Source organism: Hetaerina americana, unplaced genomic scaffold (assembly GCF_022747635.1).
Source record: "Hetaerina americana unplaced genomic scaffold, ioHetAmer1.1.p SCAF_119, whole genome shotgun sequence".
In the NCBI taxonomy this organism is placed as follows: domain Eukaryota; kingdom Metazoa; phylum Arthropoda; class Insecta; order Odonata; family Calopterygidae; genus Hetaerina; species Hetaerina americana.
In genome coordinates, this window is record NW_027286281.1 from 851,453 (window position 1) to 995,631 (window position 144,179).

Sequence of the window (144,179 nt, forward strand, 5' to 3'; positions counted from 1 at the left end):
ACCTGTTCTAAGGTACCAATTGTGTGACAAGTGTCCCCTACTTCACATCTAAGCTCCCACCTATTATCTAGGCAATGGGAGGTTCAGCTATTGAGATGCAGCTGCCTATAATCAGTGAGGAGGGAAAAGCCCCAGGGCGTGTCTTTATGTTCTCTGTTGTATCTTCTTTGCAGGGCCATTGGACTGAAGCATTGCGAGGACAGTGCCCATGAAACAATTTGTGCTATTCTCACTGCAAATTGCCTCACTTTGAAAAATCAGATTGCAGAGCTGTTTAATATGTACCTGACAGATCGTATGACTCCATCTGAGGGGAGCATTAAAACCCTACATTGCCTCCTGATGTCATTTAACATTGTGGAGGGCATGGACTTAACAGCACGTGAGTCTTGCATGAAGTGGGTCTATCTTGCAAAAGAAAAGCATGAAGCTTTTCAAGGAATGCTGCCAGTGGAACTGGTTGCTGATATCCTAGTGCAGCTGTGCCTCAAAGGAAGGCTAAAGAGAGTCCCTCCCACGGGTAATGACAGCAAGGTTGGCCCATTGGAACATTTTTACTCCCAGATGTCATTTTGCAATGGGCTTCTGACCCCGTGCACAAGTCCACCGAGGAACCCTGAGTGTAGGACGCGTGGTGATGTGTCCTTGGAAGAGGCCTCCTTCAATACTTTGATGGGCATGGTGACCAAGGATGGTGAGAGCCTGGTTGCATGGGTGAATGCCATCTTGGCATCTGGTGCCAGGAAGGAGGGAGTGTCCGGTGCAGAGTTTTTGTCCTCTCAGCTGCAAGTGCTTGTGTTGGTCTCTTCCAATTTAATTGGGTGCAGTGCGTGTTCATCCACCGCAGCAGAAATTGCCAGGTTTGTGCTGCATCTTTTTCCACGTCAAGTTGAATTGCATTTAAATTAATGTAATAGAAACAATTTATGCCAAAGTAATAGTTTTCAAAGATGGAGTAAAAACTTTGTTTGATACTAATGAGTCGGTCAATGCAGAATTGATCTTTTGAATTCTGCATACTTGTGTGTTCTCACTTCTAAAATTGGTATGAAAATACCAATTTGAAAAGTTTTGCTTGTAATTCTGCTAGAATATTCAGGTCAGTGGTGTTAGGATTGTTGTCAAAACTATTGTATATTTGTGACAGTAATAGTGTTGAGATCAAAAAGGATGCAAAGATGAAACAGTTTTTTTTTATTTGACTTAGAGTAAATTACTAGTTTAAATTGAAATAAGCGCATATAATTCAGGAGTTGTTCATCTTAATGTGTTAAAATCTTTAACAATAATGATATAATTAGCAATTGATTGAAATCCTTTTCCAGAATTATGATTAGGTGATTTACCAGTCAAGGTAGGTTTTGGATGGACGCAATTACCAAATAAATACCTTGTTTTTCCTGATAAAACACAACACAAACTCTTACTCCACAACAAGACCCTCTTCATCTCTGTATACTCCCATCCTCCCAACCAACGTGCCCATCCTATTCCTTCCCCTTCCTCCCTTGCCTAACATTCTCCCCTTATCATAGTTTTCAACATCTCACTTCCGACCAATATGCTTTTCATCCATCTTTCCTGCCTTCTTATGATTTCTCCCTACCATTCCCTCTCCTCCTCCACCATACTCGGCAGTTCCTCGTTTATTTTTCTTTTCTGTTTGTTTTATCTTTGCCACCTCTCTCCACATCCACATTTCAAAAGCTGACAGTCTATGCCAATCATCCTTCTTCAGGGACCATGTTTCCGCACCGTAAATAACTATGCTTCATATCAAAGTTTTGACGAATCTTCTCCATACATCCTCACTCAATGTCCCTGTCATCAACTCCCTCCTCCTTGTGAAAGATTTTTTGCGTAGTGCAATTCTTCCCCTTATGTCCCTACTAATTTGACCATTTTGATCCAATACACTTCAACTGTTCAGCCTGCTCTAGTTTTTACCGTCCAATTTTAATGTTAAGCTTTGCCTTGGCTTTCTGGAAAATTGCCTGACCTTTGCTGTATTTATATTGATTCTCATCCCATACCTATCACACTGAATTTCCAATTAACTCAGCAATGCTTTTGACCCCTTGGCTGACTGGCAAACTAGAGCTTGGCCATCAGCAAACCTGATTTTACGAATTGCCCTCCGACTTTCATTCCTACCTCCGATTCTTCCGATGCCTCTTTACCATTTCATTCATATATACGTTGAGCAACAACGGTGATAATGGACCACAGTACCCATCAGGACTCTCCGTCCGCCACTCGCACCTGACCCATCTGAGATGATGTACTGGTGGGGGATTAGCTTCCTGTCCCTCCAATCTATTTCTATTTTCTGCATTATACTCATAAGTTTTTCCCAATTCACTCTTTCAAGTGCCTTTTCAGAATTTACAAAACAGGCCGAAATGTCCTGATTGTATCCTATATTCCTCTGTATTAGTGATCTAATTGCCGCAATGGCATCAGGCATGCCCTTCCCCTTTTTGAACCCATACTAACCATCCCCTAAGTAATCATTTTCCCTGCTCCTTAGCCGTTTGTGGATGATCCAGAAAACCACTTTAGCTGCATGTGAAATCAAACTTATTGTTCTGTAGTCCTTACAAGATGTATCCTTTTTTGGAATGAGGACTAACACTAATCTCACTAAGTCTTCTGGCCAGATTCTTTCCTGATAGATGCTACAAATCAGCCCATATAGACTCATCCTCCCACACTTTCTTAAACCTTTTAGTAATTCCGTAGAAATACTGTCCAACCCCATACCTATGTGTGATTTCATCTTCCTTGATGCACCTTTTATCTCATCATTGAGTATATTTGGAGCTAAGCAACCTTGATTTACGTTATATTCTCTTTCTATGTCTAACCTTGGTGGCTTATATTCTTTACCATACAGTTCTTCTATGTAATCATTCCATCTCTCTAGTTTTTTTGCTGCTTCAACTATTATTTAACCCGACTTATCTCCAACTGTAAACACAGATCTTCCCTTTTTACTCCCCGATAGTGTTTTAGTCTTCTTATATAGAGCACCAATTTCACCCTTCCTCTGCAAACTTTCCAAATCCTTGCACTGTGTCTTCCACCATGCTTCTTTTGCTCTAAATGTTACCCATGTCAATTTATTATGAAACTCTTTGTACTTTCTTTGGCTTAACTCCTGTGTTTACTTTCTTCTATTTTCTTCTCTCAACTATATTTGTAATCATCTCATCCGTGATCCATGGTTTCATTGTCCTTTTCCCATTAACTGTACCTATAGTTTCTTTTGGGGCTTTCAATATCCCTTTTTTGATGTATTCCATTTTTCTGCGATAATACTCAGCTCTTTACCCAACCCATGATTTTCTCTACAACCTGCTGATTCACCTTCCCTGTCAATCCATTTAGTGCTTCTCCATTCCATTACCTAGCCTTCCACTGGTGGCTTATCTTCTTGAAATGGACGCTACACTTCATAACAACTATATTGCGGTCATTGTCAGCTTCCGCTTCCAGGAAGCTGTGCGAAATGATGATACTGTTCCTAAACCTGTGCCTAATCAGAATGTAATCTAACTGATGCCTTTCTGAGTCACCTGGCATTGTCCATGTATACCTACCACCTTTTGTGGAATCTAAACCAAGTGTTGGTGATGACTAACCCCTTTTTCCTACAGAACTCAATCACTTTCTCCCCGCAGTCATTCCTTGTACCTTAGCCATGGTCCCCCATCTCATCACCATCTCTTCCTTCCCCTACCGTTGCATTTCAATCCCCCATCACTATGAAATGTTTCTTTGTGAGAACACTTGCTATAAAGTCCTCTAACTGATCATGTACCCTATTGAATTCATCAGCCTAATGATTGCTTGGTGGCATGTATATCTGAACAATGACCAAGGTTGACACTTCTGCTGTTACCTCTGCTAATAATATTCTATCTGCTGCTTGCTGTATGTTGACTACGCTTCTTCCTACCTTTTTGTTCAAAATTATGGCGACCCTCATTGGCTTTCATCCCATCTGCTGTATATTGCCCCTTTACCATCATACCAGTCTTCCCACTAGCCTTCCATCTCACCCTACATAGACCGAAAATATCTATATTTCTATCTGATTTTCCTGTCCTCAACATTGTTCTAACATTCCAAGTTCCTATTCTAACTGAATTGGTCTTCTTCTTCTGCATCTTCTGTCCTGTTGCTGTCTGCTTCTCTTTGCAAGATTTTCATGAGATGATGACCACGGAGGCCTTGCCTCTGCTGCTGCAGGGCACGACGGCAGCTGATTGGGCTGTGTCCCATAATTGCTAGAACTCATTTACTCTACACTGTCTATCATGTAAATCTTCTGAATAATATTTGAGGTGGTTTTGTGTTCCTTCCTCAAAAGTGTTTTAAAATTTGACGCCATCGCTCAATGGCTGCCCCACTGAGGTCAGATGGCTTTGCAGCCACCTCAACCTGGAACGGATGCTGGGCAGACTATCTTTCATCTGGCTCCTAACCTTTGACTTATCTGACATGGGTGACCCTACCTGGAGCAACTATCATTGCTCCTGTCAGCACAGCTCTAGGGGTCATCAGAATGCTTAAGCCCTTCCACCATGCCAAGGTTGCGGTCCAATGTTATCCAGAAATCTGCTATGAAATTGCAAACATTTTTGAAATCACGTGAATAAATTTAGTTCTTTTATTTATTGCTATTTATGTGACAAATGTCCCTCCCATGCACTAGTCATCTTCAAGTGCTGGAAGTGCTTGCTCATGAACTTGTGGAGTCATACTTAAAGTGGAGCCCATGCTAGATAAGTTGAAAGGTAGGGAGTCAGGTAAATGTAGTCAATGAAGAACTTGCCCCTAAGTAAGTTTTATGATCGCAGTGGGATGATATTTATGTGATGGTGTCACATTAAATACACTGCAGAGGAAGGCGGCAGGAAAGCACCTCCATTATTTTTTCCATCACATAATGAATGGCAACAAGTGGAAAATGAAACCTGGCAATTGCAGGAGCAGGCCCACACCACCTGGTGTCATGCCTGGCAGTAGTGAGACAAAGTCGTGACTGTAAACACACCTCATAACATCCTCTCAAACTGCTTTGAAGTCACCAAAAAAAAGTCCTAAGAGAATCACAGTGATTAGGGTAGAGATGGTACTATGTTCAGGATGGGCAATTTTGTAAAAATCCTGGTGAGAAAAGGAAATAGGAGGAGGGTAGTTTTGATGATGAATGATAGGGTGGTCGTCAGGGGACAGCTGTACCCTCTGGTGTTTCACCTAGTCTCGCAGGAGTTAACCAGTTGAGTCCCTGTCCCTCCTCCCTTTTAATTTCTTCATTTCCTCCACCCCTCTTTCACCCCTCCTGGTTTAGTATGAAGGAGAGTCGCTATTTCCTTTGCCTCACCTGACGCTGATGCATTGAAACCTGGGTTATGTCACTTTTTAACTTTGGTTCTGCCAAAGTTCACTAATGATTAAATGTAATGGATTGCCACAAATTTCCAAAGGAGTGCGGTTTATTTACACCTAAGTTGCATCATCAGAATAGTTCTGACTTTGTGCCTCTTCTCTTCACCTTAAGGGAGAAGCCCTGCATTAAGTTTATCAGCTCTTGACCTTATGTGTCTAAAATATGAAGAAAAATTTGTAAGTGGTCAATTTATTCAAGTTTTCGATGTTGCATCCATTTTAATAATATCTTTTATTATGTCATTGTGACTATTAATCAAGCAATTGGAGTTGTTATTTGTTTTGTGGACACAAGTTTTTTAATATGTAAACAGTGGGAACGTAATGCCTTCATGATGAATATAAGTAACTTTGCAATATACCAGTGCTTAATGATGTGTAATGTCTCAGAGGAGGATCTTAAAATGCCTAATGTTTGTGAGTTACCAGACTAGATCATAATTTCCAATTTTATTTTGGGAATCTGAAATATCAGAGCTTTTCTTAACTCCCCTGTTTTTCAATTTATGCAGGATTAAAATAATGTTTAGGAATAAGTTTTACTATATATTTGATTTTTATAATTCAATGTTTTATTGGCTTTAATTTATACCCAATTTGTTTTCTTTTAGCTGCCTGAATGTTTTCAAGATACTCCTGGGCAGTTTTACAGATCTGCTAGAAGCCATTGTAAAAATACCACAGTTAAAGAATGAGCTGGCCAAAACATTTGGTAATTTAGCGGCTCTATATGAATTTCAGATTGATGTTAACATTATGGCTTTTGTGAGAGAGGTTACACCCAGGAAACTAATCGAGATTGTAACGAGTGTGATAACAGGAGGAGCAGGTAAGTGATGTCATGTCTACTGATTGATTTTATCCTCAAAGCAATGAGGCAAAATGTTGTGTTAATCGTTTATTTTCATGTGAAGAGTGCTTAAAGATTTTATTAATCTGAATGTAATTTTTAACATCAGAATTATATGATTTTTATTTCATTATATTTTATGATAAATACAATATTTATTGATTGACATGGCCACTAAATATTGAGAAAATTTGTGGACACTTGATGACAAAATTTGCAGCATAATCTTGTCCATGGAAAATTTGAAACAGCTTATACGTGGGGTACCATTTTGCTGAACTTGGAGAATACATCGTGTTATAGCATTACCATAAAAACATGCTGCATGACTAGTTTCTCAGAAATAGTGTGGCTTAGCATGTTTGTTTTCCACTTAGTTGGGAAATTTTGGAAAAAGCCAGGATTTAATAATTTTTTTCAAAAATCCTGAATAAAATGTGAGAAATGTCTGCCATTTGTGAAAAACGCAGCTACTGAAGATGATGTATTGTTTTGCGGAAAAGTTAGAGAATAATTCAACAAGAAATATAACTGGGTTGACTGGCACAACACACATGAGTACCACCAGGTTTAAAGAGTCAGTGGCATCTCATCTTTTGAAGAGATGTTTAAAAATAACTGTGTGTTTCGTTTGTTTAATTGCAGGGGCCATGAAAGATGCATCCCCTCAGTATATAAGGAGCTCTCCAGAGAAGTACTTGAGCAGCACCCCTCACACCTTCATAGGTACATTAGGTCATTAAGTGTCCTCTGTTTTAAAAATCCTAATTTTAAATTGTTTATGGGATGTAATGAATTTTCAGTGTTTTAAGTCACAGTGATTAGATATGTGGATTGGGCAGGCACAGTGGGTAATGTGCTGACTTTCCACCTAAAAGGCCAGTGCGCCATCCATCTGTCTAATGGGGTGTTCAATTGTGGACCCTTTGGTAACCTCTGTTAAGAGTAGGGTACTGTCGAAACAGGATTCATCCCTATCATTCTTGCCCCATTTACCTGAAAACCCTGTCTCCCTCTCAAATTTTGAACCTATGCCTGTAATGGCACAAATTACTTTGACTGTCAATCACCTCCCCCCTTAATAACTATGGCTTGGGAATATTTGTAACTGCAAGGACCCAAGGTTTTACTCAAGGGCCCTACAGGCAATGAGATGTGTAATAGTTCAATGATCTATGTAGTGTCTTATCATCTAAAAATATATTTGTAAATTGTTTCAAAAGTTGTCATCCGTATTTATTTGCATTTAAAGTGATTTTTTTTGTTTAAATGATTGTATTTGTTGGGAGAAATCCTATGGAGGCAGGAAAAGTGGATGAAGGGGGTATTGACCGGCAGTGGGATGTTGAAGACTGTGATAGAGGGGATGATGTTGGGCAAAAGAGGAAAGGGAAGGAACAGGATAGGGATGTTGGACGGGATGAAGGGAGGATGAAGGAATTCCTGGGTTAGAGGATGTGTATTATGAAGCATAGTAATGATTGATAAAGAAGGCTTATGGTCCATGTTTGTGCAAATGGTGTCCAAAAACTTTTCAATTGTATTCTCAGGTGGCATACAATGTACCAACATACTTGTCATAATCCAAAGCTAGAAAACTTATGTAAATGCATTGGTGTTTGCACAAAATATCAATGCTCCAAAGTTACAAATAATTACAGTGAACTGTCACTACTAATCGAGACTTGATGGGGCTCCAAGAGGTAGTCTGAAATAGGTCAAGTCCCAACTGTGTGGGGATTTGACACACACGCACCTTCCCCCCCCACTTCGATGTCACATATGCCCTACTACTTCGTGCGTTCCGGAAGTAATGCAATTGAATTTCCCATGCCATTCCTATTGGTCGGAGAGGGATGGAACCACTTGGAGTAAATGGGGGGACACTAAGCTTTGCCACAAAACTGGTCTCGGTGCTCTCCAAGCCGTGGAAATGGTAGGACATCAGTTATTATAAACCTCTGCATGCCGACCATGTCACAAAAAAAATGGAATCGACGATCAAGCTACGTTATGTGATTACGTTTTGTGCTAAACTGAAAAAATGTCTTGAGGAGACTGACAAAATGATTTGTAAGGCTATTGGGGACTCTACTCTTTCCCACCCACAAGTTTCGAGGTGGTTAAAGTCCTTAAAAGGAAGGCCCGGGAAGAGGTCCACAGCAAACAACGCTCTGGGCGGCCGTCGACCAGCAAAACTGACAACAATGTGGCTCATGTTGGACAATGGTTGGACTTTGACCATTGATTGAGATGGTTGCTAGTGAACTGAACTTGTTGTCTACCATTGCGTTTTGCATTGTTCCTGAAAATTTAGCAATAAGGAAAGTTTGCACCAAGCTCGTGGCCATGGCGTTGTCATACAACCAAAAGACCAACTGAGTGGAAATTTCAAGTGAACTTTTGCAACGTACCAAAAATGAACCTAATTATTTGAACAATATCATCACTTTTGAGAATTTTGAGTGTTTGTGCATATATTTTCAATAAATTACTTTAAAAAATTGCATTTCTTTCAGAATGCATCCTGTATTCTTGTTTGCTCTTGATGGCTGATAACTTCTACTGACTCCAATTGGTGCAATAGAGCCTCTCAGCCAAAGAAGATCCTATTCAAATATGCTGCTACCCTAATTAAATTAATTACATCACTAATTTGCTGCAAAAATTGTCTCATTTATCAATTTGCACCAAACAAAACAATGGGATTGCATACTTAACTATTACTACGGTTGCCTTCCTTATTTACTTTATCTGTGTCTGTGATTTCAGATAATTAATCATTCTAGTTTTTCTTTGAGTAAATGAAAGCCTCTGGATAACGGCTCAGGTTTTCTTTTGTATTTTAAGTTGTAATGACCCAGCAAAGCAAATGACTGCCTGTGTCTCTGGCATTCTCAAGTGTTAACCAGCTGCAGTTGAAACATACTTGGATGTACATTTAGTTGATGCTGGTGAAATATTTAATAACATTGCAGCAGGAGTTAATTGAGATTGCTTCACCATTTGTTTAGTGATACTTGATTTCTACTAATTTTAGTCTTGGTAGCAGGCTCTCTTAGATGATTGTAGTTCACTAGCTTTAAGTTACTCAGCTTTTCACGAATGAATATCTCCATTAGAGTTTTGTGTGCATATTTAATTGTAGATCTTTTAATTAAAAGTATTGATTTGAGATATTTTTGCCTGTATTACTTATAAAATTAATTTTAAAAACTTTCACCAACACAATATTTTGCAAACAGTAATCAGCCCTTGATCGATTGGATGAAAAACAATGTGAAACTATTTGAGGTTGGCCAAGATTTATTTATTTAATAAACCAAGGGTTTGAAATCCTTGCTGAGTGCATTAGAAAATCAATGTGATGGGTATGGGATTAGATTCAATCTAAACAAACCAATAGTAATGAGGTTTTTGAGCAAGAGGAAGCCAAGTTAAACCTTAAAATAGGAGGGCAAAAACTAGAGCAGGTGGAACAGGTAGCATATCTTGGAATTTATTTTTACTAGAAGGGTGGAGTGGTATTGATATGATAAGGATTGCATTAGGCAAAGAAGCTTTGACTAGGAGGAGGGAATTGATGACAGAGATTAAGGGTGTTAAGAAAAGACTATTTGCTGTGGAGCTAGATTTTGCACGGTGCAGGAGAATGGTCTTTGGAGCAAGATAAACTTAGATTGGAGGCTTTTGAAATGTGTGTGTGGAGAAAGAGAACAAATAAAACAAACAGAAAGGAAAAGAAACAAAGTACCAATAGGTACGGTGGAGGGGAGGGAGTGGAGAAGGCTTCAGGGAAAAATACAGAGGATGGAGGAAAAATGGATGCAGAGCATTTTAATTGACCATGAAATAGTGAAGAAAGTGATTGATGTGAGAATGATAGGCAAATCAGGTAGGGGGAGGAAAAGAATAGGCATAGAATGTGTGTGTAATTAATAACCACTTTGTGGTAGGGTCAGATTTTGTCTGGCTAGACTAGGCTGAGAAATATAAAAGTGTTCAGTCAGTGCTGATGCAAAATTTACCTAATGGGTAGACTTCCCAATATTCCCCAAGTAAACTTTTTACTTTGCAGATATAATAACTCATATTTATAGTGTGCTGTATTTGTTTAATTGGGTGTACTTTTGCTACATTGATTGTATAGATTTTTTCTTTTCTGCTTTCAGATTATTATTCTATTTTGGATATGCGAGTCTATTCTGAAAGTACATGCCTATTATCCATAGGATGCAAAATTATGGGAGCCTTTTGCTGCAAATGTGGTAAGTCCTGCAGTGGTAGATAATTTTTTCACCCCACTTACTGAAATTATCATTTTCCTGAATCCAACTTTGTGTAATTTTACTGATAAAATTCTCCCTCATTAATATTTCAGATGGTAAGCCATATGTACCCCAGCAGAAAGAAGTGTTAGCCTATTTTATTGGGACGCTTTCTAAGGAAACAAAAGAAATTGGATTTCCATTGGGATTGCAGATGGTTAGTATGTAATTTATGAATGACAGATAAGCCAACATTAGTTTCAGTCTTTTATTTGATCAAAGAAGTGCTCGGTAAAATCCTATTTGTGTCTGTTCTTTAATGAATTCATAAAGCAAGTTTAAATCCATAGTAGCTAAATATGATGCCATTGATGCTGATTTCCTCTTTTACGTTCAGTATTTGTGCACACATTGATGCTCTCTGTTGTGCTAACATTCACTACTCCAGCATATTTGCTTCTACCAAGTACATTTCACGCTCAAATGATTTTCCTCTGTTTTGTATAAATACATAGTGCTTAGCCCATTAGCAGGCTCTGCAGTAAGAAGTCAGCAATTGCTTTCCTTTTTTATTTTTTTTTGTTGTTTGGCCTGTATGTTACTTGGTGTATGTTATTTGGTAAAAATTCTCAAGATGGATTGTTAATCAAAACATTGTTTAATTAAATTTGGTTGATATCCTTGTAAAAATATTCAATAAGGTGTAACACATTGCCAGTTTAGTCTCACCAACCAAAAAAAACACTACTTTCAACCCGAAGGTTGGTTTGATAGGTAATTGTAGAGCTCACCTAGTACAGGGTGGTGTAGAATTTAATCCCTAATTTGATGGGTAAATTATAAAAAAAAAACCATCCAAGTTAATTATAAAAGGTTTTTATTGCTGAAAACTACATCCAATGCCATTTTAATTTCATTAGGTTTTGAAAATTATTTCATCCAGGTGAGCGAGGCACATGTTGAGTCGTTCAAAAAAGTTTTTGAAATCTCTTCTCAACATTTTGCATTATTCCAGCGATGACATCTGCAATTGCCTCCGTAAGAGCTTCCAAAGTCCTTGGTCGAACTTTGTAAACCTCAGCTTTGAGATATCCCCAAAGAAAAAAAGCATGATGGAGACTGTTCAATGGATGCTCTCACAGCCGCGATGTTTTCAGGTGTCGGCAAACTTCTAGGTTGCCCGGCTGGTTTTCTAGGAAGTGCAGATCCTGTTGCCTGTACACTAGTAATCTATTTCCTAATGGTTTAAGCATCAGGAACCCTGCCATGACTAATCAAACTTAACCGCCTACGAAAAGCCCTTTGTTTTGCCAACTCACTATCATTGTTTTTAAAGAACGTCTCTACGACAAATCCTCGATGCTCACGAGACCATTGCATGGTAATTACCATAAATGGCATTGTTTCCTCCAGTTAATGCCACTATTCTCACTTTGCTAATTTACCTGCGTGCTTTTCAGTGTTTTTTTTTAAACTAAGGAGTCCTATCTGTTTCACCCTGTACTATTCCCAATGGTTTGTGAAATTTACGCATCCGGTTAGGTGGGCCAGATCCTTTCCCTGTGCCGCCTATGGTTTCCCAGGTAGACCAGTTGCTTGAAAAACTTCTCAGCTGAGCAGGCCCCTCAGTCAGTTGATGAACATTGGTATATTAGTACCCTGCAAGCCACCACTAGGGTGTGTCGTAGGGGGTGGTTACACACCAGACTAATTTTGACCCGAGTATGACCCTATTGCAGTCGGAGAATGTTATTCTGATCCATTATCATTCGTGGAAAAAATGACATCTTAAATCTATCTGTTCTACACTTAATCTCTCTAATTTAATTAGATGATTTTAATGATCTCTCGTACCATTGTATGATTGGGATAATAATACATTTTCAACATCACTGCTAAAGACACCTCCTTCCAATATATGCAAGAACTTCAATCTGTAATTTAACCTTCGCTCCGTGAGTGATTCTCAGCCTAGCTAGTCTAATATTTTGGATACGCTACTAAGTTTATCATGACAACGTTTTACAAATCTAGCTCCTCTACGCTGCACGTGAACCAATTCGGCAATTAATCCAACTTGGTGAGGATCCCATATGCTTGCAGCATATTTTAAATGTGGCCTAACCAGCAAATGCAAAATTACACTTTCTTTGCCCTTTTCATCACATTTACCCGATACCCTTCTACAGTTTGGAGAGGTTGTGAGTGAGGGTAACACACATATGCCCACTGGGCTACCATATCTTCTACAAATTAAAAGTCTGTTCTTAAATTAGCTTATACCATTGTCAAAAATAAATTATCTTTGAATTTAAATTTGGTAGTGTACTGATTTCTAATCGTACTTAAGGGGGCAACCAGCATTGGTAACTGGAAAATGATTGATAACTAACTGTGGATATATAAGTATTGGGCTCTCATAACCATAATTTAGGCATATACAAGCTTGTATTATATGCCTTTCACATATGCCCTTCAGTGAATTGTGTGTTTGGTTTTTTCTCAATCATTTCCATTCACCATTCCGGAAAATTTATGCCTGTTAAAATTATCCATGGTGGATTACCCGTGACTCATTTTTAAGCAAGAAATATGCAATTAAGGTTTGTAAATACCTAAGATTATCTGTCAGGAAATTCTCACTAACTCAATTTCCTAACCTTTAAACAAAATCTGACAGTAAGTGTTTAATCATAAATAATGCTCTCGTTTTGCTATATGAACGTATATTTTTTCAATCAGAGAATAATGACCCCACTGATTTGTACCTAATCCCAGACTAAGTATGTACATTTATAGGTTCAGTGTACATTAGTGTACTGATTATATCCGCCAATACCTGCTCTCCTTAAATCAGATAAAAATGAATGGAGCATGTGGTAGCTTGGGATAATGGGGTCCTTCAACTTTAACAGGCAGTGGCATATGGTTTTCTTGAGATGGGCTCTCAGAGATCCCCATCATAAATCCCAAAGTTTGTGAAAAACGGGCTTATAATGTACTGGTTTACCATTTTCAGTGAAAGAATACTTCAGTATATTTTGGCTGCTGAGTGCTTTACGTTAGAGAAAAATTGCAGATAAAGATCGTGAGTGTTCTAAACAGGAATCACTTGGTCCTAATGGTGACCAATTAATTAACTGGAAGGAAAGTCTTGTAGAAAATATTTCAACTCTTGGCAAAAGCAGCAATTTATTTATTTGAGAATGAAGCCATGGTCTGTTCATTGGGGGAGAGTTAACTCCTTTGGGGCTTGAATACTGACTGATGCACTTATTAATACTTTCAGACATAATGCAGAAACTTTAATTTGGGCCCAGAGTATTAATGATTTATCGTTATAACATGTACTTGAAAAGAATAGGTAGTTTAGGAGAATAGTTAAGGATAGTTTGTGTTAGTTAAAACAAAGGTTTTCAAAATATCTCCAAAAATATTATTTACTGCATTAAAAAATGAGTATCTAATTTAATTTACATTGCTGACTTAAGTAAAATCTGCAGTATCATGCCTTACTAATCTGTTGGGTCATGAATTTTATTTTATAATAGAATGAAATTATATTGCTTATTTTTCAATTTTTTTTAGTTGAAACCATTTTCTCTAACTTTTCCAAGGACCAGTTGAGTTAGATGAGGAAATTATTTAAATGTTCAAAAAATAAAAATTGCATTAAATAACTTTATCTCATTACTGAGCATTCATGTAAGAGGCCATGTATAAAGTCAACTCTTTTCCAATTCAGATCAAGACTTGATTCAAATTAAGATTTAATTTGAAGGAGAATAAGCAATTCACACATTTCCTAAATGTCAGACTAACTTTTAGCTTTCACAATGCGATGAACCACCTTAACGACGGGGAGTATGCAGCAATGTGTGTCAACATGCTCAGAAAATGAGTCCTTTAATACTCATACTCAAGGATATTCAAGTGTTAGGTGTAAGCCTTGGTTTTTTAACTAGCTGGCATCCTTATCATCAGGTCAGGTTTTGGTAATTTTTATGTAGAACCTTCTTTGTTTTCTTGCCAGTAACCTAGTGCAATAATTGTAGACCTTTAGTTAGAATTTGCTTGGAAAAATTAATTAGAAGAGTGGTGAAATTTTCTGTTTCTCCACACATTTCTTGGGTTGCATACCATGTTTTCATTGATTTTAAATTTGAAGAGAAAGTATCCCTTATAATATTCAGAAGAGAGTATAGCTCTTTTTTCTGGGCTCCCAATATTCATTAATAGATGCTGGCAAGGGAATTCAATGTCACAAAGAGCAGCGCTATTTACATTCTTCCATTTAATTATATAATGCCCTTTTTTTCAGCTAATGGAGTTTTTGTATTTGCCGATTGGCAGGCTGGCCATTGATGTTGAGTTCTCAGCTCTTACCCTCAGCAAATTTGAAGTTATATTGGCAATGCATTCAAATGATGTGGAACTCCTTCAAATTTTTCTGTCTCTCTTGAGAGGTAAGTTCCTTGTAATATATATTTTACTTCAAATATGCTTATGGTGCGAGAAACAGGTTTTAAAAAACTTGGATCACAGACCAAATATTAATTAATAAATTGAATTGGGCAATTGTTTTTGAAGTATGCACATTCATCTGTAGCTATTAAATTATCTAGTGTGATTACATGAGACTCCTGGAATAGCATATATTGACAAGAGTAAATGGCGTATGCATATTAAAAAATGGCAATATACCACTCTGGAATGCAGCTTCAGCAATTAATTTTCCAAAATCTGAGTTAAATAAAGACATTTTTCTCATTGGCAATAACTACTCAATAACTCGTATTAGTTATACATGCAGCTTGACATGGTTTACTAAAATATGGATCAGATAGCCCTAATCAATCCAGAATTCAGGAGTTGGGGGCAGATTATGAAGCATCAGGACTATTAGGGAATAGAGTATTTCCCCCATTATTCTTGAGGATCCTTGGTCATTAGTGAATTCCAACAGTTCTAAATGATGCACGAGAACCTGCAAGAGTAAAAAGTAAATTTAAATATTTATTAATCCCATCGAAATAGCGCCAAAAAATACAAGGTTTTTTAAAAGGTATTGGGAAAAGTTTTGGAATAGTAGATGTATTTCAGATATTGTTACACTACCTCAAATCCTTCAAAGTATGTCCCTTGAGCATCAACACACTTTTGCCAGTGGCTTTTCCATGACTCATAAGCTCTGTGGTTGGTGGACTCTAGTAGGTCCTAAGGGCATGAATTTAAGATTCTTTGATGGCACTTAAGGTCCCATGGCGGTGTCCTTTGGGGGAGGATTGCACTTGTGGGATTAGAAAAAAGTCTACTGGCGTCAAGTCGGGACTGTGATAAAAGGGCTGTGGAATTGTCCTGATACCGTTGCAGAAGATCTACGCAAGCAGACACTCAACTCTGTTCTTGGTCATCCGTCGTTTGCTATCCGTCCTTTGGGACGAGTTTAGCTCAGGTTCATCCCCAAATTTTCATTGAATCACTGTGTCATGTCATCTTATCAATGCAAACATGATCTGAAATCATGCGGACACTTAGTGAACAGTCTGCATTCAGCATTTCACGTGCACATTGTCGTCAGTTCTTGACATCAATGGCCGTCCAGCGTGGGGCTCGTCCTCTACACTCTCTCAGCCATCTTATAAGAGCTTGTGCTTGTCGAAACTGCAGTTGGTGGCATGCTTATACCCTTGAACACTTGGCAAATCATTTCCAGCATCTCCTTGCCCGATTTCCCCAGTCTAACACAAAATTTGATGGCGTCCCGCTGTTGTATCGTTTGCTGCATTTTGTGCTTGCTCATACACACTCAGCAGGGGTCTACTAAAAACGCAATCCAGCCTGAATGAACACTTGCAGGTTGTTGGCGCTCAGTGTGTGTTGAAGGTCAGACCCCTGCAATGTAGAGTCACGCCAGGAAAAAATTGTTTCCAATACTCATTATACGAACATTGCATTCTATCGGGGAGACTTAAACAAATAATGATGGTGAAGCTGATGGGTAGACAAGACAGAGGAAAGGTAATGGGAAAACGAGGGAGATGGAAAAGGAAGGGAAGGAGATGTAAATATAGGTGTGAGAAATTGAAGGAAGCTAGCGGAATGGAAAAGAGTGTAAAACAGGAAATCCCTGAAGAAAATCAAGCAAACAGAGGTTTGGCAGAGCAGCTTGTCGATAAAGATAAAGTGCATATATTGGACGTAGGAAGTGTGAACGAGTGGATTTTGGAGAAGAGGATGGAGCTAGGAAACCCTGCCCATTGAATGCCCTTGTTGATCCCAGCAAAGTCATGTGCCAATTTTTCGACACCCCACCCCAAAATAACTTAGGCCAGCCCCTCAACCACAAAGATATTTGGAAATGATTATAGTGATATTAAACTTATAGTAGAAATCTCTGCATGAAATATCTTGGGATTGGGATGCTGTGGTAGCATAATTACAGGCTTCCCACCGAGAGGTCCCGGGTTTGAATCCCGTAGGTGGTAGATATTTTTCAGTGGTATCCCAATCCTGACTTAGGGTGCTTTGTGAAGAGCACTTTGAGTGAGTATGACGTCCGCCGGATGGGACGTTGAACTGCAGACCTCTTGGTGCCTTTCGACAAGAGTAGGCCAATGCTGATGCCGGGTTTCTCGCCACCCTTCCTCTCCCATCCATCTCTAGTAGTGCAAATGACCTTAGCTGTTGGTTGCCACCCAAAAAAAAATATCTTGGGGAAGTTCAACCTGTCGCAGTTTTCATGCTCAAAGTTGCATGTTTTTTTCATATTGCCACCCTTTTCGATGTAATTTTTGAACCTTTGGGACTGATTGTCTACTTATACTACTACTATTTGACTACACTAAGAATGGCAGTGCTGTTACATAAGTAATTATTAGGTTTTCAATATTCACTCTGCATTATTTTGCTACTAGCATTCAAATTAATTGGAAAAGTAAAAAATACCAGGGTATACCAGACTGTAGAAAAGAAAGCAAAGCTATAATTTTCTATCAGAATTTTCTATGGTCAAATTTGCATTGCAGAAGGCTTCGCTTTGCCTGAAATTTGTTAGTCTAAGTACAGAATTGTGTTAGTAACATTCATCTTGGGGAAAATTTATAAGGTATTGCATTTGTTGGTGGTGATATTAGTGTAATGTTGGTAATATTAGCAATCAAAAACCTAAGTTATGTGTAACCGCATATCTTCTTCACTCTTGGTTAGATGTTGGGTTTTTGATATTGATATATAATCCCTCAGGGTCATGAATGGTAAATTATAGTTAATAAATATAGGGTGCCGATGTATTAATACGTATAAGAACTGATGTCTCAAAATTATTTTCCAGACATAGCATCTAAGGCAGTCACAAATTCTGCATTCCAAGGCATAATTGTGAAAAGCAGTGAATTCTATCTGGCAAGGCTGTACATGGGAATACTGAAAAGGATGCTTCCACCATCAATAACTGTGACAGTTGTTCAATTGCTAGGAACTTTAATAAAGGTTTTCTGTGTTTCATTATTGACATTCTTTTTCATACCAATTAATTATTAAATAAAAGTGTAATGATGAAATACTTTCCTCTTTAACTCTTTGTTCCCAAGCTCTATTTGGCGTGTGGTATTGTAAAGACCAGCCTATTATGCTTCTATTTTTTTGTTCGTTTCCTAAGGACCATCCTTTCCCAATCCCAATTTATTCACTTTCTAAGCCACCCTTCACTCTACCCCCCTTCCTTTATATGCCTCCCCTCCATCTATTCCCTCCAATGCTCCCCTGCAGACTCCCTCCTCTCAACCCATCCAATGTTTTCACTGCCAGCACAAACGTAGCTCATAATGCTTTGTCCCTTTGTGTAAAATTAGAGTCCATTTCCTTTGTGAACATAAGAAAACTTTTCTGCCGACTTTGCATGAATATCATAAATGAACTAAGCCCTACCCCATCATATTACATTTATCTCCTGTGTGCCAGTTTACTTGCTACCTTTTTAATTTTTTCTCCATTTTCAAATTATTATGAATGGCAAAAATACACATTCTCTGATTTCAGCATAGCCAATCATACATGAATTTGTTAATCGTCTCAAGGCACAGTATGTTTTATTTATTTATTTATTTTATTTATTTATTCAGTATAAGTCCGAAAACAGCGCATTCTGGCCTTTACATCGAACTATTAACAACGATAACAATGATCACATTTACAAACACCCAAGCCCTAGGTGGAGGAAAACTCACCCAGGCGGGAATCGAACCCGCGACCCTTGGAATGGCAGACGAGGACGTTACCCCGCCGCCACCGGGGTCGGTTTATGACTAAAATCGTTATGTTTATTTTATTTATTTATTTATGTACCCTGCAAGTCATCACTCGGGTGTATGGCAGGGGGTAAATACACCCCAGACTAATTTTGACCCGAATTGCAGTCTGTTAATATTATTCTGATCCCTTATTGTCGGTGGAATAAATGACATGTTAAATCTATTTGTTCTACGCTTAATCTCTCTAATTTTATTGGTATGATCTCTCATACCATTGTGGTGGGGGTAATAATACTTTATCAGCATCACTGCTAAAGAGACCAACTTCCAATGCAAGAGCTTCAATTTGTCATTTAACCTTTGCTCCGTGAGTGATTCCCAGCCTGGTTGCTCTAATATTTTGGATACAACTAAGTTTATCCAAGCAAAGTTTTACAAATCTGGCTCTTCTATGCTGCATGCGATCCAATTCGGCAATTAATCCAACTTCGTGAGGATCCTATATGCCTGCATCATATTTTAAATGAGGCCAAACCAGCATCAGATAACATTTTACGCTGACCTGTCCATCACATTTACCTAGTACTATTCTAATAAATCCTAATTTTGTGTTAGCTTGTCCACATATCCCCCCCGAATGTGTTTCACCTAGGAGAGATCATGAGTGAGGGTAACACCTAGGTATATAATTGAGTGTACGCGTTATATTTCAGCGCTCCCAATGCAGTAGGCGTTTGAGAGGGAATCGCTCTTTTTCCAAAAATTTATAGCTACGCACTTTTTAAGTTTAATTGTAATTGCCAAGTGTCCCACAAGAGTTTTATAGGATTTAGGTCATCTGATAAAGCTGTTCTCTCCTTAGGATCACGGATGTCATGGTAAACCACTGCATCATCAGTAAATAAATGTATCTTACTAGTGACTATGGAGTCAATGTTGTTAACATAAAGCAGTAATAAAAGAGGTACGATAGCACCTCCTCGGGAACACCTGAAGTAACTTCTACTGCAATCGAGCTAACTCCATCTATCACTATTCTTTGTACCCCACTATTTATAGTCTTTACTCTGACTCCAGATATTTTGATCTATGCCATATGCTTTCTAGCTTTGCGAGTAGTTCACTATGAGGTACTTTGTCGAAGGCTTTCTTCAAATCTAGAAAAATTGCATCCCCTGGAACATGGTTCTCTCCCAAAATAAAAATATTATGAACAAAAAGTGCAAGTTGTGTCCCGCAGGATCTACCTTTTTGGAAACCGTGCTGATTTTTCATTAATAACTCCTGATTAACAAGGTGTCTCACGATTGAACTAGCAACTGTATGTTCCATAACCTTGCACGAAATGGATGTGAGGCAAATTTGCCTGTAATTGCTTGGTTCCTCCTTGTCCCCGTTTTTAGATATTATTGGTATGCTAGCCATTTTCCAATCTCTGGGAACCTTGTCATCTACCTATGACTTCTTATAAGCAGTGACTGGGTATTACTCGTGGCCGGGATAATTTATCAGGTTTAATATTTTTCAGCGAGCGTATATATTATGCTGGTATAGTATAAAGTTTGGAACTTAAACAGTGCTCAACAGTTCTTAAATATTCTATGTTTTCAAAATTTCTCAATTTTTAATATTTTCTTGTCCTGTATCCTGAGGTATTGCTCACAATTTTCCTTTGCACACGGCAAGGGAAAATTGGAACAACCAGAGCATATTAGCCTTGAATTTTTACTACTTGTCTTGACTACTTTACTATGCACATAGACTGCATTGCTTTTGAGGTCATTATAATCTCATGCTCAGTTTTGGCAGAAGTAGGCTCTTAGCTTCTTCAGGTGGAGACTTTAAACATTTTTTCCTGCCATCTCCATGTAAATGGAGGGATCCTGATCATGTATCTCCATCGCTCCTAATTACTGTACCAGTAGTTCTCCACAATACTTCATTACAAAATCAGTAAGCAATCACCTCTAGCATTTGCATGCAATCCATTTAAAAGCATTCTTGTAGCGAGATAGACATCACATTTTTTAAAGAACTTGTAAGGTATACGTATTGGATTGAATGACTGTGAATACTTGTCACATTTTGTCTTCAGATCCTATCAGTTGATTGATTATATTTCTCAATACAATTTGAAGTGTCTTATACAAAAATTCTAACTTTCTTCTGCCATTATGTTATAGTTTTTTACACCTTCAGCTCCTTGATGACTGAGACCGTCTCTCATGTCTTTGAATGGCACCACTAACTGAAACTAGTTTGCAAAAATTCAAATGTTTCCCTCACCAATTCTATTTTAATAAGATATTTAGAAACTCTGTATTTCTGCCTTATTTAGCCAGTAACATGCGTACCATATTCCAAAATTAACTAAGAATGCTGGGTAGGCAGATAACAATTTTCTACAACTATGTACTTTCCATATCCCAGTTTTTTAGAAGACTCTGGAGTTTGAAATATCCGGTTCTTGAATAAATTAACCTATAAAATAAATTCTTTCAGTTCCATATTTGGCCTGTAAAATCATGATAAAATCTTATATTCGGTTTTTAACATCTTATCGTCTGTCCAGAAAGTATCCAGTCATGCAATATTTTGAGAAAAATAGCCTACCTAGAACAATGAGGAGGCCTTAGTCATCCTCTTTGAAGTACTTCCTTTGGGGCCTCATATACATAACCCAGCTGCTCTTCCATTTTAAAAGAAAATCTGTATTTCTCCCCTCCTGCCCCATTTATATTTTCTAATTTCCCCATCCTCAGCAATATCCTAATATTCCAGGACTAAAGGTTTGGCTTTCCTCTGTGTCACAACATAATCTTTGGCATGATTTTATATTGTCTGTGAACACGCTGGTACATTTATGTATTTTCTTGCCACACGAACTAATAATACTGCTAAAATATGATAATGCTGCTAAAATTTGGCAGTATTCAGTATGTGTAGGTTAATGGGAGAGTGAAACAATGAACCTCATAACATTTTAGTGTCTGATTAGGATAAAAACAAAGCCCTCTTCCAAAACCTTATCTCATTTTCCCAGTTCTTACAGGGTTCGTCCGGAAAATAAGTGTACTGAGCTCAGGAAAAAAAATGTATTACACTTTTACATATCTTAAGCTAATATTCCTCAAAATAGGACCCTTGTGAGTCGATACACTTGTTCCAGCGGCGTTCCCATTCCTGGAACACTCCCACAAAGGCATCATCGGGAACCTCTCGAAGACTCGTCGTCGACCTCTTCTCTGCCCTCCACGAACATCTTGTGCCACCGAAAGATCATGTTTCTGGACATGGCTGACTCCCCGTAAGCCTGGTTAATCATACCGACAGTTTCGGTAGACAATTTCCCAAGCTTTACCGCAAATTTGATGGAATAACGCTGCTTCGGCATCGCGTTCCGTGACGTGGGTCGAGCGTGGAGGTTCGCGTTAACAGAGCTCCTCACTACACCACAGCTCAGAGCCGACTGCCTTTTTCAGCGTCGCTTTCCAACATATCCCCCTCCAATCGCAGCCCGTCAGAGCAGTGCTGGGCGCGCCTGGAGCGGCGCGCCCAGCCCAGGAGTCAGTACACTTATTTTCCGGACAAACCCTGTACATCCCAGCATAATACATGTAGCATGCTATTAATGACAACTTATAGTTAACTTCAACAGTTTCCTTTCTCTCACTTTGGCTACTATGTGTGCGCATATGGGCTTTTCTTCCCTTAATTTCCTCCTTTGTTTTTTTATTATCTTATTTTTAGATCAATTCTGAGTTAACATGGCAATGGCTACTGAGTGCTGACAGGAAGCAAATTACGATAAGTAATTTCATGCTTCAAGAAATCGATAGCCCGTATGCAGAAGTGAGGATGGTGGTAGCTGAAAACTTGTACAACCTCATGCATCCCTTGAGATTTCCTTGCACTGCTGAGAAGAGGTCTGGTTTAAATCTCTGGATGAAGTACCTCACTAACTCTTGCCTGGAGGTTAGTGTTTGTTGGGTGTATAATTTCTCCTTTCTTAGAATGGAGTTTACTCGAGTAAAGTATTTGTATGAAATCAGACCTCTGTTGACCTATGTGATGAATAGTGCATGCCTGGTAATCTGAAAATGTAGCTGTGTCCAGAAAATTTCAATGCTAATTATCTTTTTGAAAGTGTCACCAAGAAAGTGGTTTATTTTACTCGGAATTAATAATTATAATACACATTAATTTTCCATGGATTACAAAAAAATGGGCTAGACATATTGTTTTCTTTGCCGCCGCCAACTTAACATGCTCTAATCATAAGTAAATATGAACTCGGAGAGCTAATCGTTAAGTTTTGATGACATTTACATTTTAATTCCAAATTTATGTTATTTCCCTTAAAAAAGATCCTACTTAGTACAAGGAGAAGGGAATCAATCAAAAGATAGGAGGCCTAGTAAACACAGAGCAAGCAACTGATAGTATCATTTTAGTAGAAGTAAATGCTCAACCAACAAACTTGTCATTGTTCCAGTCTAATTGCCGTCAAACATCATGCAGAGGAAGAAGTGGATAGGGTTTACAATCAGTTTGAGGGCATCCTTATGGGTGTTCCAGGAAGAAAACATTTGATTGTGATGGGGGACAGGAATGCAACGGCAGGTGTTGGAAGAAATGAGTGTGTGGTGGGGGAGTGTGAGACATGTGAGATTCCGATTACATATTTGTCAATTTCACGAGAATGTTATACATGTGAGAAATAAATTAGTTTTCCATTTTTGTGTTGGAATTTAATTTGTACTTACTTGTTCTTCATTAAACTTTTTACATTAATTAATAATTTTTGCTGCCATTATTTGTGGTAGAATGCATACAAAAGTTCTATGTGTTTTGCATTTTATGTATCTTGTTATCTAGGAAGGAAACGAATGTAAAAGGCATAGTTGTGCGCAAATTACAGATTAGACCCAATGAAATTTCAAAATAAAATGCTGACTGCTCAAAAAATGAAAACCTCGGAAACAGTTGCATGGATTAGTTCAGTGGATAAATTTTGTCCTTTGTCAATTCATGTCTTCAGTTGTACATTTCTATTTGGTATGTTTTCATTAATTTATCTCAGCTAAAACTTTGAAAACAAATCATGAACAGTTATATGAAAATTGCCGGTTCAATTTCCTGAGTGTTTTTATTGGACTGGCAAAATGGCATTGCTATTTCAATGGTGAACTAGGAAGCAAAAGAAATTATAAAAAGTTTTATAAACTTACAGATGATTAAAAGTCACCATTTATATCCTGTTCTTAATCTTTCAGGAAAAGTCTGTATCGGGAGAGAAGGGTGGAGGAAATAATCTGAAAATCACTCTTCACTGTCTGTGTGTTATGGCCGTGGCTGCTCCCCTTTTAAGAAAGATAGCCATCTTCAGTATCTTAAGATTGATTAATATTCACCGCATTTGCCCAGGTAAATATGTAACTTTATGATCTTATTGCCATGAAAAATGTTTAATGTATAGCAGTTACTGTTTCACTTACATCCTGGATTATGAGTAATTATTTTATGATTATATGCAGTGATAAGCTAATTACAGGAGGTGCCCTTCAACCAGGCCTCAAAAATTGGTCAAAATTGGCAAGAAGATAGTCCTCAAAATGCATTCACAATTTACACCAGTTTCTGATTTTTATTACGAGTAGCTTCCAAAAAAAAGGCTTTCAACATTTCTAAATAACCACTTATCAGACACCCCCTATATTCATGCTGAGTTAGGCATTTAGTTAGTGTCTTTGCTTCCTAAATCCTAAGTCACAAGGTTTGAGGCTGGGAATATTTTTCTTCTGTCTTATTACCTATCATCTTCCAATATGTTATGGATTTTAATTCTATTTATGTTAGAGGAATTTTTATGTGAAATGGATATTTTTCAACTAAGGAGGGTAATTCTCTATTGTCAATGTCACGAGTAGCTTTTAACTCTTAGCACTTCATTATATCTTCACTTGATGTGAAAATAACTAATGTATGTCTTTTATTATGTTTGCGGCCATAATTATTATCCCATGAACCGATGGTGAACGGGATGATTAGAATGAGTCCTGGCAACTATGGGACACGGTCATAGGAGACATGTGTCATGCCCAGCAGGGGCAGAGACAGGGATGCGACAGTTGCCTTGTTATGGAATCCTTGCTAAGAGGAAGCGACAGTAGTATAACAGAAGGCACCAAAGAGGACCATATTAGTTAGAATAGGGACTTGGATTGTTTGGATGATCTCGAGGAAAGGAAAATCGGAAAATATAAAGCAAAAGTTGGAAAGAGAAAATATGGATATTTTAGGGCTGCGCGAGATGAGATGAAAGAATTGTGGGAATTTCTGGATTAATAGTTACCGAGTAATAATACAGCAGAGGGGAAGTGAGGCAGCAGAAGGAGGTAATAATATTAAACCAAAAGGTAGGAAGATGATTTATCAGCTAAATTTGAGCTCAGAAAAAATTCCTCTGTATCTGTGGCCAATGCAATGCAGTGGTGGACTATGTGAGGAGGGAGGAGCAGGGCCTCTCTGCCCCCAGCTAATTTGTAATTCACCTGAAGGGAGGACATGTTTTGGTCAGTGCGTCATAGAAAATTAATCATTTTGACAGAAATGACCTGCAATAGCAGGATTGGACAGCTTGAATCCATTGCTAGCAGTACGATTTTATATTCGTGTCCTCTGTCGTCTTAATTCTTAAAAACATTGCCCTCTTTATCATAAAAAATTATCTAAATACCCTAATTTTTCTTATATTCTATTTTATGGGTGTAAGTGAAATAGGCAGTGAATGTTTCAGAAATGTGTACCAATATGTGAATTTGTAGCCCTGATTATAGTGCCTTGAACTCTGCAGATGAAATTCTAATTCAATAAATACCATCAACTCATTGAGAAGGTTATTTGAAAAGCTGTGTATGTCCCTGTTATGTGGACCTTTTAATTTGCCAATGCATTGAGTTATTTTTCGATTATGCAACCATTGAGGGGATCGAGATGGTGCGGGGGCTAACGTACTGGCTTCCCACCCTGAGGGCACGGATTCGAATCCCGGCGGTGTTGAATATTTTTCAGAGGTATCTCGATCCCTACTTGAGGTGCTTTGTGGAGGGCACTTTTGAGTGAGTACGCCATCCATCGGATGGGACGTTAAACTGCGGACCCCTTGGCGCCTTTCGTAAAGAGTAGGCTAATGCCGACGCCGGGTTTTATTATATTATATTATTATAATTTTAAGAAATTAAGATATTTTGTTGAATATATGATGTAGTCCAGGGGTAGCGCATTGGACTACTGACCTGATGACCCGGGTTTGATTCCCGGGCATGCCTCTCTGGGCACCCTTAGCTCCACCCAAGATGTGTGATTTTTCGGGTACCAGATCTTCCTGGGAAACCGTAGCTGCCCCAGGGAAAGGAACTGGTCTCCCTGCCCTGTTGTATGAATTTCATATGTCGTTGGGCTTTGTACTGGGTGAACTCTATCACCTTCCAAACTGACCTTCGGTGCTTGACTGACTACTGTGTTTTTCATGAATTTATTTTATTTATATTTCAGTAAATACAAATGTCATTTTCAAAATAAAGTATTTTATTTTAATTTTTAGGTCTAGGAAAAAGGATCATTGCCCTTCTTGGAGAAGAGCTGAAAACGGACAGTAAAGCAGTAATATGTGTCTATTTGCAAGACTTTCTTGAGAAGTGGATCTTGTTGAGTGATATTAAGTTAAGTTTTGCCTATTCTTTTGTCCTTCAATATAGCAAAAGCTTGCTTATCTAAATATTTATGTTTAAGAATAGTGTTTGGCTTGGCAGCTTTACTTTAAAGAGGAATTATAAATGTTTTGTGTTATCTGCTATCCTTCATCCACTGTTTTGTGTTATCTGTTATTCTTCATCCACTCCATTCGGTAGAAGCAACAGTGAATGAAATCCTTCTCAGAAAGCTCAGGAACTCTTTAGACTTTTAAGGCCTTTCCAAAAGTCGAGGTGGCAGGGGGTTGATCATAAAATGGCTTTGGAAAAATATATTCTTTTGCCACAATACTTAACATTTTACGTTGGTACACAACCATGCTATAATACTTGTGAAATTCCTCACTGACATTAAAATTGCAGCAGACAATAGCAAAAGAAATAAGTATCATAGAAAAACACTGCTAGTTCAAAATCTGTAGGCATCCAAATTCTGCCTTCAATGGGAGACTGCCAAGCAACGATAATAATAGATGTTACCCTCCCATGGACTTCAACCTTGACACGGTGGGTGATCATGTGCATTCCAATGACCCCTAGAGCTGTGCAGGAGGGAGCAATGATAATTGAAGGAAAAAAGGAGGCAAGAAAGATGGTTGCAGAGCATATTGATCGGCAGTTGAAGATTGTGATAGAGGGGATAATATTAGGCAAATGAGCAAAGGGCAGGAATACGATAATCATGTTGGATGGAATAAAGGAAGGATGGAAATATACAGAGATGAAGAAGGGTGCGCTGTAGAGTTGGATGTCGGGGTTTGTTTTGTTAGGATAATTAAGGTATTTATTTGGTCGTTGTGTCCATCAAAAACATACCTTAACATCAGATTATGTAATAATACTAGATCTCAGAGAACTGTAAATCATACTCTGCCATCAGAACTTGCAATTTTCTCGATTAATGGTTCACTATTAGCATACGTTTTAAACTTTTTTGTTAATTTAATGCTTAGTAATCCACCAGAGCCAAGCCCTTTTTTCCACAAGCTTCCCTGCAGTTAATTGGTAGCAAATTTTTATGCTGTATCTTGTGTGTGGGTATGACATTTCTCCTCCATTTGATCATTTATGAGGGTGGTCCCGGAAGTACACGACCCAACAAGGAAAACACAAAAATTTTGGAAAAAAATGTATTTATTTTGCAGCATAATTTCCTTTCAGCTCTATACACTTTTCATAGTAATGTTCAATAAGTTCGACACCCTTTTTTATAATAAGAACTGTCTTGCTCCTCAAAATAGCCATTAACTGCCGACATCAATTCTTTACAGTTGGAGAATCTTAGACCACCGAGCCATTTTTTCAAGTTTGCAAACAGAAAGTAATCTGAGGGGGCTGAATCTGGCATATAGGGTGCATGAGGTAGCAATTCAAACTTTAATTCATGAATTTTGGCCACTGCAATAATGAATTTGTGAGCTGGTGCATTGTCTTGATGGAATAAAACTTTCTTCTGAGCCAAATACGGCCGCATTTGCTTGATTTCTTAGCTCCAACATTGCAATAAGTTCGCATAATACTGGCCATTGATGGTTTTTCCTTCTTCAAGGTAGTCAATGAAAAGTATCCCACGCGCATCCCAAAAAACCAACCACACGACTTGGCCTGCAGATGAAACGGTCTTCCCCTTCTTTTGAGTCGGTTCTCCCTTTGGAATCCATTATTTTGATTGTTTTTTTGTCTCGGTTGTGAAGTAATGGACTCATGTTTCATGCATGGTTATGAAACGGCCCAAAAATTCTGCTTTGTTTCAGTGCAACTTTGCTAAACACTCAATTGAAACATCTTCACGACATGGGTTTTGCTCGAGTGTGAGCAAACGTGGCACCCATCTTGCACACAGCTTTCTCATGTCCAAATTTTCAGTTACTATGTGATGTACCACACTTTTTGAAATGCCTACTATGTCTGCTAGCTGGTGCACTTTCAGTCAACGATCATGGAGTATCACTTCGTGGATTTTCTTTACCGTTTCTGGAGTCGTCACCTCATTTGGTCAACCAATGTGATGCTCGTCTTGACAGCTCGTACGGCCTCTTTTTAACTCTGCTGCCCAATGTTTTACTGTTGTAAATGAAGGAGCAGACTCACCCAGAGTAGAATCCAGATCAGCTTTTATATTGGTTGGGCTGAGGCCTTTCAAATAAAAGTATTGTATAACTTAACAATGACCAATTTTCACATATTCACTGAAAACGTTCACTTTTGATGGCTGCCAAACAAATACTAAGTAAAGTAGCGTCCTCAAACTTGAAGCATATACTTTATAGATTGCGTACCTTTTAATACAGTCATATTTTGCAAACAACTACCGCCATCTCTAGGTCAGGCTGGGTACTTCTGGGCCTTCCCATGTATACATGTACCAGCTGTGGGCAGCCTCTTGCAGTCGTTCATCTTCTGGTAGCATAATTTTTGGAAGTTTTCTTTCCATTTTATGAAAATGTAGCTCAAATAATGCACCTTAGTCTTGTTATTTTTCTGAGCGGAGTGTGTGTGCCAAGTAATCCCTAACTTTCATCAGATACCTTCATGCCCAATTTTTCATGAAAGTTTACTTTTATTAATGCTCAGAAATATTTTTTCATTCACTGCCGCCCAACTAAGATGCAGCTGTCAGCGGTTACTTTAGTATTTCTGCCAAGAGTTTTCTTAATCGTGAAGTACCTAGGTGTATGGAAAGACATGAAATGCCATGGAAAGCATTACACTGTAACAAATTCAGAGTGTAAAAATCAATTGCCTTGACAGGGATTTCGAACCCCAATCACTCGATGTCCGGCCAAGTGCTTCAGCCAGTTAAACTATCAAGGCATCCCCTGACACTCCAAAATTTTGGGGGTTTTAAAGGAACAAGATGTTGTGACGAAATACCACACATAGAATATGACAGGCATTGGTAGTCGTGCTCAATGCGCCCCAGCCCACCAGGTTAAAGCCAACTTTAAAGACTTTGGTTGACCTTTGACAAATTCCAAGAAACTGCGGGTGATGCGGATGACTCCGTCAAAAGTTACTGCTGTGCTGCCCTGCGTGGTCCCTTTGGGTTGAGTTGAGACTAGCCTGGTCCAGATTAGTGAGGGTTCAGTGTAACTGCATATTTCATCAAATAATAACTAAATATTAACTGCTTATGTGAAACAACAGCAATAGCTACCCATTTGATACTTAAAGAGAATTTATCCTAAATTCAAATGTTAGATCACAAAACTGGAAAAACGCTAATGTCAGTTGATGTACCCATATATTTAGCATCTAAAGTATCCATGGGAGCAAGGAATTACACCGTTGGTGATGACTGTTCTTTCAGTGGTGTGGGTTAATTCCTTTTCACTGATTATAAGGGTCACTGAAGATGAAAATGATATTATTGATAGTTATTAGGTGGAGGTGACCGGCAGCTAGGTCATTTGGACCATCAGGGATCAGTGGGTAATGTGCCTACGTGATGTACAAGTGACAGCAGATAGAGGCATTTAGGTATCAGCTTGGGAAACAAGGAATTTATACCATTTCCAAATGTATTCGATGGTTTCTGGCTTGACTTTGTGGAAGTTTATGTTCATGGAATAAAGAACACAATGTATTTATCCACTCTTCTTTATTTTGGTATTCCTAGTTGCAACGCATAGGCGTCATCATAAGGTACCTGATGACTGACCATTTCCAAAGTCTTTGTATGCCTGAAGTCCAGAACTTCAGGCTATATATAATAGAAATTTCACCTTAAAGTCCCACATATTCAGTGCATTCCATAGAGGTAAGAGATAGTAGGAAGATCATCGTAAATTAAAACTCTGCCGAAATGAAATGTAATTCATGTTACACAGGATTTTAATATGGAACTCATAAGGGATAAGTAATATTTACTAGTTATTAAATTATTGTTTTTATTCATGAGTTGTCTAAGTAATATTTATTTGCTATTCAATGGAATATGTAGAATACCTAACAGTAGTAATGATATAAAAATTGTGCTTATTAAGGGGTTTAAAGATCCAGCCTCCAACTTTATTTGAAATTTTTGTATGAAGTATGATTCCTGCATCCCATTTGTGATTACACTGTGAGATTGGTATAATAGTGAGTCTTCTCGATCACATGAAGGTAATTGTTTCTGACGATGGATTGGTTGATACGCAATGAATGAGATTGCTTGTATTAGTCATTCAGGTTATAGTAAATGTGAACACTAAGACCTGTTTTTTTATCTTTCTCTTTCAAAGTAAGATTACTCATGACCATTTTTCCCATTTTGTAAATGTTGACTTAATGAAATAATTTATGGGAAACAGATGAAAACTTCACCAATTTAACAATAATTATCACTTGAATGAAGTATGTACCATTAGAAAACATACTTTAGATGAGATACAGGCACATGAGATACCTGTATAGTCTCTTCTGTATTCTGATTATTAGTCTGTATTCAAGAGTTCATTGACTTTAATCTAACCTTGATACAGCTATCTCAAAATCAATTTAGTATATTTGAGACCTGATTAGTTAGTATCTTTTTAGACCATTTTAGTATCTTTTTAGACCTGATGATGACGCTTGAGCGTTGAAACCGGTTGTACGCTAATAAAGAACAGTGGAAAGTTACTTTGTATTCTTAATTTCATTAGTATCTTTAATAAAATGCATAATTGAAACATTCATTTACAAAATATAGTTTAGTGTTTCATCCAAATGAATTAGCTAATCATTACTATAAAATGCATGTTTGGAAGTACCTATGGAGTGAATGCATTTTAGTGATAGGCATTATATAATTGATTAATAGATACATGATCTTTTGAGCTGATATCAAAGAGGGATTTGTGGACACTAATCTTGAGACATCCTAGTCATGATTCAGCTTCTTCTATCTTTGAAATTGTTTGAAAACACTAGGAAAATAATTAATTCTTTATTGCTGTGTTTATGCATTGCATGCAAATGTTGGAACATGTAACTGTATATGCAACCATTTTGCAATGTTAAAAATGAACATTTTTGATAAGACTCAATTTGGTATAATTTTAATTAAGTAACTTCAAAATTAGCAGAAAACAAGACTTCTCACCCCCCTGGCAATGAGTAATCTCTATGGTACTTTTTATTGCAATAAAATTTTTCTTAATCAGTAATAGTAATACTCCCACATCAAATATTGCACCAATATTGATTTCTCATTGCTAGTGATGCTCAAAATTTGCAAATAATTGCAAATCATAAAATTGCATTAATACTTTATGGGCAGACCTGCCTGTTAACTAGTATCTAGGTGGCTTAGAAAGCTTAAGAGGGAAATATCAGTGAAAGGGGTGGATATATGAATGTGGTGACATAGAATATAAAGTTTGGTTTGCTTTCGGGTTGGAGAATGGGAGTAATCATTTCATTTCTGTAGTATTGTGTTTGATAATGAAGATGGACAGTACCATAGGTGCAGTGAAAATTCTTTAGGCGCAATGAAGAAGGAATTAAGAGTTTAAAAGAGCAAAAAAACAAAGTTGAATTTGAGCAAATTAGAGTGAACAAATTAACTCTAGAATGTTAATGCTATTTTTTTCACCCTATTCCGGTAAAAATTTTCAAAAATTTGTATCTCACACCCATTATGACTATGAGAGTCCTATGGGGGCTCATTTTTTAATTTAGAATGACGTAGCACAAAGATTATTTTTTCAAAGTTTATCGTTGGAGAGGAAAATGTTTTTGTTTGGCATGAGATTTCAACCGCTCTGGGTTTTTTTACCCCCATTACTGTTCTAGGGTTAAACTTTTCATCCTTATTTAAATTAAAAACTAAATAATTGCGAGATTTCTCTAAGACTTTCGTTAATTTAATTTTTTTGTTTCCACTCTCAGGTATTCCCATATTGGGGAGCCTACAACTGCATCAAAGATTTCTACTTGGAGAATGCGGGTGTTATTTTTACCACTTTGTGGATGGCTAACCATGAATCACTGGATGAGTTTTGTCATATCATAGAAAAGAATATTTCTGAAGTGTTTAAGGTAAGTTTGTGTTTATGATATAGACCATGTAATTGGAAAAGTGAAGGAAGGAAGTGATATTTGTTAAATGTTATATTCCAGGAGCACTCTGCCCTCTTATTGGCTCTCTCTATGAGTCAATATTTATGCAGCGGAAATGAGGATGAGGTGGCAGTTGGGCGGCAAACAGCTCAGTCAGTCATCGATCAGATGGTAAAAGTCCATCCAGACTTAAATCTGTATCAAGCTCTTTCAACATCTAATTCAATCTTGTATGTTGTATGCAAATTGTTCCATGATGAGGAGAAAATAGCTGTGGTAACGGAGGACAGCACGTTGCTCAATTGTGACAGCAAACTCTGCTACCCCGAAAGAAGTTCCCACCGGTATACAAATGAAATGGTGGAGAAATTGTTTGATTATTTATTTTATTGGAACAAGGAGTCAAAAGGAGTCAAGTACATGGATTACATCATAAGGGAATCCCCCAGCCACTTGCGTTATGCTCTACTCCGGCTTGCAAATGATGTCATCAATGCTTCCACACCATGCGTTGCCACCACAGCTCTTGTGGCATTTCAGTTTTATGTGGAGTATGTGATGGATTATGTGGCAGGGGTGCAAGAGGCAAAGGAGAAAATGTGCATGAGGAAACTGGTCAAAGGGATTGTTCGGGATACTTCCTTTTCCTTATTCAGAGTCATAAAGAGGTGGTGCAGTGCAGAGAACGACACTGTGTGCGCTCTTGCATTTATATACCTCCGTAAGGATCTAATCGAGTAAGTATTCTCTTTTGCAATATGGAGGCATTTAATGGGAAATTGGAAATGATGCCTTAGCTCATTGATTCCTTGACTAGTATTAGTGATTATAATAGTGTGGATAGTAATTTTTCAATGCAACAAGACCTATTTCAGTTACATATAATCACATTATTTGCTCAGTTTGCTATAAATAGTAATTTTCTCAGTATCCCTCGTGGGGTAACCATTCATATGAAAGGAAAACCCTTATAGTTAATTAGCTATTACACCAAATATTGGCTGCACATAAGCAAGAGTCATGGTGAAGAAAGCTACAGTTGACAAAGGAAATCTATGTATTATTATTGCCATAATTTTTACTCTCCTCAGAGAATCCAGAATTTGAATGCATAGCATTTAGTAACAAATGAAGTTAAGCTCTATCGGTTCCTCAGTGAGGCGGCTGTATAGGTGTCCGATCCCATTTGGGTGGCCATTAGAGTAATGGTGTCTCATTAAAACACCATTGACTAGCCAAGCAAAGCCAACTCAATTATCTCATGTAACATGATGGGCAAGGATTTGAGTGTATCCTGGCAAACCTTGGGATTCAGCCCAAGAAATACGAGTGCATTCATTGTATATTGTTGATGAATGTGGGTTAAAAATCTTTAGAAAATTAAATAACTGATAATATATATTTGAATTTGATTATTTGAAAATATATATTCAATTTTTTTAATTCATCCATTATTTTATTAATTAATTTAAGCTTGAATCTGTCGAATTAAATGAGACACGGATGAAATGTAGAAAACTACAATGGTTTTCAACTGGGTCCCTGATAAACTTCGTAGTTTCAGGCTTGACTTTGTGAAATATATCCATTACAGAAAGAAAAATACAGCTTCGTTAGTTCCACAAGTTTACACTGGTACTTAATACAGGTTAATTTACACTTAGTTAATTCCACTTTACACAGGCTCTAGGATATTTATTCAGTTGTTGCTGTTTAATTGTAGATCTATACAATTTATTTCATTCTGTATTTCTTCTGGGTTTCCACTGAGTTTCCTTCAGTCACTACTTTTAGAAAAAATAAGCCCCATTTATTATCTTGAGCATTATAGGGTTGAACTGCTGCCATCTTTTTTGTAATTTATCAAGGGGTATAGTCTGCCATTCCTTCTGGGATCCCCTGTCCACCCCCCACTCAGAATTCCTGTGAAAGTTTGGCTGAAGTCATATGCTTAGCTTTGCATGCATTTAGATGGAAACAACAGTCTTGTCCTAGAGCTCTTGCCATTCTCCGTTACTGTGTTCGTGTTCCTACACCCCCTTGTAGCAGAGGTGCTCAACAAGTTTCAAACTCACATGAAAGGCCAATTAAAAATATTTTGAACAAATATTAGTCACTCTCCAGCCAAATGTTTTCTCTCCTATGCAATTCCCATATTATAATGCCTCTGCTCGAAAGGATGAGAAAAGATATGAAACCTGGAATGGTTTTTATGCACATATCAGTTAAGAGCATAATATCTTTGATACTGATGTATTTGGACGTGGAAAAAATCCAATTTTTTGTCCTGTTACGTTGTACGAAATCAAAATTCTAGATTTACTTTTATTTGGACTGCGCCCCTATTAACATGGTGTTTTTGTCATTTCAGATATTTTGTTCCACCACTAAAAGGTCTACAAGTAGTGTTAGTCCCAATTGTGTACACTCTTGTTGATCTGATTAATGATGGCTGCATGAAGCATTTAGAAGAGGATGTGCTGAAGCTAATTGAGTCTCTACTTAATACAGAAAGCCTTAAGGAAGACCTGTATTATCTTGTTCCTTTTCCCAGTTCCGAAAAATTTCAAAATTTAAATGTGCTATTAAATAGAATTGGATGTGGCAGATTGAGAACTTCTCTGAGGGAGAATCTTGTGGATTTCTTAGAGGCACATAATATATTTGGGTTCACTCGCATTGAAATGCTTCAGCATGTCCAATCCATGGTGAGTAAAACTCTTTGGAGAAGTCAATATGCGTACTCAGGGCCACTTTTGATCATATGCTAATCCTTTCATTGTCATTAGGAAGAACAAACATGTCGTTGTCGGACTTCATTATTTCATTTGTATATTCTTTGTTGGTGGATACTGAATTAAAGCAAATTAGCTCTGCATAATTAAATTACATCTACAGTCATAAGCTGTGGCAATCGTACTACATCTAGGAATCATATTGAAGAAGTCCCTTGTAGATCACAAGGTTCCCAGGGGCTGGAAAACAGCTTATGTAGCATCAATATTAAAAAATGGAGATGAGGAGGAACGGAGCAATTGCAGACATATTTCTCTCATATCCACATCATGCAAGGTCGTGGAACATACAATTGCTAGTGAGACACCTTGATAGTCAAGAATTAGCGATGAAAAACTAGCACCGTTTCTGAAAGGAAATCCTGCGAGATGCAACTTGTACTTTTTGTTCGTGATACAGGGTTCGTCCGGAAAATAAGTGTACTGAGCTCAGGAAAAAAAATTTATTACACTTTTACATATCTTAAGCTAATATTCCTCAAAATAGGACCCTTGTGAGTCGATACACTTGTTCCAGCGGCGTTCCCATTCCTGGAACGCTCCCGCGAAGGCATCATCGGGAACCTCTCGAAGACTCATCGTCGACCTCTTCTCTGCTCTCCACGAACATCTTGTGCCACCGAAAGATCATGTTTCTGTACATGGCTGACTCCCCGTAAGCCTGGTTAATCATACCGACAGTTTCGGTAGACGATTTCCCAAGCTTTACCGCAAATTTGATGGAATAACGCTGCTCCAAAAACTTCGGCATCGCGTTCCGTGACGTGGGTCGAGCGTGGAGGTTCGCGTTAACAGAGCTCCTCACTACACCACAGCTCAGAGCCGACTGCCTTTTTCAGCGTCGCTTGCCAACATACCCCCCTCCAATCGCAGCCCATCAGAGCGGTGCTGGGCGCGCCTGGAGTGGCGCGCCCAGCCCAGAAGTCAGTACACTTATTTTACGGACGAACCCTGTATGTTTGTTTAGGGAGAAAGTGATGTTCTAGTTGATGCAGTTTTTCAAGATTTTGAAAAGGCTCTTGACAAAGTAGCTCATAGTAAACTTCTCTAAGCTAGAAGCCTATGGCATATATTAAAACACCCTGAACTGGAATGAAGACTTTTCGAATGGTTGGGTACAGAGAGTAGTCTTGGATGGAGTTAGCTCTAATGCAGTGGAAGTCATTCTGGTGTTCCCCATGGAAGTGTCATTGGACCCTTTTTAATCCTTCATGTTGATGATATTAATGTTATCATTATTAGTGAGATACGTTTATATACCGATGATGCAGTGGATTATTGAGATATCCATAATCCTGAGGATAAGATAGCTTTAGCATATGGCCTTAGTGCCATGCAAACATTGGTGCAACACTTTGCAATTAAAATTAAACTTAAAAAAGCTTGTAATGATGCATTTTTTATAAGAACAACTCTCTCTCCAACACCTACTGTATCAGGAATACTGGCATAGATAGTGTAAACTTGATTAAATACTTAAAGGTTAAATTACAGATCAAATCCCTTGCATGAAGAAGAACGCCTCTTTAGTTGCGATGTTGAAAATGTATTATTTTGTCACAAAATTACTGGGTTTATTTGTAGATGTCAGTTTTGATCAGGAGACACATGCTAATCATTTAGCCAATAAACTGTATAAATATTGCTTGATGTTCAGATGTTTAAAACGAATCATTAATCAAGATGTGCTAAATACTATGTATTATGATCAAATAACTTATATTCCTTTATGATGTACCTCTGGATATGCTCTAATAATTTTCAAGGTACCAAAAAGTTCTCAGATTTCTTGCTGGAAAATCTCTTCACTCACCGTTTGAACACATATTTGACACTCTTATGCTTCTACCCTTACTGTGCTTATATATATTATGTGCACCATAGTAATACTCTGGGAAAACAATAACTCTCTCCCTAAAAATTTTGCTATCTATAATAAATCAACTAGATGTAGATTGGAGGCTTTTGAAATGTGGGTGTGGAGAAGGATGGAAAAGATGAAGTGGACAGAAAGGAAGCAAGCAAAGAAGTGCTCGGTAGGGTGGGCGAGGAGAGGAGTTCTTTGGGAGAAATATGTACAAAGCTGGGAGGAAAGATGGATACAGAGTGTTTGGATTGGGAGAGGGATGTTGAAGACTGTAATGGAGGGGAGAGTGTTAGGCTAGTGAGGAAGGAGTTGGGATAGGATAGGGGTGTTGGATGGGATGAAGGGAGGAAGGAAGTATTCTGAATTGATGAGGAGCTTATTGTAATGTTTGATGCCAAGTTGTTTTTTGTTGTGCGAGATGAGGGAAATGATTCTGTACCATTCAGTAGCTTGTGTCCTTTCAAAACTTACCTTGACCTGTAGATTATCAATAATAATTATAGTTGTGCTTGCTATGTCCCAGCTACTTCTTCCCCTGCTATTGATTTTGCTGCGTAAATAGCATGACTCCAGCATGCCATTCCTTAGTGCTATTTAGAGATGACCTTCCTTCTTTGTTTGTAAACCATACTTCCTTTTTCTGTCAGCCTTTTTGTTAACCCATGCTTGAGACTGGCAACTAGTTGTTGTGGCTTGTCTTTCTAGGAAACTGGCTATGATTGCAGACTATCCTTGATTTTTTTCTTCTTGGAGGTTGTACCAGTCTCCATGCGGGTTACTATTCTTTTAAGACTTCTTTCTTCTCTTCAGTTCAAAATACTTGTTTGGAGTTTTAAAATTAATGTAGATCACGAAGAAAGAACAATAAAATTTTGGTTCAAGGAGCATTATGAATTCATTTGAGTGTTAAAATGTGAGCATTTCTTTGTGATGCTCTTCGTGTTGCATGATTGGGACATCCCCATGGTTGAAATGGAGATCGTAGGTATAGAAAAACCTTGAAAAAACAAAATTGAGCGACTGCAGAAGAACCGAAATGCCAAAAACAGCTTTAAATAATGACAATGGTTCCAATTGGCCCTGATTATGTGACATGTCTACCGGTATGCATATGGCTCTAAATGGTTCCAAAAACTGCTCACCTGCAAGGTAGTAACATCTTTTAATAGTCTTCAACATTATATTATCAATAGTCTATAACATAATATTTTTTATGGAGAAAACCTCCCAATTTCTCTCATTAGCACAGCCTTCTTTACAGCTAATAAATAACAACAGCTTTGGAAAATTAAGTCATGGGTCATCAAGAGATGAGGGCTGATTTTCTAATTTTTTCTCTAATTAATATTTCAGCTGAAAGAGAAGAAAGCAGAATTAAGATATCTTTATGATGAAATTGAAGAGAAGAGTGATTCCTTTGAGAAATACAGTGGAAGTGTTCTCCACCGGACCATTTGTCTCTTAGCCAAGCTCTGCACTACTTCAGACCAAGTGGTACGTTGGCTTCTGGTTGCAGTCTTGCATGCATGTCCACAGTGAACACGTTGCAGGTGGAATGGGAATGAAAGATTCCCTATAAATGCATGTAATTAAAGAATCATCTCTGCCTAAGTCTTATTCAAGGTGGAAATTTATATTTTAATCATTAATTTGTTGTGAATTTTGAAAACTGGAACAAAAAATTCATTTAGTCGTGAATTTCATTTTGGCATTACAATTTTCAGGATATTAAACCTTAGATTACATTATTTTGTTTGGAGATGGTTAGAAAGAAGGTATGTCTTGTGAAGATGTTGGTCGTTAAATAACTGAATTTATGAAAGGCTTCAAAAGTGTTAATTTTTGTACCATTATGTGTGTATTGTATTTACCGTGCATAGGGTAACCTTTCATCCATGAACTCTGAAGTTTTGACAGATTTTGTTATGAATGAAATATCTTTGGATTTTTGTGTTCAAACCTGTACTTTAACCACACTGTGCCCTTAGTTTTATAATCTTAAATATTAGGTGGTCCAGAACTTAGATTTACTCCATCCCAAGAGCACTCAATTAGGTGGTATACTACAGGCTCTACTATGTGCTATTGCAACTGTATCAATCAATTTTCCCTATTTTGAATTTTCATCCTATTTTACCACTGGGAATTTACCAATGCTACTAAATTACATAAGTGACAGGTGATGGTAGGCCACCCAGTTTTCAGCATGCAGACCTACGGACAGGGTGTGGCGCTTAAATTCAGACAAGCACGCGTTTCCTTGAATGAGATTTCCTCGCAGGGTCAGCAAAACCTCCCCCAGACTTCTCCAAAGCATTATACTTAGCCAAAATATTGTAACAGTTGATCCGGGGTACCCGAAGAATCAAACTATTGTGAAATATAATACCCAGTGCGACCACTTTTGATAATATCGCCTCTTTGATTGTTCTCTGCACTTGTAGGTAACATCTTGGCCAATTTGAGGTCATGACTGTTTCCTAGATTCCTATAGCTTTCAAGAATGCCAATGGCAACCTCTAGTGGGACTAGGGTATGGAGGGAAATTTTAATTGAAAATTGTCTGGATTTAAGTGCTGCACCCTGTACATATGTCAAGCTTATTTGGGCTTCAATAGTGACCTCTACACGGGGTTAAAATGGTAGGAATTTGAAATTGGATTTTGTCTGGCTGCACCCACCGCACCCTGTATATTTTCATCTAATTACTATTGTGTGTCAATTTTCAACTTGATTGTTTATATTTTTCTTGGTATTTATAATACTTCTGATGATAAGGTGATGTTGACAAAGTTTGAGCATTTGTTCTTCTAGAGTAATCTGATTTGGTGATTCTGATGTAATCTCAGGGGGAAGAATATAGAATTTACTATTCCTAATGCTTGAAACACTTTATGTATTTATTTATTTGTTTCATATACTGTAAGTTCATTTTGCGGTGTGCCATTTCATGATGAATCCTATGCTTGTTAAAAGTTCTTAACTATCAGGTGATGAGCCTGTTTGTTTTCTATATGAAGGTGTTTTATTTATCCCTCGTTGATGTTTAACACAATTAAAGTTCAAAATCTTCATCAATTTTTATCAATATTAACATTGGAGACTAGAGAGAGAAGTACCTTCAAAGGCTAGCAGTTTCATCCGTTATGAATGGTGGGATCTTTTTGAAAAGGCGCATACATCATGGTGGTGGGGTAACGCCCTCACCTGCCAATCCAGAGGTTGCGAGTCCCGCTCAGGTAGATTTTCTTCCGCTTAGGGAATGGATGTTTGTGATTATAATTATTGTGATGCATAAGGGCTGGGATGAAGAAGGGACTGTGTCTCTTAATCTTGCCCCAATAAAGTCGTAATGCATACTACAGGCTTCAAATTCAAATTTTCCACCAGAAATTTAAATAATCCTTCTCGGTACCAGATTGCAGTACTTTTACAGTATAATTATTGGTACTAGGGTAGGCTGAAAAGTAATGCACACATGCTTGCAGAGCCTGAGAAAAACAAATAGCAAGATCAGACAAAAAGTACATTGAAGTACAAATCTTAAGTTTCAAAATCATATGTTTATTTTTCAACATAGTCACCGTTAAGGCTAACACATTGCTCCCTATGTATAACAAGTTTGTTCATTCCGTCACTGAGAAACTCTTCTGACTTTTCTCGAATCCAGGACTTGACAGCTGCCATCACCTCATTGTTTGAGGTGTAATGATTACCCTTGAGGTGTCTCTTGAGTTGAGGAAAATATAAAAATTGCAAGGCGTAAGATCAGAGGAATAAGGAGGGTGTGGAATCGGTTCAAATTTCATGTTTCACAGAGCCTCTCCAGTTGTGCGCAAGGTGTGGATGAGCGTTGTCATGTTGCAAGATTATTGGTGCCAGGCTGCCTTTAACACAAAACCCTCGACGTCAGAGGTGTTTTAGATTCTGTATGTACTGAGATGAATTTACTGTTGCCCCTCGTTCCAGAAAATCAGTCCCATAAACTCGGTGAGCATCCCAAATACAGTCAAAAGAAGTTTCATCAACAATTATTGCTTTTCCAGGCTCGCAGCTACCATCGATTTGCAGTTGACCTGTCAACAGCATCGTCACCATAAACAGTCTTTAAGCAATGATGAATCACAGTAGGAGTCAATTTTTTAGTAGTTAAAAATGTGATTACAGCATACTGTTTGACTTGCGTTGGCATAGTACTGGAATACGGCTCCATACTTTGGCTTCTCGAAATACACTGGATGAACGCAATGCAAAAATAAACGTATGATTTTGAAACTTAAGAATTGTACCCTACTTTTTGCCCGATCTTGCTATTTTTTTTGTTTGCACTCTACAAGCGTGTGTGCATCACTTTTAGCCTACCCTCGTATTAATAAATCAAAAGAGAGATGGTACTTTTTTCCACACTTTATTTTACAAGTCGACCGGTTTCGTCGCATAGGCGACATCATCAGGCCTGACAGACCTGATGATGTCGCCTATGCGACGAAACCGGTCGACTTGTAAAATAAAGTGTGGAAAAAAGTACCATCTCTCTTTTGATTTATTAGAATGGATTTCCACAAAGTGAAGCCTGAAACCATCGAGTTTATCAATACCCTCGTATTATTGAAGCTGTACTCCCTAACTTATTCCATGGTAACAAGGAATAAATTAGATTAAGTGTTACAGTTCGTCCCTTGCAGAAAGTAATATTGGAAGAAGGCTTAGTAGAATTTTTAGCAGGATCAATTTGGTCATTTTATTCTCACCTGGCAGATAAGAACGGAAGCAGCTAAGTGCCTAGCTGAACTGGGGCCAGGTTACCTCAGAGCACCTGTCCTGGTTCCAGAGATAACTGTATCTACAGCAAGGAGCTTGCACAAGAATCAGCTCCACAAGTTGACCCTAAAATGCCTGGAGTTGCTCCCAATGTATCTCCTCGATCCAAGCATGGAGGTGGTAGAGGTGACATCTACTGCCCTCATGGCTATCATAAATTCCAAGGAAGGCCAGGCCACGTTACGTAAGTAACCTGTCACTCTCCATGGTATCAGTTGAATGTTGTAAGCATGTCCCGTGTGCTGGAGGAATTAGGTTAAGGGCTCCTTGATTCTTGAAGAGAAAAGGCAAGGTTTTTTTTTTAAATGTATAGAACTGAATTTTATTTTCACCCCAAGGGAAGTATTGTGGCACCCAATTATATGGGTATTGGGTAGAAATAAAAGGAATTTACTTTCAAACCTCCCACCTTTTTTAATGAGACAGATTTATTTCTTTAACCGATGGAAATTTGTCTGTATAATAGGGAAAAAATGTACACCAAATTATAGAAGTGTTGTTTTTGTTTGGATAAATCTTTTTATTTTTCTCTTGACTATGATTAAATGTGTGCACATCAATCCTTCTCTACACCCGCATTCCAAAAGCCTATAATCTACTTATATCATCCTGCATTCAGTGACCATGTTTCCATGCCATACAAAATCATGCTCCATATCAAGGTTTTGACAAACTTTTTCTTAACATCCTTACTCAAAGACCCTGTCGAAAACTCCCTCCTTCTTGTGAAAGCTAATTTGCCGAATGCAATTCTCCTTCTTATGTCCATACTACTTTGACCACTTTGATCCATAATACTTCCAATCAAACACATCCCATGTCTACTGCACTGGCTTTTCAATGCACTCAGCAGTTTGTAACCCTTTGGGCGACTGAAAAACTAAAGCTTGGTCATCAGCAAATCTAACTGATTTTATGAATGCCCTAGTGATTTACATTCCTGCCTCCAGTTCATCCCGTGCGTCTTTTACCATGTCCTTTACACACAGAGTGAACCGCGGATGTGGTGATTGGCAACCCTGCTTCACTCCTCTTCCCAGCACTGCCCATCCAGATTTGCTGTCCACCACTCGCGCCTGCATTGTCTGTGTCATGTTCAGGTTGCAGATGAGTCATTTTCCCAATTCACTGTATCAAATGCATTTTTGAAATCCATGAAATAGACAAATACTTCCTGATTAAATTGTATGTTCCTTTCTATTAGGAACCTCATTACTGCCATGGGATCGCGTGTGCCTCTCGCTTTCCTGAACCCAACCTGATCAGCCCCCTGTGCCCTGCTCTCTGTCCGCTTGTTGATGATCCTGAGAGCCACTTAAGCTGTGTGCAAAATCAAATTTATTGTTCTGTAGTCCTGATATGAAGTAGCCTTTACCTTTTTCGAATAGAAGCTAAAAATTATCTGGCAGTCTACATGCCGAATTCCTCCTCATAAATGCTATGTCCATATGTAGTCCATAGAGACTCTTCCTCCCAACGTTTCCTTAAACCTTCAGTAGTTCCACAAAACTGCTGTCTATCCCTTCAGCCGTATTTGATTTCAATCCCTTAATGCCTTTTCTGTCTCACTGTTGAATAAGCCCGAACCTAAGTTATCCTCATCTATGTCATATTCTCTTTCTATGTCTACCCTTGCTGGCCTAATTCTGTTTCATGCAGAGTAAAAGTCATCCTTCTTCATTTGACGTTCACCTTTGAACCACCCCCAGCCCGAGTGACCGGTGGTCACCACTTGAATATCAATCCCCCCACTGATGAATTGTTACCATCGGTAAAGGCCTCCACTTTGCAGTCACATTTCTAGATGCCTTATCATGAGCTCTTCCCCCAAGCTGAATGCTGCTTTGAAGGTTTTGCCTGCTCAGCAGCTAGGCATGTTTCCCATCCTGGTATTCTAAGTCCTGCAATTACCTGATTATTCTTTGTTTACCATTTATCATATTTATGCTATGATATTATTTTACAAATTTTATATGGGATATCATTGTTATGGGAAAAGTAATTGGAATGGTGTCTAGTGATTTTCCTTAATTGTTTTTTTATGTGACAGAGTCTCTTTTAACTGATAAATAACTGGGATTAGATAATTTTCCAGGCATCGGACTGAGGTGCAGTTGCTACATGGACTCTTTCACTTTACTTCTACTCTTTCTGGGTACCGGGCATGCCTGTGTAGACCATTGGAATATGCAAGCCCCTCCACTACATCACCTTTATAATTTACACTCATCATTTTTCTCAATTGTCCAAGTGGGGAAACAATGTCATGAAATTAGTCTTAATACTGAATCTGGTACTACAAAAAATGAATTCAACTAGAGAATATGTACAGTTTATGAAGGAAAAGGGGGATCGAGATGGTGCGGGGGCTAATGTACTGGCTCCCCACCCTGAGGGCGCGGGTTCAAATCCCGGCGGTGTTGAATATTTTTCAGAGGTATCTCGATCCCTACTTGAGGTGCTTTGTGGAGGGCACTTTGAGTGAGTACACCGTCTGTCGGATGGGACGTTAAACTGTGGACCCCTTGGCACCTTTCGTAAAGAGTAGGCTAATGCCGACGCCGGGTTTCTCTCCACCCTTCATCCTTTCCTGTCCATCCCTTATGGCGCAAATGACCTTAGCTGTCAGTCGCCTCCCCTCAAAACTACTACTACTGAAGGAAAAGTTGAAAAAAAAGGAAATATGTGTAAAATCAGAGAAAATATAAATGAGCAAGTTAGCTGTAGAAGGTCGGCATTTATACTCTACTCACTGCAACAACACTCAATGCATTACTTAATTCACTTGTCTCTTTTCATTCATAGGAAATAGTGAATAGCATATAAAATTACTGTTGATTAAAAGCAAACCTTATGTACTGAAACTCATTTAAGCAGTTGGTCCTATTGTACTTTCGTTATTATGATCATTATCTGAGAATGGTAATCAGTGATGCCGAAGGGTATAGTAACTGGTAACTTGAAAATGTTGGACAAATTAAGCTTATTTGGTATGAACAATTTAAACATAAGAATTTTTATTGCTGGAAATATGTTTAATGCATATCCTATAGCCATAGAGTTAAGCTATGCAGTTTTTGGTTTCAATTGTAACGACATAACTTTTGCTTTCAGGTGGAGAATGGCCTTGCCAGCTTAAATTGGCAGAAGATTACACTATTTTGGAGAAAAATTTTAGCATCAAAATCTGCCTGTCCCCTTTGGAGTTCAATGAAATGGCCTTCTTTGAGACTCATGGCTTATGGATTCCTTCTGGTGATTGCAGCCACTCCAAGTGGATCGTGGCTTTGGTGACAGCTCTCCTCCGTTGCTTCACCTCCGTCTCATCTTATCTGGAGAAATTAATAAAAATTTGCTCTCTCAAGGTGGGTGTAATACATTTGAAGCAATTCTGGCAAATATGGTAGCCATGGCATCGTGACCAGTAATAGTATGATTTTTAAACGTTTTCTTTTTCTTTAGGTGTCTTTATGTGAAGAAATATTCCCCTTCATCTTGGAAATCTTTTTGCACTGTGGGCAAGTTTCTTGTCAGCTCACTCTCTTTGAGCGGATCCGTCACTTCTTCAAGGTCACCTATCACTCGTTCACCTCAAAGACAGATAGATGCTCTCTAAATGGTAAGTGCCGAATTTAAATGCAAGTATAAATTGTACAATATAAATTATGATTGAATCAATAAATAAGCACATATTTCAGTACTTCCTTCACGCACAAATTTTTGCGAAAAGATTTATGAAAGAAATTGTAAAAAAAACGGGGCGTTCAATTAGCTAACACATTTTATTGATCATAGTAAGAAATGTTTTTAAAAAAAGATTGACAAAATTAAAAATAACTCACTGAAGACTGATATATTTCAGTGGTTCCAACCACCTCCTACAGAGTACAAGATGTAACTAATGAGAAGATTAGGAAATGAGGGGAAGAGATTTGGAGGGGTGTGGTTAAACAGAGGGGCATATGTTATGGGCGGCTGTGTGTTTACAGAACAGGAGATGGTGTTAGCTGAGGGGAATTTGTAAATCCAGGATGTTGGAAGGATTTCAATAGCTAGATGCAAACTAATCCCAGGGTCCTTCACTGGTATGGTTTGGCTGCTGATGGGAGGGAGGAATTATTAGATTCATTGTAAGCATAATCAAAACTTTCCGCATGGGTTGCTGCATCTTGGGGAACTGGGAGGGAGGATGGGTTACAGGAGACCCCGTGGTTGTTCACTCTAATACGAGGGCAGGCTGCAAACTAATGCACACATGCTTGTAAACCACAAACAAAATGACCTTCAGAAGCACTCCTCGTGGCATGTGGAAGTAACATTCCTCCTCAATGCCCATGTGCACGTTGGAGGTCGTTGTGTTCATCCAGTGTATTTCAAGAAACGGAAGTATGGAGATGTGTTCCAGTACTATGTCAACGTGAGTTAAACTGCATGCTGTTATCAAATTTTGAACTGCTGAAAAAGTAACTTCTACTGAGATGCATCATCATTTAAAGGCTGTTTATGGTGATGATGCTGTTGATAGGTCCACTGTAAATCAATGGGTAGTAAAATTTTGTGGTTTTGAGCCTGTAAAAGCCATAATTGTTGATGAAACATACAGCAGACATCCAATCACTGCAACAGATGATAAACAATGCAAAATCATCGAAGATTTGATTCAAAATGAACGGCGAATCACTGAAAAGCATATCGCAAACTATATTGGAATATCCAAGGTAGAACTTTTTTTGTGTTAAAGGCAGCCTGGTGCCAATAATCCTTCTTCATGGCAACGCTCGTCCACACACCTCATGCGCAACTGGAGAGGCTCTGTAAAACCTGAAATTTGAACCAATTCCTCACCCTCCTTATTCCCCTGACTCTCTCTCAACTCAAGAGACACCTCAAGGGTAATAATTACACCTTGGACGTGAAGGTGGCTGTCAAGTTCTGGATTCGAGAAAAGTCGGAAGAGTTTTTCAGCGACGGAATGAAAACACTTGTCACACGTTGGGAGAAATGTGTTGGTCTTAACGGTGACTATGTTGAAAAATAATTTTATGATTTTGAAACTTAACAATTGCACTTTAATGTACTTGTTGCCCTATTTGTATTTGTTTGCACTCTACAAGCATGTGTGCATTACTTTTCAGCCCACCCTTGAATTAAGGGGTGTGGTGTATTGGCCAATAGAAAACGCTGGCCAGAGTTAAAAATGTAGGAGATTGATGACATTTTTTGGAATGCAGGAAGAAGTCAGAAGGGACAGGAGACATTTGAGTATATTATGTTGCGGAAGGGAGTTTGTGACAAGGTTGGGGCAGGTTTTGCATCTAGCACAATTGCATGGAGTTGGAGGGATTTTTGGTTTTGGAGTGGATTTAGAATATGGGCTTGTGGATTTAAAAGAGTACTTGAAAGATTAGCTGAGCCTTAGAATGCTACAGATGGGCATTTGGAGAGTAGGTTGGGGGTGGTTTTGTTTGATAGGGTGGAGAGAAGATCTCTAAGAATTTATGTACAAAGTAAACTTTGTAGTTAATCCGTGCTACTCTCTTCCCAGCACCATGCCATTTTAATAAAATTAAAATCATAAAAATTATGAAACGCTTTGAAACTAGTTTTATTTCTCAGCAAATAAGTCATTTCTCACCTAAACTGCATTATTTTAATAGGTAGCATATGAAGAATATGAATCTGTATCAGCAATCCTTTTTGAAAAATCATCCTTCATCTGTCATATGTTTTTTCCTGGCTACTTAGTTGGTTTACTTTTGTGAGGGAAATGCGTCCTGCCATTCATACTATGAGATTTCTGTGTTCATGTTAAACTACAATTATGCCCAAATAAAAAGGCTGAATATGGAAAAAATGTGCTTTCCATTGCTAAAAAAAACTCATATTAATCACATGGAATTGAAAAAGGAGAGTTTTCATATATTCTGCATATTTCAGACATCCATTTTTTTTGATTATTCGTGTTTCATCATGCATCCATTTGTATGGATAATCAAGAGTTTAATGTGTATATATTTATTTATATATAAGGTCTGTAAATCAAGTAATGAGACTGGCAACATAGGGTTCAATCTGAGAACACTGGAGACACTGGGCTTGGAGGGGCGGCAGGGCAAATTGTGATCCACCTTCAGTACAGGTTTGAACTCGCTTGAGTCATTTGGTTGTGTGTTGTGATTTTTTTATGGGAAACAGTTTTTACTATTGTGTTCTAAAATGGAGTGCTATCAATTTCGAGCAACGGTGTGCCATCAGGTTTTGCTTCAGACTTGGGCACAGTGCAACAGAAACTCTTGCTAAACTTCAGCAGGCCTACAGAGATAGTGTTTTGTTGAGAGCCCAGGTTTTTTGGGGGTTAAAGGCATTTTCAGAAGGAATAGAGTCGATTGAAGATGAACCACGAAGCGGAAGGCCTTCATCTTCAAGAACCAATGAAAATGTTGACAGAATCTTGTGCATTCAGGTTGACAGTCAGAATGATCTGGGAAGAGTTGAATTTGACTCACACTCATTTATCAGATTTTGACCAATGAATTGGGGATATGAAAAATCTGCGCAAAAATGGTTCAAAAAAACCTTTCGCAAGACCAAAAGGATATCAGGAGGAAAAGGTGCCGTCACTTTTTGGACTCAATTAAAAACAACCCCCATTTGCCGTAACGTGTCTTTACTGGTGATTAGGTACTGGAGTACGAGCCAGAAACCAAGCGCCAGGGCATTGAGTGGCACACTTCAACCTCTCCAAGGCCCAAAAAAGCAATGATGAGGAAGTCGTGGATCAAATGCATGTTGATTTGTTTTTTCAATATCCACGGAATAGTCCGCAAAGAGTTTCTACCTCAAGGCCAAACGGTCAATCAACACTTTTACCGGGAGTATCTTGAAAAACTTTGAAAAAGGGTCTTTTGTGTGAGACCAAATGTCAAGAACAACTGGGTGTTGCATCACGATGATGCTCCTTGCCCCGCAGCATTTTCAATAAATGATTGTTTGGCCGGTAAAAGCATTCCTGTGGCTCCTCAGCCTCCTTATCCGCAGGACTTGAGTCCTTGTGACTTTTTTCTCTTCCCGAATTTGCAAAATCACCTCAAGGGAACTCATTTTGGGACAGTCAAAAACCTTCAAAAGGCTGTTACCAACCAGCTGAAGGCTTTTCCAGTATCGGAGTTCCAGCACTGCTACGAGGAGTGGAAGGATAGTCTCCAGCGCTGTGCAGCTTTGGAAGGAAGTTATTTTGAGGGTGACAATATAAAATTGTGAGTCTATTTGAATGAAAAAATAATAAAAAAAACAGTCTCATTACTTAATTTACAGATGTGGTATGTGCTGCAACCATCGTTGCTTAGTCGTACGTTTGCAGCTGTAACAGCAATGACATTTATCGTTGTCACAACACCAGGAATGCTGAAAGCCTTAACAAAACTCATATCAAACTAGGAATTCCGCACTTTTAAAAATATGGTACTTACGCATTATTATTGGTAACTAGGAAAATAAAAATTGTATTAATATCTCTTGCAATACCAACTTGATCAGTTTTCAAAAAGAAATATCTTCCTCTTTTTTAATGAATTCATGCAGTTAGAGTTGTAATGGTATCGATATATTTTTTGTATCCTATATTGCATGGACAAACAAATCGCTGCATGAATAAATTATTATTTTCTTCATGGTAAATCATAGGAACCATATTACTATTTATGATTTGGTATTATTTTGCTATATTTATTTTTGCATTGCAGTCTCTCTAACATATTCAAAACTAGGGGATATTTTCTCATTTCAGCCCTCTTCACCCAGTTTCTTTGTTTTACAACAGATGATATCCCTGAGGCCTTTTGATGATCATCTAGTTTTCAATACTACTAACACTAAATTTTAAATGGTATTGTGCGATGAGTATTTAAAATTTCTTATTACTTCAAACAATAAATTTTATTAGTGAAACAATTCATTTCTGTTTCATCTCAAGAAAAACAATTGATTCAAGGGATGTAGTAAAGGGATATTTAGCCAAAGTTTAACCAAGAGTAGTATGATTAAATATTTTAAGAATATTTCTGGTGTAAATTTTACCTCATGTTTAATTTTTCATATGTCTATATTAGGAGAACCATTAATCAGGAACAAGGCTACTGTGGTCACTATGCTAAATGTGGTCAACTATTTAAACCTCCAGCACCATGGCACACAAGTGAAAGACAGGTGAATACATTTTTGTTTCGCTCACTATGATTTACAGGTATGTGTACTACGAAATAAAGAGATTGACTTGAATGGACTAATTACCTCAGGTTTTCTTTATATTGCCTCCTTGTCATCTCATTCCTTTTCATTTGTAATGAAATTCCTATTCCTGCAAGTAATACATAGTAATTTCCAAGAACATATGAATGGTCCAACTTGGACGGAACATAAAATTGAAACTCACTTATCTGCTGATACACGGATGGTCCAAGCTACAGCAAGCATTGTGGTTAAGCACAATCCATTCAATGATTGTCATAACCAGCATCCAAATATTTACTATTTATCAGATATTTTTGTGTACTAATTATAAATTTAAAAACAACCTTCAACATTTAAATGGGTAACCCCTGTGAATCATAATCAATTTTTGCCAACCCATTTCTTTTTAATTTTCTAATTTTACTTTTATTTTATGCACATAAGTTTGTTTGGATCAAGAAAGTTTTTCTTTCTTTCAACCAGAAGCCATCTTTTTTTTTAAATGCCGTATGATTTCCATTTTTAGTGAATACTTAAAGTATCCTGACTAAACCCTTACTCATTCGCTTTTAAGCTGTTTGAATCCAAGCCTTCTATATCACAGACCTTGGGGTACCTCACAGATGGTCAGATATCATTTTGGTGGCTAGAGCACCTAATTAAATCATATTTGTCAATAGTTTAAATTTATTTTCTTGCTGGTTTAATGTCCAAATCACATCAGAAGAAATATTTATTTTCCTATGTTATACTCAGCCAAAGAAAAGCTCCAAACATGACAAAGTCAAGAATCACTGTGATTACATGTGGATTTTGCATTTATTCCCAAGTGTCGTAGCAAATTTAACTTTTTAGTAAAGATTGGGTTTCTGTCCCAATAAAGGGATGTCTGGTGGATGTATTGGCATGATATAAGGGTCCCGTATTTATGAGAAAGACATATTCAAGGTACATTTTAGAGAGTTTTTAGAATTAGATAAGTTAGCTGATTATCCCTTGCCATACAAGAAATGTCCTGTCCATGTGTTACTTTCAATCAGTTGACCTATGCATATTCTAAGTCTTTATGTTTAGGTGCCTTGCTTTGCCCTCAAATCCAAATTTATTATTGCAGCCCATGGATCAAGGATAAATTATCAATTGCCATAGGTCCCCCCCAACTTCACCGGCTCTCTCCACGGCCCTAGGAGTTTGGCGTCGCTCCATGGGACGCACCCCCAACGGTAAATCCCCCCCCCCCATCCAGCTACGACATTCTCTCCGGACTTAGAAGGACTTAGCACCCGTTTACTTTGTCTTCCCCCACCCTCATGCATAGTTACCCATGCTGCCTTTCACCTTTCCTCCCTCTTCCCCACTTTTCTACCACCTTCCCCTTACTTGCTTTTCAGCATATTTGCTGGACTCAAGAGTGATGACTATTACTTGACGATGATGCAATTATATTGAAACCGGTCGCGCTAATAAATTTTATTTTGTGAAAAATTGCCAATTTTTAATTAATTCTGATATTTTACCATATCACACCTGAAACGTCTCTTTTTATTGCTTTAACTAATCATAACATTGCTTTTAATTAATTTCTACCGTAATGATCAAAAGAATGAAAACAAACACTCTTATACTGCTATCAAATTATCAAGAAATTGTAACTTGGTCAACTTCATTTGTATATAGAATCCTGCTACCTTCGTTAAAATCTAGCAAAATATGATTGCCATTAACCACATCATGTTGTCACATCAAAAACTATCAGCTGCGATATCCATAAGTATTTCAGCAAGATTAATCACAAGTTATACATTTAAGCATGATTTGTTTCTGCAGATTTAATCAAACCAGAACCAATTTAATCAAACCAGAGGTTAGAATTGACCAAGCATTGCATCATCAAAATAAAATTTATCAAAGAAAACTGCCACAAATATTTGGTGATTGACTCACATTTATTAAATGAAAAGGTGTGTAAGGATGTTACTTTAATGGTGATACCAATTGGAATCTTGAAGTAGGCAGATTGAATTGATTTAATGTCGATGAATAATATTTATCTTAAACAAAGGAAGATAAGGAGGGGACAATTGTTTGAAGGTAAAGGGCCAGAATACAGTCAATGGGGAAGTTACACGATGAAAGTGTGGTGTGAGCAAAATTATTGCATTTGTGTATTTTTGTGTGTGTGGGGAGCAGGGGGGCAAGCACGTGAAGCGGGGCCTGATGACCTTCACGTTTTGCTATGACACTAATGCAATAAATATGAAGGGAAGGAAATGTTAAACAAATTGATGTGAATGTCTCATTCCTTTGTGTTATCCATGTTTAACTTTTTACATTTGGTATTCACTGACACACACCCATACACAGTGTGTGAATTCAAATTTATACATTAATTTATCTTTTCCTATCCCTTGCCATCTCATGAAGTATTGACATGCATAATCCTTGAGGTTTACATACCCCATTTCAGTAACCATTGCTCTGAATACATTTTTGAATCAACTTCTATTGATGGAAAGGGGCTTGAGCAGCTTTGCTTGTCCTTAAGGCAGTTATCACGAGTTTTATATCCTTAAAATAAACAAGTTTCTCTCTCTTTTTGTTTTCTTAGTGGCATGAATGAAGTAGATGCCATTGATTACCTTCACTGTGCAGTAGCAGCTCAGCAGTGCTCAGCATACTTCTCAGCCATCCAATACTGCACTCTATGGCTCTCACAGGTCTCAAAGTGAGTAAAATAATTCTGTGCTCATTGACTGCAAATAATGAAGAACTGATGACTAAACTTCTACGAAACTAAAAGGTCATTTAGTATTCTATTGTTTTCAACACCCCAATGATTGGTGTTGGAATATTTTCTGCAAAATGAAGATTAAAACGCCGTTTGTTTCTTGAAAGTGAAAGAGCAAATTAATGTCACAAATTTAATTGCAGCGAATAAAATGGTTACTTATTCCCGTATGCTAAATTTCTTCTCATCCAAAGCTCTGAAATAAAGAGAGCCATGTAACTTGAGGTTTTGCAGACTGAAGGATGCTCATCTTTGTTTTGAGTAACAGCTATTCGTAAATACCTAATTTATGTGCCACAACAGTACACAAGTTTTTCCTCTTCTAAATTGGTTATTCTTTGCTGGCTTTAATTTTGTTTCTGTGTGTCTAATAGTTATTACTGTTTGATGGTTCAGTGGCATCACTGTCAGCTTCTGTATGGTACTTATACTTAAAAATCGATATTTGAACATGAATTTTATTGGCAAAATCATGCAAATTAAAAGGAATGCAAATCAAACGGTAATCCATGAATAATTATAATGGTATCATAATATTATATCCTTGACCATAGTTAATATAATTGTGGTAGTCCAGGGGTAGAGCATTGGACTACTGACCAGAGGGCCTACGTTCGATTCCCGGGCAAACCTCTCTGGGCACCCTCAGCTTCACTTAAGCTATGTGATGTACCAGAGCTTCCAAGGAAACCATAGGTGGCTCAGGGAATGGTTCTGGCCCCCATTCCCTGAAGTGTAAATTCCACTTGTTGTTGGGCTTAGTATTGAGTGAACTCTACCATCACCTTCCAAACCGACCTTCGAGTTGATAACTGTTTTTATGATTTTATTGTTGATCTGCTTGTGCCTTATGTGCTAAATACTGTACAATCCATACTGATTTAAATTCTCAGGTGTCCCTCACATTGCCTATTTCTTATAGGAAAGAGCCATTAGGTGCTCCGCAAGATGCAAAACAATTCCTTCATCCAACTATTTGCCACCAGTTGGAGATGTTTGGTGACGCTGTTGTGTCAAGATATGTTGTTTGATGTGTGTCTTAAAAAAGGGGAGCTGTTGATCATTTGAATTATTGTTTTTTGCTTTTTTTATTGTCTTAAAAGTGCCTGTGTTCTTTTGGCTTGTCCGTAAAATGAATCGCTAACCTCTCTGTTGTGTTTTCTGAATGAACTAAATTGGGAAAAGTAATTCTAATGCTTTTATCAGCACAGAAGAGCGATTCTCCGCAGTCTTTTCATTAAATCCACCTACTCCCTCCAAAGGTATCAGTTTGATATTTTAATTTATGTTTTTTGATGTTCATAAAAAATGTTGTCCACATTCGACCAAGTGTGGGCATGCAAATGTGCACTGATTTTTAAACAATATGTGCATAATATTCAACTTTGTGATAATTTATTGTGCAAATAATGGAACATCTAAGTATGCAGATATAATATATATAGTTTTAGTTTCCTTATAAAAACCAGGATTTGCTTTTATTTACTTTCTTAGGGGGAATGAGTCCAATAATCTGTCATTTCACCTGGATGTTGGGACTCCTCATGTTGATGAAATTCTTCTTGTTCTCCGAAAGGTAAGTGAAGCAGTTTTGATATGATGAGAACACCATTGGTCTTCTCATTAATTAGTCTCTTGGGTGTTCTTTACATTTAACATTTAGAGATTGGAGTTTCATTAGTGCATGCAGAATATTTGTGGTGAGAAGTCCTGATTGATTTTACTTTGATGTGAAATAATTTATGTTCTTCAGTGTCTTGAGTTGCAGATTTTGTTCAGCAAAAGTGAGAAATTTTTCCATTAAAGAAGGCATCTGCTTTAAATAAATTTTTTCTCAAATTTTGTTTCATACATCTATTGCTAATAGCCGATCCTAAGGGGAGGATATTGTGAAAAATATAGAACTCAAGAGAGATGACATTACCAAATAAGCATTTTTTCCAAAACTATGAGGGGGTATTGTAAAAATTTAATTTTGGCTAAGAAATGACCGAGATCGAAACTTCATTTTTATTTGTTATTCCTCATACTCTTCCACATAGTCAATAACCAGAGTATGCATTTCTCCCAGTGTTTCTTGACCTTTTGAAGGCTATCAGTGTAGAACTCAGCAGGTTGTATAAAAAACCCTTGTTCCACCGCTAATTAGAAAATTAACGGGCAGGCTTGTCTATCTGAATAATAGAATAATAATATTGAGGTACAAAAGTGTCATATTTTAGAAATAATAAATAATAGAATAATATATAGCAAATAAGCAAAAAAATAGAATTCTTCAAATCATTTATCAGAGGTGATTCATATGGTCCATACATGTTGACAAAAATATGTATTTTTCGGAAACTCAGTATTAAAATTTTAACTTTGAAATGCTGATAGGTCAGCTTTGGCATTGTGCAATTTTATATTACCAGCCATTTGGTCTATCAGTTGCTTTTCCTTTACTCTAATGTTGTGATGTAAGCAGTTAATAGGTAATTACGAGGGTAATCCCAGAGGTACCCAACCCAACAAAGAACACACAAAAATTTTGGAAAAAAATTTATTTATTTTTCAACACAATCTCCTTTCAGCTCTATACACTTTTCTCAGCAATGTTCAATATGCTTGATACCCTTTTTTATAATAAGAACTGTCTTGCTCCTCAAAATAGCCATTAACTGCCGACATCAATTCTTCACAGTTGGAAAATCTTTGACCACCGAGCCATTTTTTCCACTTTGCAATGAGTTCTCATGATACTCGCCGTTGATAGTTTTTCCTTCTCCAAGATTGTCAATGAAAATAATCCCATGCGCATCCTAAAAAACTGACCACATGACCTTGGCTGCAGATGAAATGGTCCTCGCCTTCTTTGGAGTCGGTTCTCCCTTTTGAATCCATTGTTTTGATGGTTCTTTTGTCTCGGGTGTGAAGTAATGGACCCATGTTTCATCCATGGTTGTGATACGGCACAAAAATTCTGCATTGTTGCAGTGAAACTTGGCTAAACACTCAATTGAAACATTATGAGGGTAAAAAGAAACTTAACAATTCCACCAAAAAGATTTTATTATTTCACAACCATGGTTTCGATGCCGCGTATCATTGAAACCATGGTCATGAAATATTAAAATCTTTTTGGTGGAATTGTTAAGTTTCTTTTTACCCTCATAATGAAGGAATTCTACAAAGTTAAAACTGAAACTGAAATGTTTATCAATTGAAACATCTTCGCGACATTGGTTTTGCTCGAGTGTGAGCAAACGTGGCACCCATCTTGCACAAAGCTTTCTCATGTCCAAATTTTCAGTTAATATGCGTTGTACCGCACTCTTTGAAATGCCTACAATGTCTGCTCGCTCGTGCGCTTTCAGTCGAGGATCATCCGGTATCACTTCGTGGATTTCCTTCACCGTTTCTGGAGTAGTCAGCTCATTTGGTCGACAAATGCGGCATTCGTCTTGACAGCTTGTACAAAGGAGCAGACTCACCAAGAGTAGAATCCAGTTCAGCTTTTATATTGGTTGGGCTGAGGCCTTTCAAATAAAAGTATTGTATCACATAACGATGAACAATTTTCTCTATTTTCACAAATTCCCTGAAAACGTTCGCTATTGATGGCTGCTAAACAAGTACTAAACAAAGTAGCAGCTTCATGCTTGAAACATTTGCTTTACGGATTGGATACTTTCTATTACTGTGATATTTGTCAAACAACTACCGCCACCTCTAGGTAAGGCCGGGTACTTCTTGGACTTCCCATGTATACTGGAAGAATTGACTATGATTGAATAAGACTATGATTTTTTTCATTATTCATTTCTCAAAATTCACTTCATTCCACTTGTGAAACTATTTATTGGAGAAAATCCTGCTACTCGCATATTAATCTCCTTTGTTGGGGATATATTCACATAATTTCTCCATTTGTATATAATTGTTTCACGCAGGGTCCTGAATATTTTACATCCTGGAAATTTTTTTATAGACTTGCCTTAGCCATTTACTTGTAACATATTTATCTCCTTGTAATCCCCTTGCCCCAAACACAATTATTGCATCCTATTTAATGAATGACAGCAATGTCTCAATAACTGCTCTCATGCAATGCTCTCAAGTACATGCACTTGCTGATAGGTCTTGTTGTTGGCATTGATGAGATCTTATTCCTTTTTCTGCCGCTGTCAATTAATATTTCAGGTATTTAGATTACCCTTAAATCTCACACACTCTGACAACATCTATTGCAGTGCCATGCGGGGCTTGGTGATACAGACGGCTTGTATGGATGTGGCACAGTTCATTTATTAGAGCCTGTGGGCAGAATTGAGCATTTTAAAAATCTGGAGAAATGGGAGGAGGTTATGAGATACTATGAGTTGGAACTTTCTGATTCAGATGACAAGAGTGCTGTTGAAGGTAAGAAAAATAGCTTTTAATTCCATTCAGATGCATTTTCCTGTTACCACCTTAGTCTGAAGAATTTAATGGGGATGTGATATTCAAGAATTTCTTGGGATATAAGAGGTTACTCATTGGCTATGGTTGCAAACGAAAGATCTTTGCTGCTGGCTATCAAGGACTTGTGAAGAGGTGTAGGTGTCAACTGGGTGAATGTGTAGGAAATTGAAATAAATTTCGGGAAGCATTAGAAAATCAAATTATATTGGGTAATTTTTTTTTTGACATAATCTTGTTGTAGCTGGACACACTTGTCCCAGTTGTTCTCAAACTTTTTTAAATCATCCATAAATGAGGATTTCAGAAGATCCTCGAAATAGGCATCTGTGCTGGCGATGACCTGGTTCAATGTGAATCATTTTCCTACGAGCCTTTTTATCAATGTTGAAAATAAAAAAAAGTCACTGGGCTCAATTCTAGTAAATAAAGTGGATTTCGTTGTAAGTCAAACTTTAATTTCATAATTTTCACCATCTAAACTGCAGGGGTGTGCAAGCATGCAAGGTCTTGATGTGAGAATACTTTGCTCAATGAGGTCGTTATTCCTTGATTTCTTTACTCAATTGGAGGCAGTTGAAAACACAGCCTTTCTTTCCTTGTCAAGTCTTTCAAAAAAGAAGTGGTCCTCACCACTCAGATAATTTTTCTTCCTATTTTTATAAATAAACAAAAGCTTGATGCTTCGATTGACTTGGAAAATGAAGCCAGAACATCTATATCTACGTAATATCCCGCAAGCCGCCGCAAGGGCATATGGCATGATTGGCAAGATGGGCATAGTTGGAACTTAAGCAGTAGCCTAGTGAGAGATGAGGTTTACTGAAAACCAGTCTTTTCTGGTACTACGAGTACCATCCCTTGGGATTTTCTAAGGAGTTCTTGAATCAACCACATATTTTCGGAATTTTTGTTATCGCAAATGTTATAATCACCAACATGAGGTGATGTTTTGACATATTTGTGAATTACACCTCACAGATCATTGCAGGCCAGGGCATAGTTGATTTTTTCATTGCGGTTTTATTAACCACTGAGTTTCTGGAGGTGAGAATAAGGTTTGTGAAGGTTACTTGAGAGTGGTTAAGAAATAATTGACACAATCCATAGCACAGGCACGAGGAGTCTGCTAGGGAAAATTAAACATCTCGGGGATAGCTTCCAGCACAATGCCACAGCAAATGGCAAATCTCACTGGCCCTAAAGAGATCAGTCAAGCCAAGGAGAAACCAAACGGAAGAGATGATGCATAAGCTGACTGCCAGGCCCTGCCTTCCTTAAATCTCAGCTATATCAGGGAAAATCTGTTGGAATCTCCAAAGGCACAATATTGACAGCTGCAAAAATGAGGAGTCAGCTGGTTAAAGTAAAAGATCCTGTTGGAATTGAAATGTCAGGCATCTGTCAAATCTCCTACGAGTGCAGCAAAGTTTGTTTGGGTGAGAGTTTACGTGATTGATGCTAGACTGATGTAACTCGGGAGGCACCTAAGGTTGGGACAAACGCATAAGTTAGCATTTTCAGAGCATTGTATTAGCCAAGTTCTGTCTCGAAATCAATAATTTTGAAAGGGATTCCGGTTGTCAAGTCAGCAATGCATGAAAGCCAATACTGAAATGTGTCAATGTATAATTTATCGATAATATATGAATGTATTGATAGTAAATGAATAGATAAGTGGGGAAAAAGCAATGAATATTGTGTGACCAATCATAAGCCTCTTGAACCATGGAGAAAAGGAGTATATAGCTTGGAAAAGACTGGAAAATCAAGAGTCAAGGGTTTCTCATGAAAACGAATTTTCTTATTCTTAGTCGAGAATATGGATAAGCACTCAATGGGCAGATGGAAGAAGTGCAGGGTGTGGGGCAGAGGCAATTCCCTGAACTTGACAACCGAGTTGTTCATTGAAATATTAGCTTAGTTGCAAGTTCTAACCCTGTTGAAAACCTGAGAAGATTTCAATGACACCAAAATCTTGAACTCTGATGACAGGCACATGTCTAAACATGCCTGTAGTTAAGTTTCAGTTTAATCTTAGTATCCAAATCTTTCATATTTGTCAAGATTAAAAGGAGATAAAATGTTAATACTTTCAGGCCTTCTGATATCAATGCAAATGCTGGGCATGGAAGAGCTGTTAATGGGACTCTTGGAGACCAGAGAACAGGAAGATATGCTTAGTTACAAGTACGAGTGTGGTTGGAGACTCTGCTCTTGGGACCTTCTCTCAAAGTTTTCAGAGAAAAAGGGACATACCTCTGCCAGATTTCTGCTCGAAGGCATTCCAAAATTGAAAACAAGATTTCAAATTGATGAGAAGAAGATGAATGTAGAATTCCATAGAAATTTATTCCTTGCCATTCGTTCAGTACAGAATGGGAAGTACGCAGATTCATTGAATCAGCTTGTCGATGCAAGGGAATGTGTGGTTGATCTGGTATCACTTGCAAGTTTGGAAGCCTGCCAAAATATATACTGCCCAATCACTCGCCTTCATGCTTTAAAAATGATTGAAGAATTTACCTCAAGTTTTGAAGTTTCCAAGGAAAGTGCCCTGAAATATATTCTAAGTGAGTGGAAACATATTGAGTCTATTCGTGTAAATAGTTTTGAAAAAGTGGAACCTCATAAGGCCCTTAGTCTAACTCTTCTCAAAAGCTGCTTCTTTGAAAGAAATGGAAACATGTCTGCATTGAACATGGATGAATCTCCAGCCATTTCCATGGCTGAGATCCAGCTGCAGTTGGGGTGCAGTGCTCGAGAAGCGGGGATGTATTCCATCTCAGAGAAATACCTGCGTGCTGTTCGGAAAATCCCTGGACTGGAGCTAAAGCCATCAATGCTGATTCGGCTTCAGTTTGAAGAGGCACAGTTGCTCTGGGCAAAAGGATATGCTGACATTGCCAAGGTTTTGATGCATTCTGTCGTTGACATTGTTGACAAACTGCCGATGGATGAGTCCTTGGCTCGGTGTCATGCTGCAGCCCTGACTCTACAAGGCCATTGGGTGATGAAGACGCATTCAAAAGGAGCCAAGGTAATCTTAATTGCTTAAAATAATTTTCAGCTAAACAGAAATGATAAGTAGATTCTGGAATAAAATGTGGTTGTATTAACTTGATATAAACTTAAGTAATATTTCAGAGGCTCCTCCAAGTAAGTTTAATATAATCTGGCAGTATGCACCCACATTTGGTTCACTTCAACCAAGTCCCAAATTAGCCCCATTAAATAGTTTGGTGAAAAGAACGATTGTGTCACATTTGTGAGCAATTGAACATTTTTCCAATCTACAGCTTCACAAAACCAAACCCATCAGGGAGAATGTTAGTTGTGTTGTCAATTTAGCTACATGTACTGGATTTAGAGGCACTAAGTTGGTGCACTTCTAATGAAAATGTGTCATATTTAATGCAACAATTTCAGAGCGTAAAAATCATTCGCCTTGACTGGGACTCGAACCCAGATCCCTCAATATCCGGTCGAGTGCTGAAAATGTGTCAAATGTATTTTAATGCTTCAAATCTCATGAAATAAAAATAGAATAGTAGAATGCATGCCTGGAATGCCATTAAAATCTTCTGTGATGATGTTTAATTTATTATTTATCCTCTCCTCCAGGATACTTTGTCAAAATACTTTGGTCATGCAGAAGACTTGCTGAATGAGTACAAGGTTGAGAGAAATTCCCAGGAGTACCTGAATGCTGTGCGGGCAATGGCAGAATATGCTGATGAACAATACGTTTTGACTTCAAAATACATCAACTCCTCATCTTATGCCAAGAAACAGCAATGTGCTTCACATTCCATGCATATAGTTTCCGACTTTGAGGGAGCCAATCGGGTTACATCCGATGAGAGGCGATCAATAATGTTGCTGGAAAAGCAAGCAGAACTGGATGAGAAGGAATTGGAGGAATGTAAAGCAGACAAAACTTCCTACATGGAGATTGCCCTTAGCCATTACATTAAATTTTTAATATACAGTCCTAAGATTGAGTTGGAAATTGTATTCAGATTTGTTTCTCTCTTCTTGGAGAGTTATTCGAATGAAGAATCCATATTTGCAGAGATAGAAAGAATTCCTTCGTATAAATTCATTCGTGTCGTGCCTCAATTGCTTCCAAGGATTGTGCTCTCGAAGGGCAACTGCTCCAGAATCCTGAAAAGTATATTAGGTAGGTTGACACATTTGCAATAATATTGTATGCTAATTTTCATTTTGTAAGTATGAAATTTTATTCAAGTTTTTCCTTGCAGAAAAGAGTGCCCTTCACCATCCCCACCATGTGCTGCCGCACATTCTTGCACTGGCATACTCCTTAAAAGATCTTGAAAAAGGAAAGAGCAGTGATGCATTCATTACGGAAACACAGAAGGTAGTTAGGCATGCTCCTTTTCATTTTTTATCATGCTTAGAGATGAGACCATTGGTATGGGATCATTGTTTGCTGAGAAAACAAATTAAATACTATACTACTAGTATAGACTGCATGTATAAGTGCATGTGTTTTATTTGTCTGTTAAGTCCTGTTTTAAATGATGTTTGGTCAATTGGCACCCCATGACTTTACCCTGGTATATATATATATATATATATATATATATAGAATTCTAATATTTATTTCGGGAAGATGTATGACCATTGGGTGCGGAGGGAAGTTAACTACTGGTGGAAGGACTTGGGGTCAAATCGAATGCAATCTGGGCCTCAGACTCTAAAAACCTATTTCAAGAATCCGAGGTTACCCAGATACATAAATGCATTGGATGAGAGGTTTCCTGCGTATAGGGCAGAGAAAGGCTTACACTACTGTTTGCAAAGGTTAGAAAAGTTGGAGCATTGCTGGACAAACGTATATGTATATATACAAGGGCGATTCGAAAAGTAAGGTGTGCTATTTTTTTTCATGAAAAATCAAATTTATTCTCAACTTAGTGTACATAGGAGGAAAGGCTGAGTATTTAGCTATTTTTCTACGTTGTCGCCTTGAGGATCAATCACTTTTTGCATCCTTGTAACCAGCTTTTTAATACCGGCGTCGTACCTTTCTCCCGCCACGTCACGAAGCCAACTGATGACTGCTTCTTGCACTTCCTCGTCTGACTTAAATTTCTGTCCTCCAAGGTGTTTTTTGAGAGCGGGGAACAATTGGTAGTCGCTGGGGGCAACGTCCGGGCCGTGAGGAGGGTGGTCGATGATATCTCAGCTGAATTCATTGAGTGGGGTGGTCGTTTAATTTGACACATGTGGACATGCATTGTCATGATGCAAACACACTCCTGTGGCGAGACACCTTGTTGTAACGGAGGACCTTGGACACAATACTCTGGGCGGAGAAGTAGCCACTCTCTTCATTAAGGCCTTCCTTTATCGCATGAAGGGTAATTCTCTGGTTATTGCGCACCATCTCGTTAATTGGAGCCACCATTGATTCCGGCAAACTTGGCCGTCCCGACCCCTGCTCATCATTGACGTTTACCTGGCCATCAAAAAACTCCCTGCATTACTAACGCTCAATTTTGATGTCCATACACTTCTCCCCATGCACTTCCCCATTCTACAAAAAATTAGGCTTGATTTTGTTTAATTTGAGGGGTCAAAAATTACATTTCCAGGATGTCTTTGGGATTCGGCAGTACATGTATATGTAAATGTATATGACCAATGATTAATCATGTCCTAAAGGGGTTTTCATGTGCCTCACTGATTTTTGACAAAAATCCTTGGATATGAGTTGAAATATTGAATGAAGAGGTGAAGCAAAAATATGTAAATTTCTCAATTTTTTATTCAGATGGTCCACTGGTTTCATTGATTACTCAAATTCATCAAAATTTTTCATCTCCTAACTAACACTAATTGCATAAAATTGGTCATTTTAATAAAAAAATTAGATCATTGATAGTCCACCAGTGGGAAAAGATTGCTGAGGTACTCGTGTTTGACCCCTCAAGACTTGAGTACATTCCAGCCTGATTTTGAAGCTTGCTAGCCAATCTGATGGTAACAACTTTTTATTGTATTGAATAAATTGAAATCCCTCTACTAAGAGTAGAGAATGTGAATGGTTAGGAGAAATTGATGAAGAGAAATATGCGAGTTATTTGAGGAATCTTATTGAATGGACTGGAACCATTTGAAGTTCAGGCCTGTGTTACCTATCGGGTAAAATGATAGTATAGGGCATTTCAAGTTGTTCATTGTTTGACGTGTGAAGCCATGCTTACCTGTGGAAATGTACCCCAACTTGTAGTCCTTCTGTTATACCCAATTTTCCAGGCACCCTTGATTTTTCCTCTTCACCACATTAATACAATGCTAAAATATTCTTCCTATTTGTTATTAATTCTAGTTATCCATTTCAGGCAAATCAGAAAGCTGCCAAACAAATGGTCGAAAAGTTAAGAAAAAATCCAACTTTGACTGAATATGTTAAAGAGCTGTCATCTCTTTGGGAAGCTTTAATATCCCTAGCATATTCACCAGTAAATGCAAAGCAACTAGGTGAGTTTTTCTGTGTTTAGTGAGACCATCAGATTGAATTTTTGTCTCCTGGCATATTAGGTACCCATAAGTCTTATTAAAAAATAGACTACTCAAATTAATATAACACTGGTTGGTTGAATGTCACCCTTGACATCTCATTTCTTAATTTGCATAGTACCCTGAATGGCACTGCAAGGGTGTGTAGCAGGGGGTGATTTTACACAAGACTACTTTTGACCCAAAATACTGTTCCCTCCTAGCATGGTTGGAAAATGTTATTCTGATCCAATATCGTTCATGGGAAAAAATAGCTTCTAAAATCTATCTGTTCTACCCTTAATCTTTTATTGACATGGTCTCTTATACAATAATATGAAGGAGCCAATACTGCATTTTTAACATCATTGTTAAAGAGACATCCTTTCAATTTATGCAAGATTGCAAGATTTAATCTGCAATTTAACCTTCCATCCGTGAGTGATTTCCAACCTTGCTTCTCTATTGATACACTCTTCAGTTTGTCAAAACAAAGTTGTACAAATCTATGTCCTCCATGCTTCATGTGATCCAAATCAGTAATCCAACCAGCTTCATGAGGATCCTACATACTAGCAGCATATTGTAAATGAGGCCTAACTATTGAAATATAACATCGCTCTTTAACCTTCTAGTCACTTCTCCCCGATAATTTTCAAATAAATCCTAATGTTTTATTACCCTGTCCACATATTCCCCATTTATGTTTCACCGAGGTGAAATTGTGAGTGAGGGTAATGCCTAAGTATTTATCCAATTTACATGTTCTATTTTAGTGTTCCGAATGCAGTAGGCATTTGGGAGGGAACAGCATATCGTAATAAAAGTAATTTAATTAATTGTGTGACATCCTGATAGCTCATTATCTATCAAACATCCTACTCTGAAAGTACTGGAGAATCTTGGAAATGCCATTTTGGTCTTAGAATTGATGAAGGGGAAACCTAGATATTTAACTCCTTCTGGTAGAGAGGAGTGTGCGTTTGTTAAACGAGATTTATCAATGCCAGCCGCCTCTTTGGAGTGTGTATGAGTGGATAGAAGATAAGGCACTTTGTTTTCCTTGGAGTAGAAAGCCACTCCTCAAGGCAGATGAGCCTTGCTAGGATAACAGCATAAGGTGCTGAAGGCAAGGGGAAGCCACCACATTCAGGAGCGGTATGGCATCCCTTGTCCGACTTGACTGTCCTCTTGAAGTATGGTATTTCGTGAGGTGAAACATTTCAAAGTTAAAATGATACCCATATATGCCCTCCAATGTTATTATCCTAAGGGCTAGACAGTTTTCTGTCCGCTCAGTAGCCTTCAATTATTGATCACCTACGCAAACATTTCACTACTCCCCAATCTAGTTTCTCTGATCCGCCCAGATTCCATTCACTGAAATTCAAACCTCTACAAGTGTTCTAACAGATGCCGGCTTCAATGCTTTCAGAAAGAAACTATGACACACACTCCCATTCCTCCACAGTCCTCAAACTGCCTCCTTCCTAAGAATCCATGTTATTCATAGCAGTGGAGTGTTACATCATATGAACCAGATGCCGCAATAATTAAAAACAAAGCCCTTTGATGAGGAGGGAGTTCTCGACCTCATCTGCAAGATTAGTTTGCTTGTGAATGGTAAAATGATGTAATTCCAAAACATCCCTAAAACTCCTTCCCCTCAGGTGAAGCACAGATAATGCATGAATTTAAATATTGCTGGTTTTAAAATGAATTGTTTAAGGATTTTGTTTGTCTACATTAAGGAACCTAATAGCAAAATATTTGAATTTTGAACAGAGAACACCATGGGAGCCAAAGTGGCTTTAATGAAATTGACAAACCTGAGTCATGTCCAAGTTCCCACTGTGAAGCTGCCTGAGTCCCCAATTGGAGAATACAACTCTATTACAAGTGAGTTTTAGACTATATTCTTTTGTTTCAGGCTCCACTTGGTGGAAGTATTTAATATCCATACAAAAAATAAAGACTTGTACTTTTCCACAGATTTTATTATATGGTACAACGCGTTTCACCAACTTGTGGCATACCTGATGATGCCGCAAGTCGGTGAAACGCCTTGTACCATATAATAAAATCTGTGGAAAAGTACAAGTCTTTATTTTTTGTATGAGTTTTAGACATTTAATCCTTTGTTGTGAAATTATTTTCACATTTGATATGTCTTGATTTAAGGGTAGGTAACACTTATTTAAAAGGTCTCTCAGCTAGTTTAATGGAATATTTAAATGGACCTCAATTCATTATCAAGAGTGGTGGGACTTTTTTTTTAAGGATTAGTGGAACTCATGGTTAATGTGAACGTAAAATGCAATTTTTATTTTTCATAAAGTTATTCCTACAAATTATAAGATAGTAATTAAATCTTTTGTTGTGTATGACCTTCTATTAAATAAAATAACTGAGTAATTCAGCTAATCACTCAGAGAACAATGTCTATATTCTAACAATATGGTGTAACATAATATTATTACAACTTAATGGTCCAAAAATATATTTTTAGGGTCCACAAAAATGTTTGAACGTCAGGGATTGGGCAAGGGGCTGAAGATGGTTGTCAACAAATGCATAGATGCATTCTATTGAAGAATTAGGGGAGAATAGTGGGTTGCTAGGAATGTTGGGTTTATGAATTTTTGGAAGACCTTAGGAGTGAGATTGACTGGGATTAGGTGGGGGATGAGTTCGGATGTCCTCATCAGTTAGGCCTTCACAGGAACCTATGGCTTTAAGAAAGGTTATGATATTTATTGAAAGGTAGGGTTTGGGTCAGTCAGATAGGGGTGATTGTGTATGAAAAGGTATTGCTGAGCAGTCTCTTAGAGTCTTATATCTGGTCTGTGATGTTAAGTACTATCTGTGGAGCCTTTATCTGCTGAAGTGATACTGGGATAGGATCTGGCTCCCCTACCCTGATGTACAGGGTCGCACCCAAAAGTGGTAGGACTGATTTTCTCTGGCGTGAACAGAGCGGTGGAGGGGGGTCTGCCTGGCAGGGTGAGGTGGAGGGGGCTCTTAGTAACAGACCAACACCAACCTCAGTCGCCTGCGGGCTGTCGTTGAGTGAGGACACCGTTTTTACTGAAGCAAGTTTTTTGTCCGCGTCGAAAAACAAAATGAATCTGAATTTAGAGCAACGTTATTCCGTGAAGTTTTGTGCGAAACTCGGGAAGACGGCAACTGAGACCCTCGATATGATCAAGCAGGCTTATGGGGACACTGCCTTAAGCTGTTTAACAGTATTTGAGTGGCACAAGTTGTTTAAAGAGGGTAGGGAGCTCGTTGAAGACGACCATCGCTCCGGACGGCCGTCGACGGCAAGAACCGACACGAATGTGGACAGAGTGAGGACACTGCTAAACACAGACCGACGCTTAACCAGTGAAGAAATTGCAGACCAATTGGGTCTGTCTGCATCCAGCGTCCAACGCATTATTTCACAGGATTTGGCCATGCGCAAGGTGTGCGCCAAGATGGTGCCGAAAAAATTCTGAGTGTCGACCAACAGGCAACGCGTGTGCGCATTTCCGAAGAAGTGTTAGCCAATTTGCACCGAGATGAAAATTGTTTGGACAATGTGATAACTTGTGATGAAACATGGGTTTTTCAATATGACCCCGAAACGAAAAGACAATCCGCGGAATGGCACACTTCCGCGTCCCCACGTCCAAAAAAGGCTCGCATGAGCAAATCAAAAATCAAAACGATGTTGATTGTGTTTTTTGACCGTCATGGAGTAGTTCACAAGGAGTTTGTCCCACCAGGGGAGACTGTGAATGCAAACTTTTACGTGCAGGTGTTCACCCACCTCCGAGAACGCGTGAAAAGAGTCAGACTGGCCATCGCAAACTGCTGGGTGCTTCATCATGACAATGCGCCGTGCCATGGCGTGCTCGTCGTCAGACAGCTCCTGGCCAAATACGGCGTTGCCACATTGCCGCACCCGCCCTATTCTCCCGATCTGGCAACACCGGACTTCTTCTTCTTCCCCCTGATGAAAAGACAGCTCAAGGGATGACGTTTTGACTCGATAAAGGCCATTCAAGAGGCTTCGACGAGGGTCATCAACAGCATCCCCAGAGAATATTTCCAGCGGGCGTATGGGGAATGGGAGCAACGTTATACTAGGTGTGTAGTAGCTCAAGGAGCATACTTTGAAGATTATTAAGCCGATGTAAGTATATCGTCAATAAAATTCTTGTAAAAAAATCAGTCCTACCACTTTTGGGTGCACTCCTGTATGATTCGCACCCCATTGAGATTACAATTAGGGGGAATGAGACCTACACCTACCAAACCAACTTTCGGGTTGATAACAGTTGTTATGGTTAAATGTGCATGTGCTTATTTATATGTATATATCGCACAAGTTCTGTCCCAAAAGTAGTATGACTTAATTTTTCCTGGTTAGACTGACTGACGAGCGGCGGTTTCTCTAGCTGGGTTTGAGGAAGGGGAGTCTCAGGAAAGGCTGGGGGCCGGTGACAGTGGGCTCCCAGCCTTTGCAGAATGTGGACTGTTCATTTGCAAAACCTCTATAAAGTGACCTTGTTATGCTCCTTCATGAACCAGTTGTTAGAACAGCACTGTGCAATCAAATTTTGTATGAAACTGGGCAAAACGAGGAAAGAGACTCATGGCATACTCAAGGCAGCTTGTGGCAGTAATACCACGGGTAGATCGGGTATTTTTGGGTGGTGCAAGTTGTTTTGGGAGGGTAGAAAATATTTTGAACATATCGAATGTTCAGGATGCCCTTCAGTCTCAAAAAGCGACCAAAATCTTGCCGGAGTGAAGGCTTTCTTGTTCAGGGATTGCAGATTGAGTGTTTGCCTGGTTTCTGATGAACTTGGATTCCCTAAAACGATGTGTATCAACTTGTGATTGGACACATGGGCACGAGAAAGGTGTGTGCGAAGTTTGTCCAAATTTTTTAGACAATGCCCACCAGACTCGCTCCTCTTACCCCGCCTTAAATCTGTGCAGAAAGGACATCACCATGGCTCGGTGCAAGCGTGAGTGGCCGGGCGTGTTTGTATGTGGGCGTAGCAGGGGTGGGTGCGTGCATGCCTCCGCGTGAAGCGTGTTTTTTGACTGAGTAGCACGGTGCGCTGGAGTGCCCAGCCACACACCATGTGCCCCCAGCCACAATTCCCTAATTGTTGCCGACTTCCTGGCTGGAAGCACAACCCCTAAGGGGTGGTCCCCCAGCCCCTCTCAGACCGAAGAGAGAGCTGAACGGATAGCCTTGGGAGACAGTGGAAAACATCCAAAAGCACGTTGAAACATTCCCGTGGAGGAGTTTAAGGGCGCCTTTCAGGTGTAGCGGACAAGTTTCTGCAAGTGTAATGATGCAGCGGGAGTGTATTTAAAAGAATTTTAAGCATTTGAACAAATACAATCAATGAATCTATTTTTCCCGGAAAATGCGCATTACTTTCTTAATAGTCCCTGTATATGTGTTGTGTGTGTGTGTGTAAATTTATGTATGTCTAAAATGATACATGTATGTATGCGTGTGTGTGTGTTTTTTCAGGTGTTTGGAAATACTTGCCTACTTATACTCTAGTTGGCGGCATTAATGTGCCTAAGAAAATCACCTGCCAAGGGAGTGATGGAAATAATTACCCTCAGCTTTTAAAGGTAAATTGTTTGAAAAGATTGCATGTATACGTATAAAATGTGTGTGGAATTTTTTGGGTGATAGGCTATTCTGCTCATTGCTTGTTGTTGATGGGTTTCTTCTGTGGCGATCCAATTTGACTAGTATTTCCTTTGGTTACAGGGCCGCGATGACTTACGCCAGGATGCTGTCATGCAGCAGGTGTTTGACCTCATTAACTGCCTCTTGCGTAAAGATAAAAATGCATGGAGGGGAAGGCTTCGAATTCGGACATATGGAGTAGGTTATTTATAATAATCCATCAATCTAGATAAGTTGCATTAATATCCATCGTCTGCTCTTTTGGATGGTCTGGCCAAAACTTAATCAGCCAGTATGTGTGCATTACTTTTTTATATATGTGTCAGATGAGGAATACACAATTGGAGACTAAATAATTCATATAGAATGCATATGTAATAAAGATGTATGTCTCATAAAGTCCTTTAAAATTCTCTGCGTACATATTTATCTTATTTGCATAGTATGTATTTGAGTCCAAATATAGAGGATAATGTGTATTGTCCAATAATATGTATAGTCCAATTCCAATGCATAATTTGTTTTGAATCATTTAAAAATTACAATTCATTATCAATTTTCCATGCAATACATATCAGTGATCTTTTTCTCGCTAATTTTAATCCAGTCTTTTGTGGTAATTTTACAGATATCATTATTATTTCATCTCATCTTGTCTCATTTAAATCTTGTGCTGACTTTGTTCCTCTGCTTTTATCTAAATGGTGTAACAGTAAGTGCTTAAAGCTCACATTGATAAATAACATGTTGTTTACTCTTCCAGTATTAATAAGGACACTAATATTATAGCTGTTGATTTTGAAGGGAAAGCATACCCCAATTAGGTCGCTAAACACTACTTGATTCCACCATTGATCTTCATCTATCTTGGGAAATTAATACTAACTCTTATCTACAAATCCCCTTCCCATCTGTTTCTTTATCAGAGCTAACCAATCTATTGTTTATCTAGACGTTCTAATATCCCTGTACTATGACATTTTCCTGCCCATCTACTGTATAGCATTCTATTGGGTTCCTCATCCCATGCCTTGAATATTTTCAAAATTCAAAAGAGAGCCATAAGGTTGATGTTTCATATAAATTGTCAAACCCCGTATTTTCCATTGTTCATGAATGCTAGTATACTGCCTGTTCGTTGTTTATATATGAGGCCCGTTCATAAAGTAAGGGCCGTTTGGTCACAGGGAAAAATATACTCTAATGAAACACATTTTATTGGCACTTTTAGTTAGCTAAAACCTGCTTCACTCCTCTGCATAATCGCCGTTCACTTCTAAGCATTTTTCGTACTCCTGCACCAGCTTCTTTAGCCCCTCTGCATAGAAGCTCGCCGCCTGAGAGTTGAACTAGTTGACAACGCTGTTGTTGAGTTCCTCTTCGGTTTTGAAACGTTGTCCACCGAGCCACTGTTTCAAGTGCGGGAAGAGGAAGTAGTTGCTAGGTGCAAGGTCAGGACTGTATGGTGCGTGGTCAAAGAGTTCCCAATGAAAATCTTGAATTTTCTTTTTGGTTTTGACAGCAGTGTGAGGATGTGCATTATCATGGAGGAGAATTACGCCTGATGACAGTTTCTAGCATTGTTTGTTTTGATCACACTTCTCAGTTTGTTGAGCATTTTGCAGTACACATCAGCTGTAATTGTTTTCCCACGTTCCATAAACACACTAAAAGAACACCGTTCATGTCCCAAGAAACAGTAGCCATTAACGGTAGCCATTAATGGTAGCCATTGTGTACGGAGATGGCTTAAACTTTTTTGGTTTTGGTGAATATGGGTGTTGCCACTGCATCGATTGCTGTTTTGTTTCTGGAATGATGTAGGATATCCATGTCTCGTCCCTGGTAACAATGCGAGAAAATAAGTCATATACATCTTGTTGGTAATGGCCCAAAAACTCTCGTCTAATGTTGTGGATAGTAGGGCATCGAAGTTGAGGAAATTGTTCAGCCAGGCCATTAATCATCAATCGCATTGCAGTTTTTGTTCCACTTGCGAAACAATTGCATTGGTCAGAATACTGGGCCTGCCACTTCGCTCTTCGTCATGGACATTTGTTCGTCCATTCTTAAAATCACGGCACCATTGTCTAACCTTTCCTTCACTCATAACTGTAGGTCCACAAACTAGGCATAACTCCCGATGAATTTCAGCAGCCGACAATCCTTATGCATGTAAGAATCGTAAGACAGAACGCACTTCACTGCTGGCGGGATGAACAATTGTCATGGACATTGTTGTTTGCATGCACGGACAAGCAAACAATTTCTGAAACAAAACAAATGCTGCTGTAGCTTCTCAATGAATCAGTAGATGGCGCTGCAAGAGTAAAACTGTGTTCTGAAGCACCAATATTTAAATATAAGCAAAGGGCCCTTACTTTATGAATATGCCTCGTATATTCACCGTCTTGTTGAATCTATTTTTCAAGAAATAGTAAAAAAACTCATGCATGCTAAGTATGGCACTAGACAATAAGGTGACCTTATTGTACTTTCTAATTGAGTCAGGGGAAATGCTTGCGTTCTGAAATATATTGGTCTCCAATTATTACTTCCCTGGAGCTTTAAGTGTCCATGAGGGTGAATAGTAGAGAATCTTCACAAGGCATTTCATTTAATACACATGTACATTCATTGTCTCGTAGTGTTTTCACTTTTTAATTTTAATCTTTCAATTGTTATCATCAATATTTAAATCGTGAGACTGCAGCCCTTGATTTGTTTATAGTCCGTGTTAATTTAATAATTTAACATAGGTTACATAATTTGTTATAAGACCATGGAAAATATTTCAAATTTTATCTTTTTTATGAAATGAGTTGTTTTAAAAATTGTGAAAGTTATCTTTTTCTGGCTCTGCGAAATGAATGAGAACAGTTAAATTCTCCTCACTCGCTTCACAATAACCAGAATGCACAGATTTAAGGTCATATCAACATGCACTTTGTATTAATAAATGTTTCAGTCTCTGAATCTTATTTTGCATTTCAGGCTAAATAGCCAATTTACTGTGCATGTGTAAGTTTAAAGTGTTAGGATTAGTGAAGCGAGACTTGTGAAAAAAACTTCTGACATTTGTGGTGACTGTATAGTCTGCTGTTGTATATAGTTATATTCAAGTGAAATAGGTTAAGTTTAGTCATTATTCATGTGTTATTCTTGATTAAAATATCCTTATTTGGAAGAAGCTATCAGTGTAAGCTTAATTGGGGTTAGTAAAATTATTATATAATTTTACTTCGGTATAAATAATATTAATCAGTGTAAGTAAAATTGCCTCCACGTAGCAGGATGCTGCATACCTGAACTGGTGTACTTCCATTCCCTCACCCCACTTTTTTATATTAGATAACAAGATCTGCTTCTCAAAGCACATCCGGCTCCCTTTTCTCCCTTTCATTCCACACTCCCTCTCCCCTGGTCCTCCCCCATTTAGCCATAGCTTTCTAGGTACATACAGCCAACTGCCCAAACCCATGCTTGCATTTTCCTGAAAATGACATTCTTATGTTGAAGCCTGTTGTACTTAGTAATGAAATTGTGGTGGAATAGTGCTACTTTAAGTCATTAATTTCGTGTGCAATTGATATATCATGTTCTTTTGCCTCCTGAATTTGTATTTTACCCTTATTTATCTTTGAATTTCTATAAAATTCATTGATATACTGTATTTTTAGCATAAATTTTAGTTGAATGTCAAAGGTGAAAGTGGTTACCTCTCAAAAGGCCCTTATCTTTTGTAGCCTCTAAAATATTATAATTCCCGATTGTCTCTGAGATTTTCGAGGGTAGCATCGCAGTACAGCATATTTACAGCTATGAGAGTAAAAAATAACAGAAACTGTACGTTATTTTTTTTTTACTCTCGTCATGAAGGAATTCCACAAAGTTAAGCCTTAAACTGTGAACTTTATTTACAGTCAGTCACAGACTTTATAGCTTTGCCAAGACATTGATTTCCTTCACATTTTTTATAAATATAGAATTATTACTGAAAGGATAACTAATAATAAGAAAGCAAAATTGCAACAGCCATAAGCAAATTATATGGTGCCAAGGTAGCGTGCATTGCAGGCAAATGACGTCATGATGTTGGTTATAATGGCATTTTTGTTTTATCCGGAAGTTGAAAAAAAATGTAAGTGCAAAAATGTTATGAATGAGCCACGTATCAAATTCTAAATGCTGCTTTACGTTTTGATAATGGAGGATTTTTTAGGAGTAAATGAAGAAAAAAACATGCTAGCACCCCATGAGAAGCTTAGAAATTAATTTTGACATTAGCTTAAGTAAGTGTGCCTTGACTCCTGAAAATTAGCCACTATATAACTTCTGTGACAAATATGGTAATATACAGATTCCTCAGGGTGCAGACACTTTGTGGTTTAAAAGTTGTTTGTTCAGTAATTATATGCAGCAGGAGAAATTATGCCTGTTCCTGAGAACTGCAACATTTTATTTATAAAAAAATATTTATATTCAAAGTGTATTTCTATGTGTAACAATTTTTAAAAACACACATACAATGCAATATATAAAAACCGCAAAGGAGGGAATTTTTGAGAGAAATTAAAAGGAGAAGTTATTTTCCGTGACTGACAGACGAGGTCACTTGTGCCATTAGGGATGGCCGGGAAATGAGGAAAGGTGGAGGGAAACCCAGCACCAGCATTAGCCTATTCTTAACTAAAGGCACCAGGGGGTCCACAGTTTAACATCCCATCCAGAGGATGATGGCATAATCTTAGTGCCCTCCAAAAAGTACAAGTAGAGATCAGGATACCCCTGGAAAAGATCTGTTGGCTCCAGGATTATAACCAGGGCCCTCCGGGTGGGAAGCCGGTACATTGGTCATCATGATCCCCATAATTCTAAGGAGGCAGGAATGATGGACGCAGAGACTTTAATTGGGGAATGTTATGTTAAGAACCGGAATACATGGAAGAATGTAAGGCTAGGAAGAAAGAGAGAAAAAAAAGATAGGCATGAGTAGCATTATGAAGGAAGGAAGGAAGGAAGTACGTACGTATTAATTCGTACATGTTTGAAGGCCTATGCTGGTCTTTTTTACCTTTTACCTCACAAGAGGCCAAGATGTAGCACAAATAAAAGTCCATGTCTGTTATAGTGAAGGATTTACTCTGTATGTCTTTGTTGTCTCTATTTTTAGAGGGGCCACGCATTCTAGAAAGTTTTAAATATTTTCTGCTAGAGTTGTATTGTACTGTCATTGATGATATACATCTCTTTGATTCCAGGTGGTGCCACTCTCGCATCGTAGTGGCATTATTGAGTGGTGCAACAATACAATTTCCATTGGAAATTACCTTCATGGGGTTAAGAATATCATTGGTGCACATTCAAAATTTAACCCATCTGATTATCCAATACGTACTTGCAGAAGTATGATGATGGTGAGTAAAGTCATATTTTTAGTTTTGGCATATTAGAGAAAGATGAAGTTTTAGAAATTTGTACTTGATTTCATGTTATTTCAGTGCATGACATGATATTACTGAATATAAGCTGATGTTGTCTGTAGTGATTCACTAAGAAAACATCACCTACTAGCTTATGTTTGACTGTCAGACAAAATTCTTCATATTTTCATGGTTCAGGCAATAGATCTTGCGGGGAAATACTAGCAGGATAGCAAGCACAGGGAAAGGAACTAGCCCGCCCTTTCCTGTTGTGTCAATGTCACATGTCATTGGGCTTAGTACTGGGTGGACTATACCATCACATACCAAACCAAACTTTGCTATCACTGATGTCAAAATGTTTGCGCTGCGCGTTATATTTGGAAATAGTTTGATTCTTCTGGTACCCCAAATCAACTGTTTACGAATTTGTGGCTAAGTATAATGCCCCGGAGAATTTTGGGGATGGTTTTGCTCACCCGGTGAGGAAATCTCATTCGTGGAAATGCATGCTTGTCTGGATTTAAGTACCACAACCTGTACGTATAGTAGTTTTTAGGGGATGGGACCAACAGGTAAGGCCATTCACATGGTTAGGACAGGGAAGGATGAAGGATGGAGAGAAACCCAGTGTCGGCCTATTCTCAACCAAAGGTATCAAGGGGTCGGCAGTTTAACATCCCTTACTCACTCAAAGTGCTCTCCACAAAGCACCTCAAGTAGGGATCGGGATACGACTGGAAAATATCTGCCACCTCTGGGATTCAAACCCGGGCTCTGGGTGGGAAGCCAGATGTTAGCCTCCTTGATCATCTATAATTCAAGGGAATGCTTGCTGTGTTTTTTGTTTGGTCTTTATTTATTGCTCTTTGAATCCATGAAAAGATGATTAGTAAGTTTAGAGGCTTTCAAAGTTAGACATGTTCATTGTCTCCCTAATGGTGAATTGATTAACCTGACATCCTGTTTGATTTTAACTCTGGTTTTATAGGCAAAGTTAAAAATTTTGATTTTTTTCCACCCAGGATGTCCAAAAATCTACAAAGAAAATCAAATTGCAGGTGTATTTGGAAATTTGTGAAAATTTGCAACCAGTGTTCAGGCATTATTTCTTCAGCAAATTTCCTAATCCTGGGATTTGGTATGAGATGAGGCAGTCATATACCAGAAGGTAAGTTTTACTACTTCCTCTTTGTCCTTAAAAATATCTGTCCTTGTCAGTTTCACCAAGTGGACAAACATTAACACTTGTCTTCTCAAGAAGAATCAGAAACTTGACTTCGCCTTGTCTGATCAAAGGCTTTTATTCTAAGCAACTTAACTCAGTTTATACTTAGCACATTCATGAAAGAATGCCTCATTATCTCAGTTTTCCAGTAGAAATTTCAATAATTACGGAGGACATTAGTTTTCTGCCTGCCAAAATGTCTCATATTTATTTTAAAGATATTAAAGTAACCAATGTGACGTGATCTATTTTAGTGTGGCTACATCATCCATCATCGGATATGTCTTGGGCCTTGGTGACAGGCATGTACAGAATATCCTGATAGATGAGAGCACAGCTGAGGTACTCCATGTTGATTTAGGTGAGCTGAACTTGAGACAACATTTCCTCTTGTTCTTAGAGAGTAGATATACCAAGCCAGTAACATCAGTAATTGTTACTCATAGTAATTTATTAAGGTACCTCTATATTTCGGCTATTTATGTGATAAATTTGGTTGATTTTCATGCAGATTAGCAAAAGCTATCTGACTTATCATTTGGGTCAGAAATCTCCCTTTTACAGACTCTTCTTGCCACCTTAATGAGATAAGTGTCTGTGTTTGTGAGTGCTATTATTATTATATCAGGGCAAGGTTATTCTCTCATTGGCACCTTATTTTATTATTGTTGTTATCATTTCTTACACTCCTCATTAACTATGCGTCAGGAGGGGCCACTAATGGGGCTGCAACCACCATCTAGGCCCCCTGTCTCACCACATGATGCCACCTTGTGATCTGCAATACTATATACCCTGTTACTTCTGTCAGATTTTATAGTCAATTCCAGCTCGTCGTTGTTCATCTCCTTGAATGTGGACAGTATGTTCCCAGTTCCCCAAAAATTCAGGAAGGATTGCATTATGTTATTTTGTCCTTTGTGGTACGCCAGTTCCCTGGTCAATTTGTCTTTGAAGGACTCCTGGAAATGCTCTAAGTAGTTAATTTCTTTGCAAACATGATGAAGTCCTTGTATACTATGCTTTTGGCAAGGGTTGCTTGGTAGTTTTCCCATTGCCATTCTATGTACGAGGGTCATCCGGAAAGTAGTACCCGTTCGTGAAATAAAGACACAAAAGTAAATATTAACAAACATAAAAAATTTTATTTGAAAGAGGATACTTTAAACTACTTCTCAACATAATCTCCAAGCAAATTAAGGCATTTGTCATAACGTGTGACAAGTTTCTGTATTCCTGCTGCATAGTCCTTCGCCGCCAGCTCATTGAGATACGCGAGGGACCCATCTTGCACAAATTTTTGCATAATGCAGATGGTGTTTAACAATTTCATGAACAATTGTTCGAGAAACATTGGGAAAATGCTCACAGATGTCATCAATTGTGACGCGCCGATCGTTCCTCACGAATTCGTCAACTGAGCTCACCAGTTGGTCTGTAATGACAGATGGTCTACCCGAACGCTCATCGTCGTGTGTGTTCCCCCTCCCCATGTTGAAGTTGCGACACCACCGCCGAACAGACGACTCGTCCATTACATTGTCTCCATACACCTCCTTTAATTGGCGATGAATATCACATGGGCGAACATTTCTTGCATTGAGGAATTTAATCACTGCCCTCACTTCACAACTGGCGGCGTTCTCAATTTTTTTAAACATTGTAAACAATCACAGAAACAACACAGGCAATGCTAGCGTCACGCAACTTGGCTCAGAGAAGGCAGACAAGCCACTGAAGCTATCTGACCTCGTCCAGCAGCTACTCGCGTCGTCAGCACTTCATGCGGCACGAACGGGTACTACTTTCCGGATGACCATCGTATTTACATTTTTTCATTTTTATTCCCATGCACGCCATCTCTTCATTGTAATACTGAGGAGCTTCTTGATCACTTTCGCCTCTGCCGTCCATGTTTATTTTGTTTTGTTGAAAGATAGTATTAAATGATCGCCTTCCCCTTGCTCCTCCGTCCATAGAGGGCAGATTGTGTTACCGGCTATTCACGTCGTTTGCAGGAAGACAGAATCAGCCAACCTGCTTTGAAACAATGGTGCGCAGTAGAATGTCCTCCAGTCCCTTAGGGGCCATGTCTTTCCTCTCTTCGAGTGCATAATGTTCTGGTATTTCTCTCTTTTTGTCAGAGGGAATTTTTGAACAAGTTTCCTTTTCACACAATTGTATGACACATTTCATCTAGTGACTAGGGTGGTGGCCATTGGTCAGGAAAATTTAGTGTGCCCCCGTCTATCATGGCATGCATTGAGGTCCATGCTCTTTTGGCTTTATTGTGGAAGCTGTTGTATTCTCTTGCTCTCCTGTTGCCTCTTTCAACGGATGCCGTGAGGATTTACCAAGGCCCATCGAAGGGCAATGAAAGGAGAGATTGCATGGTCCTGATTCTAGTGGAATCTATTTTATCCGGTAAACTGATGAGACTCAGTTCACCTGCGGTTATTGGGGCTGTCAGCCCATCTTGCTTTACCCACTGCTTGCCGTTACCCGGGATAAAGCCATTTAAGATCGCCTGGAGCCTTTTGAGGATTGGTGGGGGTATGTATGCCCCATGGAGGTGTCTGTGCCACGTGGAGGATGTGATACATTCGTGGACCCAGAAATTGGTTTGTTAGGCAAAATCTTCCCCTGAATGATAGTGTGGTGGCTTTTCTTCCATGCCACAACCCATCTCGCGAGCTGTTCTCCTACCACTCCTGCTGCTTTTTGCTCTGCGCTGAGTGCATTGCCTCCTAGCCACAGAACCAGATAGACCATTCCTTCGTGCAGCCATTGGAAGTCTCATTTATTATTCCACCCATTGTTGTTAGCAGTACACCACAGTTCTTTGTTTTTGTTGACGTTCAGTTTATCACCTGAGGATAGGGCATACACGTGGAATGCTCTTTGGACAGCATTTAAAGCCTCTTTGTTCTAGAGAAAAAAGGCTACATTGTCAGTATATGTTGTAGAAATGACCACTTTGGGTGACTGTGGGTCGTGGCCATCTACAGGAAACTGTACTTTTTGCTTGACCTCTTGAATAAAGGGCTTCATGGTGTTTGCATTCAGTTTGCCGGACTTCCTTGTCTGAATCCTGTGGTCATGGGAATAGGTGCTGTTAAGGTCATTGACTGACTTACCATTACAGTGGCTTCTCCGTACATCACCCTCACGGGCTTGAGAAGTTTGGGGCCAAAGTTAATGCCTTCCATTGTTTGAAACAGGTGTGAATTTTGGACTCTGGCAAAGACAGCTTTTTGGTTCAGGTGCAGGATGGAAACTTGTTCAGAGGTTTCATTTGCTGCTTTAGTGACATCTCGGATGGTGAAGAGGTTATTGTAGATACTCCTACACAGTACGTGGTAACTCTTGCCACACTGATAACTTCACTGAAGATGGAGGATAGCCGATTGGCTAGGGCTTTGGCTTGGATGTATGTATATATATATACATATATATATATAAATATATATATATATAAATATATATGTATATATATACATATATATATATAAATATATATATATATATATATATATATATATATATATATGTATATATATACATATATATATATAAATATACATATATATAAATATATATGTATATATATATACATATATATATATATATATATACATACATATATATATATATATATATATATATATATACTACCTTGATCAAAAAGTTCCCGGAATAACCACCGTGTGGCGCTCCCATCGTTCCGATTTGAGTTCTGTTTTTTTTGTTAAATTGGTACATCTGTTGTTGATATTTCCTTTAAATCTTAGTGTCATAACTTCACATTTGCAAAAGTTACGGTCGATTTTCGGTATGTCCATCAGTGCTTCCTGCGATTTTTCCATTACTTCCTCTCGGCTGCTAAAACGCGTTCCCCGTAATGGTTTTTTAACTCGATTGAACAGAAAGAAGTCACAGGGAGCCAAATCAGGTGAATTCGGTGGCTGTTGGATGGTATTTGTTGCATTTTTCGTCAAAAAATTACGAATAATGATAGCACTGTGCGACGGTGCGTTATCATGGTGCAATATCCACGAGTTTTCTGCCCACATTTCTGGTCTCTTTCGGCGAATTGCTTCACGCAAACGTCTCATAACGCCCAAATAATACTCTTTGTTTACTGTCTGGCCTTCTGGCAAAAATTCATGATGCACTACACCGTTGTAATCCATGAAAACCGTCAGCATTGCCTTCTTTTTTGACTGAAAACGACGTGGTTTTTTGGTCTCGGCTCATTTGGTGAACGCCATTCACTTGCCTGATGTCTGGATTGCGTGTCGTACTCATAAACCCACGTCTCGTCTCCAGTAATGATCCTTTTGATGAATGTGGGATCGGATTCAGCCTCGCAAATCATGTCTTTTGCGACGTCAACACGGTCTCTTTTTTGCATGAAATTGAGGTCTTTTGGCACCAACTTTGCTGCTACACGACGGAAACCCAAATCATTAACCACAATGTCTTGGGCGGATCCATAGGCAATGTTCAAGTCCTCCGCTATTTCTCTGAATCAAAAAGTTCCCGGAATAACCACCGTGTGGCGCTCCCATTGTTCCGATTTGAGTTCTGTTTTTTTTGTTAAATTGGTACATCTGTTGTTGATATTCCCTTTAAATCTTAGTGTCATAACTTGACATTTGCAAAAGTTACGTAGCCAAGAGTACATCTATCTCTGTGTGTGTTGGCGATTTTTTACAATTGCAGAAATGGATTTAAATTTGCAACAACGAACTTGTATTAAATTTTGCGTAAAAAACGGATTTAGTGGCGCACGGACGTTGGAAATGTTGGAAAAGTGTTTCGGCAACGATTCTCTAAAAAAAACAGTCGTTTACCAGTGGCACGAGCGGTTCAGAAGTGGTCGTGAGTCAATCGAAGATGATGAACGCAGTGGCAGACCATCGACATCGAAAGTCGGTGAAAAAATTGATAAAGTGAAAGAAATGTTGGTCAATAACCGCAAATTAACCATCAGAGAAATAGCGGAGGACTTGAACATTGCCTATGGATCCGCCCAAGACATTGTGGTTAATGATTTGGGTTTCCGTCGTGTAGCAGCAAAGTACCTCAATTTCATGCAAAAAAGAGACCGTGTTGACGTCGCAAAAGACATGATTTGCGAGGCTGAATCCGATCCCACATTCATCAAAAGGATCATTACTGGAGACGAGACGTGGGTTTATGAGTACGACACGCAATCCAGACATCAGGCAAGTGAATGGCGTTCACCAAATGAGCCGAGACCAAAAAAACCACGTCGTTTTCAGTCAAAAAAGAAGGCAATGCTGACGGTTTTCATGGATTACAACGGTGTAGTGCATCATGAATTTTTGCCAGAAGGCCAGACAGTAAACAAAGAGTATTATTTGGGCGTTATGAGACGTTTGCGTGAAGCAATTCGCCGAAAGAGACCAGAAATGTGGGCAGAAAACTCGTGGATTTTGCACCATGATAACGCACCGTCGCACAGTGCTATCATTATTCGTAATTTTTTGACGAAAAATGCAACAAATACCATCCAACAGCCACCGAATTCACCTGATTTGGCTCCCTGTGACTTCTTTCTGTTCAATCGAGTTAAAAAACCATTACGGGGAACGCGTTTTAGCAGCCGAGAGGAAGTAATGGAAAAATCGCAGGAAGCACTGATGGACATACCGAAAACCGAATATAAAAAATGTTTCGAGGATTGGATCAAGCGCTGGCATAAGTGTGTTGCAGTCGATGGGGATTACTTTGAAGGGGACAATATAGATTTAGATGAATAAACTTGTATTTTTAATTTTCTGAATAAATTCCGGGAACTTTTTGATCAAGGTAGTATATATATATATATATATATATATATATATATATATATATATATATACATATATGTATATATAAGTATGTAATTATATGTAAATGTGTATGTTATGTGAGGGTATGTATGCATGTATGCGTGTTAGTTTTTGTTTTACCATACTGTACGAATCGAGGCTATTCTCTCATCGTCATTACTTTTAATTTTAAAAGAATCGTTTCTTTCACTGGTCATTCTTGATTTGGGTGACAGGGAATGGTGTGCATCTGGAGGAATACATTTATGTATTTAAGTCATAATTAGAGTAGAAGAATCATTTGGTTTTTTTTCAAGATTTAAAATTGTGTTCTTTATGTTCAATTGTAATAAAGCTTAGGAAGTGATGTTGTGCAATTAAAGTTCAATTTATATGGAAACATTGTTGGGTGCACTTAAATTTCTTGAACATATTGTCTTATCTCTTAAAAACTGCATTTTTGATTTTGAGAAATTCGGAATAGCTCTACCTCTTTGTGTTGTCTACCATGGACCAGTAAAGTTAATCATGGGAATTGTTTTATATTTAAGTTAATGTATGCAATTTTGTGGTTGTCTTTGAGTATAGGAATTGCCTTCGAGCAAGGAAAAACCTTGAATACACCAGAATCTGTTCCATTCCGGCTAACTAGAGACATTGTTGATGGAATGGGGATTTGTGGAATTGAAGGAGTGTTTAAAAAGTAAGTATTATTTTATATCCGCCAAATGCAACCTGTTTTCATATATTTTCTCTAAGCTCAAATGGAGAAATTTTGCATTTGATTGTTTTACAATATTTGTCTAAATTATTCAGAAATAATTTAAACCAATTTATGGGATGCATTTTTTTGGCATAGCTTACATCAATAATTATGATCAAGGGTAGTTTGAAAAGTTCTCTGAATGGAATAAATGTAAGCGACTTACCTTAGCAAAACTTAATAATTTTTTTAATTTAGCCTCCCGGTACACAGGTACACTTAGTCCAGCGACGTTCGGGTATCTTGATCCCACTTTGAAAATTAGATACTTAAGTGTACTTTGGCTGTTATTTCTTTGTTTTAAGAGAAATTCCAACTAAGTGAAATTTCCCTTCAACTAAGGGAAATTCTGAGCTTAGGGAATTGATGAAAATCTGATGGAGCCAAATCAGGTGAATGAGGCAGGTGTGGCAACAATTCGTATCTTTTTTCAGGTATTTTTCCAAATCCACTGTTAAAATGTGATATACCTATTCAGGTAAAGGCTACATCTTGTGAGGACTACTGGACGATAAGTTTGATATCCCATGCAGCTAAAGTTGTTCTCAGGATCATAAACAAAAGGATAGAGAGTAGGGCAAATGATTACTTAGGGGATGATCAGTTTGGGTTTATGAAGGGGAGAGGTACGTGTGATGCCATTGCAGTAATGAGATTATTAATTGAGAGGAATATAAAACACAACCAGGAAGTATTTGCCTGTTTCGTAGATTTCAAAAAAGCGTTTGATAGAGTGAATTGGGAAAAACTAATGAGTATATTGCAGAAAATAGGAATAGACTGGAGGGAAAGGAGGCTAATCCGCAACCTGTACATGTCTCAGACTGCTCAGGTGCGAGTGGGGAACGGGGAGTCCGGTTGGGCAGTGTTAGGAAGAGGTGTAAGGCAGGGTTGCCCATTATCACCGTTGCTGTTCAACCTGTATGCAGAGGAAATGATCAAAGAGGCATGGGAACACCTGGAGGTAGGAATGAAAGTGGGCGGGGAATTCGTAAAGTCAGTTAGGTTTGCTGATGACCAAGCTTTAGTTTGTCAGTCAGCCAAGGGGCTGCAAGCATTGCTTAGTGAATTGGACATTCATTGCGACAGGTATGGGATGAGAATCAATATTAATAAAACAAAGGTTATGCGATTTTCTAGATAGAAAAAGGCTAGGCTTAACATTAAAATTAGAGGGCAAAAACTAGAGCAGGTAGAACAGTTTACGAATCTCGGTGAATTGCGCTAGGCAAAGAGGCTTCCACAAGGAGGAGGGAGTTGATGACGGGGACGTTGAGTAAGGATGTTAAGAAAAGACTCGTAAAAACTTTGATATGGAGCGTAGCTATCTACAGCGCGGAAACATGGTCATTGAAGCAGGATGATAGACGTAGACTGGAGACTTTTAAAATGTGGGTGTGGAGAAGAATGGAGAAGGTAAAATGGACAGAGAAGAAAACAAACGAGGAAAAGTGCTTGGTATGGTTAGCGAAGGGAGAGGTTTGTTAGGATAAATCCTATGGAGGCAGGAAAAGTGGATGAAGGGGGTTTTGACCGGCAGTGGGATGTTGAAGACTGTGATAGAGGGGAGAATGTTGGGCAAAAGAGGAAAGGGAAGGAACAGGATAGGGATGTTGGACGGGATGAAGGGAGGAAGAAAGTACTCAGAGATGAAGAGGGACCTGATGTAGAGTAGGATAATGGATTTTGTGTTTTGTTAGGAGTAATAAAATGTTTGTTTGGTAGTTGTGTCCATCCAAAAACCTACCTTTACCGGTAGATTACCTTAAAAAAAATACCTATTCAGATGACATCCACACAGCTTCTGAAATTTCTCACATATTCAGTCCTATGGCCATTTTGTGCACTTTTTGCAATTATTTCTGGTGTAGTGACAAATTTTGGCCAAACACTATGTGGATCATCATCTAAGCTCTCCCAACCAAACTCAAACTCGTTTTTCCCCTTGGCGACAATAGGATATCAAGGAGTAGAGTCCCCGAGACTGTTCTGAAAGTCGGCACGAATATCTTTTGCTTTCCTCCCTAAGGGTGTTAATTTTACAAATAAAGAATCAACCATCTGAAAATGATGATCCTGATTAAAGATTTACTGGTCAAGGGAATAAATTTTTTAATTCAGATTTTAACCAGTTAAGCACATTTGCAGTCTTCTTGAAATCATTTAATTTTCACTTCCGTGGTGCCCCTCTTTAATTACTGTGTTCTTCTGTGATGGTGGCCTGGTGCAAGGGGTTATCAAATATTTCCTCACGTCTGCTAATTTTGACTAAATGGTCTGTTTAGCTTAAGCTTGATGAATTTTTTGCTTTAGCTGAAAGTATTTAACCATCTAGCACTAGAAAGAAAGGAGGAATCTGCAATTAACTTTGTAAATGGTAATTTTTATATCACCTTGAGTTACTCTTGTACTTTTCCGGTAACACATGGCCTATTAACGCCAGAGAAACAATTAACCTGATTTGAAAACCAATGAAAGTTTATGCTCGTACTGAATGCTGCTTGTATGCAAATGTTGAGCTTTTCTCAAATTTCTTCCAGGTTGGGGCCCCATGTAACCAAATAACCTCTGGTCTCCCCTGCTTATGAGCCCCCCTCACTCACTAGAAAAGTGCTGCTTTCTCTGTGAACATAGAATACCAACCCTCCCCTGAATAAATATTTGCTTTGCAGTGAAATTCAGGTGCTTTTTGTGGTTGTTTGAATGAAGCAACATACTGTAGTCAGGTATATTTAGTTACTCTCGATATTGCTCATGTCTTTGATAGGGAAATGCAAGGCATGTAGGGTGATTAAGAAACTGGATCAATGGAATTTTTGGGTAGTTTTTATTGTAAAATGAGATGACTTTAAGCAGTGCTTCTTTTAGTGATTTTTAATATTGGCTATTTTTTCTCTCTTTAATCATTCCAACAGATCATGTGAAGTTACAATGGCCTTGATGAGAAAATACTATCAGATAATACTGACTGTTGTTGAGGTTCTCATTTATGATCCACTGTATGTGTGGACGCTGAAGCCAAAGTATAAAATGCTGGGAGTAGACAATAAGGGAGGGCCGGTCAGCGGTGGCACCTTGGCCATGATGCCCTCTGGTGATAGGGTTGCTGCTGCTTTTCCTACCACAGTCACACATTCCATGTCATCATCATCAGTGGAGCCCTCAGCTAAGCTCAGGACATCCAAGGGCAGTTCCAGAGCCTCTACATCAACCAGTGGCCAAGCCAACCTCATTAAAACTGATGATAGCTTGCAGAATGGTGAGTAGGAAAGGGGATTGAAATAAGTATATTTTTTTAGCTATTTGCCTTTAGTGAATGTATCATGGGTAGTTGCTACTACTCGTGACATCATTGGGGAATGTCTATATCAGTATGAAAAGTAGGTGAAATAATATCTGTATCACATTGGTAGTAGTGGCCCATAGTTGGTGGTCTATAGACTTATCAATGTCTTTTTTAATGTCTTTTAAAAATTTGAAAACCTTTTAATTGGAATTGCTTCAGAATGGTTCAAATTGGGTTGAGGTCAATGTTGTGTCATTGAGAGTGAATGGTAATGAAAGCCATGGAAAAAAATTTGAATGACAGATAAGATGAACAAGATTCTAGATAGGGTGCAATCTACAATCTTTTTGAGATTACCCGTGCTCAATAGATATGGTCATAGATATTAATCATTTCAAAGTTGTTAATGGTGTTAAGTTGGCAATGTAATGGTCTTACTCAATAGTGGGGACGTACTCTGTTGAACTCTCTGGTGAACATCAAGCTGATGAAAATTATGTTCAGTTTTACATGCTCCCAAGAGATATTTTATATTTATGCAGCAAACAAAATAGATTCAAGTGAACACAGGAGTAATTTATAGCAGAGACCTAGTGTTGTTTGACCAAAACCCAAAATGAGGATTCAAAACAAACTTTTGATGTAAGCTGCTCTATCTGTTCAAGGATAAGTTTCCTAAATTGTGAATTATTTCTTTGGTTCTCTATCAGTGGAGAGGAACCCAATAGCCATGAGAGCCATGGAAAGACTGGAGCAGAAACTCATGGGCACCGAGAATGGTCCTCCTGCATCATCCGTCAAGGCACAAGTGGAAAGGCTCATTCAAGAGGCGCAAGATCCGGAGAACTTGTGTATATTGTATCCAGGGTGGCAACCCTATCTTTGATATCATCATATGCCTTTAATAAATGTGACCACATTCTCATAATTGATGCTTAATTGTCTGCGGCTGTGGCTGCGGCAGATAATAAGTAATTTAGTGCTTTAAAAGTGTATAAATCACAATAATGTTGTCTGTCCTGGGTTAGGCAGATTTTTTTCAGTGTTATCCAGACCTATACTTGAGGTGCTTTGTGGAGGGCACTTTGAGTGAGTATGCCATACATGGGATGGGGCGTTAAGATGTGGACCCCTTGGTGTCTTTCGTGAAGAGTAGGCTTATGCTGACACCCTCCACCCTTACCCTTTTCTGTCCATCCCTAATAGCGCAAAAACTTCTACTACTACTCTGGTTGGGGGACTGTGAATGCCAAGGGGGATGCTTAGCAGTGGGATGATGGCGGGACCGCCGCCTCCCTGCAATTTAATGTCATTGAGGAGATTACTTGCAAATAGAGCAATAAAGCTTTCTATTAAGTAGGAATTTCTTCAAGTTGTATTGCGTAGATGTTACTCTGCTAGCATATTTAAGAGACTTCTGGAAGTTAATTAAATAGTTTTAGACACCTCTCCATGGGTCCGTTGAAAATCGTGTTCAGATTAGTTAGTAAGTGATGCTTGTTGCTTTGCCTTCTCGAGCAGTGGTTGTAGTTGATACGTAGAAAAGAGGGGCACGAGGGTACTCGCTAGAGCCGGAGTTAATCCTCGCCTTCCGGTCCGAGCGACCTTTCGCCCGGCGTTTGCCGGCCGCCGTAGCCTCCAACTCTTCTTCCAGTCGTCGTTTAAAGTCCTCTTCTCTGATGTTTTTGTTTTCACGGCCCGCTGCTGGTGCTACTGCCGAGTTGCCGACCGAGAATGCGTACTTCCATGGACGAATCGATTCCGAATCCAATTTCGTTTCCGGAGAAGCCAAACTCGACCGTCCTGGTTCTCAAGCGTGGGAGGAAAACGTGTTTCGCGGTGGTCCGCTGTCGGAGGGCGAAAAAAGTTGAGGGGCACTGAGTCCGTCCACCCCTCCCTACGTAATTTGTTGCTTCTGAGATGAATCGGAATGAAGTTGTCCTCTTTTAGGCCGTCATCTTAAATATTTTAACGCATGCGGTAATTTATTCATCGATGGTCCAGAGAGGTCACGAACCTTTCCACGGTGGGTAAAACAACCACCGATCTCCAAAAATGAAATTACTTTTGGAAAAATGGCCGATGGAGGGCCCCTCCTCGCGGTCCCGGGAGAGCCCGACTCGTTCGACGGCGGCAAAAATAATCGGCTCCACCTCCGCCAACCGACATTCCGTCGAAGCACGCCAAAACGAGAGCGACGATTAAAATTCATGCCAACGATACCCTGTGTTCCCAGGCGGTCATTCCTCCCAGTACTGACTGGGTGCGACGCCGATTAACTTCAGTGATCGGACGATAGCCGGTGCACTCGGCGTGGAAGTATCGTTACTTGCTCTAATATTTATTATCGTGAAGACGTTAGATTCATTTGAGAAGACAATACCTGCTCTAAATTATCTGTTTAAGAAGAAATATTTTTTCAAATCGTCGAAGGAATTTTAAATGAATTAAAAGATTCTTTTGTGTGTACAAATTTTGGAAATTTGAAACGAATGTAAAGTATTCATCGTGAATAGAAAGTGATCAATGTCAAAACATACAATATTATTGACGCGTTTTTACATTGGTAAAACTGAGCCAATTGTTAAAAGGTTTAAACACAAAGTAAATTAAAGTAAATCATTCTTTGTAGTGCCAGGTTTTATGAGACGTAAATTGGCCCTTATGCCGCGGTCTTACGCGGGGCAGCCCTTTTCATCAAAAACTCTTACGATATAATGGAAAGCGTCACTGGAATGCTCCTGGAGTAGGGGTAGGAACTCCTTCCCACGGCCAATACGTTACAGAAACTAGGGTTATAGAAAGCAAAAATTTCACTTGTCATCCTCAGCGTCCAGGGAATGATTAGTTCTACTGAATTGTATGCACTTTCACTAACCTCGTGTGTCCTACCCGCATGACCGCAATAGAATCCCAATAAATAATGTAGTGCTCTTTACAGTATTGCTTGCTCTGGTTTGTCTGTTGTTTAGTTTCTCTTCCATCCCTCTATTCTCTCTGTTGGTGAACCCTCCCGCTACTTGCAGCGTGGGTCACATTCCCTACGTGTGTTCTTGCGGGAGGAGACCGTTGTTTGTTGCATGTCTGTGTGGTAGTGGAATTTCCCCTTCTTACTTTTTGAATTGTAGCTTGCGTGTGATTGTATATTTTATTATTGCATCCCAATGTGCAATAGTTAGTTAGTTGATAGTGGATGTATCAGCATTCGTGTAATCCGAAAAGAATTTTTCCATTAATGTTTGCAACACTGAAGGTATAGGTTTGCATGTGGTTTGTTCTCTTTTACGGGTGATGAGCTAACACACCCAGCCACACGGCCTTGCGGCGGCTTGCGGGGTATTGTATGGACGTAGATGTAATTTCTTCACTTATTACGTTTCGTACGAGCCAATTGGTTTTATAGTTGTAGTCTGTCTTATCCACGCGAATAAGTTAAATCATTTCGGATTTTGAACACACTAGCTTTTTATGTTAAATTAATGAAAGTGCCATTTTGATCAAGTTTTTTTTTTCATGAACCATTATTTTTATATATGATTTGCAGCATAAGATAAAAATCTTCGTTTGTTCTCATTATTTATGATATTCTTCCCCGACTGGTTAATGGTTAAAAAATCGCTATCTACGTCTTTTTGACGTATAAATATTTATTCATATGGGAATTCGGTGATATGATTTTGTTAACATTGAAGGGTAAGGAGTTGTCTCTTCATTTTAGAAAACAGATTTAATCCATAAGGAGGTACTCATATCTTTACGACACATAAACACATTTTTAAAAATTATGATCAGCGAAATTACTATGCATTTGATAGTTAAAAATTAAATATATATTATATATTCTACGATTTTTTTCCAATCTCTGAGGTGAAGTCACAAGTCATACATTGGGCAGGAAACACGCAATTTCAACACTAGGTTCAAGGAACACTTGTCTGAACATAAGAACGGTCGTTTTTATATATCGGACGTCGATATAAACATGTTCGGAACTTCTCATCCAATTACCCTTTAATTTAACGCTATCCGCTTTAACGCTAAATGGGCAAACGCATTACTTCAAACTCGCCGCCTCTGAGAATTTATAATGCAATTGGAACGAGAAAGTGTATCTTGATGAATAGCAATTTTTATACCTGCAAAGGGGTTTCTAAAGAGCCACTAATTTGTAATAATGCTAAAGGCTCGAACAAATAAAGCAAAATTTGCAGAATATCACTTTTCTCGACGCACGTGACGACGACATTGCTTAAATTTTCAGCAACCTTGATTCTCCCGCGTAAAAGAAATTGGACAGATATCTTTTCAAAGAATCCTTATAAGGAAGAGACATTGCTGTGAGAAATATATGCAATAGGGGGAGAGTCAAGAAGCTAAAATCTGGCCTTCCATGACAACGGTCAAACCGACGTGGACGTCTTTAAGGCCGATCAATGAATGCATACGAAACAAATTAACAAAAAATAATTTGAGATTTTGCATAAATATTCAACTTACAATTATTCCTTCTCGCTGGATTCTCCGATGTTCCATTGCCTAGGAGTCGTAGTTTCATTCCTGCACGTCCAGATATTTCCCTCTCTAATAGCACTGTGACATTCTTCCATTTTCAAGAAATCCTTATCAACAAACGCACACCGACCGCATCGATGAAATAAAATAAAAAAATAAGTTAGATAAAATGTGCGTGAAAAAACTTTCCATTTTTATAATATAATTAGCATCCAAAACCATGCGACCATTCCGACCTTACCATTACGACTTGAAACGCGAAACCCTTAGTTTTTTGCAGTAGGAAACTATAATCATTTACGCTTTCAATCAAAATAATTGAAAGTCATTGAGCATCGGAGGGTGAAAATACGTAATATATCGTTTACCCAAAAGCAGTCGTATAAAGCGAATCTATGAGTGTTCGAAACGAATTCATCGTCGCCATTAGAGCGATTTCCCCAAAACAGAGTTTTTCGATTCCGGTCTGAACCGAAGAGAGACTCATTGTAATATAGGGTGAATCGCACTGGAGGGCACTTTCCACCCTGCGAAGCGTAGCGCTTACGCTCAAGCAATTTGAATCACCACCGCTTTCATGCGAAAACCCGCCTTCGACTCCGGTTCTTTGAAGTTCGATTATTAAATTAGATTACCCTTTCAAAGAGCATGGAAGCAAAATGCAATGAGATCTGACAGGTACTTTACTTAAAAACGTTCGTGCATTCAAAAATGTCGGGTGAAAGATACGTAAATACAGTGGACCGTCTGCAGATGGCTAAAAGTAACAAAATATTTAAGGTGAATTTGGAGTAGGAAATAAATTGAGATTTTGGTTCTCTTGCGTTAAAGAAGGAAATTAGCAATCTTAGTGAAGGAAATTTACAACGGCTTACATCGTCGCGTACCACAAGAAACCTCTCCGTCTTCTTGGCATTTGTTATATTTTGAAACCAATCCAAATGACACTATTTCCCGTCTCATTGTAAATTATCATGTAATTTCACTTTTACCTAGCCAACTTGAAACAGTTAAGTCACTAGCAATCGCACGAAACATCAGTCAACATTTGAGTTCCATTATTGTGAGGGAATTGACACATTACTCGCTATGGCAATAATAATTATATAACTACCTCGAACTGAAAGAATTACACCCTTTTTCACAAGTGCAAACCAGAACAGAGGGTACCCAACATTAATCACAAAATGCGCAAATATCAGAAGCGTATGCACTCGCCTTCATCCAACACGGCGACACATCACCATTTGAGCGGATTACTTAATCGAAGGAACAGCTGATGGCCAAAACCGTTGGATGACGTCATTTTTTAAATTTAAAAATTTGCCGTGAAGTTAGATTATCAAAAATAAATAATTGTAATCGATATTTTAGTAATATAATTTTTAAACGACTCTCTCTGTATTAATGAATATATTTTAAGTCAATATTAATTTTGGTTTGTTATTTCAGCTGACCTCCTTTAGTATTTTCCTGAACAACAAGATGGCGCCTGGGGAAATAGCTTCCCACTTGCTCAAGCAATCTCAGGACGAGGAGTACGACACGGCGAAGGCTCGCAACGGCGCAGAGATACGCACCTGAGAAATATCGGATTCGATATTGGACCTTGGTGATTCCTTTGCTATTACCGGCAAGAATTCTCCCTGTCCCCTCTCCTAGTAAGAAACATTATTCTTTCATTTTGCATATACCTTGGTTACTTTACATTTCACAGAGTTCAAACAGACTCTCTAAGATGATCCGCCTCAGTTAACAACATAATCACGCGAAATTCGGAACTCACTCTTTGTGTTGCGAATCGTCTTTCTGCGGATGTTATGAAATATTTTAATGGACTATAGCCGGTTGAATTTAAAAGCACTTTCGGACAAAAATCCACAGGGAAAATAGGATAAGTACTCCGGGCATGAGTTTTGTGTGCACTCGGACAGACGGTCACCATCGCGATCCCAGGGACACCAGGATTCCCGCAATGAAATCGAAAATATCACTCGATCCCGGAATTAAATCAATCAATTAAACCAATTGGTTTAATTTCCAGTAATAATGTGACTGCATACCATGTCAGCTTTCTATCATTCAGCCCACCTACGATTAGGATCACTATTATTTTTATAATCGATTGGAAAATTTAGGTACGGTTATTCCGTGGACAAGGCGAACTTCTTAACATGGCACTGTGCGGCAGACGTTCCTTCGAAGAATAAAAGCAGGACCCTCCAGACTCTTCTAGTGGCTATATGTGGAGGTGACTAAACCGACACTTCACATGAACAAAGCAGGACGACATTTTTTCCCTCTTCAGCTCATAGCTTGAGAATTTAACGGTAAAGATTCGGCATTTTACTGACGAGATTTTGAGGAAAACTGGGCGCGGTAGTATTTTCTTAAAGATATAGGTTTAACTGCCAGCCTGAAATGTTGTGCCACTGGGCATAAAACACACACCCCAGCAGTGACTTCAAACACATTAAATCTAATTGCTTTTTAAATGTTTTTCTTATGTCCCCGTGTCTCTAAATGTGCGTTCGTTTTTGTGTTCCTGGTGTGCTCTATGTTTTCTATGCGAGAGTCTCTTGAGTGATGCTTGTTTTATGTAAAGGGAAGAAATCTATGGCGCATATTACATAGAGCACAACGCTGAATTGCTCCCAAAAAAATTGACCCCTTGTTATTTCAATCAACTTGAAGGTAATAAGACCTTAATAAAACCCTTAATTTTGTCCCTTGTATTTTATCTATTTCCGTGGCCTAAATGATGCAAACGGAATAATATTCTAGGGTAAGTATTTAGCTGAGAAAATTTTTTTAGCTCCAAAGGAGGGGTATGATTCAAAGTGCAGTCCGAAAAATAATTGAATTGGCTGGACATTCCGAGAACACAAGGATGCATACATTCATTCCTGGAAGACAAGGACGGGAGTGGCTGTAAGAAGCATGCATTCAGCATGTTCCTCTATGTTTGATGAAGTTGTATTCCATGTTCCCGTATGAGGATACTTACTAAGGAACACCGTCGTATTATTTTCCGAATAGAGGCCTACACTCACCCCTCAATCAATGTGGTACTGCCTTGACCCGGCATAATGATTGGACTCCATTCAGGGTTTTAGTGGATGGGGGCAAGCACTTACCTGGTCGTAAATATATATCGTACGAATCGCTGTTATTTCTTGAGAGTACAACCACTCACGCGTGTGCTGGGGTCTTTCGTTATTGGGGTAGAGTTATTGCGGTGCCGGTATTCTTTCTTCGCCCATACTTCCCATTTCCCTGAAAATCCTACAGCAGCCAAATCACCCAATTAATCCAAACGACGCTAATTTCCTCAACTGTCACTCACCCTTCCCCCCAGTAATAACTACTGCATTAGAATCCATACATGATGTCCACTACGCAGGAATTCATTTTTAGCTATCTCGGAAGTCTTGTTTCAATCCACTCTGCCCCTCTTACCTAATTTATTTCACGTCCTCATTTTTTTATTCGAAGTCGATCGGCTGCTTCCTCGTACTGTTTGTCTCCTTTATAATGTACTGTTCGAATACAGTAACTTTTCAATCTAGAATTATTTTTGCAATCAAATTTCACATACCTAACGTGAAAGATCAAAACGAAAACGTACTAAATATGATTTGAATCCATACTTACGGATGCGCGGTTGAATTTACTATTTTCGGTTTGCGACTTGCTTTGTTTCAATTTACCCGATGGTTGTGATGACGCAATTGCAGAGTTTCATAGACGACTTTTTCCCGTCTAGCGCATTTTGAAGCCCTGCTCAGGGAATTGGCACTTCCTTCTCTGGCAGAATAACAATTGTTTAAATTAGTTAAAGCGTGTGGTCTCTCTGATAGGCTCATGTATTTCTATTTTAAAAATACCGAAAGTTTGTTGGTGACTAGTTCTTGTCCTTACGTTCATCCATTTGTTCTTTAGTTATGAATCTGTCGAAACGTACTGAATTTCAAATTTTGAAAGGCATTTTGAAGATAAAACCTTCCACCCACACTAGAGCTTGCCGGGAATATAAACAAATTAAAAAAGTAAAAATGTATCCAATAACATGAAAATTAGAATTTGAAAGGTAAGTAGGGGAAATTCTACTACCGGATAGACATGCACATACAATACCTCCGCCCCCAAGCACACAGTTAGGGAATGTGACAAAAGGCTGCAGGCAGCAGGAAGGTCCCTCCCTCAGAGAGAGACACGGGATGGACGGGAAAACCTAAAAACAAAGCACGGAAAACAGCAATGTAATGAGGACTAAATAATTTAATGGCATTCCAACGAGGTTATTCGGGAAGGGTTTTGACAACATAACACACAAAGTTAGTGAATGTGCATGCAATTGAGTAGAAATAATTATTTCCTAGACGCTGAGGGTGGCAAGTGGAATGTTGGCTATCTATGACCCTACAGTTGCCATTTCGTACTGTCCGTGGGAAGAAGGAGTCCTTACTTGCATGCAACAATATTTAATAAAAGGATACGTATATTCAAATCATACGGTAGAACGATTAAAAAGTAAATATTTTAAATAAAAATAATGACATGCAGTATATCGACAAATATACATATACACTACCAATTCTAATTATCTGCTCCGCGATTGCTGTCATCTGTTGTGTTCTCTAATTATTCGAGGAAAAAACGATATTTTAAATCTATCCTTTCCACTCCCTGATTTTACGATCGCGATCAGATCAACTACAGTAAGTTGGAGCCTGTAATATATCCTTAGCATCATCAGATAAGTAACTTGTCTCAAATTTAGCCTGTATTTAAGCCTATGATCAAAAAGTGGCACCTGGCCTTCATCTTCCAATAGCGCCGTGACACTGCTATATCGTTCATCACAACTTATCAGAAACCTTGCTGCCCTTTGTTGCACTTGACCTAGTTCCGAAGTGATCGAATTAATTTAAAAATTTATTGCCCTTAAAATCTGGTTTAAACAATAAATTATGTCCGAGACAGTTTTCTAAAGATAAAAATAATTTAACCTAATCACTTTTCAATGAATTATGGATAGGAATATACAGAGATGCTTCACAGTAGTATATTTATTCAGTAGTAAGCATTTTATTATTAGTAAGCATTTTAGGTTAAAAACTGTGCAGATCTTAATTTGCAATGCCGTTATGAGGAGGTTGAATGCGTGAATTAAACCAATTTTCTCCCTAAAGCCTGGTCAGATCTTACAATGATTGCAAAAAATACCAACAGGGGGTTAATAAACAATTCTTCACCATTTCTGCCAATTTCAGGATTGCCGTTAAAGAGAAATCCCTTTGCTTTCGTAAAACCCGACGCCATGGCTCTGATACTGATAAGCCGTACTATGAATTTTCGTGTTGCTACACCATTCACCAAATAACTCATGGTAAATCATTTCGATTACAGCTGACGATGGTGATTTCATGTTTTGCCATTACTCATCTAACGCGCGACATCATCTCTGGGTTTTCAGAGAGGCACGAGAGCACTGGTTGCAACATTTCGTCTGATTGCCATGCTGATCCACATTGAGTAGGTGCGGCACCCTTCTAACCAAAAATTTCCGACAATGGAATTCCACGTGCAAATTTTAATTGTTTGATGTTCTTACCTTATCAAGATTTTTTGCATGTGGACTGGTTCTTATCAAAACGTGTGGTTTTCAAATATAATCGCACAAGTGGAAAGTCGCAGTTTTACATTTTTAAAGCACTCCCATGGGATTAGGGTGCTTTTAAATTAAAAAAATTCTAAACTCTATCCCCACTAAAAATAAAAAAAAAATCTCTGGTATACTGGGGAGTTATTAGCTCTTAGAAATGATTTACTTAGTTACTACCACTCTTAAAAAACCAGTGGAAGCCGGAATGACAAAGAGGCTTACTTGAAATACAAAAGAGATTATTATAATTTAGTTAGGTGTGCAAAAAATAATGCTTACAAGGAATTTATATTGAATGCAAAAAATAAACAAAAGGCAGCATAGAGTGTAATGAATCGAGAAGTTGGTCATGGTAATGGAAAAGAAAATCTTCCTTTCACCCCAGATGCTGTAAATAATTTTTTCTTAAAAGCTGTTGAAGACAATTTGTTCTCTCGAAAAGTTGATGCTGCTAATATTGGTAATATGCTGCAAAATCTTCCTCCGAATAATTTAAATTTTAAATGAAATTTTGTTACTCCACTTGATATTATATTGACATTTAAAAAATCCAACAGTAAGGATATTTATGGTCTTTCTAACTCCCTAATAAAGGACATTATTGTGCTCATTGCGGAACCATTAGCAATGTTAGTCAATTTATGTTTTGAGACAGGAGATTTTCCAACAGCTCTAAAATATTCCAAAACAGTACCTGTCTATAAGAAAGGTGATAAAGATGACTTAGCTAACTACCGCCTCATTTCCATAGTCCCCGTTTTTGGTACAATTTTTGAAGCTATTATGAAAGATCAAATATGTAATTTTTTTGAGTTAAATAATCTCTTTTCCAAATCACAGTACGGCTTTCGATCTGGGAAATCTACAATTTTGGCAGTAGAGTCCATAGTTAATTATGTCATTAATGCATTTGAAGAAAAGGAATCAGTCTCAGTGACACTATGTGATCTTAGTAAGGCCTTCGACTGTGTTAATCATTCAATATTACTAACAAAGCTAGAATATTATGGTATTAAGGGAGTTGCACTGAAACTAATGAAGTCATATTTGGATGATCGCCACCAATTGGTTGAACTTGATGGCTGTCGGTCTGCAGCTCTTAAAGTAAAATGTGGTGTACCACAGGGCTCTGTGCTTGGCCCAGTACTTTTCATTATCATGATTAATGATTTGCCCTGTAATATGAAACCTAGATCTGTTTTATATGCTGATGACACTACTTTTGTGCAAAAGTGTCAACATCCAGAAGATGCAAAGTTACGATCTAGCGCTACCCAAAAACAGGCTAAGGAATGGTTTGATGTTAATCATTTACAATTAAATACTAACAAAACTCAGCATATTGTGTGCAGTCTTAAATCAAAAACAACTGATATTGAAACTGCTAAAATACTAGGAATTTATATTGATACAAAACTTAATTGGGAGACTCACATCAGTCAGACCTGTAATAAACTTAGTAAAGCTGTTTATATGTTAAGAAAGCTCAACTTTATCATTTCAAATGAGTATCGTTTAACACTTTACCATGCCTTCTTTCAATGCCACTTGAATTATGGTGTTGAGTTATGGGGTCATTCCCCTCATGTTAAACAAATTTTGCTACTGCAAAAGAGAGCTATTCGCTCTCTTGCTAATATACCACCACGTGATTCCTGCAAACCTTTTTTTATTAGGTATAGAATCATGACTGTATTTTGTTTGTATATCTTTAAGGCTCTGATTCATGTGAAAGTTAATCTAGAAACTTACAAATTAAGATCCAACCTTCATAACTATTCCACAAGAGGTAAATCGAATCTAAATACTACTTATTGTAGATTGTCATCAACTTACAATACATTTCACAATATGAACATACGACTGTATAACCATCTGCCTACTCAGTTGAAATCAGATGGTATCCAGAGTTTCAAGAATAGGGTATATACCTGGTTACTTACTCACCCACTATACTCATTGGATGAATTCTTTTGTGACAATTTTCATCACATTTAAGAAAGTATGTTTATATGTTAAATAATACTTATATTGATGACATTTAATATGGTTGTACCATTTTTAAAATGAATAAAGTATTATTATTATTTTACGGTATTATTCACTTTTGTTAGCACTGTCCTGCAATTCCTTATGGCGTCAATTTACCGCCTTGCTTATATCAAATAATATCTAATGCGAGTAATCATTGAGATTAATGGTCGATGCTGTGATTTTTCAAACTGACACAGGAAATGTTATACACCTGTAATTTGGTATCGTCAGTGATATTATTAGGCAATAAATATATTTGGTTCCTTCTGCTTGCCCACTTCCACTAGATGATATTTCCTTTTTCTCTAGGCTCTTAACCTAACAATTTTATTTTCAAAGCTTCCAGACATGCTGTTTCTTCAAGCAAAAATGTGCTGGGTTTTTTTATTAATTATTTTGGGTGAAGCAAATCAATAGATGGACCAGGAGAGAAATAAGGTGTCCTTTTTTTAGGACATCAGCCATGATGGCGAATTGGCAGACCAAATTTTGTTAGGCATGTCCTCAACTGATGAGGATGTAAGTGGACGGACATGACCATTACGTAAGTTAGTCTCTGCAACTGCTATTCAATAGAAACCCATTCAAAAAAATTGGGAATAATGATATTTTTAAATGAAACAATCCAGGTTACATCGCCAACTTGGATAAAAAAATATGATTTCTTCTGTTAATATTTGCCTTTCAAAACCTCTCTGTGATGATTTTCTTTCGTGAGGCCATTCAATCTTTCTTTTTCTATCTTTCAGGAAGATGCATTGCAGCTTGTGACTGTGTTCTTGGTCGAGTATCTGGACAGATTTGTCGGCTTGCTCTTTATCATCCATCAGATATACCTCATGCTTTGGAGGCGTGTCAACTGAATGTGGCCTGTGTAAAGGATAAGCAAATTATGCTTTCAAAATTACACAATGAAAATGTAAAAAGTTGATAAATTACTTTTACTTCATTTGAAACTCAGTAATATGTGTAAACATACTTTTAGAAAGGTATAGAAAAAAGAAGCAGTTAAACTTTACATTTTGAATCATGGGCTGTTTCAAATATGGTAGGAAAACGTTTCTTTGATTGGGAAATTGCTTAACCCATTACACTTTAATAGTGTTGCTTGGAAAAGTCATCAAAGAACACAATCTTTGAAAGTCAATTTAAGATAAAGTATTTTTTTGGAAAGAGAAGTAATTCGGATTGGTTAGTATTTGGACTTCAGTTTTTAGATTCTGTCGACCTTGAAGAAGAAATAAATGCTGGGATGTTAAGATACCACTAAACAGGGAATAGAAGGCATATTTGACATTTTCACAGGTAGGAATACTGCCAAATAAATAACAATGAATTAAAAATAAATTTTTACTATGGACAAAAGTTTTTGTGGTGCATAAATTAGAAGAGTAAACAGTGTTAGTGTTAATATTAATAATTAAAAGCAGAGTTGTGGATATTCTCTACAGAACAATTAGCTGGTAAAAGTTTATAAATAATAAAGAGAGATTCAAATTTCATAAATTAGAACCAGGCATCAATCAAAAAGGTAAAACATCTGTTGAATAGATTTGGAATAGGGAAATCGAAAAAAATAACTTAATGCCAACAATAACAAATGATATTCAAGGAAAACAAAGTCAGTATTACTGTACATAATAGCCAGAAAATAGGAGCTGTTTAACAATTCTATGAAACTTGAAAGTTTTGTCATCTTAAAAGTCAATGTGATAGGGTCATAAGGAAACAAATTTATAATATGCTAACATGGAGATAATTTATTAAGAGAAAGTAATTGATAAACATTAAGATGTCCCTTTCAAAACCTTTCATATGGATTATGATCATGAATGAAGTCTAGAGTAGATCCCTGAAGCAAAGTTATAAGCTTAATTTGAAGGATTTTCAAACGTAGAATTGAAGAAGAATGGGAAAGCAAAGATTGAGAGAAATGAGCACAATAGTAAAAGGCTAAGTATGTTGTGATAACTTGTGTATAAAATGCAATTCAATTACCTAATTTGTAAAGAATTAGTTTCATGTTTCTTATTGGACTACTGAGTACCATTAATCAAAAACTGCTTAGCAATGAAGAATATTTTCTCAGGAAATTAAATCATGGATAGAAGTCATTTTATACAATCAATATTGAAATTTTCTCATTTTTTTTTAAATTGTGCCAATGACAAAAAGAGGATTGGGTGATGGAGCATGTAAAATCAGGGAATTGCTTTAGAGACAGCCTTAAAATAGTCATACGTTTCATTTAAGGCAAATATATACCTTGCATTTGTTCTCCATAGAAGAATTAGTTGATAAAAGCACATAAATAATAAGAAAAAGAGATTCAAATTTAGTCAATTAACACCCAAGATTAATGAAAAAGGTTAAACATCTGTTTAATAGATTTGGAATGAGGGAAAATCAAAATAAATTAATGAAAATGACTTATTAATTTTTGACATTCAAGGAAAAATATGGGTATGTAAAATAGTACATAATATAGGGGAAATGAGAGCTTTTTAACCATTGTATGAATCTTGAACGTGTTTTGATAAAAAAAGGTAATATTTTAAGAGTAAAGGATAGGCCTATCAGCATCTGGGCCTTAATTTCATTCACTGATTAGAATGGTCCAAATTGTCACATTGTGGAAGTGATGCATATCAGAGAGGTGAAGACCTTGTTCTTATACATGAGTTTTGGTTTGCATGGCCTTTGTTTTGACGTGCAGAGTCTTGATTATGACTTTGTAATTTGATTCTTTGGTCTCGGATGTTGCAACTTTTGCTGTGGGCATATTGTTTTCCTTTCCAACTTTGTGTCAATTCCAGCTCCTCCCTCTCACTCCTTCTCTATCTCCCCTTCCTTATAGCCTCGCATCTCCCTTTCCTATCACCCAACCATTCATCTTGCCCCTCCGCCTCTGTTCTCCCCTTTCCCTGGCCCCCTTCCCTTTCTCTTGCACCCCTCATCTCTCCTATTCCATCAGTCATTATTTCTATTTTTTTAATGAAGATGGAGGTGAATTCTATCCAAATGACCAAGAAATAATATGAATGTGGAAGAAAACCCCAATGGCAGTAAAAATTAGTTGAAAATCTCTTGTCAGAGTAATTGTTGTGTTTGTTTAACGGGAATAACCTCAGGGACCAACCACAACCTCTCGACCAGAATAGTTTCTGTGGGGCTTTACGGGAAATTGATATGTGTCAGGGACCATAACACAGCCACACTCACACTATCCTCACTGTAATCCTTCACGAGGCTGTGAGACCCCACTAAAGAATTTCAGGTAAAGATGGAATCCTTCACTAGGCTGTAGAGTAGACTCCATAACAGATTCCAGGAAATTCCCAAGCACACCCTTTGTGTCTGGTACAGACCAATCACACACACAAGCACTCAAGAAACACACACTCACACACTCAAAAGGGCCCAACTTCTGGGAGAATCTGGACACAGGTAAAGAGTAACTAGGAAATGCATCTAACACTGGTGAGTTGGCCACAAAGTGGCCCTCTTCAGCATACTGAAGGGAAAACACCTCCAACACAAGGTTGAATAAACTTTCATTATGTAATGTAATAAGGTCATAAGGAAACCAAATGTAATATAATAAGTTGAAGGTAATTTATAATAAGAGAGTAATTTCAGAACATTAATATGTTGCTTTTAAAACCTGCCATATTTATAATGATCATAAATGACACCAAAATTAGGTCATTAAAGCTGAGTTATAAGCTGAAATTGGAGCATTTTGTAATTTAGACTTCGAGAAGGATGGGAAATAGGAAATGGAGAGGAAGGTACATAATGCTGAAAGGCTGGCTTTCCTCTGATAACTTGGATGTTCTTCTGCGGCTCTTAAGGGTTTCAAAATATTGGTACATAAAATATTAATTAAACGCTAAACGGGGAAGAAAGTAAGATATACAAGGATTGGGCAGATATGCAATTGGCTTATGAATGGAGGAGGAATATATATTGAGATTAAGAATGCTATGCCATTTAGAAGATTTAAGTAAATCTCTGAATTACCTTAAATTAAAATGGTTAAACTTAAGGGTAAACAAAAATACCAATAAAATTCTTGAATGTATCATCTTGAAATCTGAATGATGCCAAAACAGGGGCCAAATATCCTTCAGTTTTTACCTTGAGATACACATTTTTCCCAATATTTATTGTAACTATAGCTTGTATGTTCTTTTATCACATTCTTACCATTTAAAGTAAATATGTATCGCTCTTGGGAACATTATTAAATGAGCAATTCTACTAAGGAATCAATTTTGATTTGGTATCTTCTGCTCTGATGAATTGATATGGTAAACTATTTAATAATTTGCTGCCAATTTCTTACTAATGTTCTATCCAAAGGAAACCTAGTGATATAATTATTTTTGAAAGTTATTGCCCTTGAGAGTTGTTTTATAAAATAAATTGTCAGAGATCAAGATTGCTAAAGATAAAATAATTTAAATTTATCACTTTACAATGAATATGAAATAGGAATATGGATATGCTTCAAAGTAGTATACTCATTCAAGTTGAGGCAATAAAAAGTTTTATGTCATAGGGGGATAGAACACTACAATAACTTTGACTAAACCTTTTGGACACTTAAGATTGGTGTATGCTGTTTGTCATAGCCCAGTAAGCCTACAGAAACCAGGCCATTTCTATAGTTTTTAAATTAGTGGATTTCTTGATTCCATTGATGGATGATAATCTTTCATGAAAAAAAAAGTGCTAATAAGAGTTTTTTCGGTATGCACTAAAGGCTAAGGCCAGTGTATGGATTGATAATTTCATGGGACCATTGCGTTTGATCAATAACTAAATCACAAATTAAACCAGCCATTTTTTGTATCATGATAAATAGAAGAGTGCATCGTCAATTTAATCTATTTCATCGTTAATTTCTGCTTGGAAAAGCTTTGCTTTGCCCGGTATGCGGATTTTAATGCCCAACTTCGGGAAATATTTTCCTACTCTTACTGTTTAGAGAAATTTTGAAAAAGACTTGTTTTTGCCCCTCACTCATTTTTGGCAAACGGGTAGCCTAGGTTGAGAACTGGAATAAATGCTTGCAAATAACTGAATAGTAATTATATGCCTGACTTTTTCCGTTCGACTTATTCATGAAAAGTTTTTTAGCATAAAAATATAACATTTTTGAGAATTAGGGCATATCGACCGTTGAGTAAGGGGGAATTAAAAATCACGCCTATCCGATATACGGCCAAAGAAATCGATTGTCAACAAGTTCGATACATAATATTTACAAACGGGATAATCGCCCGGAGTAGTCTTAGGAAACACTCATTCACTGTGAAGTGTTAGGTAAGGTCAGATTTTTGAAACCTTTGACTTCTTTTGTACTTGATGAGCATTGGAATGTCAAACATCGTGCTTTTCGAAGAGTATTACTTTCGTTTGCCCATTTATCATAATAATATATTAGCATTACTTTTTTGATGAGTGATCGGTTATATTCATGTAACATGAAGTATACGGTTGGGTATATGATCGTTTAAATTATATTTATCCTTATGTTCAAATGGTTCATAATAATAATAGAAGCAAATGGAGGGTGTCCATTGAGGCATGTGTAATATCCAATATTATTTTGTCGCATTTATAGCGAACGGGCGGAAAAACTTTTCTTCATACTTTAATCTTTTACCGCTCTGTATCCATCGTTTACAAACCTTGGAACGTTAAGGTAGGAAGATTATCCCTTAATTTAAGCGCTACTACGATATGTATAAAATGCTGCTCTCATACGCTGAGGGATCATGGGAATCCTCAGCATATTATGACTGCCGAAATTTCAGTCAAGTTTGGCGCGATTCCAATATACCTGAAATATATAGATTTTCGCGCGTTTTCTGATCTTACGTTTTCAGTTTGGCGTGCCTAAATACATACGACCTGCATGCATATGCTGTAATGTTTTCATGCACGTTTGTAAGAAATTTATTGATGAACGAATTCTTTTCTGGGCGCAAGAACTTTCTTAAGAGCTGTCTTTCGGCATAATCTTCAACCTCATCTCCATATTGATTTGACGTTAATGATTGTCAGAGACCATAATGATGATATAATTTTGGTGATCAGTGATTAGACTCTGTAAAAGTGTTACTTGTGAAGCATTTTATGTTCAAAACTGTCAATCTCAATGCCTCGATTAGAGGTGTAACGCCTGAAGGAAAAACAATTTTCCCCTGAAAGCCTAGTCAGAACCTTACAATGTTAGCGTAAAATACCAGAAAGGGTTTAGGAAACTATTTCTCACTATATATGCCAATGTAAGGATTGTCGTTCAAGAGAAGACAGTTGGCGCACGTAAAAACCAACGCCATGGCTATGCTCCTGCTGGGCAGTACTACGAATCTTCGTGGCGCTAAAACAGTACCATATAAGACGTGGCAGTTCATTTCGGTTTTGGCTAACAGTGGTGATTTCTTTTCTTTCCACGTCATAACTCGACGCGCGAAATCATTTCTGGGTTTTCTGAGTGGCACGAGGGGAGTGGGGGATCGAGATGGTGCGGGGGCTAACGAATTGGCTTCCCACCTAGAGGGCGCGGGTTCAAATCCAGGCGGAGTAGAATATTTTTCAGAGCTATCTCCATCCCTACTTCAGGTGCTGTGTGGTGGGCACTTTGAGTGAGTACGCCGTCCGTCGGATTGGACATTAAACTGCGGACCCCTTGGCGCCTTTCGTAAAGAGTAGGATAATGCCGACGCCGAGTTTCCCTTCATCCTTTCCTGTCCATCCCTTACGGCGCAAATGACCTCAGTTGTCGGTCGCCTCCCCTAAAAACTACTGCTACGTGGGCAGTGGTTGCCACATTTCGTCTGAATGCCATGCTAATCCACATTGAGTAAGTGCGGCACCCTTCCATCCCAAAATGCAATGCCACGTGCAAAATTTTATTGTTTGATATTACTGTAGTATTATCAAATAAATGGTATCGGGTATTAAGACCGGTTCTTATGTAAACGGGCGGTTTTTCAAATATAACGGCTGAGAAGTAAAGTCGTATTTTTCCATTTTTAAAAGCACACTCAATGGATTAGGGTGCTTCCACGGTATAGTGCAAACTTGTTTTGGATTCGCCTGTAATTCTTTTTGGCGTCAATTTATCGCTGTGGTTATAAAAAAATATCTTGCGTGACTAATGATAACATTTATTTTTCGATGCTGTGTTTTTTAAACTAACACAGGAAATGTTATTTTCTGTGTTAAAACCACAGAACAAACAAATCACCATCTGTAATTTTGTTTCTTTAGTGAAATTATTAGGCAATAAATATGTTAGGTTATTTCTGTTTGCCAACTTCTAATAGATGATATTCCCTTTTTTCCCTAGGCTCTTAACCTAACAATTATTTTCAAAGCTTCCAGACATGCTGCTTCTTCAAGTGAAAATATGCTTGGTTTTTTTATTCATTATTTTGGGTGAAGCAAATCAATGGATGGACCAGGAGAGAAATAATTTGTCCTTTTTGAGGACTAACATCAGCAATGATAGTGAATTGGCTGACCAAATATTGTCAGGCATGTCCTCAACTGAGGAGGAGGTAAGTGGACGTACATGACCATTACGTAAGTTAGTCTCCGCACCTGCTATTCAATGGAAACCCATTCGAAAAAATTGGGAATAATGATATTTTAAAATTAAACAATCCAGGTTACATAGCCAACTTGGATAAAAAAATGTGATTTCTTCTGTTAATATTTGCCTTTCAAAACCTCTCTGTGATGATTTTCTTTCGTGAGGCCATTCAATCTTTCTTTTTCTATCTTTCAGGAAGATGCATTGCAGCTTGTGACTGTGTTCTTGGTCAAGTATCTGGACAGATTTGTCTGCTTGCTCTTTTTCATCCATCAGATATATCTAATGCTTTGGAGGCGTGTCAACCAAAGGGAGCCTTTGTAAAAGGGAAGCAAATTAAGCTCTAAAAATTTCACAATAAAAATGTAAAAAGATGAAAAATTGCTTTTACTTAATTTGAAATTCAGTAATATGTGTAAACATACTTTTCGAAAGGTATAGAAAAAAGAAGCAGTTAAACTTTACATTTTGAATCATGGACTACGTTTCAAATATGGTACGAAATCGTTTCTTTGATTAGGAAATTGCCTAACCCATTACATTTTAATAGTTTTACTTGGAAAAGTCATCAAAGAACACAATCCTTGAAATTCAATTTAAAATAAGCATTAGAAATTTGGATTGGGTGGTCTTTGGACTTCAATTTTAAGATTCTGCCGACCTTAAGGAAGATATTAATTTACAAGCTGGGATGTTTAGATATTAATGAGATGGGGTAGAAGGTATATTTGACGTATTCACTGGTAGGGAATGCGCCAATTAAAAAAAAGATAAAAAAATAAATTTCAAACAGTACCATTGCAAATTTACATTGTGATGATGATGAAACCATGGTAAAAGCTTTGTTTGAATGCTAATGGGCTTTATCCCTACTCTGTTATTTGGCCTGAATGCTTTATTAGGGAAAATATTTTATGAGTTATCCCTATCTGTGCTTTGTGAAAAGCACTGCAGCTAGGTATTTATGTGTTGGATGTTATTAAGAAATCCTTTACCACATTTCATAAAGTGCATTCTTTTTTCACTGAATCCAGAAAAGTGACAGATTGCAAGACCAGCTCTATTTAGTATGAAAGATCATCTAATGAGAGTTGAACATGATAACAGCCTTTTTTAAGCTGGTGTATGAGAACATGCCTTTCTTCAGTTTTGAATCTGCATTTCTATATCAATTAAAACTTATATCATGAATAATTCAAAATGTAAGCATATCTGCTGCTTTTGAAAATGTAAGTTTTAGCAAGTGAATGTAATAACGGATAGAACCAAGTTCTTAAATTCAATATTTTTACTATTGCAAGCTTTTCTCTAAATGTTTGTTTTATTTGGTGCTAATAAGCTAATGATACATCAGAACCAAAAGAAAATATTATGAAGTGCAGGGAATGTAAATGAAATAATGGAGGTGCTGTGGGTTTTATTGGTAATGGGCAAATCAACCTTAGAGATTTGGTCCTTTCTAGTAATTGATTTAGATTTTAGCCTTAGCATGTATGGTTAAAATCTCTCACTGGCTCCCTCTTATTTTATTCTTTCTTATGGATTTCAAAAAACATTTTCAGAAATAAAATTAACTCAACATATAAATTTCTTTAAATAGGCCATTTTATGGACATGTCAGGTCATTGCTTTAGCAATTTTAAAATTTATGTTTTGCAAACAGTTAAATTGTGATGCCATGCGAAATGCAAAAATGTAACAAAAGAACCTTGTTGCAGGAAGATATTTCATATATAACTTCTGCCTTGATTTTATATTCACTTAAGGCGTGGGGAGGTTTAAAGCTATTCTTTACAATACAATATGGAGAAAAAACTTCAAAACAATAGGAATGAGGGAACCCTGAATAGACCATCATGTTAGAACATTATCTGGAGTGAGAAGAAATAATATATGATGAGTTATAGGCAAATGGCTGAAATAATATCTGGAGCAATTATTATCTTAAATAGTAGAAATATTATTTTTTTAAATTTATGGCTCGGAATGTTAAGGCAAAAGTTTGGGTGTAGGAAGAGAAAAGGATGTATACTATAATTGATAAAAATCTGGGATACCCATCAATTATACAGCTGAGGCATTTATGGAAAAGAAGTCAAATACTAACTTAAAGGTGTATAAAAAGCAATTCAATTTCTTAAATGTGTAAACAATGAGTTACATGTTTCTTATTGGACTAGTGGGTAGCAATTATGAAAAACCAGCATAGCTAAATGAATACATAGGTTTAAAGTTGTTCTTATTTCAGGAAAGGTAAGGGTTAAATCTTGTCATCCCCGGAGAAACATAAGTTTTATTTTGCTCACAGTTGATCTCATTTACAGGATGCCAAAATATGAATGCCAGGGGGGCTTATAACTCCTTAATAAATTATAAATAAGGTTCAAGAAGTCTGTAAGAACGTGCCATTCCAAGATCATTATGGCATCAATAAATTTAAGGAATGAATAAAATCAGGAAATGATTACTCTTTGATGGATTTCAATAGAAAAATACCTTGATTGGATGTGGCAAAATCGAAAATATGTTAACTTCATATTAATACATGTTAAGGGAAGTAGCTACTCCACAACCTCTTAATGAGTCTAAGAGAATGATATATAAGGTTGGGCATTCTCAGGGAGACCTATACGTTTTCAATTGTCACTGGAATATTTTAGCCCATTCATGTGTTGTGTAAGAGATTGTTCCATAAGGAAAAAACTGGGAAAAGAAACAACTAGCCTGTAGAGATTTCATTAAATTATTCATTACTGCTTGAGGCCAAGCAATAGGTATCTCTGATGGTCAGGTGGTTGCAAGCAATGCTGAATTATGTACAAATTCCGTTGAGTTGACTAAGAATTAAGAAAAATAAAAAAATAAGGGCTGTGATATTTAAGGCAGAAAACGGTTCAATCATACTTTCAAAATTAGCAAAAGAACTAAAGCCGGTTGAATACTCTATGCATCTCAAGTGCTTTTTGATTAAAAATAATGAAAGCAATTGGTTGCTAAGGAAAGCATTTGCAATATGCAAAAACATATGAAACTAATGACAGGGAAGTAATTCAAGAAGGCAAAGGCGGTCCTTTTGAAACCTGTCATATCAATTTAATGGCCTTGAATGCAGCAGAAAGTTAGTCATGAAGCAGATTAATAGGCTTCCCTTGGAGGCTTTTAAATGAAGAATATTAGAGAGATAAGAAAGGCCAGGTTGACAAGAGGGAAAATATATTAGAAAGGTAATTTCTATCAGTAAGTCTAGGATGCTGCTGTTACAAATAATAAGGAGACCAAAGAAATGATAGCAAAACATTTAATTGAAATGTGGGTTTGATTACTGTAATGATGCAAAATAATTTGCAATATAAGAAAGAGCTAGAAACAGCATGGGCATGCAAATGGAGGAACACTCTCTATTGTCAAGGTCAAGTGGACTGGAAGGAATACAAAGATTGGGCAGCAATACAATTAGCATAAGAAAGAAAGAGTAATGAAAATTGAGATAGAGATTGGCCTTTTTTTGCAGGTATAACTTAATCAGTAGATTACTGTGTAGGAAAAATGATGCAACTCAAGGATATTCAAAAACCTTGCTAAGCTTCCTAAATGTATCATCTTTAAATTTAAACATGCTTGTATTAGTGCCAAGTATCATTCGGTTTGAACCTTGAACATTCCTTTCCGAAGTTTTAAGCCTGCATTAATAAATATTTAAGACTTGTTTTTATGTAAAATCCAAAGCAATTCACATCTGCTAAATTCCCTGCTTTTCAAAGAAGAATATTTTCTCAGGAAATTAAATCATGGATAGAAGTCATTTTATACAATCAATATTGAAATTTTCTCATTTTTTTTAAAATGTGCCAATGACAAAAAGAGGATTGGGTGATGGAGCATGTAAAATCAGGGAATTGGTTTAGAGACAGCCTTAAAATAGTCATACGTTTCATTTAAGGCAAATATATACCTTGCATTTGTTCTCCATAGAAGAATTAGTTGATAAAAGCACATAAATAATAAGAAAAAGAGATTCAAATTTAGTCAATTAACACCCAAGATTAATGAAAAAGGTTAAACATCTGTTTAATAGATTTGGAATGAGGGAAAATCAAAATAAATTTATGAAAATGACTTATTAATTTTTGACATTCAAGGAAAAATATGGGTATGTAAAATAGTACATAATATAGGGGAAATGAGAGCTTTTTAACCATTGTATGAATCTTGAACGTGTTTTGATAAAAAAAGGTAATATTTTAAGAGTAAAGGATAGGCCTATCAGCATCTGGGCCTTAATTTCATTCACTGATTAGAATGGTCCAAATTGTCACATTGTGGAAGTGATGCATATCAGAGAGGTGAAGACCTTGTTCTTATACATGAGTTTTGGTTTACATGGCCTTTGTTTTGACGTGCAGAGTCTTGATTATGACTTTGTAATTTGATTCTTTGGTCTCGGATGTTGCAACTTTTGCGGTGGGCAGATTGTTTTCCTTTCCAAGTTTGTGTCAATTCCAGCTCCTCCCTCTCACTCCTTCTCTATCTCCCCTTCCTTATAGCCTCGCATCTCCCTTTCCTATCACCCAACCATTCATCTTGCCCCTCCGCCTCTGTTCTCCCCTTTCCCTGGCCCCCTTCCCTTTCTCTTGCACCCCTCATCTCTCCTATTCCATCAGTCATTATTTCTATTTTTCTAATGAAGATGGAGGTGAATTCTATCCAAATGACCAAGAAATAATATGAATGTGGAAGAAAACCCCAATGGCAGTAAAAATTAGTTGAAAATCTCTTGTCAGAGTAATTGTTGTGTTTGTTTAACGGGAATAACCTCAGGGACCAACCACAACCTCTCGACCAGAATAGTTTCTGTGGGGCTTTACGGGAAATTGATCTGTGTCAGGGACCATAACACAGCCACACTCACACTATCCTCACTGTAATCCTTCACGAGGCTGTGAGACCCCACTAAAGAATTTCAGGTAAAGATGGAATCCTTCACTAGGCTGTAGAGTAGACTCCATAACAGATTCCAGGAAATTCCCAAGCACACCCTTTGTGTCTGGTACAGACCAATCACACACACAAGCACTCAAGAAACACACACTCACACACTCAAAAGGGCCCAACTTCTGGGAGAATCTGGACACAGGTAAAGAGCAACTAGGAGATGCATCGAACACGCGTGTTTTGGCCAAAAAGTGGCCCTCTACAACATACCGAAGGGAAAACACCTCCAACACAAGGTTGAATAAACTTTCATAATGTAATGTAATAAGGTCATAAGGAAACCAAATGTAATATAATAAGTTGAAGGTAATTTATAATAAGAAAGTAATTTCAGAACATTAATATGTTGCTTTTAAAACCTGCCATATTTATAATGATCATAAATGACACCAAAATTAGGTCATTAAAGCTGAGTTATAAGCTGAAATTGGAGCATTTTGTAATTTAGACTTCGAGAAGGATGGGAAATAGGAAATGGTGAGGAAGGTGCATAATGTTGAAAGGCTGGCTTTCCTCTGATAACTTGGATGTTCTTCTGCGGCTCTTAAGGGTTTCAAAATATTGGTATATAAAATATTAATTAAACGCCAAACGGGGAAGAAAGTAAGATATACAAGGATTGGGCAGATATGCAATTGGCTTATGAATGGAGGAGGAATATATATTGAGATTAAGAATGCTATGCCATTTAGAAGATTTTAGTAAATCTCTGGATTACCCTAAATTAAAATGGTTAAACTTAAGGGTAAACAACACCAACAAAAATACCAATAAAATTCTTGAATGTATCATCTTGAAATCTGAATGATGCTAAAACAGGGGCCAAGTATCCTTCAGTTTTTACCTTGAGATACACATTTTTCCCAATATTTATTGTAACTATAGCTTGTATGTTTCCGTGTTGTTTTTTGCATGTGGTATTTTTCCTTTTTACGGTTGGTGACCTAACACCCCCCGCCACACGCCCTTGCGGCGGCTTGCGGGGTATTATGTAGATGTAGATGTAGATGTATGTTCTTTTGTCACATTCTTACCATTTAAAGTAAATATGTATCGCTCTTGGGAACATTATTAAATGAGCCATTCTACTAAGGAATCATATTTCCTTTGGTATCTTCTGGTCTCATGAATTGATGTGGTAAACTATTTAATAATTTGCTGCCAATTTCTTACTAATGTTCTATCCAAAGGAACCCTAGTGATATAATTATTTTTGAAAGTTATTTCCCTTGAGAGTTGTTTTATAAAATAAATTGTCAGGGATCAAGTTTGCTAAAGATAAAATAATTTAAATTTATCACTTTACAATGAATAAGAAATAGGAATATGGATATGCTTCAAAGTAGTATACTCATTCAAGTTGAGGCAATAAAAAGTTTTATGTCATAGGGGGATAAAACACTACGATAACTTTGACTAAACCTTTTGGACACTTAAGATTGGTGTATGCTGTTTGTCATAGCCCAGTAAGCCTACAGACACCAGACCATTTCTATAGTTTTTAAATTAGTGGATTTCTTGATTCCATTGATGGATGATAATCTTTCATGAAAAAAAAAGTGCTAATAAGAGTTTTTTCGGTATGCACTAAAGGCTAAGGCCAGTGTATGGATTGATAATTTCATGGGACCATTGCGTTTGATCAATAACTAAATCACAAATTAAACCAGCCATTTTTTGTATCATAATAAATAGAAGAGTGCATCGTCAATTTAATCTATTTCATCCTTAATTTCTGCTTGGAAAAGCTTTGCTTTGCCCGGTATGCGGATTTTAATGCCCAACTTCGGGAAATATTTTCCTACTCTTACTGTTTAGAGAAATTTTGAAAAAGACTTGTTTTTGCCCCTCACTCATTTTTGGCAAACGGGTAGCCTAGGTTGAGAACTGGAATAAATGCTTGCAAATAACTGAATAGTAATTATATGCCTGACTTTTTCCGTTCGACTTATTCATGAAAAGTTTTTTAGCATAAAAATATAACATTTTTGAGAATTAGGGCATATCGACCGTGGAGTAAGGGGAAATTAAAAATCACGCCTATCCGATATACGGCTAAAGAAATCGATTGTCAACAAGTTCGATACATAATATTTACAAACGGGATAATCGCCCGGAGTAGTCTTAGGAAAAACTCATTCACTGTGGAGTGTTAGGTAAGGTCAGATTTTTGAAACCTTTGACTTCTTTTGTACTTGATGAGCATTGGGATGTCAAGCATCGTGCTTTTCGAAGAGTATTACTTTCGTTTGCCCATTTAACATAATGATATATTAGCATTACTTTTTTGATGAGTGATCGGTTTTATTCATGTAACATGAAGTATACGGTTGGGTATATGATTGTTTAAATTATATTTATCCTTATGTTCAAATGGTTCATAATAATAATACAAGCAAATGGAGGGTGTCCATTGAGGCATGTGTAATATCCAATATTATTTTGTCGCATTTATAGCGAACGGGCGGAAAAACTATTCTTCATACTTTAATCTTTTACCGCTCTGTATCCATTGTTTACAAACCTTGGAACGTTAAGGTAGGAAGATTATCCCTTAAATTAAGCGCTACTACTATATGTATCAAATGCTGCTTTCATACGCGGAGGGATCATGGGAATCCTCAGCATGTTATGACTGCCGAAATTTCAGTCAAGTTTGGCGCGATGCCAATATACCTGAATTATATAGATTTTCGCGCGTTTTCTGATCTTACGTTGTCAGTTTGGCGTGCCTAAATACATATGACCTGCATGCATATGCTGTAATGTTTTCATGCACGTTTGTAAGAAATTTATTGATAAACGAATTCTTTTCTGGGCGCAAGAACTTTCTTAAGAAAAAGTGTAACTTGTGTAGCATTTTATGTTCAAAACTGTCAATTTTAATATCTCGATTAGAGGTGTAACGCCTGAAGGAAAAACAATTTTCCCCTGAAAGCCTAGTCAGAATCTTACAATGTTAGCGTAAAATACCAAAAGAGGTTTAGGAAACTATTTCTCACTATATATACCAATGTAAGGATTGTCGTTCAAGAGAAGACAGTTGGCGCACGTAAAAACCAACGCCATGGCTATGCTCCTGCTGGGCAGTACTACGTATCTTCGTGGCGCTAAAACAGTACCATATAAGACGTGGCAGTTCATTTCGGTTTTGGCTAACAGTGGTGATTTCTTTTCTTTCCACGTCATAACTCGACGCGCGAAATCATTTCTGGGTTTTCTGAGTGGCACGAGGGGAGTGGGGGATCGAGATGGTGCGGGGGCTAACGAATTGGCTTCCCACCTAGAGGGCGCGGGTTCAAATCCAGGCGGAGTAGAATATTTTTCAGAGCTATCTCCATCCCTACTTCAGGTGCTTTGTGGTGGGCACTTTGAGTGAGTACGCCGTCCGTCGGATGGCACATTAAACTGCGGACCCCTTGGCGCCTTTCGTAAAGAGTAGGATAATGCCGACGCCGAGTTTCTCTTCATCCTTTCCTGTCCATCCCCTATGGCGCAAATGACCTCAGTTGTCGGTCGCCCCCCCTAAAAACTACTGCTACGTGGGCAGTGGTTGCCACATTTCGTCTGAATGCCATGCTAATCCACATTGAGTAGGTGCGGCACCCTTCCATCCCAAAATGCAATGCCACGTGCAAAATTTTATTGTTTGATATTACTGCAGAATTATCAAATTAATGGTATCGGGTATTAAGACCGGTTCTTATGAAAACGGGCGGTTTTTCAAATATAACGGCTGAGAAGTAAAGTCGTATTTTTCCATTTTTAAAAGCACACTCAATGGATTAGGGTGCTTCCACGGTATAGTGCAAACTTGTTTTGGAATCGCCTGTAATTCTTTTTGGCGTCAATTTACCGCTGTGGTTGTACAAAAATATCCTGAGGGACTAATGATAACATTTAGCGTTCGATGCTGTGATTTTTAAACTAACACAGGAAATGTTATGCATCTGTAATTTTGTTTCTTTAGTGAAATTATTAGGCAATAAATATATTAGGTTATTTCTATTTGCCCACTTCTAATAGATGATATTTCCTTTTTCCCTAGGCTCTTAACCTAACAATTTTATTTTCAAAGCTTCCAGACATGCTGCTCCCTCAAGCAAATATGAGCTGGTTTTTCTTATTCATTAATTTGGGTGAAGCAAATCAATGGATGGACCAGGAGAGAAATAATTTGTCCTTTTTGAGGACTAACATCAGCAATGATGGTGAATTGGCTGACCAAATTTTGTCAGGCATGTCCTCAACTGAGGAGGAGGTAAGTGGACGGACATGACCATTACGTAAGTTAGTCTCCGCACCTGCTATTCAATGGAAACCCATTCGAAAAAATTGGGAATAATGATATTTTAAAATTAAACAATCCAGGTTACATAGCCAACTTGGATAAAAAAATGTGATTTCTTCTGTTAATATTTGCCTTTCAAAACCTCTCTGTGATGATTTTCTTTCGTGAGGCCATTCAATCTTTCTTTATCCATCTTTCAGGAAGATGCATTGCAGCTTGTGACTGTGTTCTTGGTCGAGTATCTGGACAGATTTGTCGGCTTGCTCTTTATCATCCATCAGATATAGCAAATGCTTTGGAGGCGTGTCAACCAAAGGGAGCCTTTGTAAAAGGGAAGCAAATTAAGCTCTAAAAATTTCACAATAAAAATGTAAAAAGATGAAAAATTGCTTTTACTTAATTTGAAATTCAGTAATATGTGTAAACATACTTTTCGAAAGGTATAGAAAAAAGAAGCAGTTAAACTTTACATTTTGAATCATGGACTACGTTTCAAATATGGTACGAAATCGTTTCTTTGATTAGGAAATTGCCTAACCCATTACATTTTAATAGTTTTACTTGGAAAAGTCATCAAAGAACACAATCCTTGAAATTCAATTTAAAATAAGCATTAGAAATTTGGATTGGGTGGTCTTTGGACTTCAATTTTTAGATTCAGCTGACCTCAAGAAAGAAATAAATTTGCAAGTTGGGATGTTTAGATATTAATGAGATGGGGTAGAAGGTATATTTGACGTTTTCACAGGTAAGGAATGCGCCAATTAAATAAAAAGATAAAAAAATAAATTTCAAACAGTACCACTGCAAATTTACATTGTGGTGATGATGAAACCATGGTAAAAGCTTTGTTTGAATGCTAATGGGCTTTTTCCCCACTCTGTTATTTGGGCTGAATGCTTTATTAGGGAAAATATTTTATGAGTTATCCCTATCTGTGCTTTGTGAAAAGCACTGCAGCTAGGTATTTATGTGTTGGATGTGATTAAGAAATCCTTTACCACATTTCATAAAGTGCATTCTTTTTTCACTGAATCCAGAAAAGTGACAGATTGCAAGACCAGCTCTATTTAGTATGAAAGATCATCTAATGAGAGTTGAACATGATAACAGCCTTTTTTAAGCTGGTGTATGAGAACATGCCTTTCTTCAGTTTTGAATCTGCATTTCTATATCAATTAAAACTTATATCATGAATAATTCAAAATGTAAGCATATCTGCTGCTTTTGAAAATGTAAGTTTTAGCAAGTGAATGTAATAACGGATAGAACCAAGTTCTTAAATTCAATATTTTTACTATTGCAAGCTTTTCTCTAAATGTTTGTTTTATTTGGTGCTAATAAGCTAATGATACATCGGAACCAAAAGAAAATATTATGAAGTGCAGGGAATGTAAATGAAATAATGGAGGTGCTGTGGGTTTTATTGGTAATGGGCAAATCAACCTTAGAGATTTGGTCCTTTCTAGTAATTGATTTAGATTTTAGCCTTAGCATGTATGGTTAAAATCTCTCATTGGCTCCCTCATTTTCTATTCTTTCTTATGGATTTCAAAAAACATTTTCAGAAATAAAATTAACTCAACATATAAATTTCTTTAAATAGGCCATTTTATGGACATGTCAGGTCATTGCTTTAGCAATTTTAAAATTTATGTTTTGCAAACAGTTAAATTGTGATGCCATGCGAAATGCAAAAATGTAACAAAAGAACCTTGTTGCAGGAAGATATTTCATATATAACTTCTGCCTTGATTTTATATTCACTTAAGGCGTGGGGAGGTTTAAAGCTATTCTTTACAATACAATATGGAGAAAAAACTTCAAAACAATAGGAATGAGGGAACCCTGAATAGACCATCATGTTAGAACATTATCTGGAGTGAGAAGAAATAATATATGATGAGTTATAGGCAAATGGCTGAAATAATATCTGGAGCAATTATTATCTTAAATAGTAGAAATATTATTTTTTGAAATTTATTGCTCGGAATGTTTATGCTAAAGTTTGGGTGTAGGAAGAGAAAAGATTGTATACTATAATTGCTAAAAATCTGGGATACCCATCAATTATACAGTTGAGGCATTGATGGAAAAGAAGTCAAATACTAACTTTAAGGTGTATAAAAAGCAATTCAATTTCTTAAATGTATAAACAATGAGTTACATGTTTCTTATTGGACTAGTGAGTAGCAATTATGAAAAACCAACATAGCTAAATGAATACATAGGTTTAAAGTTGGTCTTATTCCAAGAAAGGTAAGGGTTAAATCTTGTCATCCCCGGAGAAACATAAGTTTTATTTTGCTTACAGTTGATCTCATTTACAGGATGCCAAAATATGAATGCCAGGGGGGCATATAACTCCTTAATAAATTATAAATAAGGTTCAAGAAGTCTGTAAGAACGTGCCATTCCAAGATCATTATGGCATCAATAAATTTAAGGAATGAATAAAATCAGGAAATGATTACTCTTTGATGGATTTCAATAGAAAAATACCTTGATTGGATGTGGCAAAATCGAAAATATGTTAACTTCATATTAATACATGTTAAGGGAAGTAGCTACTCCACAACCTCTTAATGAGTCTAAGAGAATGATATATAAGGTTGGGCATTCTCAGGGAGACCTATACGTTTTCAATTGTCACTGGAATATTTTAGCCCATTCATGTGTTGTGTAAGAGATTGTTCCATAAGGAAAAAACTGGGAAAAGAAACAACTAGCCTGTAGAGATTTCATTAAATTATTCATTACTGCTTGAGGCCAAGCAATAGGTATCTCTGATGGTCAGGTGGTTGCAAGCAATGCTGAATTATGTACAAATTCCGTTGAGTTGACTAAGAATTAAGAAAAATAAAAAAATAAGGGCTGTGATATTTAAGGCAGAAAACGGTTCAATCATACTTTCAAAATTAGCAAAAGAACTAAAGCCGGTTGAATACTCTATGCATCTCAAGTGCTTTTTGATTAAAAATAATGAAAGCAATTGGTTGCTAAGGAAAGCATTTGCAATATGCAAAAACATATGAAACTAATGACAGGGAAATAATTCAAGAAGGCAAAGAAGGTCCTTTTAAAACCTGTTATATCAATTTAATGGCCTTGAATGCAGCAGAAAGTGAGTCATGAAGCAGATTAATAGGCTTCCCTTTGGAAGTTTTTTAATGAAGAATATTAGAAAGATAAGAAAGGTCAGGTTGACAAGAAGGAAACTATATCAGAAAGGTAATGTCTATCAGTAAGTCTAGGATGCTGCTGTTACAAATAATAAGGAGACCAAAGATATGATAGCAAATCATATAAATGGTGAAACTCAAGGATATACAAAAACATTGCTAAGCTTCCTAAATGTATCATCTTTAAATTTAAACATGCTTGTATTAGTTCCAAGTATCATTCGGTTTGAACCTTGAAGTTCACAGTGCTCTGCTGTTTCCTCTCTCTTAATTGTCTGACTGAATCCTTGATGAGAGAAAGTAATGTGGTTTTTATCTCATATCCATGCTTTATGGTGAGATCTTTGGCTAAGAACCAAATGAGTAGCATGGCATTATATATGATTGATGGGATTGTTTCATATATTTTAAAAAATGCATTATTTTTTTTCACTGCTTGCAGTCAAGTGACAGTTTGCTGGACAAGTTCTGTTTCATATGAGAGTTAATTAGGAGCACAAAATGACTCTGGGTCATTGTTGGATATATTTTTCTATGCTGATGTATAGGAACATTCCTTTCCTAAGTTTTAAGCCTGCATTAATAAATATTTAAGACTTATTTTTATGTAAAATCCAAAGCAATTCACTTTTGCTAAACTCCCTGCTTTTCAAAGAAGAATATTTTCTTGTGAAATTAAATCATGGATAGAAGTCATTTTTCACAATCAATATTGAAATTTTCTCATTTTTTTTAAATTGTGCCAAAGACAAAAAGAGGATTGAGTGATGGAGCATGTAAAATCAGGGAATTGCTTTAGAGACAGCCTTAAAATTGTCATACGTTTCATTTAAGGCAAATATATATCTTGCATTTGTTCACCATAGAAGAATTAGTTGATAAAAGCACATAAATAATAAGAAAAAGAGATTCATATTTAGTCAATTAACACCCAAGATTAATGAAAAAGGTTAAACATCTGTTTAATAGATTTGGAATGAGGGAAAATCAAAATAAATTAATGAAAATGACTTAATAAGTTTTGACATTCAAGGAAAAAAATGGGTAAGTAAGATAGTACATAGTTTGGGAAAATGAGAGCTTTTTAACCATTCTATGAATCTTGAACGTGTTTTGATCAAAAAAGGCAATTTTTTAAGAGTAAAGGATAGGCCTATCAGCATCTGGGCCTTAATTTCATTCACTGATTAGAATGGTCCAAATTGTCACCTTGTGGAAGTGATGCATATCGGAGAGGTGAAGACCTTGTTCTTATACATGAGTTTTGGTTTGCGTGGCCTTTGTTTTGACGTGCAGAGTCTTGATTATGACTTTGTAATTTGATTCTTTGGTCTCGGATGTTGCAACTTTTGCGGTGGGCAGATTGTTTTCCTTTCCAAGTTTGTGTCAATTCCAGCTCCTCTCTCTCACTCCTTCTCTATCTTCCCTTCCTTATAGCCTCGCATCTCCCTTTCCTATCACCCAACCATTCATCTTGCCCCTCCGCCTCTGTTCTCCCCTTTCCCTGGCCCCCTTCCCTTTCTCTTTCTCCCCTCATCTCTCCTATTCCATCAGTCATTATTTCTATTTTTCTAATGAAGATGGAGGTGAATTCTATCCAAATGACCAAGAAATAATATGAATGTGGAAGAAAACCCCAATGGCAGTAAAAATTAGTTGAAAATCTCTTGTCAGAGTAATTGTTGTGTTTGTTTAACGGGAATAACCTCAGGGACCAACCACAACCTCTCGACCAGAATAGTTTCTGTGGGGCTTTACGGGAAATTGATCTGTGTCAGGGACCATAACACAGCCACACTCACACTATCCTCACTGTAATCCTTCACGAGGCTGTGAGACCCCACTAAAGAATTTCAGGTAAAGATGGAATCCTTCACTAGGCTGTAGAGTAGACTCCATAACAGATTCCAGGAAATTCCCAAGCACACCCTTTGTGTCTGGTACAGACCAATCACACACACAAGCACTCAAGAAACACACACTCACACACTCAAAAGGGCCCAACTTCTGGGAGAATCTGGACACAGGTAAAGAGCAACTAGGAGATGCATCGAACACGCGTGTTTTGGCCAAAAAGTGGCCCTCTACAACATACCGAAGGGAAAACACCTCCAACACAAGGTTGAATAAACTTTCATAATGTAATGTAATAAGGTCATAAGGAAACCAAATGTAATATAATAAGTTGAAGGTAATTTATAATAAGAAAGTAATTTCAGAACATTAATATGTTGCTTTTAAAACCTGCCATATTTATAATGATCATAAATGACACCAAAATTAGGTCATTAAAGCTGAGTTATAAGCTGAAATTGGAGCATTTTGTAATTTAGACTTCGAGAAGGATGGGAAATAGGAAATGGTGAGGAAGGTGCATAATGTTGAAAGGCTGGCTTTCCTCTGATAACTTGGATGTTCTTCTGCGGCTCTTAAGGGTTTCAAAATATTGGTATATAAAATATTAATTAAACGCCAAACGGGGAAGAAAGTAAGATATACAAGGATTGGGCAGATATGCAATTGGCTTATGAATGGAGGAGGAATATATATTGAGATTAAGAATGCTATGCCATTTAGAAGATTTTAGTAAATCTCTGGATTACCCTAAATTAAAATGGTTAAACTTAAGGGTAAACAAAAATACCAATAAAATTCTTGAATGTATCATCTTGAAATCTGAATGATGCTAAAAACAGGGGCCAAGTATCCTTCAGTTTTTACCTTGAGATACACATTTTTCCCAATATTTATTGTAACTATAGCTTGTATGTTCTTTTGTCACATTCTTACCATTTAAAGTAAATATGTATCGCTCTTGGGAACATTATTAAATGAGCCATTCTACTAAGGAATCAATTTTCCTTTGGTATCTTCTGGTCTCATGAATTGATGTGGTAAACTATTTAATAATTTGCTGCCAATTTCTTACTAATGTTCTATCCAAATGAAACCCAGTGATATAATTATTTTTGAAAGTTATTTCCCTTGAGAGTTGTTTTATAAAATAAATTGTCAGGGATCAAGTTTGCTAAAGATAAAATAATTTAAATTTATCACTTTACAATGAATAAGAAATAGGAATATGGATATGCTTCAAAGTAGTATACTCATTCAAGTTGAGGCAATAAAAAGTTTTATGTCATGGGGGGATAAAACACTACGATAACTTTGACTAAACCTTTTGGACACTTAAGATTGGTGTATGCTGTTTGTCATAGCCCAGTAAGCCTACAGACACCAGACCATTTCTATAGTTTTTAAATTAGGGGATTTCTTGATTCCAGTGATGGATGATAATCTTTCATGAAAAAAATATGTGCTAAAAAGAGTTTTTTCGATATGCACTAAAGGCTAAGGCCAGTGTATGGTTTGATAATTTCATGGGACCATTGCGTTTGATCAATAACTAAATCACAAATTAAACCAGCCATTTCTTGTATCATGATAAATAGAAGAGTGCATCGTCAATTTAATCTATTTCATCGTTAATTTCTGCTTGGAAAAGCTTTGCTTTGCCCGGTATGCGGATTTTAATGCCCAACTTCGGGAAATATTTTCCCACTCTTACTGTTCAGAGAAATTTTGAAAAAGACTTGTTTTTGCCCCTCACTCATTTTTGGTAAACGGATAGCCTAGGTTGAGAACTGGAATAAATGCTTGCAAATAACTGAATAGTAATTATATGCCTGACTTTTTCCGTTCGACTTATTCATGAAAAGTCTTTAAGCATAAAAACAGAACATTTTTGAGAATTAGGGCATATCGACCGTGGAGTAAGGGGAAATTAAAAATCACGCCTATCCGATATACGGCCAAAGAAATCGATTGTCAACAAGTTCGATACATAATATTTACAAACGGGATAATCGCCCGGAGTAGTCTTAGGAAAAACTCATTCACTGTGGAGTGTTAGGTAAGGTCAGATTTTTGAAACCTTTGACTTCTTTTGTACTTGATGAGCATTGGAATGTCAAGCATCGTGCTTTTCGAAGAGTATTACTTTCGTTTGCCCATTTAACATAATGATATATTAGCATTACTTTTTTGATGAGTGATCGGTTATATTCATGTAACATGAAGTATACGGTTGGGTATATGATCGTTTAAATTATATTTATCCTTATGTTCAAATGGTTCATAATAATAATAGAAGCAAATGGAGGGTGTCCATTGAGGCATGTGTAATATCCAATATTATTTTGTCGCATTTATAGCGAACGGGCGGAAAAACTATTCTTCATACTTTAATCTTTTACCGCTCTGTATCCATTGTTTACAAACCTTGGAACGTTAAGGTAGGAAGATTATCCCTTAAATTAAGCGCTACTACTATATGTATCAAATGCTGCTTTCATACGCGGAGGGATCATGGGAATCCTCAGCATGTTATGACTGCCGAAATTTCAGTCAAGTTTGGCGCGATGCCAATATACCTGAATTATATAGATTTTCGCGCGTTTTCTGATCTTACGTTGTCAGTTTGGCGTGCCTAAATACATATGACCTGCATGCATATGCTGTAATGTTTTCATGCACGTTTGTAAGAAATTTATTGATAAACGAATTCTTTTCTGGGCGCAAGAACTTTCTTAAGAAAAAGTGTAACTTGTGAAGCATTTTATGTTCAAAACTGTCAATTTCAATATCTCGATTAGAGGTGTAACGCCTGAAGGAAAAACAATTTTCCCCTGAAAGCCTAGTCAGAATCTTACAATGTTAGCGTAAAATACCAAAAGAGGTTTAGGAAACTATTTCTCACTATATATACCAATGTAAGGATTGTCGTTCAAGAGAAGACAGTTGGCGCACGTAAAAACCAACGCCATGGCTATGCTCCTGCTGGGCAGTACTACGTATCTTCGTGGCGCTAAAACAGTACCATATAAGACGTGGCAGTTCATTTCGGTTTTGGCTAACAGTGGTGATTTCTTTTCTTTCCACGTCATAACTCGACGCGCGAAATCATTTCTGGGTTTTCTGAGTGGCACGAGGGGAGTGGGGGATCGAGATGGTGCGGGGGCTAACGAATTGGCTTCCCACCTAGAGGGCGCGGGTTCAAATCCAGGCGGAGTAGAATATTTTTCAGAGCTACCTCCATCCCTACTTCAGGTGCTTTGTGATGGGCACTTTGAGTGAGTACGCCGTCCGTCGGATGGGACATTAAACTGTGGACCCCTTGGCGCCTTTCGTAAAGAGTAGGATAATGCCGACGCCGAGTTTCTCTTCATCCTTTCCTGTCCATCCCCTATGGCGCAAATGACCTCAGTTGTCGGTCGCCCCCCCTAAAAACTACTGCTACGTGGGCAGTGGTTGCCACATTTCGTCTGAATGCCATGCTAATCCACATTGAGTAGGTGCGGCACCCTTCCATCCCAAAATGCAATGCCACGTGCAAAATTTTATTGTTTGATATTACTGCAGAATTATCAAATTAATGGTATCGGTATTAAGACGGGTTCTTGTGATAACGGGCGGTTTTTCAAATATAACCGCTGAGAAGTAAAGTCGTATTTTTCCATTTTTAAAAGCACACTCAATGGATTAGGGTGCTTCCACGGTATAGTGCAAACTTGTTTTGGATTCGCCTGTAATTCTTTTTGGCGTCAATTTATCGCTGTGGTTATAAAAAAATATCTTGCGTGACTAATGATAACATTTATTTTTCGATGCTGTGTTTTTTAAACTAACACAGGAAATGTTATGCATCTGTAATTTTGTTTCTTTAGTGAAATTATTAGGCAATAAATATATTAGGTTATTTCTATTTGCCCACTTCTAATAGATGATATTTCCTTTTTCCCTAGAATCTTAACCTAACAATTTTATTTTCAAAGCTTCCAGACATGCTGATCCCTCAAGCAAATATGAGCTGGTTTTTCTTATTCATTAATTTGGGTGAAGCAAATCAATGGATGGACCAGGAGAGAAATAATTTGTCCTTTTTGAGGACTAACATCAGCAATGATGGTGAATTGGCTGACCAAATTTTGTCAGGCATGTCCTCAACTGAGGAGGAGGTAAGTGGACGGACATGACCATTACGTAAGTTAGTCTCCGCACCTGCTATTCAATGGAAACCCATTCGAAAAAATTGGGAATAATGATATTTTAAAATTAAACAATCCAGGTTACATAGCCAACTTGGATAAAAAAATGTGATTTCTTCTGTTAATATTTGCCTTTCAAAACCTCTCTGTGATGATTTTCTTTCGTGAGGCCATTCAATCTTTCTTTATCCATCTTTCAGGAAGATGCATTGCAGCTTGTGACTGTGTTCTTGGTCGAGTATCTGGACAGATTTGTCGGCTTGCTCTTTATCATCCATCAGATATAGCAAATGCTTTGGAGGCGTGTCAACCAAAGGGAGCCTTTGTAAAAGGGAAGCAAATTAAGCTCTAAAAATTTCACAATAAAAATGTAAAAAGATGAAAAATTGCTTTTACTTAATTTGAAATTCAGTAATATGTGTAAACATACTTTTCGAAAGGTATAGAAAAAAGAAGCAGTTAAACTTTACATTTTGAATCATGGACTACGTTTCAAATATGGTACGAAATCGTTTCTTTGATTAGGAAATTGCCTAACCCATTACATTTTAATAGTTTTACTTGGAAAAGTCATCAAAGAACACAATCCTTGAAATTCAATTTAAAATAAGCATTAGAAATTTGGATTGGGTGGTCTTTGGACTTCAATTTTTAGATTCAGCTGACCTCAAGAAAGAAATAAATTTGCAAGTTGGGATGTTTAGATATTAATGAGATGGGGTAGAAGGTATATTTGACGTTTTCACAGGTAAGGAATGCGCCAATTAAATAAAAAGATAAAAAAATAAATTTCAAACAGTACCACTGCAAATTTACATTGTGGTGATGATGAAACCATGGTAAAAGCTTTGTTTGAATGCTAATGGGCTTTTTCCCCACTCTGTTATTTGGGCTGAATGCTTTATTAGGGAAAATATTTTATGAGTTATCCCTATCTGTGCTTTGTGAAAAGCACTGCAGCTAGGTATTTATGTGTTGGATGTGATTAAGAAATCCTTTACCACATTTCATAAAGTGCATTCTTTTTTCACTGAATCCAGAAAAGTGACAGATTGCAAGACCAGCTCTATTTAGTATGAAAGATCATCTAATGAGAGTTGAACATGATAACAGCCTTTTTTAAGCTGGTGTATGAGAACATGCCTTTCTTCAGTTTTGAATCTGCATTTCTATATCAATTAAAACTTATATCATGAATAATTCAAAATGTAAGCATATCTGCTGCTTTTGAAAATGTAAGTTTTAGCAAGTGAATGTAATAACGGATAGAACCAAGTTCTTAAATTCAATATTTTTACTATTGCAAGCTTTTCTCTAAATGTTTGTTTTATTTGGTGCTAATAAGCTAATGATACATCGGAACCAAAAGAAAATATTATGAAGTGCAGGGAATGTAAATGAAATAATGGAGGTGCTGTGGGTTTTATTGGTAATGGGCAAATCAACCTTAGAGATTTGGTCCTTTCTAGTAATTGATTTAGATTTTAGCCTTAGCATGTATGGTTAAAATCTCTCATTGGCTCCCTCATTTTCTATTCTTTCTTATGGATTTCAAAAAACATTTTCAGAAATAAAATTAACTCAACATATAAATTTCTTTAAATAGGCCATTTTATGGACATGTCAGGTCATTGCTTTAGCAATTTTAAAATTTATGTTTTGCAAACAGTTAAATTGTGATGCCATGCGAAATGCAAAAATGTAACAAAAGAACCTTGTTGCAGGAAGATATTTCATATATAACTTCTGCCTTGATTTTATATTCACTTAAGGCGTGGGGAGGTTTAAAGCTATTCTTTACAATACAATATGGAGAAAAAACTTCAAAACAATAGGAATGAGGGAACCCTGAATAGACCATCATGTTAGAACATTATCTGGAGTGAGAAGAAATAATATATGATGAGTTATAGGCAAATGGCTGAAATAATATCTGGAGCAATTATTATCTTAAATAGTAGAAATATTATTTTTTGAAATTTATTGCTCGGAATGTTTATGCTAAAGTTTGGGTGTAGGAAGAGAAAAGATTGTATACTATAATTGCTAAAAATCTGGGATACCCATCAATTATACAGTTGAGGCATTGATGGAAAAGAAGTCAAATACTAACTTTAAGGTGTATAAAAAGCAATTCAATTTCTTAAATGTATAAACAATGAGTTACATGTTTCTTATTGGACTAGTGAGTAGCAATTATGAAAAACCAACATAGCTAAATGAATACATAGGTTTAAAGTTGGTCTTATTCCAAGAAAGGTAAGGGTTAAATCTTGTCATCCCCGGAGAAACATAAGTTTTATTTTGCTTACAGTTGATCTCATTTACAGGATGCCAAAATATGAATGCCAGGGGGGCATATAACTCCTTAATAAATTATAAATAAGGTTCAAGAAGTCTGTAAGAACGTGCCATTCCAAGATCATTATGGCATCAATAAATTTAAGGAATGAATAAAATCAGGAAATGATTACTCTTTGATGGATTTCAATAGAAAAATACCTTGATTGGATGTGGCAAAATCGAAAATATGTTAACTTCATATTAATACATGTTAAGGGAAGTAGCTACTCCACAACCTCTTAATGAGTCTAAGAGAATGATATATAAGGTTGGGCATTCTCAGGGAGACCTATACGTTTTCAATTGTCACTGGAATATTTTAGCCCATTCATGTGTTGTGTAAGAGATTGTTCCATAAGGAAAAAACTGGGAAAAGAAACAACTAGCCTGTAGAGATTTCATTAAATTATTCATTACTGCTTGAGGCCAAGCAATAGGTATCTCTGATGGTCAGGTGGTTGCAAGCAATGCTGAATTATGTACAAATTCCGTTGAGTTGACTAAGAATTAAGAAAAATAAAAAAATAAGGGCTGTGATATTTAAGGCAGAAAACGGTTCAATCATACTTTCAAAATTAGCAAAAGAACTAAAGCCGGTTGAATACTCTATGCATCTCAAGTGCTTTTTGATTAAAAATAATGAAAGCAATTGGTTGCTAAGGAAAGCATTTGCAATATGCAAAAACATATGAAACTAATGACAGGGAAATAATTCAAGAAGGCAAAGAAGGTCCTTTTAAAACCTGTTATATCAATTTAATGGCCTTGAATGCAGCAGAAAGTGAGTCATGAAGCAGATTAATAGGCTTCCCTTTGGAAGTTTTTTAATGAAGAATATTAGAAAGATAAGAAAGGTCAGGTTGACAAGAAGGAAACTATATCAGAAAGGTAATGTCTATCAGTAAGTCTAGGATGCTGCTGTTACAAATAATAAGGAGACCAAAGATATGATAGCAAATCATATAAATGGTGAAACTCAAGGATATACAAAAACATTGCTAAGCTTCCTAAATGTATCATCTTTAAATTTAAACATGCTTGTATTAGTTCCAAGTATCATTCGGTTTGAACCTTGAAGTTCACAGTGCTCTGCTGTTTCCTCTCTCTTAATTGTCTGACTGAATCCTTGATGAGAGAAAGTAATGTGGTTTTTATCTCATATCCATGCTTTATGGTGAGATCTTTGGCTAAGAACCAAATGAGTAGCATGGCATTATATATGATTGATGGGATTGTTTCATATATTTTAAAAAATGCATTATTTTTTTTCACTGCTTGCAGTCAAGTGACAGTTTGCTGGACAAGTTCTGTTTCATATGAGAGTTAATTAGGAGCACAAAATGACTCTGGGTCATTGTTGGATATATTTTTCTATGCTGATGTATAGGAACATTCCTTTCCTAAGTTTTAAGCCTGCATTAATAAATATTTAAGACTTATTTTTATGTAAAATCCAAAGCAATTCACTTTTGCTAAACTCCCTGCTTTTCAAAGAAGAATATTTTCTTGTGAAATTAAATCATGGATAGAAGTCATTTTTCACAATCAATATTGAAATTTTCTCATTTTTTTTAAATTGTGCCAAAGACAAAAAGAGGATTGAGTGATGGAGCATGTAAAATCAGGGAATTGCTTTAGAGACAGCCTTAAAATTGTCATACGTTTCATTTAAGGCAAATATATATCTTGCATTTGTTCACCATAGAAGAATTAGTTGATAAAAGCACATAAATAATAAGAAAAAGAGATTCATATTTAGTCAATTAACACCCAAGATTAATGAAAAAGGTTAAACATCTGTTTAATAGATTTGGAATGAGGGAAAATCAAAATAAATTAATGAAAATGACTTAATAAGTTTTGACATTCAAGGAAAAAAATGGGTAAGTAAGATAGTACATAGTTTGGGAAAATGAGAGCTTTTTAACCATTCTATGAATCTTGAACGTGTTTTGATCAAAAAAGGCAATTTTTTAAGAGTAAAGGATAGGCCTATCAGCATCTGGGCCTTAATTTCATTCACTGATTAGAATGGTCCAAATTGTCACCTTGTGGAAGTGATGCATATCGGAGAGGTGAAGACCTTGTTCTTATACATGAGTTTTGGTTTGCGTGGCCTTTGTTTTGACGTGCAGAGTCTTGATTATGACTTTGTAATTTGATTCTTTGGTCTCGGATGTTGCAACTTTTGCGGTGGGCAGATTGTTTTCCTTTCCAAGTTTGTGTCAATTCCAGCTCCTCTCTCTCACTCCTTCTCTATCTTCCCTTCCTTATAGCCTCGCATCTCCCTTTCCTATCACCCAACCATTCATCTTGCCCCTCCGCCTCTGTTCTCCCCTTTCCCTGGCCCCCTTCCCTTTCTCTTTCTCCCCTCATCTCTCCTATTCCATCAGTCATTATTTCTATTTTTCTAATGAAGATGGAGGTGAATTCTATCCAAATGACCAAGAAATAATATGAATGTGGAAGAAAACCCCAATGGCAGTAAAAATTAGTTGAAAATCTCTTGTCAGAGTAATTGTTGTGTTTGTTTAACGGGAATAACCTCAGGGACCAACCACAACCTCTCGACCAGAATAGTTTCTGTGGGGCTTTACGGGAAATTGATCTGTGTCAGGGACCATAACACAGCCACACTCACACTATCCTCACTGTAATCCTTCACGAGGCTGTGAGACCCCACTAAAGAATTTCAGGTAAAGATGGAATCCTTCACTAGGCTGTAGAGTAGACTCCATAACAGATTCCAGGAAATTCCCAAGCACACCCTTTGTGTCTGGTACAGACCAATCACACACACAAGCACTCAAGAAACACACACTCACACACTCAAAAGGGCCCAACTTCTGGGAGAATCTGGACACAGGTAAAGAGCAACTAGGAGATGCATCGAACATGCGTGTTTTGGCCAAAAAGTGGCCCTCTACAACATACCGAAGGGAAAACACCTCCAACACAAGGTTGAATAAACTTTCATAATGTAATGTAATAAGGTCATAAGGAAACCAAATGTAATATAATAAGTTGAAGGTAATTTATAATAAGAAAGAAATTTCAGAACATTAAAATGTTGCTTTTAAAACCTGCCATATTTATAATGATCATAAATGACACCAAAATTAGGTCATTAAAGCTGAGTTATAAGCTGAAATTGGAGCATTTTGTAATTTAGACTTCGAGAAGGATGGGAAATAGGAAATGGTGAGGAAGGTGCATAATGTTGAAAGGCTGGCTTTCATCTGATAACTTGGATGTTCTTCTGCGGCTCTTAAGGGTTTCAAAATATTGGTATATAAAATATTAATTAAACGCCAAACGGGGAAGAAAGTAAGATATACAAGGATTGGGCAGATATGCAATTGGCTTATGAATGGAGGAGGAATATATATTGAAATTAAGAATGCTATGCCATTTAGAAGATTTTAGTAAATCTCTGGATTACCCTAAATTAAAATGGTTAAACTTAAGGGTAAACAAAAATACCAATAAAATTCTTGAATGTATCATCTTGAAATCTGAATGATGCTAAAAACAGGGGCCAAGTATCCTTCAGTTTTTACCTTGAGATACACATTTTTCCCAATATTTGTTGTAACTATAGCTTTTATGTTCTTTTGTCACATTCTTACCATTTAAAGTAAATATGTATCGCTCTTGGGAACATTATTAAATGAGCCATTCTACTAAGGAATCAATTTTGATTTGGTATCTTCTGCTCTGATGAATTGATATGGTAAACTATTTAATAATTTGCTGCCAATTTCTTACTAATGTTCTATCCAAAGGAACCCTAGTGATATAATTATTTTTGAAAGTTATTTCCCTTGAGAGTTGTTTTATAAAATAAATTGTCATGGATCAAGTTTGCTAAAGATAAAATAATTTAAATTTATCACTTTACAATGAATAAGAAATAGGAATATGGATATGCTTCAAAGTAGTATACTCATGCAAGTTGAGGCAATAAAAAGTTTTATGTCATAGGGGGATAAAACACTACGATAACTTTGACTAAACCTTTTGGACACTTAAGATTGGTGTATGCTGTTTGTCATAGCCCAGTAAGCCTACAGAAACCAGGCCATTTCTATAGTTTTTAAATTAGGGGATTTCTTGATTCCAGTGATGGATGATAATCTTTCATGAAAAAAATATGTGCTAAAAAGAGTTTTTTCGATATGCACTAAAGGCTAAGGCCAGTGTATGGTTTGATAATTTCATGGGACCATTACGTTTGATCAATAACTAAATCACAAATTAAACCAGCCATTTCTTGTATCATGATAAATAGAAGAGTGCATCGTCAATTTAATCTATTTCATCGTTAATTTCTGCTTGGAAAAGCTTTGCTTTGCCCGGTATGCGGATTTTAATGCCCAACTTCGGGAAATATTTTCCTACTCTTACTGTTTAGAGAAATTTTGAAAAAGACTTGTTTTTGCCCCTCACTCATTTTTGGCAAACGGGTAGCCTAGGTTGAGAACTGGAATAAATGCTTGCAAATAACTGAATAGTAATTATATGCCTGACTTTTTCCGTTCGAATTATTCATGAAAAGTCTTTAAGCATAAAAACAGAACATTTTTGAGAATTAGGGCATATCGACCGTGGAGTAAGGGGAAATTAAAAATCACGCCTATCCGATATACGGCCAAAGAAATCGATTGTCAACAAGTTCGATACATAATATTTACAAACGGGATAATCGCCCGGAGTAGTCTTAGGAAAAACTCATTCACTGTGGAGTGTTAGGTAAGGTCAGATTTTTGAAACCTTTGACTTCTTTTGTACTTGATGAGCATTGGAATGTCAAGCATTGTGCTTTTCGAAGAGTATTACTTTCGTTTGCCCATTTAACATAATGATATATTAGCATTACTTTTTTGATGAGTGATCGGTTATATTCATGTAACATGAAGTATACGGTTGGGTATATGATCGTTTAAATTATATTTATCCTTATGTTCAAATGGTTCATAATAATAATAGAAGCAAATGGAGGGTGTCCATTGAGGCATGTGTAATATCCAATATTATTTTGTCGCATTTATAGCGAACGGGCGGAAAAACTATTCTTCATACTTTAATCTTTTACCGCTCTGTATCCATTGTTTACAAACCTTGGAACGTTAAGGTAGGAAGATTATCCCTTAAATTAAGCGCTACTACTATATGTATCAAATGCTGCTTTCATACGCGGAGGGATCATGGGAATCCTCAGCATGTTATGACTGCCGAAATTTCAGTCAAGTTTGGCGCGATGCCAATATACCTGAATTATATAGATTTTCGCGCGTTTTCTGATCTTACGTTGTCAGTTTGGCGTGCCTAAATACATATGACCTGCATGCATATGCTGTAATGTTTTCATGCACGTTTGTAAGAAATTTATTGATAAACGAATTCTTTTCTGGGCGCAAGAACTTTCTTAAGAAAAAGTGTAACTTGTGAAGCATTTTATGTTCAAAACTGTCAATTTCAATATCTCGATTAGAGGTGTAACGCCTGAAGGAAAAACAATTTTCCCCTGAAAGCCTAGTCAGAATCTTACAATGTTAGCGTAAAATACCAAAAGAGGTTTAGGAAACTATTTCTCACTATATATACCAATGTAAGGATTGTCGTTCAAGAGAAGACAGTTGGCGCACGTAAAAACCAACGCCATGGCTATGCTCCTGCTGGGCAGTACTACGTATCTTCGTGGCGCTAAAACAGTACCATATAAGACGTGGCAGTTCATTTCGGTTTTGGCTAACAGTGGTGATTTCTTTTCTTTCCACGTCATAACTCGACGCGCGAAATCATTTCTGGGTTTTCTGAGTGGCACGAGGGGAGTGGGGGATCGAGATGGTGCGGGGGCTAACGAATTGGCTTCCCACCTAGAGGGCGCGGGTTCAAATCCAGGCGGAGTAGAATATTTTTCAGAGCTATCTCCATCCCTACTTCAGGTGCTTTGTGGTGGGCACTTTGAGTGAGTACGCCGTCCGTCGGATGGGACATTAAACTGCGGACCCCTTGGCGCCTTTCGTAAAGAGTAGGATAATGCCGACGCCGAGTTTCTCTTCATCCTTTCCTGTCCATCCCCTATGGCGCAAATGACCTCAGTTGTCGGTCGCCCCCCCTAAAAACTACTGCTACGTGGGCAGTGGTTGCCACATTTCGTCTGAATGCCATGCTAATCCACATTGAGTAGGTGCGGCACCCTTCCATCCCAAAATGCAATGCCACGTGCAAAATTTTATTGTTTGATATTACTGCAGAATTATCAAATTAATGGTATCGGTATTAAGACGGGTTCTTGTGATAACGGGCGGTTTTTCAAATATAACCGCTGAGAAGTAAAGTCGTATTTTTCCATTTTTAAAAGCAAACTCAATGGATTAGGGTGCTTCCACGGTATAGTGCAAACTTGTTTTGGATTCGCCTGTAATTCTTTTTGGCGTCAATTTATCGCTGTGGTTATAAAAAAATATCTTGCGTGACTAATGATAACATTTATTTTTCGATGCTGTGTTTTTTAAACTAACACAGGAAATGTTATTTTCTGTGTTAAAACCACAGAACAAACAAATCACCATCTGTAATTTTGTTTCTTTAGTGAAATTATTAGGCAATAAATATATTAGGTTATTTCTGTTTGCCAACTTCTAATAGATGATATTCCCTTTTTTCCCTAGGCTGTTAACCTAACAATTATTTTCAAAGCTTCCAGACATGCTGCTTCTTCAAGTGAAAATATGCTTGGTTTTTTTATTCATTATTTTGGGTGAAGCAAATCAATGGATGGACCAGGAGAGAAATAATTTGTCCTTTTTGAGGACTAACATCAGCAATGATAGTGAATTGGCTGACCAAATATTGTCAGGCATGTCCTCAACTGAGGAGGAGGTAAGTGGACGTACATGACCATTAGGTACGTAAGTTAGTCTCCGCACCTGCTATTCAATGGAAACCCATTCGAAAAAATTGGGAATAATGATATTTTAAAATTAAACAATCCAGGTTACATAGCCAACTTGGATAAAAAAATGTGATTTCTTCTGTTAATATTTGCCTTTCAAAACCTCTCTGTGATGATTTTCTTTCGTGAGGCCATTCAATCTTTCTTTTTCTATCTTTCAGGAAGATGCATTGCAGCTTGTGACTGTGTTCTTGGTCAAGTATCTGGACAGATTTGTCTGCTTGCTCTTTTTCATCCATCAGATATATCTAATGCTTTGGAGGCGTGTCAACCAAAGGGAGCCTTTGTAAAAGGGAAGCAAATTAAGCTCTAAAAATTTCACAATAAAAATGTAAAAAGATGAAAAATTGCTTTTACTTAATTTGAAATTCAGTAATATGTGTAAACATACTTTTCGAAAGGTATAGAAAAAAGAAGCAGTTAAACTTTACATTTTGAATCATGGACTACGTTTCAAATATGGTACGAAATCGTTTCTTTGATTAGGAAATTGCCTAACCCATTACATTTTAATAGTTTTACTTGGAAAAGTCATCAAAGAACACAATCCTTGAAATTCAATTTAAAATAAGCATTAGAAATTTGGATTGGGTGGTCTTTGGACTTCAATTTTTAGATTCAGCTGACCTCAAGAAAGAAATAAATTTGCAAGTTGGGATGTTTAGATATTAATGAGATGGGGTAGAAGGTATATTTGACGTTTTCACAGGTAAGGAATGCGCCAATTAAATAAAAAGATAAAAAAATAAATTTCAAACAGTACCACTGCAAATTTACATTGTGGTGATGATGAAACCATGGTAAAAGCTTTGTTTGAATGCTAATGGGCTTTTTCCCCACTCTGTTATTTGGGCTGAATGCTTTATTAGGGAAAATATTTTATGAGTTATCCCTATCTGTGCTTTGTGAAAAGCACTGCAGCTAGGTATTTATGTGTTGGATGTGATTAAGAAATCCTTTACCACATTTCATAAAGTGCATTCTTTTTTCACTGAATCCAGAAAAGTGACAGATTGCAAGACCAGCTCTATTTAGTATGAAAGATCATCTAATGAGAGTTGAACATGATAACAGCCTTTTTTAAGCTGGTGTATGAGAACATGCCTTTCTTCAGTTTTGAATCTGCATTTCTATATCAATTAAAACTTATATCATGAATAATTCAAAATGTAAGCATATCTGCTGCTTTTGAAAATGTAAGTTTTAGCAAGTGAATGTAATAACGGATAGAACCAAGTTCTTAAATTCAATATTTTTACTATTGCAAGCTTTTCTCTAAATGTTTGTTTTATTTGGTGCTAATAAGCTAATGATACATCGGAACCAAAAGAAAATATTCTGAAGTGCAGAGAATGTAAATGAATAATGGAGGTGCTGTTGGTTTTATTGGTAATGGGCAAATAACCTTAGAAATTTAGTCCTTTCTAGTAATTGATTTAGATTTTAGCCTTAGCATGTGTGGTTAAAATCTCTCATTGGCTCCCTCATTTTCTATTCTTTCTTATGGATTTCAAAAAACATTTTCAGAAATAAAATTAACTCAACATATAAATTTCTTTAAATAGGCAATTTTATGGACATGTCAGGTCATTGCTTTAGCAATTTTAAAATTTATGTTTTGCAAACAGTTAAATTGTGATGCCATGCGAAATGCAAAAATGTAACAAAAGAACCTTGTTGCAGGAAGATATTTCATATATAACTTCTGCCTTGATTTTATATTCACTTAAGGCGTGGGGAGGTTTAAAGCTATTCTTTACAATACAATATGGAGAAAAAACTTCAAAACAATAGGAATGAGGGAACCCTGGATAGACCATCATGTTAGAACATTATCTGGAGTGAGAAGAAATAATATATGATGAGTTATAGGCAAATGGCTGAAATAATATCTGGAGCAATTATTATCTTAAATAGTAGAAATATTATTTTTTGAAATTTATTGCTCGGAATGTTTATGCTAAAGTTTGGGTGTAGGAAGAGAAAAGATTGTATACTATAATTGCTAAAAATCTGGGATACCCATCAATTATACAGTTGAGGCATTGATGGAAAAGAAGTCAAATACTAACTTTAAGGTGTATAAAAAGCAATTCAATTTCTTAAATGTATAAACAATGAGTTACATGTTTCTTATTGGACTAGTGAGTAGCAATTATGAAAAACCAACATAGCTAAATGAATACATAGGTTTAAAGTTGGTCTTATTCCAAGAAAGGTAAGGGTTAAATCTTGTCATCCCCGGAGAAACATAAGTTTTATTTTGCTTACAGTTGATCTCATTTACAGGATGCCAAAATATGAATGCCAGGGGGGCATATAACTCCTTAATAAATTATAAATAAGGTTCAAGAAGTCTGTAAGAACGTGCCATTCCAAGATCATTATGGCATCAATAAATTTAAGGAATGAATAAAATCAGGAAATGATTACTCTTTGATGGATTTCAATAGAAAAATACCTTGATTGGATGTGGCAAAATCGAAAATATGTTAACTTCATATTAATACATGTTAAGGGAAGTAGCTACTCCACAACCTCTTAATGAGTCTAAGAGAATGATATATAAGGTTGGGCATTCTCAGGGAGACCTATACGTTTTCAATTGTCACTGGAATATTTTAGCCCATTCATGTGTTGTGTAAGAGATTGTTCCATAAGGAAAAAACTGGGAAAAGAAACAACTAGCCTGTAGAGATTTCATTAAATTATTCATTACTGCTTGAGGCCAAGCAATAGGTATCTCTGATGGTCAGGTGGTTGCAAGCAATGCTGAATTATGTACAAATTCCGTTGAGTTGACTAAGAATTAAGAAAAATAAAAAAATAAGGGCTGTGATATTTAAGGCAGAAAACGGTTCAATCATACTTTCAAAATTAGCAAAAGAACTAAAGCCGGTTGAATACTCTATGCATCTCAAGTGCTTTTTGATTAAAAATAATGAAAGCAATTGGTTGCTAAGGAAAGCATTTGCAATATGCAAAAACATATGAAACTAATGACAGGGAAATAATTCAAGAAGGCAAAGAAGGTCCTTTTAAAACCTGTTATATCAATTTAATGGCCTTGAATGCAGCAGAAAGTGAGTCATGAAGCAGATTAATAGGCTTCCCTTTGGAAGTTTTTTAATGAAGAATATTAGAAAGATAAGAAAGGTCAGGTTGACAAGAAGGAAACTATATCAGAAAGGTAATGTCTATCAGTAAGTCTAGGATGCTGCTGTTACAAATAATAAGGAGACCAAAGATATGATAGCAAATCATATAAATGGTGAAACTCAAGGATATACAAAAACATTGCTAAGCTTCCTAAATGTATCATCTTTAAATTTAAACATGCTTGTATTAGTTCCAAGTATCATTCGGTTTGAACCTTGAAGTTCACAGTGCTCTGCTGTTTCCTCTCTCTTAATTGTCTGACTGAATCCTTGATGAGAGAAAGTAATGTGGTTTTTATCTCATATCCATGCTTTATGGTGAGATCTTTGGCTAAGAACCAAATGAGTAGCATGGCATTATATATGATTGATGGGATTGTTTCATATATTTTAAAAAATGCATTATTTTTTTTCACTGCTTGCAGTCAAGTGACAGTTTGCTGGACAAGTTCTGTTTCATATGAGAGTTAATTAGGAGCACAAAATGACTCTGGGTCATTGTTGGATATATTTTTCTATGCTGATGTATAGGAACATTCCTTTCCTAAGTTTTAAGCCTGCATTAATAAATATTTAAGACTTATTTTTATGTAAAATCCAAAGCAATTCACTTTTGCTAAACTCCCTGCTTTTCAAAGAAGAATATTTTCTTGTGAAATTAAATCATGGATAGAAGTCATTTTTCACAATCAATATTGAAATTTTCTCATTTTTTTTAAATTGTGCCAAAGACAAAAAGAGGATTGAGTGATGGAGCATGTAAAATCAGGGAATTGCTTTAGAGACAGCCTTAAAATTGTCATACGTTTCATTTAAGGCAAATATATATCTTGCATTTGTTCACCATAGAAGAATTAGTTGATAAAAGCACATAAATAATAAGAAAAAGAGATTCATATTTAGTCAATTAACACCCAAGATTAATGAAAAAGGTTAAACATCTGTTTAATAGATTTGGAATGAGGGAAAATCAAAATAAATTAATGAAAATGACTTAATAAGTTTTGACATTCAAGGAAAAAAATGGGTAAGTAAGATAGTACATAGTTTGGGAAAATGAGAGCTTTTTAACCATTCTATGAATCTTGAACGTGTTTTGATCAAAAAAGGCAATTTTTTAAGAGTAAAGGATAGGCCTATCAGCATCTGGGCCTTAATTTCATTCACTGATTAGAATGGTCCAAATTGTCACCTTGTGGAAGTGATGCATATCGGAGAGGTGAAGACCTTGTTCTTATACATGAGTTTTGGTTTGCGTGGCCTTTGTTTTGACGTGCAGAGTCTTGATTATGACTTTGTAATTTGATTCTTTGGTCTCGGATGTTGCAACTTTTGCGGTGGGCAGATTGTTTTCCTTTCCAAGTTTGTGTCAATTCCAGCTCCTCTCTCTCACTCCTTCTCTATCTTCCCTTCCTTATAGCCTCGCATCTCCCTTTCCTATCACCCAACCATTCATCTTGCCCCTCCGCCTCTGTTCTCCCCTTTCCCTGGCCCCCTTCCCTTTCTCTTTCTCCCCTCATCTCTCCTATTCCATCAGTCATTATTTCTATTTTTCTAATGAAGATGGAGGTGAATTCTATCCAAATGACCAAGAAATAATATGAATGTGGAAGAAAACCCCAATGGCAGTAAAAATTAGTTGAAAATCTCTTGTCAGAGTAATTGTTGTGTTTGTTTAACGGGAATAACCTCAGGGACCAACCACAACCTCTCGACCAGAATAGTTTCTGTGGGGCTTTACGGGAAATTGATCTGTGTCAGGGACCATAACACAGCCACACTCACACTATCCTCACTGTAATCCTTCACGAGGCTGTGAGACCCCACTAAAGAATTTCAGGTAAAGATGGAATCCTTCACTAGGCTGTAGAGTAGACTCCATAACAGATTCCAGGAAATTCCCAAGCACACCCTTTGTGTCTGGTACAGACCAATCACACACACAAGCACTCAAGAAACACACACTCACACACTCAAAAGGGCCCAACTTCTGGGAGAATCTGGACACAGGTAAAGAGCAACTAGGAGATGCATCGAACATGCGTGTTTTGGCCAAAAAGTGGCCCTCTACAACATACCGAAGGGAAAACACCTCCAACACAAGGTTGAATAAACTTTCATAATGTAATGTAATAAGGTCATAAGGAAACCAAATGTAATATAATAAGTTGAAGGTAATTTATAATAAGAAAGTAATTTCAGAACATTAATATGTTGCTTTTAAAACCTGCCATATTTATAATGATCATAAATGACACCAAAATTAGGTCATTAAAGCTGAGTTATAAGCTGAAATTGGAGCATTTTGTAATTTAGACTTCGAGAAGGATGGGAAATAGGAAATGGTGAGGAAGGTGCATAATGTTGAAAGGCTGGCTTTCATCTGATAACTTGGATGTTCTTCTGCGGCTCTTAAGGGTTTCAAAATATTGGTATATAAAATATTAATTAAACGCCAAACGGGGAAGAAAGTAAGATATACAAGGATTGGGCAGATATGCAATTGGCTTATGAATGGAGGAGGAATATATATTGAAATTAAGAATGCTATGCCATTTAGAAGATTTTAGTAAATCTCTGGATTACCCTAAATTAAAATGGTTAAACTTAAGGGTAAACAAAAATACCAATAAAATTCTTGAATGTATCATCTTGAAATCAGAATGATGCTAAAACAGGGGCCAAGTATCCTTCAGTTTTTACCTTGAGATACACATTTTTCCCAATATTTATTGTAACTATAGCTTGTATGTTCTTTTGTCACATTCTTACCATTTAAAGTAAATATGTATCGCTCTTGGGAACATTATTAAATGAGCCATTCTACTAAGGAATCAATTTTCCTTTGGTATCTTCTGGTCTCATGAATTGATGTGGTAAACTATTTAATAATTTGCTGCCAATTTCTTACTAATGTTCTATCCAAAGGAAACCTAGTGATATAATTATTTTTGAAAGTTATTTCCCTTGAGAGTTGTTTTATAAAATAAATTGTCAGGGATCAAGTTTGCTAAAGATAAAATAATTTAAATTTATCACTTTACAATGAATAAGAAATAGGAATATGGATATGCTTCAAAGTAGTATACTCATTCAAGTTGAGGCAATAAAAAGTTTTATGTCATAGGGGGATAAAACACTACGATAACTTTGACTAAACCTTTTGGACACTTAAGATTGGTGTATGCTGTTTGTCATAGCCCAGTAAGCCTACAGACACCAGACCATTTCTATAGTTTTTAAATTAGTGGATTTCTTGATTCCAGTGATGGATGATAATCTTTCATGAAAAAAATATGTGTTAATAAGAGTTTTTTCGGTATGCTCTAAAGGCTAAGGCCAGTGTATGGTTTGATAATTCCATGGGACCATTGCGTTTGATCAATAACTAAATCACAAATTAAACCAGCCATTTCTTGTATCATGATAAATAGAAGAGTGCATCGTCAATTTAATCTATTTCATCGTTAATTTCTGCTTGGAAAAGCTTTGCTTTGCCCGGTATGCGGATTTTAATGCCCAACTTCGGGAAATATTTTCCCACTCTTACTGTTCAGAGAAATTTTGAAAAAGACTTGTTTTTGCCCCTCACTCATTTTTGGTAAACGGATAGCCTAGGTTGAGAACTGGAATAAATGCTTGCAAATAACTGAATAGTAATTATATGCCTGACTTTTTCCGTTCGACTTATTCATGAAAAGTCTTTAAGCATAAAAACAGAACATTTTTGAGAATTAGGGCATATCGACCGTGGAGTAAGGGGAAATTAAAAATCACGCCTATCCGATATACGGCCAAAGAAATCGATTGTCAACAAGTTCGATACATAATATTTACAAACGGGATAATCGCCCGGAGTAGTCTTAGGAAAAACTCATTCACTGTGGAGTGTTAGGTAAGGTCAGATTTTTGAAACCTTTGACTTCTTTTGTACTTGATGAGCATTGGAATGTCAAGCATCGTGCTTTTCGAAGAGTATTACTTTCGTTTGCCCATTTAACATAATGATATATTAGCATTACTTTTTTGATGAGTGATCGGTTATATTCATGTAACATGAAGTATACGGTTGGGTATATGATCGTTTAAATTATATTTATCCTTATGTTCAAATGGTTCATAATAATAATAGAAGCAAATGGAGGGTGTCCATTGAGGCATGTGTAATATCCAATATTATTTTGTCGCATTTATAGCGAACGGGCGGAAAAACTATTCTTCATACTTTAATCTTTTACCGCTCTGTATCCATTGTTTACAAACCTTGGAACGTTAAGGTAGGAAGATTATCCCTTAAATTAAGCGCTACTACTATATGTATCAAATGCTGCTTTCATACGCGGAGGGATCATGGGAATCCTCAGCATGTTATGACTGCCGAAATTTCAGTCAAGTTTGGCGCGATGCCAATATACCTGAATTATATAGATTTTCGCGCGTTTTCTGATCTTACGTTGTCAGTTTGGCGTGCCTAAATACATATGACCTGCATGCATATGCTGTAATGTTTTCATGCACGTTTGTAAGAAATTTATTGATAAACGAATTCTTTTCTGGGCGCAAGAACTTTCTTAAGAAAAAGTGTAACTTGTGAAGCATTTTATGTTCAAAACTGTCAATTTCAATATCTCGATTAGAGGTGTAACGCCTGAAGGAAAAACAATTTTCCCCTGAAAGCCTAGTCAGAATCTTACAATGTTAGCGTAAAATACCAAAAGAGGTTTAGGAAACTATTTCTCACTATATATACCAATGTAAGGATTGTCGTTCAAGAGAAGACAGTTGGCGCACGTAAAAACCAACGCCATGGCTATGCTCCTGCTGGGCAGTACTACGTATCTTCGTGGCGCTAAAACAGTACCATATAAGACGTGGCAGTTCATTTCGGTTTTGGCTAACAGTGGTGATTTCTTTTCTTTCCACGTCATAACTCGACGCGCGAAATCATTTCTGGGTTTTCTGAGTGGCACGAGGGGAGTGGGGGATCGAGATGGTGCGGGGGCTAACGAATTGGCTTCCCACCTAGAGGGCGCGGGTTCAAATCCAGGCGGAGTAGAATATTTTTCAGAGCTATCTCCATCCCTACTTCAGGTGCTTTGTGGTGGGCACTTTGAGTGAGTACGCCGTCCGTCGGATGGGACATTAAACTGCGGACCCCTTGGCGCCTTTCGTAAAGAGTAGGATAATGCCGACGCCGAGTTTCTCTTCATCCTTTCCTGTCCATCCCCTATGGCGCAAATGACCTCAGTTGTCGGTCGCCCCCCTAAAAACTACTGCTACGTGGGCAGTGGTTGCCACATTTCGTCTGAATGCCATGCTAATCCACATTGAGTAGGTGCGGCACCCTTCCATCCCAAAATGCAATGCCACGTGCAAAATTTTATTGTTTGATATTACTGCAGAATTATCAAATTAATGGTATCGGTATTAAGACGGGTTCTTGTGATAACGGGCGGTTTTTCAAATATAACGGCTGAGAAGTAAAGTCGTATTTTTCCATTTTTAAAAGCAAACTCAATGGATTAGGGTGCTTCCACGGTATAGTGCAAACTTGTTTTGGATTCGCCTGTAATTCTTTTTGGCGTCAATTTATCGCTGTGGTTATAAAAAAATATCTTGCGTGACTAATGATAGCATTTATTTTTCGATGCTGTGTTTTTTAAACTAACACAGGAAATGTTATGCATCTGTAATTTTGTTTCTTTAGTGAAATTATTAGGCAATAAATATATTAGGTTATTTCTATTTGCCCACTTCTAATAGATGATATTTCCTTTTTCCCTAGAATCTTAACCTAACAATTTTATTTTCAAAGCTTCCAGACATGCTGATCCCTCAAGCAAATATGAGCTGGTTTTTCTTATTCATTAATTTGGGTGAAGCAAATCAATGGATGGACCAGGAGAGAAATAATTTGTCCTTTTTGAGGACTAACATCAGCAATGATGGTGAATTGGCTGACCAAATTTTGTCAGGCATGTCCTCAACTGAGGAGGAGGTAAGTGGACGGACATGACCATTACGTAAGTTAGTCTCCGCACCTGCTATTCAATGGAAACCCATTCGAAAAAATTGGGAATAATGATATTTTAAAATTAAACAATCCAGGTTACATAGCCAACTTGGATAAAAAAATGTGATTTCTTCCGTTAATATTTGCCTTTCAAAACCTCTCTGTGATGATTTTCTTTCGTGAGGCCATTCAATCTTTCTTTATCCATCTTTCAGGAAGATGCATTGCAGCTTGTGACTGTGTTCTTGGTCGAGTATCTGGACAGATTTGTCGGCTTGCTCTTTATCATCCATCAGATATAGCAAATGCTTTGGAGGCGTGTCAACCGAAGGGGGCCTTTGTAAAAGGGAAGCAAATTAAGCTCTAAAAATTTCACAATAAAAATGTAAAAAGATGAAAAATTGCTTTTACTTAATTTGAAATTCAGTAATATGTGTAAACATACTTTTCGAAAGGTATAGAAAAAAGAAGCAGTTAAATTTTACATTTTGAATCATGGACTACGTTTCAAATATGGTACGAAATCGTTTCTTTGATTAGGAAATTGCCTAACCCATTACATTTTAATAGTTTTACTTGGAAAAGTCATCAAAGAACACAATCCTTGAAATTCAATTTAAAATAAGCATTAGAAATTTGGATTGGGTGGTCTTTGGACTTCAATTTTTAGATTCAGCTGACCTCAAGAAAGAAATAAATTTGCAAGTTGGGATGTTTAGATATTAATGAGATGGGGTAGAAGGTATATTTGACGTTTTCACAGGTAAGGAATGCGCCAATTAAATAAAAAGATAAAAAAATAAATTTCAAACAGTACCACTGCAAATTTACATTGTGGTGATGATGAAACCATGGTAAAAGCTTTGTTTGAATGCTAATGGGCTTTTTCCCCACTCTGTTATTTGGGCTGAATGCTTTATTAGGGAAAATATTTTATGAGTTATCCCTATCTGTGCTTTGTGAAAAGCACTGCAGCTAGGTATTTATGTGTTGGATGTGATTAAGAAATCCTTTACCACATTTCATAAAGTGCATTC

General features: G+C 37.3%; 2 protein-coding genes across 2 annotated transcripts in view; both read left to right on the top strand.

Moving 5' to 3' along the window:
- Window positions 1–20,940, top strand: part of LOC139685620 (uncharacterized) — a 38,295-nt gene extending 17,355 nt beyond the window's left edge. The window contains exons 8-15 of the mRNA XM_071582559.1: window positions 174–860; window positions 6,069–6,286; window positions 6,953–7,033; window positions 10,480–10,575; window positions 10,689–10,792; window positions 14,897–15,041; window positions 17,909–18,066; window positions 20,923–20,940. Of these exons, the coding sequence (XP_071438660.1) occupies window positions 174–860; window positions 6,069–6,286; window positions 6,953–7,033; window positions 10,480–10,575; window positions 10,689–10,792; window positions 14,897–15,041; window positions 17,909–18,066; window positions 20,923–20,940 (1,507 nt within the window). The remainder of the gene's footprint in view (window positions 1–173; window positions 861–6,068; window positions 6,287–6,952; window positions 7,034–10,479; window positions 10,576–10,688; window positions 10,793–14,896; window positions 15,042–17,908; window positions 18,067–20,922) is intronic.
- Window positions 20,941–30,682: 9,742 nt separating this feature from the next.
- Window positions 30,683–87,230, top strand: LOC139685621 (serine-protein kinase ATM-like). Its single transcript, XM_071582560.1, has 24 exons — window positions 30,683–30,688; window positions 32,438–32,587; window positions 32,669–32,779; window positions 38,624–38,764; window positions 42,029–42,275; window positions 45,206–45,456; window positions 45,554–45,710; window positions 50,200–50,296; window positions 52,929–53,045; window positions 54,603–54,684; window positions 57,341–57,509; window positions 59,648–60,588; window positions 61,173–61,731; window positions 61,814–61,932; window positions 63,923–64,061; window positions 65,865–65,978; window positions 69,622–69,728; window positions 69,871–69,987; window positions 75,051–75,206; window positions 76,238–76,383; window positions 76,695–76,801; window positions 82,869–82,983; window positions 85,959–86,302; window positions 87,040–87,230. The coding sequence occupies exons 1-24, from the start codon at window positions 30,683–30,685 to the stop codon at window positions 87,213–87,215; spliced, it is 4,668 nt and encodes a 1,555-aa protein (XP_071438661.1). The 3' UTR covers window positions 87,216–87,230.
- Window positions 87,231–144,179: the final 56,949 nt, after the last annotated feature.

Bases quoted from the DNA above. Each gene is read 5' to 3' on its own strand.
- LOC139685621 (XM_071582560.1), top strand. The intron at 53,046-54,602 runs GTGAGTAAAATA...TTACTTTCTTAG, and splicing joins TGGCTCTCACAGGTCTCAAA to GGGGAATGAGTCCAATAATC. The intron at 69,729-69,870 runs GTAAATTGTTTG...CTTTGGTTACAG, and splicing joins ATTACCCTCAGCTTTTAAAG to GGCCGCGATGACTTACGCCA.